The sequence below is a fragment of the Thalia democratica genome, chromosome 7, assembly GCF_965202585.1.
Source record: "Thalia democratica chromosome 7, ktThaDemo2.hap1.1, whole genome shotgun sequence".
Taxonomy (NCBI): domain Eukaryota; kingdom Metazoa; phylum Chordata; class Thaliacea; order Salpida; family Salpidae; genus Thalia; species Thalia democratica.
The window spans coordinates 47,069,674-47,190,211 of record NC_139171.1 but is presented as its reverse complement, the minus strand read 5'-3'; the positions used below and the strand labels follow the sequence as shown (position 1 = coordinate 47,190,211).

The window sequence follows — 120,538 nt, the reverse complement described above, 5'->3', positions numbered from 1 at the left end:
ATGGAGGGCAACAGGCTCTTAATTTTTTCACCATTAATTTTAAAGGTTTAGTCATAAAACAAAATTATGATCAAACTTTAACTGTTAACTTGAGCTTTTCTCACGGCATATGAAAGTACAAGCTTTGGCTCTTTAGACTTTCGCCAATTTTTTCGTTAATTTAGAGACTTTTCTTTTATCACATCGGCTATAGCGATCCTTTCCAGCATAGTCGCTATTTTAACCCCAAACTTGTTGCAAAATTATATATATTTTAAAAGCAGAGTCGTTATAAATGAAGCTTTCTCAAATCTAGTGAAGTTAAATTTTATATGAGTTTTTACTCAGTTTATTAGTTATAGACATATAACAACTTAAGTATAAAAAACAAACTATTTACAACCTCTAAATTAACGAGCTCAAACTGTGGAAACTGTCAAATTTTTTATGTAACAAATAAAGGAAACTTCAGGTTTTTTGATAGATCTTGGTTTACTTTATACAAAACTGTACACTTATAATTTATTGCTCTAACGGTCTAAAACCTTTTTAAAGTCTGTGCACAGTAAACTACCTAAAAGTTATGTTTGGGCCTTTTGAAGTATAAGTTAATAGGAACAAAACACTTTTTTTGATGTTTTGAGTGCCTTTATACATAAAATTCGTGTTAGGACCAGTTTATTTATGTTATGGATAGCTTTACCTAATACTAAAAAACATAACTTAGAAATTATGTTTTCACCTTGTTAAATTTTCAGTATACATTTTAGTGCACACCACTGTGAATGACATGAAGATAACTTAGTTACACTACTTCTGTTTTAGTTGGGATGAAGTTGAAATCGTCATTAAGTACGCAACTCTCAAGTCTCAGGCTTTGCTTCGACTATCGAGTTCTTTTCATCAGCTATTTTTTAACGATTTCTTAAAACACAAAAACTTGTTAGGTATCTTTATGAAGGGAAATTTTAAACTGCGGCACGCAAAGCGTAAAATTGGTACCTGCGAGTGTTTACTATAGTTGGGACGCGGCACGTGAAAGGTAAAACCTGCAGCCCCTTAACACGCTAATGTGCTCTGCCAAAGAAAAGTTGTTATATAGCTGTTTTAGATCTTTTATTACTTTTTGTTAAATAGTTTTTATAAACTAAACCAAAATTTTTAAGATGTTTTTATTGATCCAATGTGTTTATTTTGTTTCGTTACCATAGGCTAAATAGAAAACTTTTTTTGATAGATATTATTTCGAGTCTTTTTCTAATAGTAAGAGTTATATAATTATAAACTTTAAGTTTCTTGAATCAACTTTTTTCAACAACCCTTCTGTTTAAGGTTTTTCATTACTGTTGTATAACTTCCCATTACTTAGAAGTCAGCAGCCATTTATAAGTAACGAGCCATTTTTTAGAAAAGGTCGCTCGCGGGCCATGATGTGTAGAAGAAGTTTGTCCACGATTCTTACTGAACAAAGAAAATGAATTCATATAGGTTATAAGTCTAATTTTTATGCAATGGCTGAATTAGAAAGTACGTTGCTTTTATGTTAGTGTTTTAAAATGGTTTTTACCATTTGCTTTGAAAACACAGTTATAGACTAATACTCTTTTTAAAAAATATATAAAAGTATTTTTATGATAAGAGCTTGCTTTAGGTATAAATTGTCATGATGTAAGTGCTAAAAACTGACATTACTTTTCTAACTTAATCTTTAACACTAACACCATAACAACTTATACCTTTAAAAAGTTACATCATACTTCAATAAAACCATAAGCTTAAATGTCTTAAACCAGTTTTTTTACTATTAGATAAGAGATCACAGGTAATTTTTTACTTTGAATCTATGTTTATACTACATGTATATAACAAATTGATACAGTATAATCAATACTTTTTAATCTACATTAATCATTTAGAAACTCTGTAGATCTGTTCATATTTTATGATCAGCCAAATACTTTAAATCAACAAAGTATTTGCGTACAAAAACAATTGTTTTGTTTATCAAATGGGCTGTGTTTATTTTGATTCCAAGGACTTAAAATCTTTTTACGTTGTAAATTGTATTATACATTACGTTGTTTATATCAATACAAAACTTAACTTACTGCTTGACGCAGTATTTTCATAAAACAAAGCAGCTTTGATAAAGTTAGAACAACTTAAACTTTATACTTTACTTGTAAACAATGTTTTTAATAGTAGTTTATTTAAGCTTTAAAAACAGAAGATAAAGCTAACTAAACACTAAAAAACTATTTTGAAATTTAAATTATAATGAAGTTTTGTAAAAATAACATGTTTTACTATTTTTGAACTTTTTAAGTAATTAGTAATTGTATTAAATTAAAAGAAAGAAAAACAATCTTTGTTAATTTGAAGTTGTTGAAAACGAGTAGGAGTCAAATATGCACGAAGGGACACTTTTGCACGAAGGGTCAGTTTTGCACGAAGACACTTTTGCACGAAGACGCTTTTGCAGGAGTGGTCACTTTTGCACGAAGGATCTCTTTTGCTAGAAGACTTTTTGCACAGATTGAATAACTTTTTTATTTTTTCATCAATTTTAATGTTTTTATTTATTTTATTAATTTTTTTTTTTTTAATTTTTACTATCACTGTTGCCCCTAACCCTTACCCTCGGTCGGTAACTTTTATTTGTTATTATATTTTTTAATTAACTTTCTTTTTTTTTTCTTGGTCTTTTTTTTTGTTACTAATTTTTATTAGTTAATATTTGTTTTTTATTTTTACTTTTACTATCACTGTTACCCTTACCCTCGCTCAATAAGTTATTTTTATCTTTTTTGTTATTAATTAATTATTATTCATATATTTTTCTTGTTTTTATTTTTGTAATAATTTTTATTAGATATTTTTTTATCATTGTATTTACTATCACCGTTACCCTTAACCTTTACTCTCGGTCGGTACTCTTTTTTTTACTGTCGTGCAAAAACAACCCTTCGTTCAAAAGTGTCTTCGTGCATATTTGACCCGTTCCCGTTTAAAACAATGACATGAGAATAGTTGTTTTTTTTTAATATATTTAATATTTAAGCTTTTCGTTCGAATAAACTTTCATATATTTATATAGCTGTTTTAATACAGGTTTACTGTTTTAAAAAACTTTCAAACATGTTAAATTCTATTTTGCTCAATTTTTACACGAAAGTATGTAACGTAATAAAAGCTTGTGTTTATGGTTGACTTTTTGTTTTTGTGTTTTACCAAACCCGTTCCTAGACGGTATACTTACAAATCCCACCCGATCAAACCCGAGAACCGCTTACCTTGTCCTGGACTAGACATTAAAAGATATCCGCGATGTTCTGCTCTATAACCAAAAGGTTTTTCGGGCACCAGATCCTAGGACCAAATATTTTGAGCGTACTTTATTTTTTGTTCAATATGATATCATTACCGACCGATGGTAAGGGTTAGGGGTCACAGTGATGGTAAAAAATAACTAAAAAATATATTTAAAAACCAGAAAATATAAAAAACAATCAATTAATAAAGAAAATAAAAAATATTTTTGGATGGGAATTATGCGCGGGTGGAAATTGATTGCAGGTGGGAATCATAAGTATACCGTTTATTTTTGTCAAAGGTTGGCAAACTGCAGCCCCAAATGTACTTTTCAGTTTTTAGTTTAATAGTTTGTAATTAGTAATGCTTTGTTGTTGCATATTTTATCGCATCTATAGTAAAAAATGTTTAAGTTAGTGATCTACCGGATAATGTATTTTTAAATCCGTATTGGGCTGAACTATAATTAGAATCCGGCCCGATACAGATTGAAAAAGAGATAAATCAAGTATACCATAAACTTAAATATTTTATACCAAATTCTAATATAAAATTAGGATCTTGAAACATACTAGTTTGAAAAAATACCCTGATCTGTCGAGATTCTAATGTTATGGATACTTAGATCAATAAATTAACGTTGCTTGTTTTGGTTTACTACCACTTCTAACCCGATCACTTCTAACCCGATCATTTCTAACCCGATCATTTCTAACGCGATCATTTCTAACCTGATCACTTCTAACCCGATCACTTCTAACTCGAATACTTCTAACCCGATCACTTCTAACCCGATTATTTCTAACAAGATCATTTCTAACCCGATCATTTTTAACCCGATCGTTTCTAACCCGATCTAACCCGACAACTGTTACCTGATCTGTATTAATATGTTTGTTTATTATTGTTTTTAAAATAAGGGTTTGTTTAAAAAACAAATTAATCTAAACAAAGTTGTTTTTTAATGAAATTTAGTTTATTTTGTTTAAAATAAAACTTAATGTTCAGATAGCCTTGGTTAAAATTAAGTTTTTGATATATATTGCTATATGAATTTGTTATCCTACGCTAGACCCAGGCATCAAAATCTGGGCAACTTATACTGATTGACACTTACAAAGAGACGAAAATTTATATACGTTAAAATCAAAAACTACAGTTTTATCTAATATTTATAGATGAATAGAAAAAGAAATCAACACTTTAGTATAATACTAATTGACTTATTTATGATTTAAGGGAGACGGTTTTTAACAAATTTGGTTTTAATTCCACAATAAGCAAGTTTAACATCAATTCTTTCATCGATAAGTGAGTTCCAATAAAACCAAACACAGCAGCACAATCTTTCAATTTAGAATTAACTTCCGATTTCTTTTCAACAAAAAACCTTCTCTACAATATTCAGCAACACATATTGAGACGATTTAGTAAATTGTTTCAATGATTTGAGTGCAGCAATCAGCAAAATAGTCTAAATCACGCACTTCTTCATTAAAATAAGCTTCATGGTTACTTTTGTAAAATTCATTTAGAACATACTAGAATGTCAGAAATCAAACAAACTACAAAATTTTATGAATAAAATCTATTGTTGTTCAAACTTCAACCGGATATACACATTCTGACTTTTAGAGTTAGGTTCTGTACATTTGTGCAACCGTTTGGTATTTCATTGTTTGTACATCAACTATTTTTGTCGCCTTGCCAAAGCATAATCGATAAATTAAAATAAACATTATTGGAATTAAGGTCCAGACAATTGTAAAAAAAAATCAAAAATTTAAGTGCATTGACTAACCACTAAACTAAAAATCTATAGTCAAAAGCAAGAATACAGGTCAAATAAATATCTATCGAAAATATTGAAAAACCGTTTATTATTTACAGAGGAAAGGCGCTGCTAATAAAATCAAACTATAGAATGAACCAAATTCTTCATATTAAATCAATGGTTTATAAGTTTAAAACTTTTTAAATTACTGACAGTTTCTAGTATAAAGTATCTTATCTTAATTAATTAAACTTAAATCAAAGTTGTTCAATTCTTTTTGCGTAAAATAGTTTTGTTTGAAAGCTAATTTCACATTTAAACTGAAAGATAATTATGACTGCATGCATTTTTCGATTTATTTTCGTGGTAATTAATCATTTTAATAAGGTATAAAAATGGATTATAAATTAATTGTAGTTAGTTAGTTTTAAAAAGCATTAGGAAAAGTATAAGTCTTTTGAATTCTAAAGATTTAATATTAAGTTTGGATAGTAGTCAATGTTAGAAATATGATGAGTATTGCAGCCGTTAAAGACTACTCCTCCGTACTTTTTCTTTGAAGAGATTCTATATGGTTAATATATTTTTCTCAAGTATGGAGACCAAATTGGCAAGTTGCAAACAGACTTAGGGCGAATTTATATGAAATAAAACTTTTTAACAATATTAATATAGTATTAATGAAACTTGAAATTTTACATTTAGTATAAATCTAGTAATAGTAATTAGTATGGTGGTTTCATTTAAAATTATCATTATTAAATTCTAAGTTCTTAAAACGAAAGTATATACTGTTTAATAAGTCAAAAGTAGAGGTAGACGTTTTTTTAATATTTAGAATATGTCATTTACTAGAACTTAAATTTAATTTTCTTTCTTTTAGCCAAAGGTAAATTATATTTAAAGATTAAATAAGATATATTATATAATAAACTTAACTATAAAAATTAAGTGTCGAAATCTTATTATTTTGCTTTTTTTTTCTTTCAAAATATGATGTATATAGAGCAGATGTCATAAAAGTTTAAAAGTTTTCAAAACTTAAAATTGCAAAAACAGTTCCTCACGATTAATAGTAGAAACTTCTTTAAAAAAATTCTTGATATCTTTTAAAAGTTATTGTTTCACAGGTTTCCAAAAACACAAACACTTAAGATTATTTAGCGATAATTGAATATGAAATATAAGTATAAGTTAATCGATTGTTTTATATAACTTAAGAACTTACAATAAAATTTGTTTGTATTGTGAAACTCTGCTGTAGGTTTAAATTTCTAATGAAGAAAAAACTCATAACATTTATATAAATTCAGAGGTGCAAAAAAACACCGAGAATAAAGTCTTTAGACTTCAAGCTGGCTTTACTGTAATGAATAAAAAGTAAATACGTTGCGTGTAATAATCATCTGAAAAAATAGTTGATTAAAGGAAACAAAGAACTTGATGGAGTTTTGTTAAACTTCTGCCCCTAGTTATACTTAATTTAACTATTATTAATTTGTTACTCTATTTCAAAATATTTTTTCAGTTCTTGTTTTGTTTTTACTTACATTATTTCAACTGAACATAATAAAGTAACTTTAAAAGAAATTTTTGTAACTAAAGTACTAAATTAAGTTGTAATTGAAACATTTTGTATATTATATAGATTTAGGTGAATGTTTTAAAGAAGATTACATGGGCGAGATTTGGCTAACATCGGACTTGTTATGCAATTAAACATGTCTGTTTAATTATTAGTGACTTTTTTTGCTCTAGGACTACATTTTTTAATGATGTGAAATCAAGACGGTCAATCGACGTAACATACTTTTGCGGTTTGTTATATGATATAACTGTTTTAATATCTAGGTTATGGCTAAAATTCATGCTTTTTCACTTAATATAACAAAAGTATTTAATTTCTCCTAGTGTTTGTTTGAATTCCATTATCTTAATAAGCCTATAAAAATTGTAAAACAATTTGTATAAGTAATTGAGATAAAACTTAAAACTAACCTACTAAAAAACGTTAATACATTAGTCAGCAATAATACAACATTTACAATAGAATTACAATGTATTTTTAGACCGTAATATAAAGTTTAATATAATTTTGTATCTAAATATAACAATTGTAAAGGGTTACTTTTTACAATTTGCTTATGTTTAAGTTATTAAAGTCATGTGAATTAGTATAAGATCCAACTTAAATATACTTATAACTGCTTACTTTAAAATCCTACAAAGAGTAGTTCAAAATATTGTTAAGTAAACGATTTAGTGATTTGTATATGATTAACAAAAAACGTCTGTTAAAGTAGATTAAAAGAACAAAAAATATTAAACAATGAAAAAAAAAATTGAAATTATGTGTAGAATAAAATGAGGTAAAATAAATAAAATAAACTTATGTTAAATTAATACTGAATATTAAATTTATACTAACAATGTTTTTTACGTAACACATTAAAATAATTATATTTGAAAAAAAAAATTAATAACTTTATTAAGACTAGTTTGTTTTTGCATAAAATACAGACTAAAAAATAAAAATAAAATAAACAAGTAGAATGGGTTAGAAACAATCGGGTTAGAAATGATTGGGTTAAATCAGGTTAAAATAATCGGGATAGAAATAATCTTGTTAGAAATGACCGGGTTGGACGTGATCGGGTTAGAAATGATTGGGTTAAATCGGGTAAGAAATAATCGGGTTAGAAATGATCTTTTAGAAATTATCGGGTTGGACGTGATCGGGTTAGAAGTGATCGGGTTAGAAATGATCGGGTTAAATCGAGTTAGAAATGATCGGGTTAGAAGTGATCGGGTAAGAAGTGATCAGGTTAAAAACGATCGGGTTAGAAGTGATCGGGTTAGAAGTGATCGGGTTAGAAATGACAGCGAGTTAGAAATGATCGGGTTAGAAATGATCAGCTCCCGCTTGTTTTAGCTCTTTCTCGTTATTATTATATGGCATAGAAAATTCTAGAGCAGCGGTCTTAACGGGGTGCTTAAAAAAAGTCCCAACCGTATTTGAGGAGGGTTTTGAAGCTTACACTAAATCAGGGTTTCCCAAACTCATTTTCTAAATCGCCCCTTTTTCAGAAATTTAAAAAATAATCGCCCCCACGATTTTACAAAGTAGTTTTCTCTTAAGTACAAACTTTTGAGCCGAAAAAGTTGTGTTCGAAATATAATTTAGTCTGGTACTTCTAATGCACGCACTTTTTGGCTGTGTTCAAAGTAGTTTACAGGGCTTGAGAAAATAAGTTACAGTTGTTTTCTTATAAGCCCAGTAAAATGTATTAAAATACTTAAATATTAAAAAGCCTTGTGTAATCTGTAACCAATCCTGTTTAGATGTGAATCGTTTAGAAACTAATGAAACTTTTAGGGTAGTGGTGGACAACTTTTGTAGACAGCAATTCATTTTTACTAAAAAAAATTTTCTAGTTTCAACTTGTTAAAAAATGTAATTGCAAGCTGCATAACTTATAAAAATAACATATAAGAAATTAAAAAACTCGAGCAAAATTGTAATAAAATGATTTATTATTATTGTGATCTAGGAAATACTATTGTGAACTGAAAACCAAATTGAAAGTGGATTTCAAAATATTAAGTATCAAAAAACTAAATTTTGTTTATTTTGCACAAGTAGTTTTCAAGTTACTTAGCGGGTCGAAATTTGACTGGATCTTAACCGTACGTTACCCATCTGAAATCTTAACTGTAACCTGACATTATAATAGTCTCTCATATAACAAATTTCAGACATTTAGAAGTTAATACTAAGTAACTTATTTAAGCCGCACAAAATCCTTAAATTATATTATAAATAGGCATATTTTAAAATTACTATAGAGAGAATCAAAAACTATGAAAGAATGAACAGTTATTTTACACATAATAAGATAAGTATTGAAACATAATTTCTGATATATTTTAAGGAAGTTTGACCGACTGGTTGATTATCTCACATGAAAAGTGGTTTCATCAACAGCTTCAGTTAATGCAGTAAAATTATTAATTTCAATGCTAAGATATATTATAAGCAACTTAGTTGTAAAGTTAAAAACTTAATTCTAAATTTTTTTAAACTATATGTTTTGTAGTAGAACACCAATAAATAGTATTTGACTTGGAATAAACTTTAGGAAACTAAACCTTAATTTTAACATTTTATTTTCTCTTAATTTAAATTCAAAAAAAATCAAAAGTTTTACAGTTAATTTTGTGAACAGAAAGTAATCGATTAAAAAATCTTTTAGTTAGGTTAAAATTTTGTTTTGTGACTGTTGCAGTCTTTTTGATGGCTTATTAAATACTGTTTAAATTTTTATTTTCTAGTTATTAGCCTATAAAAATTTACAAGAGCAAAATTGTTAAAAACTAAAAGCTAGTGTTGAACTATTAAAATAAACAACACACTCTAATTGCTACTGTATTAAAAATTAAGATAAAACAAAAAACAGTTGTATTAATAGCTTAAAATTCCTTAATATATAGATTTTTTAACAATAATAAACCAATTTAGGAAATAAAATTGAGTTTAAGAATCTTTGAAATGAAAACTTTGAAGTTATTTCAAATAGAGACCTCAAATCTATACTCATTGAAACAATAAAAAAATTTTGAAATAAAAGCTTAGATGGTTATCATTTTTTTTTATTTATACAGATTAAACAAGTAATAACAAAAATATGTCAAATAAATTTATTTTAAACAAATACTTCAATCACTATGCTATAAAAACTTTTAGTGTAATATAAAACGATAAACTTAAACTACAACAATAATAAGGTCAAAATAAAACTATTAATAGATTTAAAACATAAACCATTTAATAAATACAGTAGACTTCCGCTTGAGTTTGCACTTTGAACAAAATCAAAAAGTGCAAACTCAAAAATTATTACCATTTTTTTTTCAAAATGATAAATTTAAATATGTTATATGCAATAACGTTACGAATAAATATGAAATCAACTAAAACATAAAACAAACATTAATTAAAAAAAAAATATCTATATAAGCTATTAAATATTATGTAGTTTTTGTTTTGTTAGTATTTAGTTAGTAATAAAACTTATTTAAGTTAAATTTTAAAAATTATAAATTTGCACGTTTTTTTGGGTAAAAAGTGCGAACTCAAGAGGAAGTCTACCGTAATTAATATTTATTTGGCATTATGCAAACCTGTTGTAGAATAAATAACTTAATAAAAATAAAACTATATGTTAATATAAAAAGACTACTTAAATGAATACGAACCAGGTTAAATAAGAAGTACTTTAAAAGATCAAATAAAATAAAAAAATTCATTAAGTAATGTCTGCTACTGAAGTCTAATATAATGTGATGTATGAGGTTCATGACTGCTTGCAAGTTTTTCTAATCTGATTCTTAATCAGTAAAATAAAGCCTCTTTACAAATATCTAGATTAGATCTTTTGCTTAAGATGTTGATAACTGAACCGAAAGCTTTCTCAATAACATAGCTAGACGGAAAAGCTATAAACAACAATCTAAATTCCTCTCAAATAGTTGGATTTTTTTGCCTTAGTTTTTTTTGAGTCCAAAACCTTTCTTATCGTTCTTTGGAAAAATTTACTTTGAGTTTAAAGTCAGTTGTAGGTCTGAGAAGGTTTTCTGTAAGTCATTTACTTCAAAAAGATCTGCCTCAAAAGGATCCATATTTTTATCTATATGATAGCTTTTTTGTGTCAAATCGAAATTTTACTAATTAATATGTTAAAATTATTAAAAATTCTAGATATTTTAGGGTTTTTTAGCCTCAATTGTCAAATTCCAGGTTTTTTAGGTTTCTAGTTAAATTGGCAACCCTGTATAGTTTTATTTCTTTGTCAAACTTAGTGAATTTTTTTAAAAACAATTGGAAATATCATGAATTGGTAGTTAATAATATATAACATAGACTTTTACCAACCATTTATAATCCAAATTAACATATATGTCAGGTTCTAAAATGGTGAGAGGGATTCCGATCGTTTATGATCTATGTAACTGTTAAATAAGAAAATATATGAATAAAAATATGTAATTTACTCAAAGTAGGAGTCATAAGTACTTGATTTTTTCTCTATATTTTACGTAAACAAAATAAATTTTTTTTGTTTAAGTTTTACCTCAGGGTCATAAATTTAATAGCAAGCTAAAATTAATAAAACAGCAATGTAAAAATTAAAAATTTCATAACAAACCAAAATTTTAAAATCGCCTCCTTTTCGCCCCTTTACTAGTTATCGCCCACCCTTTCGCCCCCTTACTAATTATCGCCCCCCGACTCACTAAAATCGCCCCCAGGGGGGCGATATCGCCCACTTTGGGAAACCCTGCACTAAATATTGCGATAAAATTTTGAAATTTACATAGGATTCGGAAGCTAATTTGAATATAAAATATATGTCATTGTACACTGTGCGGTTTACCCTGCGATTATTTCTAACCCGATCATTTCTAACTTGTATTTTTCAATTTAATCATCTTTAACTGAATTACAAGTTTACTTTTGGAGGTAATTTATTTATTCTTCATAAACAGATGTACCAAAGGAAGGTTAGAAATACTTTACTTAAATAAAATGTTAACACTGTAATGATATTAACATCTCATTTTCGTATTTTAAAGCGAATGTTGTGGAGTGTTTTGCGCAGATATTTGTGACGTGCTTCTAGAATTAAAAAAACAAACATATTTTTATAAAAAAACAAACATTTTTATTATTTTAAGGAGTTAATTTCATTCCGACGCGTATATATCGGCGTTTGTCTTTCAAATACGCGTTAAAAAAGTGAGTTGCAAAGTTATTCCGCGGTATGATCTAGTTACGATTAAGTTTAACGTTTTACTTCAATTATCGAGAATCAAGAAAACGTCTACATCGCGGAGTTGATGTTAGTATTTATGTAACTTTACGATTGTTGATACTTTTTATAGATTTTATTTGTGTCGTGATTTAATAGTTTCTTTCTTCAGAACTAAGAATTATTATTGAAAATAAATTAAATTGCATTTATTCAAAGTGTGTTTTATTCATAACTTAGGAAATAGTTTTGTAACTTATACTGTTAGTATATTATTTACTTCTCGTAAGTATAGCAGTCAGTAAGTTACTGGAGACCACGTAGTTAAGACAAAAAACATAAACATCAATAAAATAACCCATTTGGTTAAAGTGGAAACCACGCAGTGTCTTTTAAGAACCTTGAATCTTCTGGTTACAAATCTTTAAGCAGTCAACAGAATAAATGCACACAAACAACAATGACGATATCAATCTTAATAATTCTCATCAAGCAGAGATGATGAAAAATAATGCTGAATTTTATCCGTCAAACAGCATTCAACAACAATTTAGAAAATCAAGCGAAGTTAAGCAGCTAACAAATGAAGAAGAGTTTAGAGTTTTGCAAATGCAAATAAAAAAGTTAAATAATAGATTAAAGCAGTCTAGATCACCACATTACGAACAAGCGATGCTAGAAAAACGCGAACCTTTTTACGATGATTACGAAAAAAGTAATCAAAATAATTTAAACATTTTTAGCGACACAATTAAGGCGCAAAGACTAAGTAAAAAGTTTAAAAGGTTAGACTCTGTAAGAAACCCTCGTGATATTATTAGTTTTTTCGAGGAGGAAATGTTAAATGAAAATATTTATAGTAATACAGAAAAGTATAAATTTTTAACTGGGTTTTGGCCGAGAGAAGAGTTGTCAGACTATTATAAAATGACAGAACGAGGTGAAAGAAATTACAGTTCTTTAAGAAACTTTTTTATTAATAGGGACAATCAGTTAGCTGAAATTTTAGATAAAATTCCAATTTGGGATGATTGTACAAACTTTAATAAAATATTTGCTACAGCCGTAAGTTGGGCCAAATGTCGAGAACAGGACAGAATTAAGTTTTTTCTTGCATACTTAATGCCCTTTTCGATCAAAGATAAGATTAGGGAACATTTTGATGAAAGCTTAGAACTTTTTAAAAGAAAAGGACAAGCCATATGGAATGCTTATAAAGAAAACGCATTAGTACCTAAGCAAGTTAATTACAATAGACTACAGCAGTATGAGCAAAGTCAGCATAGGTCTAAAATAAATTACCATAAGCAAGTTCGACCTAATCATCAACAAAATTTTCATTTAAGAGATAATGGTATTAATCATATTTACAATTATCGTCAACATAACCAAGATAGAGATAGTTTTAAACTAAGAAAATCATACAATGGGAATAGTAGTAATAATGTTAACATAGCACAGTGTTTGTCATGTCATCAATACTTACCTACAAAAACATTTAACATAACTAAGGCGTCACAAACAGCCGAAGAAAAAGCTCAAGTAACCAAAAACACTATAGCAGTTGGAGTAACTGGTCAAGTAGTATGGTTTAATGTTCGCAAAGGTTACGGTTTTGTTCAACGTGATGATCGGAACAGCGATATTTTTGTTCATTATACAGCTATCGTCAAAAACAACCCTAACAAATTCTTAAGGTCTCTTGCACAAGGAGAAAAAGTCCAGTTTGATATTATTGTAGGTAAAAATAACATGTCAGAAGCCGCAAACGTGACAGGTCCTAATGGTAAAACAGTTCAAGGGTCTAAATATGCTGTAGATAAGAATTCAAACTACAACCAAAAGTTTCAACAAAAAAGATTAAGCGGAAACTATTATTCAAGTAACCCTCAACAGCGGAAAAGAAAAGCTAATAGAGCTTATAAGCAAGTTTTTGTTTTTACAGCAAAACAAGGTAAACTTATCAAAGAAAAACATCAGAAACAACAGCAGAAAAATATCAGTTACAATAAAAAGTATGATAGCAAGCCAAAATATCAAGTGCCAACAGTGCAGCTTAAAAGTTATAAACAAGACTCAGGCTATTACGATTCTTCAAAAACAAAATCACAAACTAGCGTATCAAGCAATATATTAGCAAAGAGAAAAACAATTTGACAGTACTTAATTCCTTTGACAGAAAAGAAATTATAACACAGAATAAAAAAGAGTCAGAATTACTAATAGCAGGTCTAAAACTTTTATCATAAAGCCCTTTTGAAAATAAAATATAAACATTTTTACAAAACTAACGAGACAGACTTTAATAAAGGTAAAAAGTTGTAACTTTTTATTAACATGAAAATCTATTTTAATATTTTCTAAACTCAGGTAATTTTTTTAAGAAGTTAAAATGAAAGAAACTACAAAGTGTATTTATTTTGTGTTCTTTTCTGATAAAATTTCTGAATTGTAAAATTTTATAGCATTTTTAATTTTAATGATGTGTTATAAAGTTTTTTATATTTCAAATTACAGTTTAGTAATTGAAATATTAATTAAAAGCTAAGACATAACAATTATACTATAAAAAAGTTTTATAAGCCTATTTTTATATTGAGATTTTAGTAACTACATTTCACTCTAACTTTAAAACAAAACTGATTTATCAGATTTTTTGCTCGTAAAATAATCAAGTTCAAGTTTAAAGCTTTCAATTCGACTCGTGATAAATTTTTCCTATAAATTTTGAATTTTAAATTACTTTGAACTCCCATTTAGTTTTGACTGTTAACGATCGAAAATAGCACTCGCTAAATTTTTCTCTTTATTAATTTCTACAATGCATAAGTTTTGTGTCACATTAAAAAGAAATACTTTATACTTGAATCCTATAAAAGTTTGTGCATGAAAATACTGCTTATTGTTTTGTAAAATATTTTAAAGAAAATGTTTTCTGCTTTGTTTATTAAAGTTTGCGAGTTGAATATTAAGAACATATGTTTTTCTAAGTTAAAAACAAAATTAAAGTTTTTCATGTTTTTTAAACTATTAATTTTCTTTTAATGCATCTTTAAATGCTTAATTTTTGTTTTGTATAAAAAAAATGGGTTTGAAAGTAAATACTGACAGTTTCGTTATTGTCGTTTGGCCTAATAACATAGTAGTTTTTACTAAACTTTCTTGAAAAAATATCTCAACTTTTTTTTTTTTGAGCCGCGTATTTTTTGGAATGAATTCTTTCAAATGAATACTACAATGATGGAAAATGAAAAGATGAATATTTTCTATGTCAACAAGTGAATTCGATGAATTTTTGAATTTGAAGTTTAGAGAAGAACAAGCGAATTAAAAAAATTCGTTCCTGCTAAATAAACCACCGTAGAAGAAGAAATCGGAAGAGAAACGCCGGAATAGAAGATGCCCGAGGACAACAGGCACAAGGACAAGAACCCCAAGGATAAAAAGCCTGAGGACAACTAAATGACTATCATTGTTACTTACTTTGTCTTCATGTTGTGTTTTATCTAAGTTTTTGTAAATTATGTAACTTTTGAGATATCAAGTTATACAGTTTCTTTTTCTTACTTTTTTCTTACCCGCGCTTAAAACAGATATAAAAAAGCTTTAAGTTAAGTAGGATTTTAAGGATTTAAATTGTTTAAAACCAGGCTTTAAACGTTAAAATTGAAAATTAAAAAAGAAACAATGTAATGATATTAACATCTCATTTTCGTATTTTAAAGCGAATGTTGTGGAGTGTTTTGCGCAGATATTTGTGACGTGCTTCTAGAATTAAAAAAACAAACATATTTTTATAAAAAAACAAACATTTTTATTATTTTAAGGAGTTAATTTCATTCCGACGCGTATATATCGGCGTTTGTCTTTCAAATACGCGTTAAAAAAGTGAGTTGCAAAGTTATTCCGCGGTATGATCTAGTTACGATTAAGTTTAACGTTTTACTTCAATTATCGAGAATCAAGAAAACGTCTACATCGCGGAGTTGATGTTAGTATTTATGTAACTTTACGATTGTTGATACTTTTTATAGATTTTATTTGTGTCGTGATTTAATAGTTTCTTTCTTCAGAACTAAGAATTATTATTGAAAATAAATTAAATTGCATTTATTCAAAGTGTGTTTTATTCATAACTTAGGAAATAGTTTTGTAACTTATACTGTTAGTATATTATTTACTTCTCGTAAGTATAGCAGTCAGTAAGTTACTGGAGACCACGTAGTTAAGACAAAAAACATAAACATCAATAAAATAACCTATTTGGTTAAAACACAACACAAATGCTTTTCAATGTTTCAAAGTAAGTTTTAATTTGATCAATAAATTTAAATGCAAGATAACGTTTAAAATTTGTAGAACCGCTCAGTTCCAACCCGCGATCAACTCCCACCTGCGCATAATTCCCACCCGCACAATTCAAAATTGATCAAATCTGAGAACCGACCAAGGGTAAGGGTTAAGGGTAACAGTGATAATAAAAAAAAAGATCAATAAGTAAAGACAAAAAAAAGGTGGGAGTTGTACGTGGATGGAAACTGTGCGGGTGGAAATTGATCGTGGGTAGGAATTGTAAGATTACCAAAATGTTGATATTTATTTTGAAACATAACGTTTACAACACAAATAGATTTGTAAAATATTTCATACAAATAAAAACTAGATATTTAGCCATTAACATTTGTTTATTTCTTTATTTGGAAAACAACATTTTAACAGTAAAGAAAACGGTATAGGCAAACTACTCAATTTTAAAAATACCATTTAGTTTATTATTTGTATGATACAGCGCTAAAATTTTATTAAGTTACAGTTTTTATTTAATAGTGCTCTCTCTCTCTCTCTGATATGACGTCACAATAAAGCTCTATCGTTTGTGATGTCACAACAGTAAACATCTAAGTTGTAGCTTACACACTTAAAAACATAATTAAAATCTGCGATGAAATCTGCGATGAAATCTCAAGATCATACTTTTAGGGATCATTTCTAAAGTATGTGTCTCACGAACGTTATTTAACAATGACGGTCAACCACTCACGATGATGAATTGTGGAGAGGTTTTCTGAGCAGGAAAATGACTTCAGCTTGCTGAGTGTCGTAATGACTGTTCCACTGTTGTTAGGGCAGAAGTGGAGGGAAATCGCTCTTTCTGAGTGATTAACAACCAGCCTAGTAGGGCTATATTATCGTTTAAAATCACAAGAAAACTTTTATATGTTGTTATAAGCTTATTTTCAAATTAAGTATAAATTAAAATTTTATTAAATAATACGAATATTTAGATTATTTTATATTAGCTACAAATACCTTTTTTTGTATTATGTTTGATAAAATTTTTATAAAGTAATTTATGCTTTAATTTGAAGTAAGGAAATCTTTGCTTTTCCAGAGAAAACTTAATAATGCAAAAAATCAATTGCTTTAAACTATAATATTTTTTAATGCAAAAGAAACTATTTTCATTTACTATGAGTAACATTTTTTAATTTATTGCAAAAAAATTTCCCATAGAAACGTACATGGATCAGAATAGACTTTTAAACAAAGCTCGCCGCTAAATTTTGTAGTTAATTTTATGAATAAGATCTGATTCAAACATCAGGTGAGATCCTTCTTTTGGGGGACGAATCAGATTGTGCTTCGTGCCTTTCTGCGTAACAAGAATTTCGGCAAGACACGTTTCACACATCAAGTTATGTGTTCAAACCGTCTTCATTTCCGTTCACCTTGTAGAAGGATCTAACTAACACGAGTTGCATGTATTAATGTTTGATATTCTGAATGCTAACGTTCGTGTGAGGCTTTATGACGTCATAAAGAAAGAGAGTACATGATAACAGAAGAGATTAGCATACTTTATGCACTGCACAGTGCGGGAGCCGATCATTTCTACCCCGATCATTTCTAACATGATCACTTCTAACCTAATTTCTTCTAACCCGATCAGTAAAAATTTGTTGTTTTTTTAGATTTGTTTTAATCAGTGTTTATATCAAAACTAAACTAATGTTAACAAAATTGTTTTAGTATCGAAACATAGTTTACTTTATCTTAACCGAAACTTGAAGTTTAAATAGCTTTGATTTAAATAAATTGTAATTCGACTTATTGTAATTTCAAATTGTTTTCTTTATTTTGATTTTTTTTTTTCATTTAAACCTGCGTAAATCGAACATTATTTTTTTATTTAATATGAATTACTAGATTTTTTTTGAAATTCTGCCTTGTAAAATTCTTAAAGTGAGCTGTATTAACTACATTTAAGTTATATATTCTTATCTTTTAGGTAACTAGAATATCAAGTAAGCTAAATGATAAAACAAGTAAGTTTTAAAAAGTAAATTGTTACAAATGTAATAATCAGATACAAATATTTTCATATTACAGTTTATAAGCTTTGTTGAAAGTCTAGCACAAGCGTTGTATAGTTGTTGACTCATTCAAAAAAAGACCACTTTTGTTAAATTTAGTTTGTTTTAAAATAAGTTCTGAATAAAGAAATACAAAAATAGACAAAAAATTTACTGATTGAGTTAGAAATGATTAGGTTAGAAGTGTTTGGGTAGAAATGATCGGGTTAGAAAAGAACGCGGGTTATAAATAATCGAGTTAGAAGCAGTAGTGTTGCGTGGTCTTTTTGTTAGGGGGTGCTGCAGATTGACATAGTCAAATTAAAAAATCCCCTAGTTTGAGATACTAAGATTAAAATCATGAAGGTAATATGAAGAAATAGCAAATTTTTAATAAAAAAAAGTTTAAAATACTTGTTTAATTTATAGTAAATAAAATATAATAAAAAACACATATCTCATACTTTTGTATATAATCACCCTTTCCTAACAACTACAGCTACTTTTATTTTTATTTATGTCCACGTAAGTTTCTGTGTTTGCACAGTTATAAATTAACTAATTTGGTTTAATGACTTGTCTAACTAGTAATAAAAATAAAAAAACATGCAATTAACTTAAAAAAACGAGGTTGCCCCAGCTTGAGTTGTTCCTGTTCGAGTTGCTTCTGCTTGAGTATTCCCTCCTCAAGTTTCTTCTGCTCGAGTTCAACTTGTTTTATTTTTCTCGTGTTGCAGTAAACTTTAAATAACGATCATGATTTAATTAACATGTTACTGAAACTTCATGCAGCTCCAAAATTCAACTTTTCAACATTTTTGTATTGAAAACTTGTTAACATTAAAGATGCAGATGACGGAAGCTGATCATTTCTAACCCGATCATTTCTAACCCGATCACTTCTAACTCGATCGTTTCTAACCCGATCACTTCTAACCTGATCGTTTCTAACCCATTTTACTTGTTAATTTTATTTTTGTTTTTTAATCTGGATTTCATGCAAAAACAAGCTAGTCTTAATAAAGTTATTGAAATAATAGAAAAAAGTATTATTTTTAGTTACTTTAAAACATAATGATTTTAATGTTTTACGTAAAAATATTTTAAGCACAAATTGTAATTTTTAATTTAATTTACCATTATTTTAATTTATTTTTATTACATCATTTTTTGAATTTTTATCCTACACATAATATCAATTTTTTTTCAGTATTTCATATTTATAATTTTTTCAATCTACTTTAACCGACGTTTTTCGTTAATCATATACAATTTACTAAATCATTTACTTTACAATATTTTGAACTCTTCTTTGTCGGAATTTAAAGTAAGCAGTTAGAACTATATTTGATATGGATTTTGTTGTAATTTACATGACTATAATAATTTTAGCATAAGCAAAATTTAAAAAGTAAACCTTTACAATTGTAATATTCAGATACAAAAACCTTTATATTACGGTCTAAAAACTACATTGTAAGTCTGACTTAAATGTTGTATTACTGCTGACCAATGTAGTAACGTTTTTTAGTAGGTTAGTTTTAAGTTTTATCTCAATTACTTATACAAATTGTTCTACAACTTTCATAGGCCTATTAAGGTAATGGAATTCAAACAAACATTGGGAGAAATCAAATACTTTTGTTATACTAAGTGGAAAATCATGCTTTTTAGATATTACCTAGCTATAAAAACAGTTATATCATATAACAAACCGCAAAAGTATGTTACGTCGATTGACCGTCTTGATTTCACACCATTAATAAATTCCTATTTAGTCCTAGAGCGAAAAAAACAAAGTCACTAATAATTAAACAGACATGTTTATTTGTATAACAAGTCCGATGTTAGCCAAATCTCGCCCATGTAATCTTCTTTAAAACATTCACCTAAATTTATAAAATACACGAAATGTTTCAACTACGTTCTAAATTAAAAAATGTCTACCTCTACTTTAAACTATGTATTAAACAGTATACACTATCGTTTTAAGAACTTTGAATTTAATGATGATAATTTTAGATGAATTCACTAAATTAATTACGATTACTAAACTTTATTAACTGTATTATTTCAAGTTTAATATATACTGCTATTATTAATATTCTTAAAAAGTTGTATATCATATAAATTCGCCCTAAGTTTGTATGCAACTTGCAAATCTGGTCTCCATACTTAAAAAATGTATATTAATCATATAGAATCTCTTCAAAGAAAAAGTACGGAGGAGTAGTCTTTAACGGCTGCAATACTCATCATATTTCTAACATTGACTATTATAAAAACTTAATATTTAATCTTTAGAAATCAAAAGACTTATACTTTTCCTAATGCTTTTTGAAACTAACTAACTACAATTAATTTATAATCTATTTTTATACCTTATTAAAATGATTAATTACCACGAAAATAAATCGAAAAATGCATGCAGTCATAATTATCTTTCAGTTTAAATGTCGAATTAGCTTTCAAACAAAACTAATCTTTGCAAAAAAAAAATAACAACTTTGATTTAAATTCACTTGATTAAGATAAGTTACTTTATATTATAAGCTATCAGTAATTTAAAAAGTTTTAAACTTATAAACCATTGTTTAATATGTAGGATTTTGTTCATTCTATAGTTTGGTTTTATTAGTAGCGCCTTTCCTCAGTAAATAATAAATAGTGATGTACCGGACTCACTATCCGGGTCCGGCCGGATATTGCCATTTTTGTCTGATATCCGGATCCGGCCGGATTCTAATTTGAAAAAAAAGTCCAGATCCGGTTCCGGCCGGATTCTAATTTTTTAAAAAAAGTCCGGATCCGGTTCCGGCCGGATTCTAATTTGAAAAAAAAAGTACGGATCCGGGTCCGGCCGGATTCTAACAGAGATCCGGCCGGACCCGGATCTAGTTAGTAAAAAAGAGCATACTGAAATTTTTTTTTTCAAAAACAAACCCTGTGTAAATTGTTAAGAGTCATTTTTGTCAGTTAAAATTAAACACCTACCGTGATTGGCTCATTTTGTACACGTGACTAATTTACATTTGTTTACATTTAAACTATGAAATAAACATTTCAGAAATGCAACTCTTTACATATGTTGTAAAATTGAAAACTTTGGAATGAATACTTGCATTATTTACTGTTTAAAGTTGAGCTCAGAGAATATTTAGAGTTAATATGGTAATGTACGAGCCAATGAGAATCATATGACGAAGTGTTTCAAACTAAATACTGATGCAACAAAACATTAGAACAACACAGGCAGTTTATATGTAAGCAGTTAGTTAGTTTGGTGTGCAGCTTGAAGCAACAAAATATCTTGAACTTTTTTGTGAATGCTTATTGTAAGTAGTGTTTTGTTTTAAAAGTAAATATTTCAACTGGTGTTTAATTGTTTAAATATTTAAGCCAGGTTTATAGTTTAATAGTTTATTGAAAATTTTACAGTTTCTTGTTTACTAAAAGTTTTATTTAATTTTTAGTTTATTGTTTTAAGTCTTTTTATATCGATTTAAATAGCTTCCAGTTTTTAAAGTGTTACCAAAATAATTAATAATTTTGTATATGCTAGTATTTCTTGTTGTGTTTTATATAAAAGATTCATCACTCAAAACTGTCGTGTCTGATTATAGAAAGTAGTCTCAGTTAGAATTTAGTATTTTTTAGATATTAATTAAGTAAGGTAGGATTTAATTATGATGGGTAGTACTAATAAGTTAAGTGTACCACAATCAGTCCACAACTTTACTACCAAATTGTCAATCTTTGCTAGCTGTTCTACTGATTATTAGTATAAAGTAATTTTTTCAGTTTTTAAAAACCTCATTCTGACTCAGGCTTGTTTATACTCACTCTAGCTAGTTTTATTGACTTAAACAGTGGCAAACCTGCTAGTATAAAAATTTTTGGGAATTTTAGAAAATCTTGGACTGCCTCAGGCTAGTTTAGTTTTTTATAAAACTCAGGCTAGTTTTCTTTAAGATTTTGAATGAGTTTGAGCTGAACCAGTTTTCAATATTTTGTAATTTTCTAGTGTATTTTTTTCAAGAACTTGATTTCAGATTTTTAATTGTAAATAACACCTAAATTTGTAAACCTTGTGGCTAGCTGTTCTACTTATTATTAGATTAAAGTTCTTTTTTTTCAGTTTTAAAAAACCTCATTCTGACTCAGGCTAGTTTATACTAGTGATGTACCGGACTCACTATCCGGGTCCGGCCGGATATTGCCATTTTTGTCTGATATCCGGAACCGGCCGGATTCTTATTTGAAAAAAAAGTCCGGATCCGGTTCCGGCCGGATTCTAATTTGAAAAAAAAAGTTCGGATCCGGGTCCGGTACATCACTAATAATAAACCAGTGTTCAATGTTTTTGATAGATATTTATTTGACCTGTATTCTTAATGTGCTTTGGACTTTAGATTTGAAATTTAGTGGTTAGTCAATGCACTTAAATTTTTGATTTTTTTTTACAATTCTTTCTACCTTAATTCCTATAATGTTTATTTTAATTGTATCGATTATGCTTTGGCGAAGCGACAAAAATAATTGATAAATAACAATGATATACTAAACAGTTGCACAAATGCACAAAACCTAACTCTAAAGATCAGGATGTGATATGTCCGGTTGATGTTTGAACAAGAAGAAAATTTATTCATGAATTTTTTAGTTTGTTTGAATTTTGACATTCTATTATGTTCTAATTGAAATTTATAAAAGTAACCCTGAACCTTATTTAGATGTAGAAAAGCGTGATTCAGACTATTTTGCTGATTGTTGCACTAAAATCATTGTAATAATTTACTAAATCGTCTAAATATGTGTTGCTGAATATTGCAGAGAAGATTTTTTGTTTAAAATAAATTGTAGGTTAAATCTAAAAGGATAGATTGTGCAGCTGTATTTGGTTTTATTGGAACTCATTGACCGTTGAAAGAGTTAATATTAAAGTTGCTTATTATGAAGTTAAAACCAAATTCGTTAAAAACGTTCTCCTTCAAATCATAAATAAGTCAATTAGTATTATACTAAAGTGTTGATTTCTTTTGCTATTAATCTATAAAAACTAGGTAAAACTGTATTTTTTGATTTTAAGGTATATAAATTTGTGTCTCTTTGTTATGTGTCATTCAGAGTAAGTCGCCCAGATTTTGATGCCTGGGTCTAGCGTACGACAACAAACTTCCAATAGCAATAAATATCTAAAATGAAATTTTAACAGAAGGTATCTGAACATTAAGTGTTATTTTAAACAAATTAAACTAAATTTTATTAAAAAAACAATTTTGTTGAGGTTAGCTTTTTTTAAACAAATCCTTATTAAAAAAACAACAAATAAACACATTAATACAGATCAGGTTAACAATTGTCGGGTTAGATCAGGTTAAAAACGATCGGATTAGTGATGATCGGGTTAAATATGATCGGGTTATAAATGACCGGGTTAGAAATGATTGGGTTAAAGTGGGTTAGAAATGATCTTATTCGAAATTATCTTATTAGAAATGATCGGGTTGGAAGTGATCGGGTTAGAAATTATCGAGTTATAAGTGATCGAGTTATACATTATCGGGTTAGAAGTGACCAGATTAGAAGTAATCGAGTTAGAAGTGATCTGGTTATAAGTGACCGGGTTAGAAATGATCGGGTTAGAAGTGATCGGGTTAGTAATGATCGGGTTAAAAATGATAGCGAGTTAGAAATGATAGTAAACCGCAGCTGACACAGATTGAGCTTGCAGCTCTAATTTTACGAACATTTTTAACATCAAATATAAAAGTTTGAAGAAAACTAATTTAGTAAGGAAATTAAAGACGTTCATATACACATTTGGCTGTATTTTTTGTACATCTTCATGATTTCATAACTTTCTTGTTTTTTTAGGTAATATAAAAAACTTATGCCATTTAAAAGCTCAGTTCCTCAACTTTAAAATAAAGTTATTTTGACGTAGTTTAGTGCTGTACAGCTGAAGCAGGGGCTGAAATCAGCGTATTTAAAGTCTTAAACTCTAAAATCAATAAAAAAAAGCATAATTTTTCATTCTTTTAGGTAAAGCTACAGCTCCAGGGTTCCACCCCACGCGACGCCCCTGATTAGAAGTGATCGGTTTAGAAATGATCGGGGTAGAAATGATTGGCTCCCGCACTGTGCAGTGCATAAAGTATGCTAATCTCTTCTGTTATCATGTACTCTCTTTCTTTATGACGTCATAAAGCCTCACACGACCGTTAGCATTCAGAATATCAAACATTAATACATGCAACTCATGTTAGTTAGATCCTTCTACAAAGTGAACGGAAATGAAGACGGTTTGAACACATAACTTGATGTGTGAAACGTGTCTTGCCGAAATTCTTGTTACGCAGAAAGGCACAAAGCACAATCTGATTCGTCCCCCAAAAGAAGGATCTCACCTGATGTTTGAATCAGATCTTATTCATAAAATTAACTACAAAATTTAGCGGCGAGCTTTGTTTAAAAGTCTATTCTGATCCATGTACGTTTCTATGGGAAACTTTTTTGCAATAAATTAAAAAATGTTACTCATAGTAAATGAAAATAGTTTCTTTTGCATTAAAAAATATTATAGTTTAAAGCAATTGATTTTTTGCATTATTAAGTTTTCTCTGGAAAAGCAAAGATTTCCTTACTTCAAATTAAAGCATAAATTACTTTATAAAAATTTTATCAAACATAATACAAAAAAAGGTATTTGTAGCTAATATAAAATAATCTAAATATTCGTATTATTTAATAAAATTTTAATTTATACTTAATTTGAAAATAAGCTTATAACAACATATAAAAGTTTTCTTGTGATTTTAAACGATAATATAGCCCTACTAGGCTGATTGTTTATCACTCAGAAAGAACGATTTCCCTCCACTGCTGCCCTAACAACAGTGGAACAGTCATTACGACACTCAGCAAGCTGAAGTCATTTTCCTGCTCAGAAAACCTCTCCACAATTCATCATCGTGAGTGGTTGACCGTCATTGTTAAATAACGTTCGTGAGACACATACTTTAGAAATGATCCCTAAAAGTATGATCTTGAGATTTCATCGCAGATTTTAAATATGTTTTTAAGTGTGTAAGCTACAACTTAGATGTTTACTGTTGTGACATCACAAACGATAGAGCTTTATTGTGACGTCATATCAGAGAGAGAGAGAGAGCACTATTAAATAAAAACTGTAACTTAATAAAATTTAAGCGCTATATCATACAAATTATAAACTAAATGGTATTTTTAAAATTGAGTAGTTTGCCTATACCGTTTTCTTTACTGTTAACTTGTTGTTTTCCAAATAAAGAAATAAACAAAGGTTAATGGCTAAATATCTAGTTTTTATTTGTATGAAATATTTTACAAATCTATTTGTGTTGTAAACGTTATGTTTCAAAATAAATATCAACATTTTGGTAGTCTTACAATTCCTACCCACGATCAATTTCCACCCGCACAGTTTCCATCCACGTACAACTCCCACCTTTTTTTTGTCTTTACTTATTGATCTTTTTTTTTATTATCACTGTTACCCTTAACCCTTACCCTTGGTCGGTTCTCAGATTTGATCAATTTTGAATTGTGCGGGAGGGAATTATGCGCAGGTGAGAGTTGATCGCGGGTTGGAACTGAGCGGTTCTACAAATTTTATACGTTATCTAGCATTTAAATTTATTGATCAAATTAAAACTTACTTTGAAACATTGAAAAGCATTTGTGTTGTGTTAACATTTTATTTAAGTAAAGTATTTCTAACCTTCCTTTGGTACATCTGTTTATGAAGAATAAATAAATTACCTCCAAAAGTAAACTTGTAATTCAGTTAAAGATGATTAAAGGAAAAATATTTTGAAACCTTTGCATAAATAAAAGTAAAAATTTTCGCAATTTGGCAGAATAATCAAGCAAAATTTATGTTAACAAATATCCAAAAGAATGTTTTATACTTTATAACCATTGTCAAGATTAATACGGAACTGTAAGTTTTAAAATTCAATTACTTTGTAAATATCAGCGTATTTGTGCAAGAAAATACAATGTTACAGGGAAAAAATATTTTTAAATAAAAGCTTGCTTAAAAGTAAATAAACAAATTTCAAATTAAGAAAGTTTATTTAACTTATTTAATATATAACTGAACAAAAACAAGTTAGTAGTGATCTACTAAATCTTAAGACTTCGGTTAGACTTAGCCGGTTTGGGCCTTTTTGGATTCTGTAGATCACTTTAAGCTTTTTGAATAATACTCATTTATTTTTCAAAAGTTAAATGAAATTTTAAACTGTTTAGAAGAAAATTTAAATAAAAATAGAATAGGGCGTAACACGTACAAGGTTATAAAAAAGCAAGCAGCCTAAAGTTTAAAACGAGTGCAAGTTATTATAATGTCAATTAACTTATCATTCAATTTGCGGTTACTTGTAAGTTTAACTTCGGTTTTTCTTTTTCGACTAACATTAATTCTAAATTCTAAACTCACTTCGAACACACCTCTAGAAATTTCAAGTTATTCTCTATGTTTGAATTTTAACACGGTATAGCACTAAAAAACAGCAACTCTTCAAAACATTTGTCCGGATTTCTTTTCTATGTAGGAGATGCTCTTGCCTACAGAGCAGGTATACTTGTTTATGACACTTGAGTTTAACATTTCTGAATACTAGTATTCAAACACATTTTTAGTAATAATGTTGGTATTTTTTACTTTGTATTTTTCAAAAACAATCATTATTCTTTTTAAGAGTCAGACGAGTAATTTTCTAAGTAGATTGTTGTAAAATACGAACATTGATGGATTTCAAAGTTTTCACCAGTATTAGTTTTTTGTTATTGTTTGAAATTTAAATAATGGTTTTATGGGTTTCATGAAAATTCTTTAATCCATTTAACATATTATTTTTTTAAATGAGTTTATGACTTTTTATACCTAAGTTATTATTTTATAGCTTATAAAACTCTAAAGTGTCAAAGTCTTTACCAGTTTTTATTTTTAGTTAAAGAAAATCTTTTTGGTTGTTCTATCTTACAGTTTAAAAATTATAAAAAAAATAATAATGATTTTATAGAATGATGCACATGCGATACGAAAACAAACTTCTCAGCTTCATATAAATAAGAAAGAAAAAATGTATAAAATTAAACAGTATATATTTTATAAAGTTTCAAAGTTTATAAATTACAGCTTTTTTATAGTTTTTGAACAGATATTTTATTAGAAATCAAACTTAAAGAAAGTTCAGGAACACTGAATAAAAAAAAGTTTACTGCAGTTTAACAAAAGTCACCTTATTATTTAGTATTAGATCATTGTTACTATTAATTAAGGGCAATACTTTTTTTTTATAACTGCGGACCTAGTTCAATTTATTCTATGGAAAATATTTCACGTCCGCGACTTATAAAAGCCCTTTTAAAGATAGAGTTTTGAACACAGTATAAAAGTAGGATAGATTATTTTTGTTACACTCTCAAATAAAATTAAGTGATTAGTTAAGGCGTTTAATCTCAACGGTTTGCATAACTGCTCTTAATTTTTCATCATATATTTAGTTTATCACTACAGTAGTTTATCTTTGCTCGTGAACCTACTTCGGTTCAAATAACATTTTTGGCTATTTCTTGCAAGAATATAAAAAGTAAATTTCCTTATAGGTAACTCATTTCATTTATTTTAGTAAGGTATTTCTCAGGTCACCTCAGTTCAGTAAAATCTTTTCTGGATAGCTCAGGCCTAAACATTAATTTAATTTTTTTCTAACCATGTCTTTTAAGGTTATCTTGTTAATTTACGACATACATTTTATGGTTAAATTTATGGTGTTTTTTAGTAAAGATGTCTAGTTTACAAAAACCATTTAATTATTTAAAGTATGTTTTGTTTGGTTGATAGGACTTTCAGCATCCATTTAAATGTTATTGACTATTTATTTAATTGTGAATGACGTGTGACCAGGATTGGAGGGTATTGTATATTTATATTTTAGTTTTATTTTATTTTATCATGATATTGTGTCTTCTTTGGAGAGGATGTTTGTTGAAATAAAAAATCTTACTTTTAAAAAGCCTGATTTTATTTGAAACTTGTTATTTAAAGGTCGTTATTATACAAAAAAGAAAAAGTTCATCCTAAACAATTTATAAACAGTTAATATTAAAGCAGATACCCGCATACTTTTAGCTATATACTTTACTACAGTTTAAGCAATGATTTCAAAACATAACTAGTTCTTTCTCAAAAAGAGTTTTATCAAGTAAAAGTAAAAAAAAAACTATGGTAAGTGTAACTAACTGGTAAGACAGGAAAACAGGGATATTATCACTCATGAGTAAAATGTATTATTCAAATATACTAACTGTTAATCCACCAACACAATGTAGATTAAGGTTTGTACATTTTTTTCGTTTTATAAGGCTTGTTTGAGACTGTTTAGAGACTCTAGTAGCTGTTAAATCAATTAGTTGTCCTAAATACTTTAGATTTAGTACAAATATAAACTAAACTAAAGCATTATAGTTGCTCTAGGTCATCAAGTTGTCTCATATCTTGTTTTTACTTTAAGAAATTTGAAACAAGTGGTACAAGCTGTTACTTTTTAAAATTTTTTTTGTACTTTAATTGAGTGGTTCTGAAAAGGACCTTGGGTAAAAGAACAACTTATTTATTGCAGCTCTTCTTGGTACTTGCCTTCTTTGGCTGCCGGCTTCTTCATTGTTACTTTCTTCTTCTTGCTTGCAGCTTTTTTAGACGCTGCCTTCTTAGGAGCACACTTTTTAGCAGGTCGCTTTTTGGCTGCTGGTTTTTTTGCTGCTTTCTTGGGAGCACACTTCTTCACTCGTTTTTTAGCTGCGGTCTTCTTTACTGCTGGCTTTTTAGCTACTTTTTTTGTCCTCTTCTTGGGACCAGCAGCTGGCATTGGAGCAAGCTTGAACGAGCCAGAAGCGCCTTTTCCAGTAGTCTGGAGAAAAGCACCCTTGGTCACGCCGCTGGTAAGTGCTCTCTTCAAGTGAGAATTAGAAGCTGAGAGCTCAAGCTTGTAGGTTTCCGCGATAAACTTTTGTATCTTCTGGCGGGATGTACCTTTTCGTTCTTTCATTGCTCCCAGGGCAGAGCTGATCATTTCCCTGTAACTCGGGTGTTCTGCCTTCTTGGCGCTTGGTCTTTTGGAAGACCTGGCCTTAACTGCGGCCGGTGCCGCTGCTGATGGTGCTGCTACTGCTGTTGTAGACATTTTGTATGTTGATTAAAGAAAGCAAAACAATACTTTCAGCAGTTACTGACTGTGACGAATTGACTGTTGAGCAGTTTTGCTTTCTCAGGTACCTTTTACTGATTAATACAAGCATTAGCGTGTGAGTTTAAAGCCTGTATGCTAATAAAAGCAAAGTTGCTTTACTACTAATGTTAAAAATGTTCCAGTGATAAAGAAACAAGACTTAGCCCGATCCAGAAGTGAATTTTTTTTTAAAGGTTAGCTTTAAAGGTCCAGAAAAACAGTCTAAATGCTACAGCACATCTCTCCATTTAGTGAGATAAACCACATATAAAACTAATTATACTACTACACACCCGGCTTAGTTTTCTTAAGCTGCAAGCTTAAAGTAGTGAAGTTTTAGACAAGGACAAGTGTTTTTTTCATCTCAAGCTTAAGCAAAGTTTTATTATTTTATTTCCAGCCAGCTTTGTTAATCGTAAAACCCATGAAGTATGTTTAACTTGATTACATTTTAAACTGTGCTGATTTGTAAAAAAAAAATCCGAAAAATGCACAAGTATTCGTTTTGTGTGATTTTATTAGTTATCATTTACCTTAAATTTACTCATAATAAAAAGGGTAGTACTAAAAAATTAAATTAAACCATCTAATTCAATTTAACTACTTAAGTTTTAAGTTTGTTCTCGCACATACTAGTCACTTACCTTCTCAAAAACGCGCTGAACATATAAAGACTTGTTCAAAAGTTACAAAGAAAAGTTTAAAAGCAAGTAGGTTTATTTTAAAAAGTGCCAATAAGTATATGTAAAAAAAAAGTAGTTTCACAATTGAAAGTATTTGAAATAACTTTTCCAAAGTGTTGTACAGTTTTTTTAGATTTCAACAACGTTTTATCTGTTACTCGAAACTGAACTAAGACTTTTCTTTGCAGATTTTACAAATAGATTTGATCGTAACTTTCCAAAGCAAGATAAAACTATTTACATTTAAATAAACATCAGTACTGTTCAAAGAATTTTTGCAAGACCAAAATATCAATACGAAGTTATTAAAAAGTTTCTTATCAATGCTTATTACGAGAAGAAAAGTCTTACGTAAAAAAAGATGTTAGGCTTATTTTTTAAGCAGTATTAAAAAAGAAGCGTTCCTAAACAAAAAAACTTAAAAAATCAAACAGTATTCAAGCGATAATCTTTCAAAACTCATTTGAAAACCTTAATGTTTAGATAAACTTTCGTGTACAATCAGTACTTAAAAGGTTGCATTGTGTTTAACAAAATGTATGTTTTTGAGTGTAATACAGTTAAAGTTTATTATTCCAAAGTTTGTTTCGTCGTTTCAAAACTAGATAAAACAAATTAAAACATCTTCACTGCATATTTTGAAGCATCGTTAACTGATAAAAGAAACAAAACTACAATTCAAGTAAAATAAAAATGACTTGACCAAATAATGAAGCAGTATGATCGAAGAAGTGTATACGATTTAAGTTAAAGTATGTTTAACTCAATTACAACTGCTCAACTACTACAAGTAGCTTCTAAGTGTACTAAAAACTAGATTAATCGCAATGTTCTGCACAATGTAGGCAGTTGACTAAATTTTTTGCTATAGTTAATTTTAAAAAGATTGTTAAACCATTACAAGTTATCTCTGACTTGGTATTAATGTTAATCCAAGCTCATTATAAACAAGTTATCATTTGTTCTCGGTTGTTTCGAACACTTCTGTTGTAACAACAGCATTTAAGTTTGTAAAAACATGACCAATATGTTTTATTTATTGCTGTGTCTTTTTCTTTTAATTTAAGAACTTTTCTTATCTCAAACTTGTACATTGCTTAATCACTTATACTATCGTAGAACTTGTACAAACAAACTTAAGTAGTCTTAAACCACATGTGCTTTTTAGTTTAGCTAATTAGCTTTTCTGTATGTAGTATAAAACTAGTTAAATTCTGTCTCATAATATTGCTATGTCGTTGCACTGTAATGATATTGTGTACTATAACAACAAAAAAACAATAGCTGAATAGTTTTATGAAGCTCGAAGCTAAGAAAAATAATGTGAAAAGTAAAGACTAGAAAGGCTTAGTTTATTTTTATTAGTTAGAACAAAGTGGGCTCTAAACAAATGAAACACTTAAGCAAACAATCTACAAGTTTCAGACAGCTTATTTGTTTAAAATCGCTTTTTTTCGCTGCTAGACGCCTACGACCATACCACACTGAACGCACCCCATCTCGTCCGATCTGGGAAGTTAAGCAGTGTCTTAGTACTTGATGGGTGACCGCTTGGGAATACCGCGTGCCGTAGGCTTTTCTTTTTGAGCTGTTGTATGTTGGACCAATGATTCATACCGATCATATACATTTTTCGTTTATCTTAAACTTATCTTACTTTTAAAAAACATAACTTAAAACAAACAGTTACAGCAGTTTTGAGTCATAAAGTTGTGTCATACATAGTGTTCAATTGAGTTACAAAGCTGTATACTTCTTTTCTTTTGCATAACGTTTCAGCTGTTAGTATTTTTATGCATCGATGTTTTTATTTGAAAAATCCGTAAGCTACTAAGTTCAAAAAAAAGTCTAGGGTTTGTAAAACGAAAGATTTAATGATAGTTGCACTGAAACTGTATGCTTTTGATTGTCTTTTTTTGTTTTGAACAATCACAGTTGTTTACATATATTTGTTGTATAACTTTAAAACTGTTTTTTATGTTAAGTTTTAAATTGAATTTCAACAAACATGATTAATATAACTTTTTTAATTAAACCTCAAATGATCAAGAATTTTTAATAATAATACAAAGTTAATTTAAAGTATGAAATAGAAACTAACTGTTTTGTTTTCATTTCAAAGTATAATTGTTAATTATAGTGACGTAGGAGAAATTTTTAAAAACAAACTAAGCAGTTATTTAATGAAAAAATAAAAAGTATACAACGTAAGCGTTTATGAGAATAAGTTTTGTGTAAATAAAGAAGTTTTTAAGAAAAAGCCTACGGACAACACACTGAAGTTAGTTGAAGCTTTTTATGAAACATTCAATTATAACTGATTTATAAAACTTGTTCAACGATTCAAATAATACTTTTAAAACATAACTAGCTCCTTTCTCAAAGTAGTTGAAAATGGTCAGATAAAATTGCAAAAGCCAATATAAGGAGCTTAAAAAACGTTATGTAGAAGTAAAATGTTTCATTCAACTAGCTCTAACTCTTACTTTTGATCTTTTACCAGCACAAAGTTGTTAAAATTGTACACATATTTTGTTTAGTTAATGGTAGTTTAATACTGCTTAGTAGAAATTAAAAGCTAGTTAAACAAATAGGTAGATTGCCATAGGTTTATAAAAAAGCATAGTTAAAAAAACTGTTAATGCCGTTTTAAGCTATCAAATTGTGTTATATGTGGTTTAGATAATTAGTGATATGTACCGTAAAAAAATGATAGAATTAAATGGTAACATCCTGTTACTTCTTTTGTACCAATTGATTTAGTTTGATTTAAATGTTGATGCTTTAACTTGATAAAGCTATAAGCAATGTCAAATCAACTAAACAATGCAAGCTTTTTAAAGTTAAGGATTCGAATTGTTCTTTTTTGTTCATGTTGTAATAAGTTGTATACTTGTTGATGCTATTTTTTGCTTATGTTTTTTATGAGTTTTAAATTGCAATGCATGTTTTCAATTGTGTTTTAGTTGAAGTTTGGTTATAACTTTCTGAAACAAGATAAAATAAAGCTGTGAACAATTTGAGTTCAATAAAACAGTTTTAAGTTTTGTAAAAAGATTTTGGTCGTGTTACTTCATGATTGTTGTACTGAAATCGCAAGTTTTTTAATAATTTTCATTTTGACTTGAACATCTACTGTTGTTTACACATGTATATTTTACAACTCTAAACTGTTTTATATAGTTTGAAATACATGCAATAAATACTAATAAAAAATTCTAGAAGCTATTGATGAGATATTTTTTTATAATAAAAAAAGTCGGTAGGACTTTTTATGTGTACTATTTTATGGGCACTATTTTATGTGTAGAATTGCTGCATTCAATTTTTGATGTGATGTCATCAAAATTATGTGTAGTATTTAGATGTTGCTGCAATTAAGTTGCTGCAATTAAATGAAAAATAAATTACTGTCCAGGCCTTATATAAATATTATGGATAGTTTTTGTAGTTTAAAGTTTATAAACAAACAAATAAAATATAACTTGAATAAACATAAACCAATAGTATGATTTATTTTTACATTTATTTGAGTTATATTTTTTAAACTGACAGAAGTAGTGGCTAGACTTATAAAAGATTATGGATAGATTTTTTTAAGTAATTTTTAATAAAGAAAAAAAAAAAAACTTGAATACACTTAAACAAATTGTTTGATTTATATGTATATTTATGTAATTTATTGTTTTTATACTAACAGAATTAATGGCTAGTCATATAATAAGTAACTTTTTTTTATTTGAGGTTTTATAAACAAAATTTATAAATTAAACTTGAACACACATAAACTGTTTGATTTAAATCTAAAATTGTTTGATTTATAGTTGTATATACGTAATTTGTATTTAGTAAACTTATAGAGTAGAGGTTCGACCTTATGTGTACTACTTTATGGGCACTATTTTATGTGTAGAATTGCTTTAATCAATTATGCCCATAATTTGATGTGATTTCATTTAAATTATGGGTAGTATTGAGATGTAGCTGCAATTAAGTTGCTGAAATTAAATGAAAAATAAAATACTGTCTAGATCTTATATAAATATTATGGATAGTTTTTGTAGTTTTAAGTTCATAAAAAAACAAATAAAATATAACTTGAATAAACATAAACCAATAGTATGATTTATTTTTATATTTATTTGAGTTATATTTTGTAAACTGACAGAAGTAGTGGCTAGACTTATAAAAGATTAAGGGTAGATTTTTTTAAGAAATTTTTAATACAGAAAAAAAAAATCTTGAACACACATAAACCAATTGTTTGATTTATAGTTGTATATATGTGATTTATATTTAGTAAACTTATAAAAGTAGTGGTTTGCTCTTATGTGTACTATTTTATGGGCACTATTTTATGTGTAGAATTGCTTCAATCAATTATATTCAATGGGTAGTATTTAGATGTTGCTACAACTAAATGAAAAATAAAATACTTTCTAAGCCTTATATAAATATTATGGATAGTTTTTGTAGTTTTAAATTTATAAACAAACAAACAAAAAATAACTTGAATACACATAAATCAATAGTTTGATTTATTTGTACATTTATTTTAATTGTATTTTGTAAACTAACAGAAGTAGTGGATAGACTTATTAAAAGATTATGGATAGTTTTTTTATGTAATGTTTAATAAAAAAAGCTTGAATACACTTAAATCAATTGTTTGATTTAAAAGTAGACAGTATCTTATTTTTACTTAATTGCAGCAACATCTAAATACTACCCATAATTTAAATGAAACCACATAAGTTAATTGAAGCAATTCTACACATAAAAGAGTGCCCATAAAATAGTACACATAAGTCCAAACCACTACTTCTATAAGTTTACTAAATGTAAATTACATATATACAACTATAAATTAAACAATTGGTTTATGTGTGTTAAATTTAAATTTTGTTTATAAAATCTTAAATAAAGAAATATCCAAAATATTTATAATATGCCAAGCCATTACTTCTAGTAGTATAAATAATATAAATTATATAAATATACTATTAAATCAAATAATTGGTTTAAATGTAATCAAGCTTTTTTTTCTTTATTAAATCTTAAAAAAAAGTTATCCATAATCTTTTAATAAGTCTAGCCACTTTTTCTGTTAGTTTACAAAATACAATTTAAATAATTATACAACTAAATCAAACTATTGGTTTATGTGTATTCAAGTTTTTTTTTTATTTATAAATTTAAAACTACAAAAACTATCCATAATATTTATATAAGGTCAGGACTGTATTTTATTTTTATTTAAGGCCATAGGGGGGGTCCGACTTTTTTTTTTACAAAAAATAACTTTGGATTTTATGTGAAAGCTTTAAATACAAACTACAAGCCTGTTTTTATAGAATTTAAAAATATAATTTAACTTTTGAGATATTTTATTTTTTGTAAAAAGTTTCCGATACAAACGTATGAACCGCAAATTTTTTGGGGTTAATTTTCTCGGAAATTTAAAAATTCACTAAAAACCTATCTCCTCCTTCATTTTTTGACCTAGAGACTTCAAATTTTCAGGAAATGTTCCTTTTAATATTTTAAAGAATCTGAATGTTGGAATTTTTAAAATTTTGAAAAATAAAAATTTTATCCACAAAAAAATAAAAAAAAGGGTAGTTTTTTGACAATTTTTTTTTTTTACTCAAAATTAAAAAAATTCCTACAATAGATCTCTTTAACGTTTAATGATACACATTCTGTAAAAATTTGAGAAAGATTACTCAAAAAATGAAGGAGGAGATAGATTTTTAGTGAAATAGTCTTTTTTTGCATTTTTAGTTTTCGCCTTCCATAAGGAACCTATTGAACGCCCTTTCTTTGATCGCTTATATCTCAAAAGTTACTTTGAGTTTTTTTAAGCGGTTAAAAGTGTCTGATAGCTCAGATTAAATTCTACTAAATAAGATCAAGTTGTAAAAAAGAAAGTGAGCCCCCCCTATGGCCTTAATTACAGCAACATCTAATACTACCCATAATTTAAATGAAGTCACATAAAACTATGGTCAAAATTGATTGAAGCAATTCTACACATAAAATAGTGCCCATAAAATAGTACACATAAGAGCAAACCATTACTTTTATAAGTTTACTAAATATAAATTACATATATAAAACTACAAATCAAACAATTGGTTTATGTTTGTGCAATTTTTGTTTTTTTATTTTGTTTATAAAATCTTAAATAAAATTTTCTTTCAAAATATTTATAATATGCCAATCCATTACTTCTGTTAGTATAAAAAATATAAGTTACATAAATATAATTTTATATCAAACAATTGGTTTAAGTGTATTCAAATTTTTTTTCTTTATTAAATCTTAAATGAAAAAAATATCCATAATCTTTTAATAAGTCTAGCCTATACTTCTGTTAGTTTACAAAATATAATTTAAATAAATGTACAAACAAATCAAACTATTGGTTTATGTGTATTCAAGTTATTTTTTATTTGTTTGTTTATAAATTTTAAACTTCAAAAACTATCCATAATATTTATATAAGGCCTGGACAGTAATTTATTTTTCATTTAATTGCAGCAACTTAATTGCAGCAACATCTAAATACTACACATAATTTTGATGACATCACATCAAAAATTGAATGCAGCAATTCTACACATAAAATAGTGCCCATAAAATAGTACACATAAAAAGACCTACCCTTTTTTTATAATAAAAAAAGTTAAGCTTATTTTGTTACAACTTAATGTATTATTTTCATTTAAAAATATAACATATTTTTTACGATGACGTAGAATTTTTTTTTTTGATAAACTAAATATTTGTTAGATATTACAAAAAGAAGTAAACAAAGTAAGCATAGTGGGAATAAGTATTGTTTAAAAAAAGAACTTAACGAGAAAATCCTATGGACACAAAAATCAAGTTAGTTAAAGCTTTCTGCAAAAGTTTAATTACATGTAGCGTAAGAGACTTAAGCGATGCTTTTTAATTGCAACTTGCTCCATCCTCACAAGTAGTTAAACATGTCATGTAAGAGAACCAAAACAATTGTAAGTACAACAAAGTGACTAAAAAATAAAACATAAAAGTAAAACTTTAAGTAAAGTGTGTTATACAAACATTCTAACTGACCTTTCACCTTGCTTTTGGGCTTTCACCAGCACAAGGAACATTAAGTTTGGTACATTTTTGTCTTTTAGTTAGAGCTTGTTTTACACTGCTTTGTGGGCATTAGTAAGTGGTTAAATTAAGTGGTGGTCCTGATGACTTTACATTTATAACAAAAATAACTAATGACAAACTGTTTAAGTCGTTTTAAAACATCAAGTTGTCTCACATACAGTTGTAACAAGTAACACAAATGAATGGTAAGAAGCTGTTACTTCTTTTCCTGCGTACCATGTTTCAGCTAATGAATTGGTTTGTTTCATATGTTTGACGAGTTAAGCAACCTACTAAATAGATGTCCTCTTTGGAAAATTGTAGCTCTAAGTATACATTTTTATCATTTATTTAAGCTGTTTTTGTTTTGGTCAATTGTGTGCTTGTTGATAGTATTATGTTTCTTTTGAATTTTGAACAATCGATGTTGTTTACATTTATGTATTATAATGTATGAATTTTGAATAGCTATGCATGTCTTTAATTGTAATTGTGCAATACTTTTTATGGAACGTTAACATTTTTTTGTTATTAACAGTTGAAAACATTTTCTACTAATAATTCAGTGAAGTTTTATTCTTATTATTTTCATTAAAAAATATAACTAGTTTTTACAGTGACGTAGCATAACTTTATTTTAATAAACCAAAAGACAAATAAATATTGAATGATAAACGAACAAAAGTCCACAAAGTAAGCATGAAAAAGAATGAGCTCCTTGATTAAATGAGATAACAAGAAAAAGACCACGAAAAACACATTCAAGTTAGTTAAAGCTTTTCACTAAGCATTCAAGTACCTTAAGCAATGAGTTAAGGATTAGAGCAGTGATCACACTAGTTTCCTTCGTAGAAGTTACATCAAAAACAAAGTAAAAGTGGAGAAATCATAGCAAGCTTAACTATCTAATTAACAATGGAAAGCGATAAAATATAAATTTAAAGTGAGATGTGGTGTTCTTGGATCGTTTATAAGCATAAAGTGGATTAAGAATGAAAGTGTGTGAGTTTAGTAGACATTAGCAGCTTGTATAACTGATTGGTGATGCACGTAAGCTTTAGACTTATGGATAGAATGATTACAGTAGTTTTGATTTGTCTCATGTACAGTTTAAAAAAGAGATACAAAAAATGATAACAAGTTTTTTTCTTTGTATCATGTTTTTATGTGTAGTTGTTTTTATTTGATAAAGCCACTAACAATTTGAGTTGAACACAACAAGTCTAAGGTTAATACACATATTTCAATAGTACTGTTAAATGGTTGTTATACTTAAATTGTATGTTTGTTTCGAAAAAACGCTGTTTTTACATAAATGATTTGTACAACTTTTAATAAATTTTTAACGGTTTCAGTTGCATTCTTATTAATAAGATTAATAGATTTTTGAAAATAAAATCCAAGTTTAGTTGCTCTAATTGAGTCAAGTAAGTTTATATTATTGCAAAGTTAAGTTTTCCTTTCATTGTAATCGAATGTATTATTTTCATTCAAACTTTTATTTTTAAGTGACATAGCACTATTTCTTTTAATAAACTAAATTCAATTTAAAATGTTTGAAAAACAAGTCCACAAAGTAGAATGAATCAAAATAAGTTTTATTTAAACAAGAAAATGCCTATGGAAACTTTTACCTAACACTTAAATACTAAATATTTTTACACAGTTTAAGCAATGATTTCAAAACATAACTAGCTCTTTCTCAAAAAGAGTTTCATCAAGTAAAAGTAAAAAAAAAACTATAGTATGTGTAACTAAGTGGTAAGACAGGAAAACAGGGATATTATCACTCATAAGTAAACTGTATTATCCAAATATACTAACTGTTAATCCACCAACACAATGTAGATTAAGGTTTGTACATTTTTTTCGTTTTATTAAGGCTTGTTTGACACAGTTTAGAGACTCTATTAGCTGGTTAAATCAATTGGTTGTCCTGATCACTTTAGATTTAAGACAAATATAAGCTAAACTAAAGCATTATAGTTGTTTTAGGTCATCAAGTTGTATCATATCTAGTTTTTACCTTAAACTATATGAAACAAGTGGTACAAGCTGTTACTTTTTTCTTTTGTCACATGTTTCAGCTAATGAATTGACTTGTTTCATATGGTGGTGTTTTTACTTGACAATATATCTAAATAAGCTAGGTATATATTAGCTTTGTAAGAAGGAATAATTAACTGTACTTGAAAATCACACTTGTTATTTTTGTTTTGAACTTTTACTTGCATTTTTGTACTTTTAAAAACGTGTTTCACGGTTTCAATCGCATTCAAAATGTTAAGAAGAACACATTCAAAAAGTTAAAGCTCATTGTGTTATTTACCAACAAAAAAAAAAACTTAAAAAGATAATTAAAACTAAGTTTTTTTGTTATAAGTTGAACATAAAGTTTTGTTAAAAACGAATATACTTACTTACCGAATGTTTTAACAGAAGTTCAACAAATGAATAACATGTAGTTTTCTGTCTAAAAAACGTTAAGAAGAAAATAACTTACGGACAACATATTCAAGTTAGTTAAACCTTTTTTGCAAATATTTTTATTGCCAGTACTACTACTACTTTTTTCATGTTAATTTGTATAAATATCAATATGTTGGTATTACTGTAAAGGCAATTTTTACTTAAGTTATCTAATAGCTGGTTTTATTCAAAAGGTGGTCCTAAAAAGGACCGGTTGTTGAGCATTTATTTTGAGCTGGTGTATTTGGTAACAGCTTTAGTTCCTTCTGAAACTGCGTGCTTTGACAACTCGCCGGGGAGCAAGAGCCTGACAGCAGTTTGAATTTCGCGGCTGCTCACAGTTGACCTCTTGTTGTAATGAGCCAAACGTGAAGCCTCTGCTGCAATGCGCTCGAAGATGTCGTTGACAAATGAGTTCATAATTCCCATCGCCTTGCTGGAGATTCCGGTGTCGGGGTGCACTTGCTTCAAAACTTTGTACACGTAAATGCCAAAACTTTGTTTGTGCCTCCTCCTTCGCTTCTTCTTGCCGTCGACCGGGGTGGTCTTGGCTACTGATTTCTTCGCGCCTTTGGTAGCTGTCATAATGATGTGTGAACTTGAGTCTCAACGCTGCTATATATACTGAAAATTTATGCAAATTAGCAGTTCCGTACGCGAACGATCGCTTCTCTCGTTTGTAGTAAATGTTTTAGGTGGCCCTGAAAAGGACCTGGTTTGTTTAAACTTAGGCGGACTTTTTTGAAGCGGTCTTCTTAGGCAATAATACTGCCTGGATGTTTGGAAGAACACCACCTTGAGCAATAGTGACGCCTCCGAGAAGTTTGTTCAACTCTTCGTCGTTGCGGATAGCTAGTTGCAAATGGCGAGGAATGATCCTGCTTTTCTTGTTGTCACGAGCAGCGTTACCGGCAAGCTCGAGCACTTCTGCGCTCAAGTACTCGAGAACGGCAGCCAGATAAACTGGAGCACCGGCTCCGACTCTTTGGCTGTAGTTGCCAGTGCGCAACAGACGGTGCACGCGACCGACTGGAAACTGCAGTCCTGCACGAGAAGACCTGCTCTTCGGCTTAGATTTGAGTTTCGATCCTTTACCACGTCCCGACATTTTGTTGTTCGAATGATTGTGCAATGTAACTTGCACAGCTGAATATACAACTCAAACCTAACCGCGACGAACGAAAAGCTAATTTGCATAAATCGTAGCTGCTACTTTAATTTGTCAATGTTTTCCAAAATACATTTTATTGATATAGGTGGTCCTAAAAAGGACCGGGTTCGCTAATTGTTTAGCCACCAAAGCCGTACAAGGTTCTTCCTTGACGCTTGAGTGCGTACACGACGTCAAGTGCTGTGACGGTCTTGCGCTTGGCGTGCTCTGTGTATGTTACTGCATCGCGAATAACATTTTCCAAGAAAACTTTCATGACGCCTCTCGTTTCTTCATAGATCAGTCCCGAGATTCGCTTTACTCCGCCTCGGCGAGCCAAACGGCGGATCGCTGGTTTCGTGATACCTTGGATGTTATCGCGAAGTACTTTGCGATGGCGCTTGGCACCTCCTTTTCCTAGACCTTTACCTCCTTTGCCGCGTCCAGACATGTTGAATATACTGATTTTGTCAGTCCCTCGACTATATATACAAGCTGTTACGGACGCGTACGGTTACGACAAAACTCATTTGCATACCAAAATGACACATCTTTTATTTACATTCTTTCGTTTGGTTGTTGTCTCATTTTCAAAGTTTAAAGGTGGTCCTGAAAAGGACCGGTTTTAGCCAATTCTTAAGCTCTTTCGCCACGCATTCTCCTGGCGAGCTGGACGTCTTTGGGCATGATCGTCACACGCTTGGTGTGGATCGCGCAAAGGTTAGTATCTTCGAACAAACCAACGAGGTACGCCTCGCTGGCTTCTTGCAAAGCCATTACGGCACTGCTTTGAAACCTCAAGTCAGTTTTGAAGTCTTGAGCTATTTCACGTACCAGACGCTGGAAAGGCAACTTACGCAAAAGAAGCTCAGTTGACTTCTGGTAGCGTCTGATTTCTCTCAGCGCAACTGTGCCGGGTCTGTAGCGATGAGGCTTCTTCACACCTCCGGTAGCGGGTGCGCTCTTGCGAGCGGCCTTGGTGGCGAGCTGTTTCCTTGGAGCCTTGCCTCCGGTTGACTTACGAGCGGTTTGCTTGGTACGAGCCATTTTGATGATAAAACTGTTTAACGGAAGACTGTTTATATACTGTTTACATAGACACGGACGCAAGCGATTCCACTGTATCTCATTGATTGATTTGCATATTTTTAGTTTAGTAACATTGTTTGCGTTTTAAATTTTATTTATACTTTAATTGAGTGGTCCTGAAAAGGACCTTGGGTAAAAGAACAACTTATTTCTTGCAGCTCTTCTTGGTACTTGCCTTCTTAGATGCTTTTTTGGCTGCCGGCTTCTTCTTTGTTACTTTCTTCTTCTTGCTTGCAGCTTTTTTAGAAGCTGCCTTCTTAGGAGCACACTTTTTAGCAGGTCGCTTTTTGGCTGCTGGTTTTTTTGCTGCCTTCTTGGGAGCACACTTCTTCACTCGTTTTTTAGCTGCGGTCTTCTTTACTGCTGGCTTTTTAGCTACTTTTTTTGTTCTCTTCTTGGGACCAGCAGCTGGCATTGGAGCAAGCTTGAACGAGCCAGAAGCGCCTTTTCCAGTAGTCTGGAGAAAAGCACCCTTGGTCACGCCGCTGGTAAGTGCTCTCTTCAAGTGAGAATTAGAAGCTGAGAGCTCAAGCTTGTAGGTTTCCGCGATAAACTTTTGTATCTTCTGGCGGGATGTACCTTTTCGTTCTTTCATTGCTCCCAGGGCAGAGCTGATCATTTCCCTGTAACTCGGGTGTTCTGCCTTCTTGGCGCTTGGTCTTTTGGAAGACCTGGCCTTAACTGCGGCCGGTGCCGCTGCTGATGGTGCTGTTACTGCTGTTGTAGACATTTTGTATGTTGATTAAAGAAAGCAAAACAATACTTTCAGCAGTTACTGACTGTGACGAATTGACTGTTGAGCAGTTTTGCTTTCTCAGGTACCTTTTACTGATTAATACAAGCATTAGCGTGTGAGTTTAAAGCCTGTATGCTAATAAAAGCAAAGTTGCTTTACTACTAATGTTAAAAATGTTCCAGTGATAAAGAAACAAGACTTAGCCCGATCCAGAAGTGAATTTTTTTTTAAAGGTTAGCTTTAAAGGTCCAGAAAAACAGTCTAAATGCTACAGCACATCTCTCCATTTAGTGAGATAAACCTCAAATGAAACAAATTATACTACTACACACCCAGCTTAGTTTTCTTAAGCTGCAAGCTTAAAGTAGTAAAGTTTTAGACAAGGCTAAGTGTTTTTTTCATCTCAAGCTTAAGCAAAGTTTTATTATTTTATTTCCAGCCAGCTTTGTTAACCGTAAAACCCATGAAGTATGTTTAACTTGATTACATTTTAAACTGTGCTGATTTGTAAAAAAAATCCGAAAAATGCACAAGTATTCGTTTTGTGTGATTTTACTAGTTATAATTACCTTAAATTTACTCATAATAAAAAGGGTAGTACTAAAAAATTAAATTAAACCATCTAATTCAATTTAACTACTTAAGTTTTTAGTTTGTTCTTGCACATACTAGTCACTTACCTTCTCAAAAACGCGCTGTACATATAAAAACTCGTTCAAAAGTTAAAAGCAAGTAGGTTTATTTTAAAAAGTGCCAATAAGTTTATGTAAAAAAATGTAGTTTCACAGTTAAAAGTATTTGAAATAACTTTTCTCAACTGTTGTACTAGTTAATTTCTGTCTTATAATGTTGCTATGTCGTTGCACTGTAATGATATTGTGTACTCTAACAACTAAAAATCAATAGCTGAATAGTTTTATGAAGCTTGAAGCTAAGAAAAAAATGTGAAAAGTAAAGACTAGAAAGGCTTAGTTTATCTTTATTAGTTAGAACAAAGTGGGCTCTAAACATATGAAACACTTAAGCAAACGATCTACAAGTTTCAGACAGCTTATTTGTTTATAATCGCTTTTTTTCGCTGCTAGACGCCTACGACCATACCACACTGAACGCACCCCATCTCGTCCGATCTGGGAAGTTAAGCAGTGTCTTAGTACTTAGATGGGTGACCGCTTGGGAATACCGCGTGCCGTAGGCTTTTCTTTTTGAGCTGTTGTATGTTGGACCAATGATTCATACCGATCATATACATTTTTCGTTTATCTTAAACTTAACCTACTTTTAAAAAACATAACTTAAAACAAACAGTTACAGCAGTTTTGAGTCATCAAGTTGTGTCATACATAGTGTTCAATTGAGTTACAAAGCTGTATACTTCTTTTCCTTTGCATAACGTTTCAGCTGTTAGTATTTTCATGCATCGATGTTTTTATTTGAAAAATCCATAAGCTACTAAGTTCAAAAAAAAGTCTAGGGTTTGTAAAACGAAAGATTTAATGATAGTTGTACTGAAACTGTATGCTTTTGATTTTTTTTTGTTTTGAACAATCACAGTTGTTTACATTTATTTGTTGTATAACTTTGAAACTGTTTTTTATGTTAAGTTTTAGTTTAATTTCAACAAATATGATTAATAAAACTTTTTTAATTAAACCTCAAATGATCAAGAATTTTTAATAATAATACCATGTTTATTTAAAGTATAAAATAAAAACTAACTGTTTTATTTTCATTTCAAAATATAATTTTTACTTATAGTGACGTAGGACAAATTTTTAAAAACAAACTAAGCAGTTATTTAATGAAAAAAAAAAAACAAGTATATAAAGTAAGCGTATATGAGAATAAGTTTAGTGTAAATAAAGAAGTTTTTAAGAAAAAGCCTACGGACAACACACTGAAGTTAGTTGAAGCTTTTTATGAAACATTCAATTATAACTGATTTATAAAACTTGTTCAACGATTTAAACAATACTTTTAAAACATAACTAGCTCCTTTCTCAAAGTAGTTGAAAATGGTCAGATAAAATTGCAAAAGCCAATATAAGGAGCTTAAAAAACGTTATGTAGAAGTAAAATGTTTCATTCAACTAGCTCTAACTCTTACTTTTGATCTTTTACCAGCACAAAGTTGTTAAAATTGTACACATATTTTGTTTAGTTAATGGTAGTTTAATACTGCTTAGTAGAAATTAAAAGCTAGTTAAACAAATAGGTAGATTGCCATAGGTTTATAAAAAAGCATAGTTAAAAAAACTGTTAATGCCGTTTTAAGCTATCAAATTGTGTTATATGTGGTTTAGATAATTAGTGATATGTACCGTAAAAAAGTGATAGAATTAAATGGTAACATCCTGTTACTTCTTTTGTACCAATTGATTTAGTTTGATTTAAATGTTGATGCTTTAACTTGATAAAGCTATAAGCAATGTCAAATCAACTTAACAATGCAAGCTTTTTAAAGTTAAGGATTCGAATTGTTCTTTTTTGTTCATGTTGTAATAAGTTGTATACTTGTTGATGCTATTTTTTGCTTATGTTTTTTATGAGTTTTAAATTGCAATGCATGTTTTCAATTGTGTTTTAGTTGAAGTTTGGTTATAACTTTCTGAAACAAGATAAAATAAAGCTGTGAACAATTTGAGTTCAATAAACAGTTTTAAGTTTTGTAAAAAGATTTTGGTCGTGTTACTTCATGATTGTTGTACTGAAATCGCAAATTTTTTAATAATTTTCATTTTGACTTGAACATCTACTGTTGTTTACACATGTATATTTTACAACTCTAAACTGTTTTATATAGTTTGAAATACATGCAATAAATATTAATAAAAAATTCTAGAAGCTATTGATGAGATATTTTTTTATAATAAAAAAAGTTAAGCTTATTTTGTTACAACTTAATGTATTATTTTCATTTGAAAATATAACATATTTTTTACGATGACGTAGAATTTTTTTTTTGATAAACTAAATATTTGTTAGATATTACAAAAAGAAGTAAACAAAGTAAGCATAGTGGGAATAAGTATTGTTTAAAAAAAGAACTTAACGAGAAAATCCTATGGACACAAAAATCAAGTTAGTTAAAGCTTTCTGCAAAAGTTTAATTACATGTAGCGTAAGAGACTTAAGCGATGCTTTTTAATTGCAACTTGCTCCATCCTCACAAGTAGTTAAACATGTCATGTAAGAGAACCAAAACAATTGTAAGTACAACAAAGTGACTAAAAAATAAAACATAAAAGTAAAACTTTAAGTAAAGTGTGTTATACAAACATTCTAACTGACCTTTCACCTTGCTTTTGGGCTTTCACCAGCACAAGGAACATTAAGTTTGGTACATTTTTGTCTTTTAGTTAGAGCTTGTTTTACACTGCTTTGTGGGCATTAGTAAGTGGTTAAATTAAGTGGTGGTCCTGATGACTTTACATTTATAACAAAAATAACTAATGACAAACTGTTTAAGTCGTTTTAAATCATCAAGTTGTCTCACATACAGTTGTAACAAGTAACACAAATGAATGGTAAGAAGCTGTTACTTCTTTTCCTGCGTACCATGTTTCAGCTAATGAATTGGTTTGTTTCATATGTTTGACTAGTTAAGCAACCTACTAAATAGATGTCCTCTTTGGAAAATTATAGCTTTAAGTATACATTTTCATCATTTATTTAAGCTGTTTTTATTTTGGTCAATTGTGTGCTTGTTGATAGTATTATGTTTCTTTTGAACAATCGATGTTGTTTACATTTATGTATTGTAAATATGAATTTTGAATAGCTATGCATGTTTTTGGTTGTAATTGAACAATACTTTCTATGGAACGTTAACATTTTTTTGTTATTAACAGTTGAAAACATTTTCTACTAATAATTCAGTGAAGTTTTATTCTTATTATTTTCATTAAAAAATATAACTAGTTTTTACAGTGACGTAGCATAAATTTATTTTAATAAACCAAAAGACAAATAAATATTGAATGATAAACGAACAAAAGTCCACAAAGTAAGCATGAAAAAGAATGAGCTCCTTGATTAAATGAGATAACAAGAAAAAGACCACGAAAAACACATTCAAGTTAGTTAAAGCTTTTCACTAAGCATTCAAGTACCTTAAGCAATGAGTTAAGGATTAGAGCAGTGATCACACTAGTTTCCTTCGTAGAAGTTACATCAAAAACAAAGTAAAAGTGGAGAAATCATAGCAAGCTTAACTATCTAATTAACAATGGAAAGCGATAAAATATAAATTTAAAGTGAGATGTGGTGTTCTTGGATCGTTTATAAGCATAAAGTGGATTAAGAATGAAAGTGTGTGAGTTTAGTAGACATTAGCAGCTTGATAACTGATTGGTGATGCACGTAAGCTTTAGACTTATGGAAAGAATGATTACAGTAGTTTTGATTTGTCTCATGTACAGTTTAAAAAAGAGATACAAAAAATGATAACAAGTTTTTTTCTTTGTATCATGTTTTTATGTGTAGTTGTTTTTATTTGATAAAGCCACTAACAATTTGAGTTGAACACAACAAGTCTAAGGTTAATACACATATTTCAATAGTACTGTTAAATGGTTGTTATACTTAAATTGTATGTTTGTTTCGAAAAAACGCTGTTTTTTACATAAATGATTTGTACAACTTTTAATAATTTTTTAACGGTTTCAGTTGCATTCTTATTAATAAGATTAATAAGAAATAATAAGATTTTTGAAACTAACTAACTACAATTAATTTATAATCCATTTTTATACCTTATTAAAATGATTAATTACAACGAAAATAAATCGAAAAATGCATGCAGTCATAATTATCTTTCAGTTTAAATGTCGAATTAGCTTTCAAACAAAACTAATCTTTGCAAAAAAAAAAAATAACAACTTTGATTTAAATTCACTTGATTAAGATAAGATACTTTATATTATAAGCTATCAGTAATTTAAAAAGTTTTAAACTTATAAACCATTGTTTAATATGTAGGATTTTGTTCATTCTATAGTTTGGTTTTATTAGCAATCCGGATCCGGCCGGATTCTAATTTGAAAAAAAAGTCCGGATCCGGTTCCGGCCGGATTCTAATTTTTAAAAAAAAGTCCGGATCCGGTTCCGGCTGGATTCTAATTTGAAAAAAAAAGTACGGATCCGGGTCCGGCCGGATTCTAACAGAGATCCGGCCGGACCCGGATCTAGTTAGTAAAAAAGAGCATACTGAATTTTTTTTTTCAAAAACAAACCCTGTGTAAATTGTTAAGAGTCATTTTCGTCAGTTAAAATTAAACACCTACCGTGATTGGCTCATTTTGTACACGTGACTAATTTACATTTGTTTACATTTAAACTATGAAATAAACATTTCAGAAATGCAACTCTTTACATATGTTGTAAAATAGAAAACTTTGGAATGAATACTTGCATTATTTACTGTTTAAAGTTGAGCTCAGAGAATATTTAGAGTTAATACGGTAATGTACGAGCCAATGAGAATCATATGACGAAATGTTTCAAACTAAATACTGATGCAACAAAACATTAGAACAACACAGGCAGTTTATATGTAAGCAGTTAGTTAGTTTGGTGTGCAGCTTGAAGCAACAAAATATCTTGAACTTTTTTGTGAATGCTTATTGTAAGTAGTGTTTTGTTTTAAAAGTAAATATTTCAACTGGTGTTTAATTGTTTAAATATTTAAGCCAGGTTTATAGTTTAATAGTTTATTGAAAATTTTACAGTTTCTTGTTTACTAAAAGTTTTATTTAATTTTTAGTTTATTGTTTTAAGTCTTTTTATATCGATTTAAATAGCTTCCAGTTTTTAAAGTGTTACCAAAATAATTAATAATTTTGTATATGCTAGTATTTCTTGTTGTGTTTTATATAAAAGATTCATCACTCAAAACTGTCGTGTCTGATTATAGAAAGTAGTCTCAGTTAGAATTTGGTATTTGTTAGATATTAATTAAATAAGGTAGAATTTATTTATGATGGGTAGTACTAATAAGTTAAGTGTACCACAATCAGTCCACAACTTTACTACCAAATTGTCAATCTTTGCTAGCTGTTCTACTGATTATTAGATTAAAGTAATTTTTCAGTTTTTAAAAACCTCACTCTGACTCAGGCTTGTTTATACTCACTCTAGCTAGTTTTATTGACTTAAACAGTGGCAAACCTGCTAGTTTAAAAATTTTTGGGAATTTTAGAAAATCTTGGACTGCCTCAGGCTAGTTTAGTTTTTTATAAAACTCAGGCTAGTTTTCTTTAAGATTTTGAATGAGTTTGAGCTGAACCAGTTTTCAATATTTTGTAATTTTCTAGTGTATTTTTTTCAAGAACTTGATTTCAGATTTTTAATTGTAAATAACACCTAAATTTGTAAACCTTGTGGCTAGCTGTTCTACTTATTATTAGATTAAAGTTCTTTTTTTTCAGTTTTTAAAAACCTCATTCTAACTCAGGCTAGTTTATACTAGTGATGTACCGGACTCACTATCCGGGTCCGGCCGGATATTGCCATTTTTGTCTGATATCCGGATCCGGCCGGATTCTTATTTGAAAAAAAAAGTCCGGATCCGGTTCCGGCCGGATTCTAATTTGAAAAAAAAGTCCGGATCCGGTTCCGGCCGGACTCTAGTTTGAAAAAAAAGTCCGGATCCGGTTCTGGCCGGATTCTAATTTGAAAAAAAAGTTCGGATCCGGGTCCGGTACATCACTAATAATAAACCAGTTTTCAAAGTTTTCGATAGATATTTATTTGACCTGTATTCTTAATGTGCTTTGGACTTTAGATTTGAAATTTAGTGGTTAGTCAATGCACTTAAATTTTTGATTTTTTTTACAATTCTTTCTACCTTAATTCCAATAATGTTTATTTTAATTTATCGATTATGCTTTGGCGAAGCGACAAAAATAATTGATAAATAACAATGATATACTAAACAGTTGCACAAATGCACAAAACCTAACTCTAAAGATCAGGATGTGATATGTCCGGTTGATGTTTAACAAGAAGAAAATTTATTCATGAATTTTTTAGTTTGTTTGAATTTTGACATTCTATTATGTTCTAATTGAAATTTATAAAAGTAACCCTGAACCTTATTTAGATGTAGAAACGCGTGATTCAGACTGTTTTGCTGATTGTTGCACTAAAATCATTGTAATAATTTACTAAATCGTCTAAATATGTGTTGCTGAATATTGCAGAGAAGATTTTTTGTTTAAAATAAATTGTAGGTTAAATCTAAAAGGATAAATTGTGCAGCTGTATTTGGTTTTATTGGAACTCATTGACCGTTGAAAGAGTTGATATTAAAGTTGCTTATTATGAAGTTAAAACCAAATTCGTTAAAAACCTTCTCCTTCAAATCATAAATAAGTCAATTAGTATTATACTAAAGTGTTGATTTCTTTTGCTATTAATCTATAAAAACTAGGTAAAACTGTATTTTTTGATTTTAAGGTATATAAATTTGTGTCTCTTTGTTATGTGTCATTCAGAGTAAGTCGCCCAGATTTTGATGCCTGGGTCTAGCGTACGACAACAAACTTCCAATAGCAATAAATATCTAAAATTAAATTTTAACAGAAGGTATCTGAACATTAAGTTTTATTTTAAACAAATTAAACTAAATTTTATTAAAAAAACAATTTTGTTGAGGTTAGCTTTTTTAAACAAATCCTTATTAAAAAAACAACAAATAAACACATTAATACAGATCAGGTTAACAATTGTCGGGTTAGATCAGGTTAAAAACGATCGGATTAGTGATGATCGGGTTAAATATGATCGGGTTATAAATGACCGGGTTAGAAATGATTGGGTTAAAGTGGGTTAGAAATGATCTTATTCGAAATTATCTTATTAGAAATGATCGGGTTGGAAGTGATCGGGTAAGAAATTATCGAGTTATAAGTGATCGACTTATACATTATCGGGTTAGAAGTGACCAGATTAGAAGTAATCGAGTTAGAAGTGATCTGGTTATAAGTGACCGGGTTAGAAATGATCGGGTTAGTAATGATCGGGTTAAAAATGATAGCGAGTTAGAAATGATAGTAAACCGCAGCTGACACAGATTGAGCTTGCAGCTCTAATTTTACGAACATTTTTAACATCAAATATAAAAGTTTGAAGAAAACTAATTTAGCAAGGAAATTAAAGACGTTCATATACACATTTGGCTGTATTTTTTGTACAACTTCATGATTACATAACTTTCTTGTTTTTTTAGGTAATATAAAAAACTTATGCCATTTAAAAGCTCAGTTCCTCAACTTTAAAATAAAGTTATTTTGACGTAGTTTAGTGTTGTACAGCTGAAGCAGGGGCTGAAATCAGCGTATTTAAAGTCTTAAACTCTAAAATCAATAAAAAAAAAGCATAATTTTTCATTCTTTTAGGTAAAGCTACAGCTCCAGGGTTCCACCCCACGCGACGCCCCTGATTAGAAGTGATCGGTTTAGAAATGATCGGGGTAGAAATGATCGGCTCCCGCACTGTGCAGTGCATAAAGTATGCTAATCTCTTCTGTTATCATAAACTCTCTTTCTTTATGACGTCATAAAGCTTCACACGAACGTTAGCATTCAGAATATCAAACATTAATACATGCAACTCATATTAGTTAGATCCTTCTACAAGGTGAACGGAAATGAAGACGGTTTGAACATATAACTTGATGTGTGAAACGTGTCTTGCCGAAATTCTTGTTACGCAGAAAGGCACGAAGCACAATCTGATTCGTCCCCCAAAAGAAGGATCTCACCTGATGTTTGAATCAGATCTTATTCATAAAATTAACTACAAAATTTAGCGGCGAGCTTTGTTTAAAAGTCTATTCTGATCCATGTACGTTTCTATGGGAAACTTTTTTGCAATAAATTAAAAAATGTTACTCATAGTAAATGAAAATAGTTTCTTTTGCATTAAAAAATATTATAGTTTAAAGCAATTGATTTTTTGCATTATTAAGTTTTCTCTGGAGAAGCAAAGATTTCCTTACTTCAAATTAAAGCATAAATTACTTTATAAAAAGTTTATCAAACATAATACAAAAAAAGGCATTTGTAGCTAATATAAAATAATCTAAATATTCGTATTGTTTAATAAAATTTTAATTTATACCTAATTACATCATGTTTGAAAATAAGCTTATAACAACATATAAAAGTTTTCTTGTGATTTTAAACGATAATATATAGCCCCACTAGGCTGGTTGTTAATCACTCAGAAAGAGCGATTTCCCTCCACTGCTGCCTTAACAACAGTGGAACAGTCATTACGACACTCAGCAAGCTGAAGTCATTTTCCTGCTCAGAAAACCTCTCCACAATTCATCATCGTGAGTGGTTGACCGTCATTGTTAAATAACGTTCGTGAGACACATACTTTAGAAATGATCCCTAAAAGTATGATCTTGAGATTTCATCGCAGATTTTAAATATGTTTTTAAGTGTGTAAGCTACAACTTAGATGTTTACTGTTGTGACATCACAAACGATAGAGCTTTGTTGTGACGTCATATCAGAGAGAGAGAGCACTATTACATAAAAACTGTAACTTAATAAAATTTAAGCGCTATATCATACAAATAATAAACTAAATGGTATTTTTAAAATTGAGTAGTTTGCATATACCGTTTTCTTTACTGTTAACTTGTTGTTTTCCAAATAAAGAAATAAACAAAGGTTAATGGCTAAATATCTAGTTTTTATTTGTATGAAATATTTTACAAATCTATTTGTGTTGGAAACGTTATGTTTCAAAATAAATATCAACATTTTGGTAAACTTACAATTCCTACCCACGATCAATTTCCACCCGCACACTTTCCACCCACGTACAACTCCCACCTTTTTTTTGTCTTTACTTATTGATCTTTTTTTTTTTTATCACTGTTACCCTTAACCCTTACCCTTGGTCGGTTCTCAGATTTGATCAATTTTGAATTGTGCGGGTGGGAATTATGCGCAGGTGGGAGTTGATCGCGGGTTGGAACTGAGCGGTTCTACAAATTTTAAACGTTATCTAGCATTTAAATTTATTGATCAAATTAAAACTTACTTTGAAACATTGAAAAGCATTTGTGTTGTGTTAACATTTTATTTAAGTAGAGTATTTCTAACCTTCCTTTGGTACATCTGTTTATGAAGAATAAATAAATTACCTCCAAAAGTAAACTTGTAATTCAGTTAAAGATGATTAAAGGAAAAATATTTTGAAACCTTTGCATAAATAAAAGTAGAAATTTTCGCAATTTGGCAGAATAATCTAGCAAAATTTATGTTAACAAATATCCAAAAGAATGTTTTATACTTTATAACCATTGTCAAGATTAATACGGAACTGTAAGTTTTAAAATTCAATTACTTTGTAAATATCAGCGTATTTGTGCAAGAAAATACAATGTTACAGGGAAAAAATATTTTTAAATAAAAGCTTGCTTAAAAGTAAATAAACAAATTTCAAATTAAGAAAGTTTATTTAACTTATTTAATATATAACTGAACCAAAACTAGTTAGTAGTGATCTACTAAATCTTAAGACTTCGGTTAGACCCAGCCGGTTCGGGCCTTTTTGGATTCTATAGATCACTTTAAGCTTTTTGAATAATACTCATTTATTTTTCAAAAGTTAAATGAAATGTTAAACTGTTTAGAAGAAAATTTAAATAAAAATAGAATAGGGCGTAACACGTAAAAGGTTATAAAAAAGCAAGCAGTCTAAAGTTTAAAACGAGTGTAAGTTATTTTAATGTCAATTAACTTATCTTTCAATTTGCGGTTACTTGTAAGTTCAACTTCGGTTTTTCTTTTTCGACTAACATTAATTCTAAATTCTAAACTCACTTCTCTAGAAATTTCAAGTTATTCTCTATGTTTGAATTTTAACACGGTATAGCACTAAAAAACAGCAACTCTTCAAAACATTTGTCCCGATTTCTTTTCTATGTAGGAGATGCTCTTGCCTACAGAGCAGGTATACTTGTTTATGACACTTGAGTTTAACATTTCTGAATACTAGTATTCAAACACATTTTTAGTAATAATGTTGGTATTTTTTACTTTGTATTTTTCAAAAACAATCATTATTCGTTTTAAGAGTCTGACAAGTAATTTTCTAAGTAGATTGTTGTAAAATACGAACATTGATGGATTTCAAAGTTTTCACCAGTATTAGTTTTTTGTTATTATTTGAAATATAAATTATCGATTTTATGGGTTTCAAGAAAATTCTTAAATCCATTTAACATATTATTTTTTTAAATGAGTTTATGACTTTTTATACCTAAGTTATTATTTTATAGCTTATAAAACTCTAAAGTGTAAAAGTCTTTACCAGTTTTTATTTTTAGTTAAAGAAAATCTTTTTGGTTGTTCTATCTTACAGTTTAAAAATCATAAAAAAAAAAATAATGATTTTGTAGAATAATGCACATGCGATACGAAAACAAACTTCTCAGCTTCATATAAATAAGAAAGAAAGAATGTATAAAATTAAACAGTATATATTTTATAAAGTTTCAAAGTTTATAAATTACAGCTTTTTTATAGTTTTTGAACAGATATTTTATTAGAAATCAAACTTAAAGAAAGTTCAGGAACACTGAATAAAAAAAAGTTTACTGCAGTTTAACAAAAGTCACCTTATTATTTAGTATTAGATCATTGTTACTATTAATTAAGGGCAATACTTTTTTTTTATAACTGCGGACCTAGTTCAATTTATTCTATGGAAAATATTTCACGTCCGCGACTTATAAAAGCCCTTTTAAAGATAGAGTTTTGAACACAGTATAAAAGTAGAATAGATTTTTTTTGTTACACTCTCAAATAAAATTAAGTGATTAGTTAAGGCGTTTAATCTCAACGGTTTGCATAACTGCTCTTAATTTTTCATCATATATTTAGTTTATCACTACAGTAGTTTATCTTTGCTCGTGAACCTACTTCGGTTCAAATAACATTTTTGGCTATTTCTTGCAAGAATATAAAAAGTAAATTTCCTTATAGGTAACTCATTTCATTTATTTTAGTAAGGTATTTCTTAGGTCACCTCAGTTCAGTAAAATCTTTTCTGGATAGCTCAGGCCTAAACATTAATTTAATTTTTTTCTAACCATGTCTTTTAAGGTTATCTTGTAAATTTACGACATACATTTTATGGTTAAATTTATGGTGTTTTTAGTAAAGATGTCTAGTTTACAAAAACCATTTAATTATTTAAAGTATGTTTTGTTTGGTTGGTAGGACTTTCAGCATCCATTTAAATGTTATTGACTATTTATTTAATTGTGAATGACGTGTGACCAGGATTGGAGGGTATTGTATATTTATATTTTAGTTTTATTTTATTTTATCATGGTATTGTGTCTTCTTTGGAGAGGATGTTTGTTGAAATAAAAAATCTTACTTTTAAAAAGCCTGATTTTATTTGAAACTTGTTATTTAAAGGTCGTTATTATACAAAAAAGAAAAAGTTCATCCTAAACAATTTATAAACAGTTAATATTAAAGCAGATACCCGCATACTTTTAACTATATACTTTACTACAGTTTAAGCAATGATTTCAAAACATAACTAGTTCTTTCTCAAAAAGAGTTTTATCAAGTAAAAGTAAAAAAAAAACTATGGTAAGTGTAACTAACTGGTAAGACAGGAAAACAGGGATATTATCACTCATGAGTAAAATGTATTATTCAAATATACTAACTGTTAATCCACCAACACAATGTAGATTAAGGTTTGTACATTTTTTTCGTTTTATAAGGCTTGTTTGAGACTGTTTAGAGACTCTAGTAGCTGTTAAATCGATTAGTTGTCCTAAATACTTTAGATTTAGGACAAATATAAACTAAACTAAAGCATTATAGTTGCTCTAGGTCATCAAGTTGTCTCATATCTTGTTTTTACTTTAAGAAATTTGAAACAAGTGGTACAAGCTGTTACTTTTTAAAATTTTTTTTGTACTTTAATTGAGTGGTTCTGAAAAGGACCTTGGGTAAAAGAACAACTTATTTATTGCAGCTCTTCTTGGTACTTGCCTTCTTAGATGCTTTTTTGGCTACCGGCTTCTTCTTTGTTACTTTCTTCTTCTTGCTTGCAGCTTTTTTAGACGCTGCCTTCTTAGGAGCACACTTTTTAGCAGGTCGCTTTTTGGCTGCTGGTTTTTTTGCTGCCTTCTTGGGAGCACACTTCTTCACTCGTTTTTTAGCTGCGGTCTTCTTTACTACTGGCTTTTTAGCTACTTTTTTTGTCCTCTTCTTGGGACCAGCAGCTGGCATTGGAGCAAGCTTGAACGAGCCAAAAGCGCCTTTTCCAGTAGTCTGGAGAAAAGCACCCTTGGTCACGCCGCTGGTAAGTGCTCTCTTCAAGTGAGAATTAGAAGCTGAGAGCTCAAGCTTGTAGGTTTCCGCGATAAACTTTTGTATCTTCTGGCGGGATGTACCTTTTCGTTCTTTCATTGCTCCCAGGGCAGAGCAGATCATTTGCCTGTAACTCGGGTGTTCTGCCTTCTTGGCGCTTGGTCTTTTGGAAGACCTGGCCTTAACTGCGGCCGGTGCCGCTGCTGATGGTGCTGTTACTGCTGTTGTAGACATTTTGTATGTTGATTAAAGAAAGCAAAACAATACTTTCAGCAGTTACTGACTGTGACGAATTGACTGTTAAGCAGTTTTGCTTTCTCAGGTACCTTTTACTGATTGTTACGAGCATTAGCGTGTGAGTTTAAAGCCTGTATGCTAATAAAAGCAAAGTTGCTTTACTACTAATGTTAAAAATGTTCCAGTGATAAAGAAACAAGACTTAGCCCGATCCAGAAGTGAATTTTTTTTTAAAGGTTAGCTTTAAAGGTCCAGAAAAACAGTCTAAATGCTACAGCACATCTCTCCATTTAGTGAGATAAACCACATATAAAACAAATTATACTACTACACACCCGGCTTAGTTTTCTTAAGCTGCAAGCTTAAAGTAGTGAAGTTTTAGACAAGGACAAGTGTTTTTTTCATCTCAAGCTTAAGCAAAGTTTTATTATTTTATTTCCAGCCAGCTTTGTTAATCGTAAAACCCATGAAGTATGTTTAACTTGATTACATTTTAAACTGTGCTGATTTGTAAAAAAAAATCCGAAAAATGCACAAGTATTCGTTTTGTGTGATTTTATTAGTTATCATTTACCTTAAATTTACTCATAATAAAAAGGGTAGTACTAAAAAATTAAATTAAACCATCTAATTCAATTTAACTACTTAAGTTTTAAGTTTGTTCTCGCACATACTAGTCACTTACCTTCTCAAAAACGCGCTGAACATATAAAGACTTGTTCAAAAGTTACAAAGAAAAGTTTAAAAGCAAGTAGGTTTATTTTAAAAAGTGCCAATAAGTATATGTAAAAAAAGTAGTTTCACAATTGAAAGTATTTGAAATAACTTTTCCAAAGTGTTGTACAGTTTTTTTAGATTTCAACAACGTTTTATCTGTTACTCGAAACTGAACTAAGACTTTTCTTTGCAGATTTTACAAATAGATTTGATCGTAACTTTCCAAAGCAAGATAAAACTATTTACATTTAAATAAACATCAGTACTGTTCAAAGAATTTTTGCAAGTCCAAAATATCAATACGAAGTTATTAAAAAGTTTCTTATCAATGCTTATTACGAGAAGAAAAGTCTTACGTAAAAAAAGATGTTAGGCTTATTTTTTAAGCAGTATTAAAAAAGAAGCGTTCCTTAGCAAAAAATTTAAAAAAAATCAAAAAAGTATTCAAGCGATAATCTTTCAAAACTCATTTGAAAACCTTAATGTTTAGATAAACTTTCGTGTACAATCAGTACTTAAAAGGTTGCAATGTGTTTAACAAAATGTATGTTTTTGAGTGTAATACAGTTAAAGTTTATTATTCCAAAGTTTGTTTCGTCGTTTCAAAACTAGATAAAACAAACTAAAACATCTTCACTGCATATTTTGAAGCATCGTTAACTGATAAAAGAAACAAAACTACAATTCAAGTAAAATGAAAATGACTTGACCAAATAATGAAGCAGTATGATCGAAAAAGTGTATACGTTTTAAATTAAAGTATGTTTAACTCAATTACAACTGCTCAACTACTACAAGTAGCTTCTAAGTGTACTAAAAACTAGATTAATCGCAATGTTCTGCACAATGTAGGCAGTTGACTAAATTTTTTGCTATAGTTAATTTTAAAAAGATTGTTAAACCATTACAAGTTATCTCTGACTTGGTATTAATGTTAATCTAAGCTCATTATAAACAAGTTATCATTTGTTCTCAGTTGTTTCGAACACTTCTGTTGTAACAACAGCATTTAAGTTTGTAAAAACATGACCAATATGTTTTTTTTATTGCTGTGTGTTTTTCTTTTAGTTTAAGAACTTTTCTTATCTCAAACTTGTACATTGCTTAATCACTTATACTATCGTAGAACTTGTACAAACAAACTTAAGTAGTCTTAAACCTCATATGCTTTTTAGTTTAGCTAATTAGCTTTTTTGTATGTAGTATAAAACTAGTTAAATTCTGTCTTATAATATTGCTATGTCGTTGCACTGTAATGATATTGTGTACTATAACAACAAAAAAACAATAGCTGAATAGTTTTATGAAGCTCGAAGCTAAGAAAAAAAATGTGAAAAGGAAAGACTAGAAAGGCTTAGTTTATTTTTATTAGTTAGAACAAAGTGGGCTCTAAACATATGAAACACTTAAGCAAACAATCTACAAGTTTCAGACAGCTTATTTGTTTATAATCGCTTTTTTTCGCTGCTAGACGCCTACGACCATACCACACTGAACGCACCCCATCTCGTCCGATATGGGAAGTTAAGCAGTGTCTTAGTACTTAGATGGGTGACCGCTTGGGAATACCGCGTGCCGTAGTCTTTTCTTTTTGAGCTGTTGTATGTTGGACCAATGATTCATACCGATCATATACATTTTTCGTTTATCTTAAACTTATCCTACTTTTAAAAAACATTACTTAAAACAAACAGTTACAGCAGTTTTGAGTCATCAAGTTGTGTCATACATAGTGTTCAATTGAGTTACAAAGCTGTATACTTCTTTTCCTTTGCATAACGTTTCAGCTGTTAGTATTTTTATGCATCGATGTTTTTATTTGAAAAATCCATAAGCTACTAAGTTCAAAAAAAAGTCTAGGGTTTGTAAAACGAAAGATTTAATGATAGTTGTACTGAAACTGTATGCTTTTGATTTTTTTTTGTTTTGAACAATCACAGTTGTTTACATTTATTTGTTGTATAACTTTGAAACTGTTTTTTATGTTAAGTTTTAGTTTAATTTCAACAAATATGATTAATAAAACTTTTTTAATTAAACCTCAAATGATCAAGAATTTTTAATAATAATACCATGTTTATTTAAAGTATAAAATAAAAACTTACTGTTTTATTTTCATTTCAAGATATAATTTTTACTTATAGTGACGTAGGACAAATTTTTAAAAACAAACTAAGCAGTTATTTAATGAAAAAAAAAAAACAAGTATATAAAGTAAGCGTATATGAGAATAAGTCTAGTGTAAATAAAGAAGTTTTTAAGAAAAAGCCTACGGACAACACACTGAAGTTAGTTGAAGCTTTTTATGAAACATTCAATTATAACTGATTTATAAAACTTGTTCAACGATTTAAATAATACTTTTAAAACATAACTAGCTCCTTTCTCAAAGTAGTTGAAAATGGTCAGATAAAATTGCAAAAGCCAATATAAGGAGCTTAAAAAACGTTATGTAGAAGTAAAATGTTTCAATCAACTAGCTCTAACTCTTACTTTTGATCTTTTACCAGCACAAAGTTGTTAAAATTGTACACATATTTTGTTTAGTTAATGGTATTTTAATACTGCTTAGTAGAAATTAAAAGCTAGTTAAACAAATAGGTAGATTGCCATAGGTTTATAAAAAGCTATAATAAGCTATAAGCTATAATAAGCTATCAAATTGTGTTATACGTGGTTTAGATAATTAGTGATATGTACCGTAAAAAAGTGATAGAATTAAATGGTAACATCCTGTTACTTCTTTTGTACCAGTTGATTTAGTTTGATTTAAATGTTGATGCTTTAACTTGATAAAGCTATAAGCAATGTCGAATCAACTAAACAATGCAAGCTTTTTAAAGTTAAGGATTCGAATTGTTCTTTTTTGTTCATGTTGTAATAAGTTGTATACTTGTTGATGCTATTTTTTGCTTATGTTTTTTATGAGTTTTAAATTGCAATGCATGTTTTCAATTGTGTTTTAGTTGAAGTTTGGTTATAACTTTCTGAAACAAGATAAAATAAAGCTGTGAGTTCAATAAAACAGTTTTAAGTTTGTAAAAAGATTTTGGTCGTGTTACTTCATGATTGTTGTACTGAAATCGCAAGTTTTTTAATAATTTTCATTTTGACTTGAACATCTACTGTTGTTTACACATGTATATTTTACAACTCTAAACTGTTTTATATAGTTTGAAATACATGCAATAAATACTAATAAAAAATTCTAGAAGCTATTGATGAGATATTTTTTTATAATAAAAAAAGTTAAGCTTATTTTGTTACAATTTAATGTATTATTTTCATTTAAAAATATAACATATTTTTTACGATGACGTAGAATTTTTTTTTTAGATAAACTAAATATTTGTTAGATATTGCAAAAAGAAGTAAACAAAGTAAGCATAGTGGGAATAAGTATTGTTTAAAAAAAGAACTTAACGAGAAAATCCTATGGACACAAAAATCAAGTTAGTTAAAGCTTTCTGCAAAAGTTTAATTACATGTAGCGTAAGAGACTTAAGCGATGCTTTTTAATTGCAACTAGCTCCATCCTCACAAGTAGTTTAAGATGTCATGTAAGAGAACCAAAACAATTGTAAGTACAACAAAGTGACTAAAAAATAAAACATAAAAGTAAAACTTTAAGTAAAGTGTGTTATACAAACATTCTAACTGACCTTTCACCTTGCTTTTGGGCTTTCACCAGCACAAGGAACATTAAGTTTGGTACATTTTTGTCTTTTAGTTAGAGCTTGTTTTACACTGCTTTGTGGGCATTAGTAAGTGGTTAAATTAAGTGGTGGTCCTGATGACTTTACATTTATAACAAAAATAACTAATGACAAACTGTTTAAGTCGTTTTAAATCATCAAGTTGTCTCACATACAGTTGTAACAAGTAACACAAATGAATGGTAAGAAGCTGTTACTTCTTTTCCTGCGTACCATGTTTCAGCTAATGAATTGGTTTGTTTCATATGTTTGACTAGTTAAGCAACCTACTAAATAGATGTCCTCTTTGGAAAATTATAGCTTTAAGTATACATTTTCATCATTTATTTAAGCTGTTTTTGTTTTGGTCAATTGTGTGCTTGTTGATAGTATTATGTTTCTTTTGAATTTTGAACAATCGATGTTGTTTACATTTATGTATTGTAATGTATGAATTTTGAATAGCTATGCATGTCTTTAATTGTAATTGTGCAATACTTTTTTTGGAACGTTAACATTTTTTTGTTATTAACAGTTGAAAACATTTTCTACTAATAATTCAGTGAAGTTTTATTCTTATTATTTTCATTAAAAAATATAACTAGTTTTTACAGTGACGTAGCATAACTTTATTTTAATAAACTAGAAAACAAATAAATATTGAATGATAAACGAACAAAAGTCCACAAAGTAAGCATGAAAAAGAATGAGCTCCTTGATTAAATGAGATAACAAGAAAAAGACCACGAAAAACACATTCAAGTTAGTTAAAGCTTTTCACTAAGCATTCAAGTACCTTAAGCAATGAGTTAAGGATTAGAGCAGTGACCACACTAGTTTCCTTCGTAGAAGTTACATCAAAAACAAAGTAAAAGTGGAGAAATCATCGCAAGCTTAACTATTCAATTAACAATGGAAAGCGATAAAATATAAATTTAAAGTGAGATGTGGTGTTCTTGGATCGTTTATAAGCATAAAGTCGATTAAGAATGAAAGTGTGTGAGTTTAGTAGACATTAGCAGCTTGTATAACTGATTGGTGATGCACGTAAGCTTTAAACTTATGGAAAGAATGATTACAGTAGTTTTGATTTGTCTCATGTACAGTTTAAAAAAGAGATACAAAAAATGATAACAAGTTTTTTTCTTTGTATCATGTTTTTATGTGTAGTTGTTTTTATTTGATAAAGCCACTAACAATTTGAGTTGAACACAACAAGTCTAAGGTTAATACAAATATTTCAATAGTACTGTTAAATGGTTGTTATACTTAAATTGTATGTTTGTTTCGAAAAAACGCTGTTTTTACATAAATGATTTGTACAACTTTTAATAAATTTTTAACGGTTTCAGTTGCATTCTTATTAATAAGATTAATAGATTTTTGAAAATAAAATCCAAGTTTAGTTGCTCTAATTGAGTCAAGTAAGTTTATATTATTGCATAATTAAGTTTTCCTTTCATTGTAATCGAATGTATTATTTTCATTCAAACTTTTATTTTTAAGTGACATAGCACTATTTCTTTTAATAAACTAAATTCAAATTTTTTAAAATGTTTGAAAAACAAGTCCACAAAGTAGAATGAATCAAAATAAGTTTTATTTAAACAAGAAAATGCCTATGGAAACGTTTACCTAACACTTAAATACTAAATATTATTACACAGTTTAAGCAATGATTTCAAAACATAACTAGCTCTTTCTCAAAAAGAGTTTCATCAAGTAAAAGTAAAAAAAAAACTATAGTAAGTGTAACTAAGTGGTAAGACAGGAAAACAGGGATATTAACACTCATAAGTAAACTGTATTATCCAAATATACTAACTGTTAATCCACCAACACAATGTAGATTAAGGTTTGTACATTTTTTTCGTTTTATTAAGGCTTGTTTGACACAGTTTAGAGACTCTATTAGCTGGTTAAATCAATTGGTTGTCCTGATCACTTTAGATTTAAGACAAATATAAGCTAAACTAAAGCATTATAGTTGTTTTAGGTCATCAAGTTGTATCATATCTAGTTTTTACCTTAAACTATATGAAACAAGTGGTACAAGCTGTTACTTTTTTTCTTTTGTCTCATGTTTCAGCTAATGAATTGACTTGTTTCATATGGTGGTGTTTTTACTTGACAATATATCTAAATAAGCTAGGTATATATTAGCTTTGTAAGAAGGAATAATTAACTGTACTTGAAAATCACACTTGTTATTTTTGTTTTGAACTTTTACTTGCATTTTTGTACTTTTAAAAACGTGTTCCACGGTTTCAATCGCATTCAAAATGTTAAGAAGAACACATTTAAAAAGTTAAAGCTCATTGTGTTACTTACAAACAAAAAAAAAACTTAAAAAAATAATTAAAACTAAGTTTTTTGTTATCAGTTGAACATAAAGTTTTGTTAAAAACGAATATACTTACTTACCGAATGTTTTAACAGAAGTTCAACAAATGAATAAGAAGTAGTTTTCTGTCTAAAAAACGTTAAGAAGAAAATAACTTACGGACAACATATTCAAGTTAGTTAAACCTTTTTTGCAAATATTTTTATTGCCAGTACTACTACTACTTTTTTCATGTTAGACTTGTTCCATAATGTAAGAGTTGAGTAGGACAAAATAGTTTGTCTTTTTATATGGGCTTTTAATTTGTATAAATATCAATATGTTGGTATTACTGTAAAGGCAATTTTTACTTACAAGTGGTTATCTAATAGCTGGTTTTATTCAAATGGTGGTCCTAAAAAGGACCGGTTGTTGAGCATTTATTTTGAGCTGGTGTATTTGGTAACAGCTTTAGTTCCTTCTGAAACTGCGTGCTTTGACAACTCGCCGGGGAGCAAGAGCCTGACAGCAGTTTGAATTTCGCGGCTGCTCACAGTTGACCTCTTGTTGTAATGAGCCAAACGTGAAGCCTCTGCTGCAATGCGCTCGAAGATGTCGTTGACAAATGAGTTCATGATTCCCATCGCCTTGCTGGAGATTCCGGTGTCGGGGTGAACTTGCTTCAAAACTTTGTACACGTAAATGCCAAAGCTTTGTTTGTGCCTCCTCCTTCGCTTCTTCTTGCCGTCGACCGGGGTGGTCTTGGCTACTGATTTCTTCGCGCCTTTGGTAGCTGTCATAATGATGTGTGAACTTGAGTCTCAACGCTGCTATATATACTGAAAATTTATGCAAATTAGCAGTTCCGTACGCGAACGATCGCTTCTCTCGTTTGCAGTAAATGTTTTAGGTGGTCCTGAAAAGGACCTGGTTTGTTTAAACTTAGGCGGACTTTTTTGAAGCGGTCTTCTTAGGCAATAATACTGCCTGGATGTTTGGAAGAACACCACCTTGAGCAATAGTGACGCCTCCGAGAAGTTTGTTTAACTCTTCGTCGTTGCGGATAGCTAGTTGCAAATGGCGAGGAATGATCCTGCTTTTCTTGTTGTCACGAGCAGCGTTACCGGCAAGCTCGAGCACTTCTGCGCTCAAGTACTCGAGAACGGCAGCCAGATAAACTGGAGCACCGGCTCCGACTCTTTGGCTGTAGTTGCCAGTGCGCAACAGACGGTGCACGCGACCGACTGGAAACTGCAGTCCTGCACGAGAAGACCTGCTCTTCGGCTTAGATTTGAGTTTTGATCCTTTACCACGTCCCGACATTTTGTTGTTCGAATGATTGTGCAATGTTACTTGCACAGCTGAATATACAACTCAAACCTAACCGCGACGAACGAAAAGCTAATTTGCATAAATCGTAGCTGCTACTTTAATTTGTCTATGTTTGCCAAAATACATTTTATTGATATAGGTGGTCCTAAAAAGGACCGGGTTCGCTAATTGTTTAGCCACCAAAGCCGTACAAGGTTCTTCCTTGACGCTTGAGTGCGTACACGACGTCAAGTGCTGTGACGGTCTTGCGCTTGGCGTGCTCTGTGTATGTTACTGCATCGCGAATAACATTTTCCAAGAAAACTTTCATGACGCCTCTCGTTTCTTCATAGATCAGTCCAGAGATTCGCTTTACTCCGCCTCGGCGAGCCAAACGGCGGATCGCTGGTTTCGTGATACCTTGGATGTTATCGCGAAGTACTTTGCGATGGCGCCTCCTTTTCCTAGACCTTTACCTCCTTTGCCGCGTCCAGACATGTTGAATATACTGATTTTGTCAGTCCCTCGACTATATATACAAGCTGTTACGGACGCGTACGGTTACGACAAAACTCATTTGCATACCAAAAAGAAACATCTTTTATTTACATTCTTTCGTTTGGTTGTTGTCTCATTTTCAAAGTTTAAAGGTGGTCCTGAAAAGGACCGGTTTTAGCCAATTGTTAAGCTCTTTCGCCACGCATTCTCCTGGCGAGCTGGACGTCTTTGGGCATGATCGTCACACGCTTGGCGTGGATCGCGCAAAGGTTAGTATCTTCGAACAAACCAACGAGGTACGCCTCGCTGGCTTCTTGCAAAGCCATTACGGCACTGCTTTGAAACCTCAAGTCAGTTTTGAAGTCTTGAGCTATTTCACGTACCAGACGCTGGAAAGGCAACTTACGCAAAAGAAGCTCAGTTGACTTCTGGTAGCGTCTGATTTCTCTCAGCGCAACTGTGCCGGGTCTGTAGCGATGAGGCTTCTTCACACCTCCGGTAGCGGGTGCGCTCTTGCGAGCGGCCTTGGTGGCGAGCTGTTTCCTTGGAGCCTTGCCTCCGGTTGACTTACGAGCGGTTTGCTTGGTACGAGCCATTTTGATGATAAAGCTGTTTAACGGAAGACTGTTTATATACTGTTTACATAGACACGGACGCAAGCGATTCCACTGTATCTCATTGATTTGCATATTTTTAGTTTAGTAACATTGTTTGCGTTTTAAATTTTATTTATACTTTAATTGAGTGGTCCTGAAAAGGACCTTGGGTAAAAGAACAACTTATTTCTTGCAGCTCTTCTTGGTACTTGCCTTCTTAGATGCTTTTTTGGCTGCCGGCTTCTTCTTTGTTACTTTCTTCTTCTTGCTTGCAGCTTTTTTAGACGCTGCCTTCTTAGGAGCACACTTTTTAGCAGGTCGCTTTTTGGCTGCTGGTTTTTTTGCTGCCTTCTTGGGAGCACACTTCTTCACTCGTTTTTTAGCTGCGGTCTTCTTTACTGCTGGCTTTTTAGCTACTTTTTTTGTTCTCTTCTTGGGACCAGCAGCTGGCATTGGAGCAAGCTTGAACGAGCCAGAAGCGCCTTTTCCAGTAGTCTGGAGAAAAGCACCCTTGGTCACGCCGCTGGTAAGTGCTCTCTTCAAGTGAGAATTAGAAGCTGAGAGCTCAAGCTTGTAGGTTTCCGCGATAAACTTTTGTATTTTCTGGCGGGATGTACCTTTTCGTTCTTTCATTGCTCCCAGGGCAGAGCTGATCATTTCCCTGTAACTCGGGTGTTCTGCCTTCTTGGCGCTTGGTCTTTTGGAAGACCTGGCCTTAACTGCGGCCGGTGCCGCTGCTGATGGTGCTGCTACTGCTGTTGTAGACATTTTGTATGTTGATTAAAGAAAGCAAAACAATACTTTCAGCAGTTACTGACTGTGACGAATTGACTGTTGAGCAGTTTTGCTTTCTCAGGTACCTTTTACTGATTGTTACGAGCATTAGCGTGTGAGTTTAAAGCCTGTATGCTAATAAAAGCAAAGTTGCTTTACTACTAATGTTAAAAATGTTCCAGTGCTAAAGAAACAAGACTTAGCCCGATCCAGAAGTGAATTTTTTTTTAAAGGTTAGCTTTAAAGGTCCAGAAAAACAGTCTAAATGCTACAGCACATCTCTCCATTTAGTGAGATAAACCTCAAATAAAACAAATTATACTACTACACACCCGGCTTAGTTTTCTTAAGCTGCAAGCTTAAAGTAGTAAAGTTTTAGACAAGGCTAAGTGTTTTTTTCATCTCAAGCTTAAGCAAAGTTTTATTATTTTATTTCCAGCCAGCTTTGTTAACCGTAAAACCCATGAAGTATGTTTAACTTGATTACATTTTAAACTGTGCTGATTTGTAAAAAAAATCCGAAAAATGCACAAGTATTCGTTTTGTGTGATTTTACTAGTAATAATTACCTTAAATTTACTCATAATAAAAAGGGTAGTACTAAAAAATTAAATTAAACCATCTAATTCAATTTAACTACTTAAGTTTTTAGTTTGTTCTTGCACATACTAGTCACTTACCTTCTCAAAAACGCGCTGTACATATAAAAACTCGTTCAAAAGTTAAAAGCAAGTAGGTTTATTTTATAAAGTGCCAATAAGTTTATGTAAAAAAAATGTAGTTTCACAGTTAAAAGTATTTGAAATAACTTTTCTAAACTGTTGTACTAGTTAATTTCTGTCTTATAATGTTGTGCTATGTCGTTGCACTGTAATGATATTGTGTACTCTAACAACTAAAAATCAATAGCTGAATAGTTTTATGAAGCTTGAAGCTAAGAAAAAAATGTGAAAAGTAAAGACTAGAAAGGCTTAGTTTATCTTTATTAGTTAGAACAAAGTGGGATCTAAACATATGAAACACTTAAGCAAACAATCTACAAGTTTCAGACAGCTTATTTGTTTATAATCGCTTTTTTTCGCTGCTAGACGCCTACGACCATACCACACTGAACGCACCCCATCTCGTCCGATCTGGGAAGTTAAGCAGTGTCTTAGTAGTTAGATGGGTGACCGCTTGGGAATACCGCGTGCCGTAGGCTTTTCTTTTTGAGTTGTTGTATGTTGGACCAATGATTCATACCGATCATATACATTTTTCGTTTATCTTAAACTTATCTTACTTTTAAAAAACATAACTTAAAACAAACAGTTACAGCAGTTTTGAGTCATCAAGTTGTGTCATACATAGTGTTCAATTGAGTTACAAAGCTGTATACTTCTTTTCCTTTGCATAACGTTTCAGCTGTTAGTATTTTTATGCATCGATGTTTTTATTTGAAAAATCCATAAGCTACTAAGTTCAAAAAAAAGTCTAGGGTTTGTAAAACGAAAGATTTAATGATAGTTGTAATGAAACTGTATGCTTTTGATTTTTTTTTTGTTTTGAACAATCACAGTTGTTTACATTTATTTGTTGTACAACTTTGAAACTGTTTTTTATGTTAATTTTTAGTTTAATTTCAACAAATATGATTAATAAAACTTTTTTGATTAAACCTCAAATGATCAAGAATTTTTAATAATAATACCATGTTTATTTAAAGTATAAAATAAAAACTAACTGTTTTATTTTCATTTCAAAATATAATTTTTACTTATAGTGACGTAGGACAAATTTTTAAAAACAAACTAAGCAGTTATTTAATGAAAAAAAAAAACAAGTATATAAAGTAAGCGTATATGAGAATAAGTCTAGTGTAAATAAAGAAGTTTTTAAGAAAAAGCCTACGGACAACACACTGAAGTTAGTTGAAGCTTTTTATGAAACATTCAATTATAACTGATTTATAAAACTTGTTCAACGATTTAAATAATACTTTTAAAACATAACTAGCTCCTTTCTCAAAGTAGTTGAAAATGGTCAGATAAAATTGCAAAAGCCAATATAAGGAGCTTAAAAAACGTTATGTAGAAGTAAAATGTTTCATTTAACTAGCTCTAACTCTTACTTTTGATCTTTTACCAGCACAAAGTTGTTAAAATTGTACACATATTTTGCTTAGTTAATGGTAGTTTAATACTGCTTAGTAGAAATTAAAAGCTAGTTAAACAAATAGGTAGATTGCCATAGGTTTATAAAAAAGCATAGTTAAAAAAACTGTTAATGCCGTTTTAAGCTATCAAATTGTGTTATATGTGGTTTAGATAATTAGTGATATGTACCGTAAAAAAGTGATAGAATTAAATGGTAACAACCTGTTACTTCTTTTGTACCAATTGGTTTAGTTTGATTTAAATGTTGATGCTTTAACTTGATAAAGCTATAAGCAATGTCAAATCAACTAAACAATGCAAGCTTTTTAAAGTTAAGGATTCGAATTGTTCTTTTTTGTTCATGTTGTAATAAGTTGTATACTTGTTGATGCTATTTTTTGCTTATGTTTTTTATGAGTTTTAAATTGCAATGCATGTTTTCAATCGTGTTTTAGTTGAAGTTTGGTTATAACTTTCTGAAACAAGATAAAATAAAGCTGTGAACAATTTGAGTTCAATAAAACAGTTTTAAGTTTTGTAAAAAGATTTTGGTCGTGTTACTTCATGATTGTTGTACTGAAATCGCAAGTTTTTTAATAATTTTCATTTTGACTTGAACATCTACTGTTGTTTACACATGTATATTTTACAACTCTAAACTGTTTTATATAGTTTGAAATACATGCAATAAATACTAATAAAAAATTCTAGAAGCTATTGATGAGATATTTTTTTATAATAAAAAAAGTTAAGCTTATTTTGTTACAATTTAATGTATTATTTTCATTTAAAAATATAACATATTTTTTACGATGACGTAGAATTTTTTTTTTAGATAAACTAAATATTTGTTAGATATTGCAAAAAGAAGTAAACAAAGTAAGCATAGTGGGAATAAGTATTGTTTAAAAAAAGAACTTAACGAGAAAATCCTATGGACACAAAAATCAAGTTAGTTAAAGCTTTCTGCAAAAGTTTAATTACATGTAGCGTAAGAGACTTAAGCGATGCTTTTTAATTGCAACTAGCTCCATCCTCACAAGTAGTTCAAGATGTCATGTAAGAGAACCAAAACAATTGTAAGTACAACAAAGTGACTAAAAAATAAAACATAAAAGTAAAACTTTAAGTAAAGTGTGTTATACAAACATTCTAACTGACCTTTCACCTTGCTTTTGGGCTTTCACCAGCACAAGGAACATTAAGTTTGGTACATTTTTGTCTTTTAGTTAGAGCTTGTTTTACACTGCTTTGTGGGCATTAGTAAGTGGTTAAATTAAGTGGTGGTCCTGATGACTTTACATTTATAACAAAAATAACTAATGACAAACTGTTTAAGTCGTTTTAAATCATCAAGTTGTCTCACATACAGTTGTAACAAGTAACACAAATGAATGGTAAGAAGCTGTTACTTCTTTTCCTGCGTACCATGTTTCAGCTAATGAATTGGTTTGTTTCATATGTTTGACTAGTCAAGCAACCTACTAAATAGATGTCCTCTTTGGAAAACTATAGCTTTAAGTATACATTTTCATCATTTATTTAAGCTGTTTTTGTTTTGGTCAATTGTGTGCTTGTTGATAGTATTATGTTTCTTTTGAATTTTGAACAATCGATGTTGTTTACATTTATGTATTATAATTTTGAATAGCTATGCATGTCTTTAATTGTAATTGTGCAATACTTTTTATGGAACGTTAACATTTTTTTGTTATTAACAGTTGAAAACATTTTCAACTAATAATTCAGTGAAGTTTTATTCTTATTATTTTCATTAAAAAATATAACTAGTTTTTAAAGTGACGTAGCATAACTTTATTTTAATAAACCAAAAGACAAATAAATATTGAATGATAAACGAACAAAAGTCCACAAAGTAAGCATGAAAAAGAATGAGCTCCTTGATTAAATGAGATAACAAGAAAAAGACCACGAAAAACACATTCAAGTTAGTTAAAGCTTTTCACTAAGCATTCAAGTACCTTAAGCAATGAGTTAAGGATTAGAGCAGTGATCACACTAGTTTCCTTCGTAGAAGTTACATCAAAAACAAAGTAAAAGTGGAGAAATCATAGCAAGCTTAACTATCTAATGAACAATGGAAAGCGATAAAATATAAATTTAAAGTGAGATGTGGTGTTCTTGGATCGTTTATAAGCATAAAGTGGATTAAGAATGAAAGTGTGTGAGTTTAGTAGACATTAGCAGCTTGTATAACTGATTGGTGATGCACGTAAGCTTTAGACTTATGGAAAGAATGATTACAGTAGTTTTGATTTGTCTCATGTACAGTTAAAAAAAGAGATACAAAAAATGATAACAAGTTTTTTCTTTGTATCATGTTTTTATGTGTAGTTGTTTTTATTTGATAAAGCCACTAACAATTTGAGTTGAACACAACAAGTCTAAGGTTAATACACATATTTCAATAGTACTGTTAAATGGTTGTTATACTTAAATTGTATGTTTGTTTCGAAAAAACGCTGTTTTTTACATAAATGATTTGTACAACTTTTAATAATTTTTTAACGGTTTCAGTTGCATTCTTATTAATAAGATTAATAGATTTTTGAAAATAAAATCCAAGTTTAGTTGCTCTAATTGAGTCAAGTAAGTTTATATTATTGCATAATTAAGTTTTCCTTTCATTGTAATCGAATGTATTATTTTCATTCAAACTTTTATTTTTAAGTGACATAGCACTATTTCTTTTAATAAACTAAATTCAAATTTTTTAAAATGTTTGAAAAACAAGTCCACAAAGTAGAATGAATCAAAATAAGTTTTATTTAAACAAGAAAATGCCTATGGAAACGTTTACCTAACACTTAAATACTAAATATTATTACACAGTTTAAGCAATGATTTCAAAACATAACTAGCTCTTTCTCAAAAAGAGTTTCATCAAGTAAAAGTAAAAAAAAAACTATAGTAAGTGTAACTAAGTGGTAAGACAGGAAAACAGGGATATTATCACTCATAAGTAAACTGTATTATCCAAATATACTAACTGTTAATCCACCAACACAATGTAGATTAAGGTTTGTACATTTTTTTCGTTTTATTAAGGCTTGTTTGACACAGTTTAGAGACTCTATTAGCTGGTTAAATCAATTGGTTGTCCTGATCACTTTAGATTTAAGACAAATATAAGCTAAACTAAAGCATTATAGTTGTTTTAGGTCATCAAGTTGTATCATATCTAGTTTTTACCTTAAACTATATGAAACAAGTGGTACAAGCTGTTACTTTTTTTCTTTTGTCACATGTTTCAGCTAATGAATTGACTTGTTTCATATGGTGGTGTTTTTACTTGACAATATATCTAAATAAGCTAGGTATATATTAGCTTTGTAAGAAGGAATAATTAACTGTACTTGAAAATCACACTTGTTATTTTTGTTTTGAACTTTTACTTGCATTTTTGTACTTTTAAAAACGTGTTCCACGGTTTCAATCGCATTCAAAATGTTAAGAAGAACACATTTAAAAAGTTAAAGCTCATTGTGTTACTTACAAACAAAAAAAAAACTTAAAAAAATAATTAAAACTAAGTTTTTTGTTATCAGTTGAACATAAAGTTTTGTTAAAAACGAATATACTTACTTACCGAATGTTTTAACAGAAGTTCAACAAATGAATAAGAAGTAGTTTTCTGTCTAAAAAACGTTAAGAAGAAAATAACTTACGGACAACATATTCAAGTTAGTTAAACCTTTTTTGCAAATATTTTTATTGCCAGTACTACTACTACTTTTTTCATGTTAGACTTGTTCCATAATGTAAGAGTTGAGTAGGACAAAATAGTTTGTCTTTTTATATGGGCTTTTAATTTGTATAAATATCAATATGTTGGTATTACTGTAAAGGCAATTTTTACTTACAAGTGGTTATCTAATAGCTGGTTTTATTCAAATGGTGGTCCTAAAAAGGACCGGTTGTTGAGCATTTATTTTGAGCTGGTGTATTTGGTAACAGCTTTAGTTCCTTCTGAAACTGCGTGCTTTGACAACTCGCCGGGGAGCAAGAGCCTGACAGCAGTTTGAATTTCGCGGCTGCTCACAGTTGACCTCTTGTTGTAATGAGCCAAACGTGAAGCCTCTGCTGCAATGCGCTCGAAGATGTCGTTGACAAATGAGTTCATGATTCCCATCGCCTTGCTGGAGATTCCGGTGTCGGGGTGAACTTGCTTCAAAACTTTGTACACGTAAATGCCAAAGCTTTGTTTGTGCCTCCTCCTTCGCTTCTTCTTGCCGTCGACCGGGGTGGTCTTGGCTACTGATTTCTTCGCGCCTTTGGTAGCTGTCATAATGATGTGTGAACTTGAGTCTCAACGCTGCTATATATACTGAAAATTTATGCAAATTAGCAGTTCCGTACGCGAACGATCGCTTCTCTCGTTTGCAGTAAATGTTTTAGGTGGTCCTGAAAAGGACCTGGTTTGTTTAAACTTAGGCGGACTTTTTTGAAGCGGTCTTCTTAGGCAATAATACTGCCTGGATGTTTGGAAGAACACCACCTTGAGCAATAGTGACGCCTCCGAGAAGTTTGTTTAACTCTTCGTCGTTGCGGATAGCTAGTTGCAAATGGCGAGGAATGATCCTGCTTTTCTTGTTGTCACGAGCAGCGTTACCGGCAAGCTCGAGCACTTCTGCGCTCAAGTACTCGAGAACGGCAGCCAGATAAACTGGAGCACCGGCTCCGACTCTTTGGCTGTAGTTGCCAGTGCGCAACAGACGGTGCACGCGACCGACTGGAAACTGCAGTCCTGCACGAGAAGACCTGCTCTTCGGCTTAGATTTGAGTTTTGATCCTTTACCACGTCCCGACATTTTGTTGTTCGAATGATTGTGCAATGTTACTTGCACAGCTGAATATACAACTCAAACCTAACCGCGACGAACGAAAAGCTAATTTGCATAAATCGTAGCTGCTACTTTAATTTGTCTATGTTTGCCAAAATACATTTTATTGATATAGGTGGTCCTAAAAAGGACCGGGTTCGCTAATTGTTTAGCCACCAAAGCCGTACAAGGTTCTTCCTTGACGCTTGAGTGCGTACACGACGTCAAGTGCTGTGACGGTCTTGCGCTTGGCGTGCTCTGTGTATGTTACTGCATCGCGAATAACATTTTCCAAGAAAACTTTCATGACGCCTCTCGTTTCTTCATAGATCAGTCCAGAGATTCGCTTTACTCCGCCTCGGCGAGCCAAACGGCGGATCGCTGGTTTCGTGATACCTTGGATGTTATCGCGAAGTACTTTGCGATGGCGCCTCCTTTTCCTAGACCTTTACCTCCTTTGCCGCGTCCAGACATGTTGAATATACTGATTTTGTCAGTCCCTCGACTATATATACAAGCTGTTACGGACGCGTACGGTTACGACAAAACTCATTTGCATACCAAAAAGAAACATCTTTTATTTACATTCTTTCGTTTGGTTGTTGTCTCATTTTCAAAGTTTAAAGGTGGTCCTGAAAAGGACCGGTTTTAGCCAATTGTTAAGCTCTTTCGCCACGCATTCTCCTGGCGAGCTGGACGTCTTTGGGCATGATCGTCACACGCTTGGCGTGGATCGCGCAAAGGTTAGTATCTTCGAACAAACCAACGAGGTACGCCTCGCTGGCTTCTTGCAAAGCCATTACGGCACTGCTTTGAAACCTCAAGTCAGTTTTGAAGTCTTGAGCTATTTCACGTACCAGACGCTGGAAAGGCAACTTACGCAAAAGAAGCTCAGTTGACTTCTGGTAGCGTCTGATTTCTCTCAGCGCAACTGTGCCGGGTCTGTAGCGATGAGGCTTCTTCACACCTCCGGTAGCGGGTGCGCTCTTGCGAGCGGCCTTGGTGGCGAGCTGTTTCCTTGGAGCCTTGCCTCCGGTTGACTTACGAGCGGTTTGCTTGGTACGAGCCATTTTGATGATAAAACTGTTTAACGGAAGACTGTTTATATACTGTTTACATAGACACGGACGCAAGCGATTCCACTGTATCTCATTGATTTGCATATTTTTAGTTTAGTAACATTGTTTGCGTTTTAAATTTTATTTATACTTTAATTGAGTGGTCCTGAAAAGGACCTTGGGTAAAAGAACAACTTATTTCTTGCAGCTCTTCTTGGTACTTGCCTTCTTAGATGCTTTTTTGGCTGCCGGCTTCTTCTTTGTTACTTTCTTCTTCTTGCTTGCAGCTTTTTTAGACGCTGCCTTCTTAGGAGCACACTTTTTAGCAGGTCGCTTTTTGGCTGCTGGTTTTTTTGCTGCCTTCTTGGGAGCACACTTCTTCACTCGTTTTTTAGCTGCGGTCTTCTTTACTGCTGGCTTTTTAGCTACTTTTTTTGTTCTCTTCTTGGGACCAGCAGCTGGCATTGGAGCAAGCTTGAACGAGCCAGAAGCGCCTTTTCCAGTAGTCTGGAGAAAAGCACCCTTGGTCACGCCGCTGGTAAGTGCTCTCTTCAAGTGAGAATTAGAAGCTGAGAGCTCAAGCTTGTAGGTTTCCGCGATAAACTTTTGTATCTTCTGGCGGGATGTACCTTTTCGTTCTTTCATTGCTCCCAGGGCAGAGCTGATCATTTCCCTGTAACTCGGGTGTTCTGCCTTCTTGGCGCTTGGTCTTTTGGAAGACCTGGCCTTAACTGCGGCCGGTGCCGCTGCTGATGGTGCTGCTACTGCTGTTGTAGACATTTTGTATGTTGATTAAAGAAAGCAAAACAATACTTTCAGCAGTTACTGACTGTGACGAATTGACTGTTGAGCAGTTTTGCTTTCTCAGGTACCTTTTACTGATTGTTACAAGCATTAGCGTGTGAGTTTAAAGCCTGTATGCTAATAAAAGCAAAGTTGCTTTACTACTAATGTTAAAAATGTTCCAGTGATAGTGAATTTTTTTTTAAAGGTTAGCTTTAAAGGTCCAGAAAAACAGTCTAAATGCTACAGCACATCTCTCCATTTAGTGAGATAAACCTCAAATAAAACAAATTATACTACTACACACCCGGCTTAGTTTTCTTAAGCTGCAAGCTTAAAGTAGTAAAGTTTTAGACAAGGCTAAGTGTTTTTTTCATCTCAAGCTTAAGCAAAGTTTTATTATTTTATTTCCAGCCAGCTTTGTTAACCGTAAAACCCATGAAGTATGTTTAACTTGATTACATTTTAAACTGTGCTGATTTGTAAAAAAAATCCGAAAAATGCACAAGTATTCGTTTTGTGTGATTTTACTAGTAATAATTACCTTAAATTTACTCATAATAAAAAGGGTAGTACTAAAAAATTAAATTAAACCATCTAATTCAATTTAACTACTTAAGTTTTTAGTTTGTTCTTGCACATACTAGTCACTTACCTTCTCAAAAACGCGCTGTACATATAAAAACTCGTTCAAAAGTTAAAAGCAAGTAGGTTTATTTTATAAAGTGCCAATAAGTTTATGTAAAAAAAATGTAGTTTCACAGTTAAAAGTATTTGAAATAACTTTTCTAAACTGTTGTACTAGTTAATTTCTGTCTTATAATGTTGTGCTATGTCGTTGCACTGTAATGATATTGTGTACTCTAACAACTAAAAATCAATAGCTGAATAGTTTTATGAAGCTTGAAGCTAAGAAAAAAATGTGAAAAGTAAAGACTAGAAAGGCTTAGTTTATCTTTATTAGTTAGAACAAAGTGGGATCTAAACATATGAAACACTTAAGCAAACAACCTACAAGTTTCAGACAGCTTATTTGTTTATAATCGCTTTTTTTCGCTGCTAGACGCCTACGACCATACCACACTGAACGCACCCCATCTCGTCCGATCTGGGAAGTTAAGCAGTGTCTTAGTAGTTAGATGGGTGACCGCTTGGGAATACCGCGTGCCGTAGGCTTTTCTTTTTGAGTTGTTGTATGTTGGACCAATGATTCATACCGATCATATACATTTTTCGTTTATCTTAAACTTATCTTACTTTTAAAAAACATAACTTAAAACAAACAGTTACAGCAGTTTTGAGTCATCAAGTTGTGTCATACATAGTGTTCAATTGAGTTACAAAGCTGTATACTTCTTTTCCTTTGCATAACGTTTCAGCTGTTAGTATTTTTATGCATCGATGTTTTTATTTGAAAAATCCATAAGCTACTAAGTTCAAAAAAAAGTCTAGGGTTTGTAAAACGAAAGATTTAATGATAGTTGTACTGAAACTGTATGCTTTTGATTTTTTTTTTTGTTTTGAACAATCACAGTTGTTTACATTTATTTGTTGTACAACTTTGAAACTGTTTTTTATGTTAAGTTTTAGTTTAATTTCAACAAATATGATTAATAAAACTTTTTTGATTAAACCTCAAATGATCAAGAATTTTTAATAATAATACTATGTTTATTTAAAGTATAAAATAAAAACTAACTGTTTTATTTTCATTTCAAAATATAATTTTTACTTATAGTGACGTAGGACAAATTTTTAAAAACAAACTAAGCAGTTATTTAATGAAAAAAAAAAAACAAGTATATAAAGTAAGCGTATATGAGAATAAGTCTAGTGTAAATAAAGAAGTTTTTAAGAAAAAGCCTACGGACAACACACTGAAGTTAGTTGAAGCTTTTTTGAAACATTCAATTATAACTGATTTATAAAACTTGTTCAACGATTTAAATAATACTTTTAAAACATAACTAGCTCCTTTCTCAAAGTAGTTGAAAATGGTCAGATAAAATTGCAAAAGCCAATATAAGGAGCTTAAAAAACGTTATGTAGAAGTAAAATGTTTCATTTAACTAGCTCTAACTCTTACTTTTGATCTTTTACCAGCACAAAGTTGTTAAAATTGTACACATATTTTGCTTAGTTAATGGTAGTTTAATACTGCTTAGTAGAAATTAAAAGCTAGTTAAACAAATAGGTAGATTGCCATAGGTTTATAAAAAAGCATAGTTAAAAAAACTGTTAATGCCGTTTTAAGCTATCAAATTGTGTTATATGTGGTTTAGATAATTAGTGATATGTACCGTAAAAAAGTGATAGAATTAAATGGTAACAACCTGTTACTTCTTTTGTACCAATTGATTTAGTTTGATTTAAATGTTGATGCTTTAACTTGATAAAGCTATAAGCAATGTCAAATCAACTAAACAATGCAAGCTTTTTAAAGTTAAGGATTCGAATTGTTCTTTTTTGTTCATGTTGTAATAAGTTGTATACATGTTGATGCTATTTTTTGCTTATGTTTTTTATGAGTTTTAAATTGCAATGCATGTTTTCAATCGTGTTTTAGTTGAAGTTTGGTTATAACTTTCTGAAACAAGATAAAATAAAGCTGTGAACAATTTGAGTTCAATAAAACAGTTTTAAGTTTTGTAAAAAGATTTTGGTCGTGTTACTTCATGATTGTTGTACTGAAATCGCAAGTTTTTTAATAATTTTCATTTTGACTTGAACATCTACTGTTGTTTACACATGTATATTTTACAACTCTAAACTGTTTTATATAGTTTGAAATACATCCAATAAATACTAATAAAAAATTCTAGAAGCTATTGATGAGATATTTTTTTATAATAAAACAGTTAAGCTTATTTTGTTACAATTTAATGTATTATTTTCATTTAAAAATATAACATATTTTTTACGATGACGTAGAATTTTTTTTTTAGATAAACTAAATATTTGTTAGATATTGCAAAAAGAAGTAAACAAAGTAAGCATAGTGGGAATAAGTATTGTTTAAAAAAAGAACTTAACGAGAAAATCCTATGGACACAAAAATCAAGTTAGTTAAAGCTTTCTGCAAAAGTTTAATTACATGTAGCGTAAGAGACTTAAGCGATGCTTTTTAATTGCAACTAGCTCCATCCTCACAAGTAGTTCAAGATGTCATGTAAGAGAACCAAAACAATTGTAAGTACAACAAAGTGACTAAAAAATAAAACATAAAAGTAAAACTTTAAGTAAAGTGTGTTATACAAACATTCTAACTGACCTTTCACCTTGCTTTTGGGCTTTCACCAGCACAAGGAACATTAAGTTTGGTACATTTTTGTCTTTTAGTTAGAGCTTGTTTTACACTGCTTTGTGGGCATTAGTAAGTGGTTAAATTAAGTGGTGGTCCTGATGACTTTACATTTATAACAAAAATAACTAATGACAAACTGTTTAAGTCGTTTTAAATCATCAAGTTGTCTCACATACAGTTGTAACAAGTAACACAAATGAATGGTAAGAAGCTGTTACTTCTTTTCCTGCGTACCATGTTTCAGCTAATGAATTGGTTTGTTTCATATGTTTGACTAGTTAAGCAACCTACTAAATAGATGTCCTCTTTGGAAAACTATAGCTTTGAGTATACATTTTCATCATTTATTTAAGCTGTTTTTGTTTTGGTCAATTGTGTGCTTGTTGATAGTATTATGTTTCTTTTGAATTTTGAACAATCGATGTTGTTTACATTTATGTATTGTAATGTATGAATTTTGAATAGCTATGCATGTTTTTGGTTGTAATTGAACAATACTTTTTATGGAACGTTAACACTTTTTTGCTATTAACAGTTGAAAACATTTTCTATTAATAATTCAGTGAGTTTTATTCTTATTATTTTCATTAAAAAATATAACTAGTTTTTACAGTGACGTAGCATAACTTTATTTTAATAAAGTAGAAAACAAATAATTATTGAATGATAAACGAACAAAAGTCCACAAAATAAGCATGAATAAGAATGAGTTCCTTGATTAAATGAGATAACAAGAAAAAGACCACGAAAAACACGTTCAAGTTAGTTAAAGATTTTCACTAAGCATTCAAGTACCTTAAGCAATGAGTTAAGGATTAGAGCAGTGTTCACACTAGTTTCCTTCGTAAAAGTTACATCAAAAACAAAGTAAAAGTGGAGAAATCATAGCAAGCTTAACTATTCAATTAACAATGGAAAGCGATAAAATATAAATTTAAAGTGAGATGTGGTGTTCTTGGATCGTTTATAAGCATAAAGTGGATTAAGAATGAAAGTGTGTGAGTTTAGTAGACATTAGCAGCTTGTATAACTGATTGGTGATGCACGTAAGCTTTAGACTTATGGAAAGAATGATTACAGTAGTTTTGATTTGTCTCATGTACAGTTTAAAAACGAGATACAAAAAATGATAACAAGTTTTTTTCTGTACCCAAAATAGTACTGTTTCTTTTAAATTTTCCTAAATTATTACCATGAAAATACATAATTTTTTAATGTCAATGTTTTGTAAAATGCTAAAAACTGTAGAATTTCATTCTGTTAACAAAGTATTTTTTTTTACTTTAATTTTTTCAAAACTACTTTATATCATTATTTAACATGAAATATAATTTATATTAATTAATTAGTATTCTAATTTATCTCATTTGCATTTTATATTTTCATTATACTAAGTTATTACTTATAGTTTTTTTAAAATTATCATTGTAAAAACTTTTAATTTAATATAAGTTGTAAAAAGTTGTAAACACTTAAATTGAAAAATATGAAAATAAAGTCTAAAATAAAGAGAAATAATTATATTAAAGTATGTAACATAATGCAAAAACCTTGAACTAAAAACATGAAAATAAAGAATAAAACTGTTTTAAAACGTTTGATGTTTTTCAAAGGTTCTCACAGTTTCTAGAAACTGGATTAGATTCTTTTAACGCACTTGACACTGACCCCAATGAAGCTTTGAGACATGGTGAGTGTATTTAATACAACTTGAAAAATTTTTTTAAAGTAGTTTAATGTTTTATCTTAAATTATGTTGTTTATTGTCTTATGTATAGTGTTACCTAAATATCTTACTGTATATTTAAAAGTATTTCGACATATACTTATAAAGAACTAAAATATTACTTATAGTCAAGCTATCTTTTACTTTAGAACTATAAAATCTATAATTACAATTATCAAAATTTGTTTCAAATTGTTAAAAAGTTTAAGTTGTATTTTATTATGATTAAAAAAAATATTTTCCTTGATTACATTAATGATAAAAACTGCTAAAAGTAAAAGCAAGACAACATGAAAATATATAAAGTATATTGGTCAATTTTTTATTATTTTTTATTTTCATACTATTTATATCTAACAAAGCAAAAATTCAGAAATTTTATTTTGAATTAATCTCAAAGTAGAAAAAATATTTTTATTAAGTTAAACAAATTTATACTGTAATGATAAAATTTTGTATATTTCAAAATACTATTTAAAAAACATAATAAATAACTAGTTTCACAAATTAGTAAAACATGACAAGATTGTAAACAAAATATTTGTCACAACATACTTAAGTTATTTTACTAATATTTTTTTGAAGTTTACTTCAAACAATATTTTTTGAAGCTGCAAATTATCCTGAGTGTGATTACAAGTCTGTGTTGGAGTTATTTCAAAATAGCCCGGATTGTGATGGTTTAAAAAATGATTTAATCAATCGTGATATTCGAACAACACGTATTAGTCTAGAAATAAATGGAAGATGCGTAAAGCGTAACACTAGCAGAATTTGCCTGCAGATTTTTGTATTTAACACATACTGTCATCAGTGGTTTAGATTCTACAGCTTTGGTAATAAGTTCTAATTGTGTAACTTTATAAATGTTTTAAAAATGAATTTCATAGTTTTGAGTATTAAAGATACCTTTAAAACGTTTTTGGCATTTAAATTTTTAAGTTTTAACGACAGCTACTAATAAACTATTGAAAAACCTACTGGTTTCATTAACTTTGTGTTGTGTATTTCAAAAACATTGCAATATATTAACTCAAACTTATAATTAAATACATACTACATTATTGTAACTTAAAACTTAGATAATTAGCATAAGACCAAATTCAATAGTTATTTATTTTGTTAATATCTGTAGAAGCTTTATAACCGTTTTACAACTTAAGCTAAAAATACTATTTTATTATAACATATTCAAAAATTGAACTATTTAAACATATTTAAGAAAATATTAATTTTAAGAAATTGAGTTGTTAAAATTTTAATTTCAAATTGTTTATAGTACAGTGCTTATTCACTTATCCGAACTTCACTTATCCGGACAATTTCAGTCAGATAAAAAATCAAAAAAAAAATTTCAAAAAGTTTTACAACATTTTAAATTCAATGAGTTTTATGCTGAAAAACGTGGAAAAACTATAAAACAAACGTCTATTATTTCTTATTTTAGTATAACTTCCAATAAAAACTAGTTTGTTAGGAGTGATATGTTTCCATTGAATAGACTTTAAACTTAGTCAAAATTTCTTGTTTTCTTTCTGTCTAATTTTTTTAAGTTTTTTTTTCATTTAAAGAGATAGGTTTACATTATTTTTGCTTTTAAAGGTAAATTTAATTTATATTTTCTCTTGAACAAAAATTTATATATATTTTTAAATTAATAGTTAGGGCAGGTAGAATTGCAAATGATAAATTTTACTTGCTTGATCCTCAAAAAACGTATATAGTTGCAGAGGGTTAGTAATTCTGATGTTTTTCTACCTTAGAAAAAATAAATTAATTAACCTTAAGTTTAGCTTCTATTGTTTATCATTTAGTTATATATTACTCACAATTACTATGTTTTTGTGTTTACCATAACACTTTTATTATGCATCGTATTATATGCAGCAGTTGTATTATTATATGAAAAAATTGATTTTTTGTACTTATCCGGAATTTTGGTTATCCAGACATGTTTACAGAAAAATCTTGCCCAACGTGTCTGGATAAGTGAATAAGCGCTTTATATAGAAAATTTTTATATGTTTAAGTTCAGATAAACTTGTTTTTAATTAAGTATAATAATTTATGATAATACCTTTTAATTAATTTACTCTAAAGTTTAGAAGTTCAGTTTTTATTTTATGTATTATATACCTACTTTAGTGACCCAAAAAAAAAATTGTAGCTAAAATGAAAACTATAAGGAAGTAAATTTAAAAACTTATTTTTTTGATTCAAAAATAAATATTTATTAAATTAAATTAAATAAAAAATTATTAATTGTTTTATAAAAATAATATTTTTATTAAAGTAAGTTTAAGTAGTTAGTGTACACTCTACCAAGGAAAATAGCTATGAGTTAAGTTTTTAATAGTTGAATAATTTTTTAACATCATTTTGCTAGTTTTCTAAAAAAAAAGTTATTGATAAAATCTGATTGTTCAATAATTTGTTTAACTTTTATAATTGTAAAGATTATAAAATGAAGTTGTTATTTAATTGTGCCTGCAGCATGTAAAACTTACAATTTGTTAAGTTATCTAAATATATTATGTAAAAACTTCATAATTTGTAAAATTTCATTTGTGTTGTAATAAAGTTTTATAATAGTAAATCATAAAGTGTTTAACATTTAAAAAATCAAATTTTGTAAATGCTTAATGTCATCTTTTTTTTTGTTTTAAAAATATACATACCAAAGTAAATATTTTAGTTTAAACTTATTTTGTTACTTAAACCTATCAAGTACTTGTTATATGTATTGGAATTTTCAGTTTTGTTGTCGTTTTTTCTCTATTTTTATTCAACTGTGTTTTTAGGATCTATTGAAGTCTACAGTCTGTGAACATGCACTAAACTCTGAAACTTTTGAGACTTCCCTGTCCATGTTTGCCGTTGGAATACTATCTAAACAAAGCAGAAAAATCTGGAGAGAAAATCAAAATAACGAACAAGTCAAGCTATTAGTATGTTTTTAGTTGTAGATATATTAAAAAAGAAAGTATGGTAGCGATACAATTTAAAAGTTATTTATTATTATATTATAAGTTATTTTTAAGCTTTTTAGTATAGTCATTTTTGTTTAAAATATCTAGTTTTTATTTTCAATAATTTATACTAATAAAAAACATAAATCTTTCGTTAAAATTTTGAGTAATAAACTTAATAATACTTAATTTTTTAAACTTATTTTGTGTTTTTTTAACTTATGTATATATTATTTAATTAAATAGACTTATGAACTTTTTTATAGACAAATGTGAATTATTGTATTTAGAAAACTGTAGAGTTTCGTTTATAATTTATTCCTTGTGGAGAGCATTTCTTTTTTCAACTTAGCTTTATATAAATATATATAAATAAAAGCATTGATTTTAAAATAATTTAGGAGGTGACAAAAACAGCACAGCCAATAGCAGATGGTAATAACCCTGTTTGAAGGCTGTGCTTAAAAGAATCAACAGCCGTTGGGTATGAGTTGCAAAAGGAAGGTTGTTTAATTAGAGGAGTGAATTCATATCGTTTTGTTGACATATGAAAAAGATCCTCTTAAAATAAAATAAATTTTAAAGTGTTTAATGGTCCTTTACAGTGGCGTAGCGTGGTATTTTGGTCAGGGGGTGCGCAATTTTTTTTCTCAAAAAATCCTCTAAATTAAACTTTTGGGCCGCAAATTTTTCAGGGTCAATTTTCTTCGAAATTAAGAAAAATACTGAAAATCTATCTCCTACTTCATTTTTCAAGCAATCTTCTTCAAATTTTAAAAAATGTTCCTAACATTACAGGAAAAAAACTTACTTATGAATTTAGATAATTAAAATGAATAAAAATTTTATAAAAAAAAATAAAAACAAAGTCTTTTTTTTTTCAAAAAAAAAAAAAAAATTACTACAAATTTTTAAATTCACAAGTAATGTTTTTTTGTTAGTGTATAAAGATTAAACTGTTAAAGTTTGAAGAAGATTGCTTGAAAAATGTAGGAGGAGATAGATTTTGAAAAACTAGTCTTTTTTCGCTGTTTTAGTTTTCCCTTCCCATGGGTAACCTATTATGCGGCCCGACTTTGACTGGTCATATCTCAAAAAATAATTCGAATTTTTTAAAACAGTTAAAAGAATCTTAAAGCTTAAAAAAAATCTTTAAAATAAGATCAACTTCTAAAAAAATGGCTTACCCATGGCCTTAAACTACAAATAAATAGTCAACTAAGAATAACAATTACCTCAAAACATTTTTCTCTGTGCAATTTCTAAATAATGTTCAACATCTATTTTGAATCAACAAAAAAGTGTTGTATTAAACTCAAAATAACTCATATTTTTAGTTCGTTGCAGCTTTTAGTATACTATCTTTATCTTTTATATAAAAATGTTAAAATTTCATTATTAAAATTGAAAGTTTTAAATTTTTTGTAGAAGAAATCTAAAAAGCTAGTTTTTTTTTAACTTCTTCATTTTTACTTATATTACGATATAAAACTGTAAAAATAAATCTTAACAAATGAAGAAAATTTGAAATATAAAAGAAATTAAAAATAAAAATTTCATGCCACTTGAACTGCAGTTTTGAGTAATATTAATATCTTGTAGTGGTCTGCTATTTTTCAATTCAAGCTTTTGAACTTTAGATAATTTTCCTATCTGACATACTTTTAGACTTGCAACATTCCATACAATATTACTTTGCATATTTTTTAAAATAATAATCTAAAAATTAATGAAAACAAATGTTTACTTTTTCTTTAGTATTATAAAACATATTTTACAAAAAAAAAAACAAAAAACAATTAATTTTGAAGAAATCAGGATTGCCTTGCCACTCTTTGAGTCAAAATAACTGTCCTGAGTTAGTTTTAAAATGTCATGTGTCATCATAAGCATTTTAAATTCTTTTAAAGAATTTTTTATTGTTTTTAAACTAATAGAAACTAGGCTTTATAAAATTTAAAATCTTTTAAAACCACTAAGTCTACCCTGAGTTAAAAAAAAAACAAATCTATCCTTAGTCAGCCTGAGCTTGAAAATACTTAAAACATTCTGAGTTATCCTGATTTTTACCGAGTCATACTAAAGTTTTCCAAAGTTTCATAAAATCCTGAGTTATCCTGAGTGTGTGGAAAGATTTTACTAAATATTTCTGATACAAAAGAAAATGTTTAAAAGATAATTTTTTTAAGGTCAACTTTTTCAATGCTTTTAAAAATTCACAAGAAATATAACTTTTCACTTATATTAAAATCAGTTATTCTAAGATCTTTAGGGAACAGCATTTTTTAAATACTAAAAACAGTTGATAGAAAGAAAAATTTTTTAAATACCATTTAAAATTTGATTTAAAAGTAAATAAATTTAAATTTAAAATTAATCAATTATGTCTTTTAAACTAAAAATTGATTGTAAAAATTCTGTTTTACAAGTTGCTATAAATTTATTCATGATGTGACTAAAGAAATTTTAAAATAACTTGCTACAAAAGTTGATTAATTTTTAAACTTTTTGGCTGATAGAATAACAAAGTTTGATTTGTTTGATATCTTAATAAAAAAAGAAACTACTTTTTGTTAAAATTTTAAGTTTAGATAATTTCAACAATACTTTTTGTAAAGTAAAATAAAACTGTCATCACAGTATGAATTGTTTGTTTATTATTTGTTTTAATTTATTTTTTTCTATTTTTTGCTATTTATTATTTAAATTATGTTGTTAATATTTTTTTCTTATTATCAATTTATTTTTATTTTAATAGCAGTTGTTTATTGCTTTTTTTACCATAATTTGTTTATTCTTGAATCATTATCACTATAAAACAGGTTTAGCTTTATGGTTTGTTAACAAAATGTTAGCATGTGTCCTTGTAAAAAAATCTGTCATAAGGTTATACTACTGCGGTGCACTAACTAGTTGCGTACTGTTTGAGTCTAAATTTTTATGAAGTTAATGAAGTTATAAATTTTTTCCTTATGGAGTTTTTCATCAATATCGGTGCGTAATTGCAATTACGCACCGAATCAGTATACTGGGTAATTTCCCTAATTTGTCACTAATTTGTATTCGAAATTTCGTTTTACTTTTCGAATACTAGAAAAACATAGTTGAAAAAAGGCAAATTAAGCAGACTAAATAAACAATAAAGGATAAGATATTGCATTTTTTTTACTTCTTTTTTTTTTTTTTGGGTGGCACGCATGCGCCAGCGTCCCTCCCCACGCTACGCCCCTGGTCACTTAATTGTGGTTTTTGTGAAATCTAGTTGTATGTTTAGATGGAAGATTAGTTTTGCACTGAATATTTGTACTCTACAATAATCAATAATTACGTCATAAAGTTTTTTTTTGGTAAAATTTTTGTATTATTGTTTAGCAAAGTGCAATTCATTTCAAAACTACAGCTGATGATTTAAAAAAAATTCTTGTTTTTATGAAATAATGTTCTGTTATTTTTAAACTCGAGTTTTCTCAATAAACTATATATACTTACTTATTTATTAAAGTAAGTAAGTTTTTAGAAAAATGCAAAAAAAAAAAGTTTTGAATTTTCGAAGAAAAATTGAGAGCAAGAAGAACTTATTAAATATTTTCTAAATTCTACATTAAACTTGTATTAAAGGCTTCCAATTGGGTCCAAAGAGTATTGGTTGAGTTAATGAAGCCTTTTTTTATTATTATTATTCTTATTTACTTTTTATTGAAAATCTTTTTTTTTGTATTGCTGACAGCTGTTTTGACTTAAATAACATCAGTTATTAAAGAAAATAAAGTTTATTGGAATAATTTAATGAAATTTAATAAGTATACATAATGTGAAGTATTAGATAAATTAACTTTGGTCAGTCCATTTTAAAGTTATTATTTCACAAGTAAGTTTTTTTTTTCGCACTATCTGTTATTATGCTTAGTTTTAGTTTGCTTTATTTTTAGTTAATTTTGCTTTATTTTTATAAGTAAATGTTTTGGTTATGGAGGCAGGGTTGTTGCCTTTCATTTCTTTTGTTTAGTGCCTTTTTTTTCTTAGACTCGTATTTTTCTAAGCTGCATAAATTACACGTTTTATTATTTTTAGTTTTACCTTAGTTCTGCACAGTATTTCCCATTTCAAACTATATTTTTGTTCATGTCTTTAAATTTCCATGTATAGTTTAATAGTTATGTGCTATATCTTTTTAGTTTAATCTTGAAGCTTGCCTTAAGGCTCCGGTATTTGCTTTTAAATGTACTGGTGGAGCTTACATAAACTTTGTTATATCGCCTATTTTTGATGCGGCTTGAGAAATTAGGTTGCTGTTCAATGGGTGTGTTTTGTTTCTACAACTGCAAGTTTTTTCTTGTGTTTTGATGTTTAGGTGGATTAATATTTTGTTGTTGTGTTTAAGAATTTTTGTGTTAAAACTTCTTATGCACTTGTACGATATTTTTAATGTACTCCTGATGAATATTTTGTGGTATGGGTGGTTTATGTCAAATGTTGGTTTACTTATTTTTAAAATTTCTTACCTATCTTTGTGGCTATTGTTAGTGAAAAAGGCGGATAAAATATTTATTTTATTTGCTTTCTTATTTTTTGGAATATTAAATTAAATTTGTAGTTGGCGTTTTGAAGGCTGTTTGATATCTTTTTTTGCAGTTAAAGGACTCTTCATTGCTGGATAGTTTGTTTAATCTTTCGTTTACTGTTATAGGTGATTGTTCTAAGATTTGTTTTAGTGGTTTGATTGTTTGATTACATAAAAAATATCTGAATTTGGCTATCTAAATGGGGTGTATGTTTTATTGTTAAGGTTTAGTTCTATGTCTAGAAAATCGGTTTCTATTAGTGCTGCCGCAACTATCTAGCCCATCCATTTCTTAAATTTTGCCATTGCTGTAATTTTCGCGTTTCTGGGTGACTAGGATTGTATGACTGCGAGACCGTCATCTCTATAAACTCCAAACATCCCCTAAGATATTTTAGTTTTGTTTAGCAGAAAATTTTATCATGTCGCATAATTCTGTTCCCATGATAAAGTTTAGGAAGTCAGCAGATTAAAATTATACAAAATTGGGAAATAAAAATAAATCAAAAAGGATTGGCACTAAACAAAATAAATGAAAGGGAACAACTCTATCTCTATAATCATAATATTACTTCAAAAAAATAATAAAACAGTAATTATATACAAAATTGTTATTTAGTTTTGCAAAAAATGTTGCTTAGGCAACTGGGACATTAGTCAATCAAAAATATCAATACTTAATATATATGGGTAATTTGTATATATAGTTTATTGCAAACTGTTGAAGTCAAAAAAAACAGTACAAATGTTTCATAAAGCTAAATGCTTTAATCAGGGTTGCCACAAGGTCAGGAAAAACTAAAAAAAATGAAAAAAGTCAGGAGAAAGTGGGGGTTTTTGAAAAAAAGTCAGGAAAAGTCAGGAAATTTGACAAAAAAAAAGTCAGATTTTCTCAGTTTTAATTTAGAAAATTCCTTAAATTCCAAAGCCTTCAAATGATAGAAAATTAATTAAAAATCCTTTAAAGTCAGACTAAAATTGCAAAATTTTCCTAGAAATTAAAAAAATTATTTAATTTCCAATGCCTTCAATTTGTAAAAATTAATAAAGTATCCTTTATAAAACTTCGAAAATTTTCTATTAAAGTATTCAACAACTACCCTAGTTGAACAAGCAGTTTTTGTAAGCCTTTTAGTATTGATGATCTGTAGCAAGGACACTTCCATAGTGAAACTGTGATATATACACAAAAGTTTATCTAGCATAATTTTGGAATCAAAGTGTTTTTTGTTTATGTAAATAGGTGAATTCTATATAATTAAGCTGTTAGTTTAGTATTTTATGTAACAAGTTGATAAGTATACCTCTTTATAGTTTTTTCAAATTTTTTTAAATTTGTTAAATAAGTTATAAGAGAGGTTTTAAAAAAGAGAGAGGATCAGATGAAGGAAACCATATCTTCATTAGATGAATAGGTTGAAGTGCTAATAAAGAAACGGAAATTTAAGTACATATTAAAAAAAACCATGTTTGATTACGTTCTTTATTGTTTTAACGTTTTAATTGTAAAAGTTCGTTATTGTTTTAAGATTTTAGTTATTAAAGTTTGTTATAAGTTTGAGGTTTTAATTGTATAAGTTCCTTATATGTCGTTTCGTTTATTTAGATACAATTATGTTAGGAAATGCTAAAAAAATAGTGTCTTTTTCAGACAAGCCGTGTTTATAAGGTATTTTGCTGATAGATTTGTTTATTGCAAATACATCGATCATACACAGATGGTACAAGTGATGTAATGGAAGTTTGATGATTGAATTCAGCAAAAAAAATGTTGTTTTAAGCTGTATTAAAATTTAATTGAAAGCTTTATATACATTCAAGTGTTATATTATGTATTTTATAATAAGTTTAAATTAATTGATTTAGAAAAGTCAGAAAAATTTAAGTAAAAAATCAGTAAAAGTCAGGAAATTTTCTCAGCTTGACCTGTGGCAACCCAGTTTAATCCTCAGCTGTTAAAGTTCGAATTAAATTGCATTTAATTCACAATAATACAAAATTTACACAAAAAACACTGTGGTGTATTTAATTAATGAAACCTATGAAAAAACTCCTTTTAAGTTCAATAAATTTTGCAATACACTATTAAAAACCCCTTCAAGCGGGCTATGTGGAAGGTGATTGATTTATTTTATATAACTATATTATTTTCTATGTTATATATATATGTATAATAGATACCACCAGTTTCAAAGGTAAAAAGGAAAGTCAACAAAATGTAAAGGTGACTATGCAATACATAAAAACTCTTTTTTCAAAGTAATATTTACTTAAATATTCTATAAATAAAGAAAAGCTTTTCATAAAAATTATTTTATTGTTTGAAGACTAACTTTTAAATTTTGTTAAAATTAATACTAATATTCATCACTACTATAGTAAAGACATAAATAAGTAGTCACATATGAAAAAAAAAGTTTAAACCTTTCTTTCATTTAAAATTACATAGGTTGAAGGTTGAGTTAATGTAATTTAATTTTAAAATCTCTAAATTATATTTAAGAAAATCACATTTAGAATTTTAAGCTAGTTTTTAAATCACTGTGAAACATAAAATTTCCAATTACAGTAATCTTCCTCTTAAGCACGCATTTTCAGACAAAAAAATGCAATTTTTGCTGTTTTCATAGTGCGTACTGCACTTAAATTTATTTCCTGTTTAACAAATTATAATCAAACTTGATTTAAATTTTAGACAAAAAGAACGTTAAAGAAACTGTGGACTTTGATTACTACAGAAGAAGGGGTAAAAACCAATGCAAAGAAATCGAATCGTCAAACATTACCAAGAAAACCGATGAAAAACAGTCAAGAGCAAAAAAATGAAAAACTATCTAGAAAAAGAACTTTGAACTTAACAGAACACAAAAATAACAAAATTTTAAAAATGTCTTCTACTTGTGATATTCAAAATGATTATAATAAAAATCCACCTTCCATAGAATTGCAAGAAAGTGACTTGAGCAACAGCAGCTGGTCTCATTAACATTTAATATACAATACTAACAATCGTTTTCTACTCAAAAAAATAAGATTTTTTCACTTAGATTAATTTTGATCAATAATTGCTATTATTGTGGTTGATTAATAGACATTTTTTTACAGGAAAAATCTAAAACCATTTATGGTTGGATTAAAAACCAATCTTGATGATCCGTTAGATAAGTCGACTATACAAATGATTCTCTTAGAATTTTTAGTTGATATTGGTGAGTTTTTTAATTTATAACTTATTTAAATTATTTGTCAATAACTACTTAAACCTATTATAAAAAAAGGAAAACTAATAAATTTTTTGTGAAAATATAATTGAAAATAAAATTTAAAAACGTTTACTAGATAACAAATACAATTAAACTCATATTTTTTTCAGTTTTTCATAAAATGTTCAAAACTTTTTCTTCAGCACACTTTAAAAACTAAGATTTATGACTCATCTGACGTCTTATGCAAATAATTATAAACAAATTAAAAAAAAATTCAGCTCCCTTTGAAAATATGCTAGGAACATTTTTAGAAGAAAATGCTGTTGACTTACTGATAACTTTTCTGAAAAAAAGTTCTATAAATAATGGGCGTATTACTTTCATTGCAGCTAAACTTCTTGCAGAACTCTCATGTCATGGAAAGGCAAGAAGCTAAAAATGATTCTAAAAGCTTAAATGATTAAATAGATAAAATTTTAAACTTATATTTCAAAAAATATAAAAACTGTTGTTGCGGCTGAGTTTGTGTAATTTTTTAAACAAAAAAGCTCACTTAACTTTTAGTATATTTCAAATTAAAAGTTGGTTTATTGCAAAACAAACTTTAGGTTGCAGTTACGTTTGTTGAAAAAAGAGGAATTGAAAAGTTGTTGAAAATCCCAAGGTTGTCACTCGGCTCTGGAGGAGTTTCTTTGGTGTTGTACTACTTAGCATACAATAGAGAAGCTATGGCACTAATAGCATTTTCTAACAAAGCTGTTTGTTCTTTTTTTTTATATAGCTGTTGTATTTGTAAGGCAATGATTCTAGTGCTTTCGATAAAGAATTTTATTTGTTGTTTAATTTATGTAAAAGCATGAATTAAGTTTAAAAATATCTAAAAACTTTTGTTACCACATACTATTGGTTAAAAACTTATGTGTAAAACTGTGTGTTAAAAAATTTTAAAAAAACTAGTTTTTTTGAAACTTTAAAAAAAAAGATAATTTAGATCTATAGTTACTTCTTACTAAGTATATTCAAATTACTTAACTATTTCTAAAATTTAGTATTTACGGTCAATATTAAGGGTTATCTTTGTTTTTTAAAATCAAAATTTGTTGTAAGGAAACCATTATGCAATTTTTTATAATTACGAAGTTTAAAGGACATATAAAAAAAAACTAGAGAGCTTTCTTTTTGTAATACTAATAATAAGAACGTATTAAAAAACAGTTATACTTGAGGTTTTACAGTTTTATAGATTATTAAACAAAACTTTTTTTAATTTATCTAAGTAAAAGTCTGATAAAGATAGATAAAAAGACTAAATGATTAACTAATGCTTTTTAAGAAAAGTTCTACATTGATTAGGCCAGTATATCTTAAATAGATTTAGAGACATGCCCGTATAAAAAGTGTAGTATTTAAAAATAGAATAAAACACTTTAATCTACTATAAGTTTATTATATATAAAGATTCACAAGTTAAAAGGAAAGAGATGTTAAGATAACTGAGTAGGAAAAAAATCTTTAAAACCTTTGATAACTATTGAGTTGTTGATGAATATCAATTTATTTTGAACATCTATTGTACTTGATTAAAAATTTATTAATTTTTAATGTATTAATATACTGCAAAATTTTAACCTATAACATTAAGAAAAAGTCAAAAAAAAGTCAAAATAACAAGTATCCATGTAAGATGCTGCTTAACAAAAGCTAAGAAACCATATTTCATGTTTGAACTATTTTGTTTAAGTTATATGAATAGTGTAAAACCACGGTTTACAGACTATTATTTAATCTTTATATTTACAATTTCAAGATAGAAAAAAGAGGCTAAAACAGGCTTAAATACAAAACTTAAACAAATAAGATCTTATTTCTAATAAAGATAGCTTTGGTATTTTCAGATCCGTTCAAAAAAATATGTTTAAATTTTGCTTTTAATTAGTATTTTTGATTACTGATTGCAGTATATAAATAAAGAAAACTTTAACTTTCCTTTATATATATGAATAATTTTAATTTTTGTTTTGTTGAAGATAAAAAAAAGTTGAACGAATAAACTTCAAAAAAAATTATTTCAGAAAAAAAAATTTTAGGTGCTTACATCAATGATGAAGTATGTTTTATGGCTTTTGGAAGCATCTAAACAATGTACAAAATGGCATTGTGCTCTTTTCTTGTACTATTCGTTTACGTACCAGAGTATTCTCAAAATATTTGATTCAATGGTAAGTTGTTTACTTATCAAGTACAATATGATCTTTACCTGATTATGGCCGGTTAGTGCAGTAAATAAAAATATATTTTAAATCTAAAAAGGAAGAAATAAAAACTGTATATGCAGTAAATTTATGACAATATTAATACCTATGAAAGTAAAATAAATTAAATGTACTTACTGAAAATAGTTGTTTTTTTTTGTTGTAAACTTAAGCGAAACAGATTAACAGGAACTTTAAAAGTGTAGGATGTTTTAAAATTTGTTTTTTTGATTAGTATTTGATCATGTATTTGAACCTTGATAATAATCTATAGTTTTTTATTTTATGTTATAATGTTTTCATTAAACTTTTGAGTTAAGTTTAAAAAAAAGTTTTGTTTATACTATTTGAAGGTAGTTGTTATTGACTTTCTTCAAATTAAGATGTATCACCAACAATCTGTCTTCTCAAAGTTGGATTTTTAAGCTCAGTCTTTCACAAATGACCTGAGTTTTTGTATACAATTTATTATATTTACCTATGATAGCTTATTAATATATTTTGTATTTGAATCAATTTAATCATCATTCAAAAGTTTAAAAATATTACAACTTAAGTTAACGTAGTGTTCATAATTTTAGTTATCATTTCTCTGATTACAAATTGAAACAAGTACAAACCAACAATTAAATATAATAAGTTTGCTTTGATTTGAATCAGTTTATTGATAAGATCATAGGAGTGTGAAACTATTTTTCAACAGATTATTAAAATTTAAATTAAGCTATGAGTTGTTAAACACCGTTTTTAAATTTATATATATATATATATAGCAGATTAAAGTTTAAGATTATAATAAGCTCCCACTAAAATCACAATCAAAAGCAGCAACAAATAATATCTCAATAAAAACTCTCCTTTCCTGCAGTTTTAATACAATCGCTTTAAAGCTTTCTTAATCTAATTTTTGTAATTTGAAAAACAGATTATCGTATAGAATTAAAAAGTTACCAGTACTTTATTTGTCAAAAAAATTTTTTTTAAAGTGTTAATGATTATTTTTTAAGCGACTATTTTGCAACTCCTTACAATTTATTTTTTAGTTCTGAAAAGTAAATATCAAAAATTGTGAGGTTTCTAGCTTCAAAAACCAAGATGGAGATAGGCTTTTCGTATCAGGTTTCTGATTAAATTAACTCTGCAAAAGTGAATCCTTCTTTCGTTTGTGTTTAAAAATATCACACAACAGACTACACATCAAAATTTAATTGAAGTTATTAAATTTTTCAAAAATTATCTAATAGGCTATACTTCGTGCTTTTAAGCGATGGCTAGCTTTAGTTTATGTAAAAATATTCATTCACCCTTAACCTAACTTAAACTGAGTACCGTTTTTATATATTTCAGTATCGTTTTAATGAAAAATATTTATAAGTCTAAGAAACAAAAAGCTAAAAAATTTAGTATTATGTTACAAAGTGGTTTGTTTGAAAAATTTATACTTTATATAGTGTATACCAATACTATGTAGTCTTTTTAATGAACTATTAAATCTGGCTGAATCATACTAGCTTGTTCACTTATGTATAACGTACAAAAAGACAGTATAGGTTTGTATAGGTTTCTCAAATCTGGCGAAGGTTAAGTAAAATCTCAGATAATTTATTTTGAATTAGTGGTGAGCATCATGTATTATTTTTTCCTTCATAACTGTTTATTTACATTAAGTTTGAGTTTCAAAGTATTTCAGTTCGCTTCAATTAATAACCCTATGAGTTGAATTAAGTGAACATGTTCAACTATACAAATGCGTAGGTTTTTTTACAGAATGGTATTCGTTACTTGTTGAATGCTATAAGTGTGCTTCCTTTTATCAACAATAGAGATAAAGAATTGCACAGTTTGATCAATGACAATGACCGAGGTGTTGCCGAATACTGTAGCCGAGCTCTCATGAGGTTTTCATGCTAATATAACAATTGTTTAATAATTTTTACGAGACAATAAAAAGTACTAAAATCAATTTAAACTTTAGAAAACATAAACTGAAACATATTGCTGGTAAGTAATTTTTCTAGTAAAAGTTTAAAGGTTTTATTCGAATTATTTTTCAGGTATTTTAGTACACATATGAAATTGGACTATGGATATCTAGTTTCAAACAGGTCATTAAATTGCTCTAAAGTTAGTTTATTGATTAGAACTTTCGTATAAAAGTTGTAGTATAAAAATATTTTATTGTATTTAACAATTGTTATTTAAAATGTTATAATTAAATATAAGTTTAATAGTATAAGTTTATAAGCTTTTTTTACTTCAACAGATTATTCTAGTCAATGATAGACTTGAACTGCTAAAACTTCTTGATGTCATGAGATACTCAAACTTTGAGAAAAACTGGTGTCCAATTAAAAAATTTGACAAATACGATGGGACCCAGTTGCTTTTAAAAGTATTTTTTAAATTTATCAACTACAATTTTATCTACTTTATGATTAAAAATTATATTATAGAGTTTAAAAAATAATGTATAACATGTTTTTTTCGTAACTAAATATATATTTTTTAGAATGAAGTACTTTTTTTAAACAAAAACAGTTTGAGAAAGTTCATATTTTATAAAAAAAATATTTCAACTTTTTTAAGATACTGACGGCCTCAGTGAAGTATGTTTATATTGAACAAATTCATTTACTTAATTGTCTGAGCATTGTTACAGTTACACCTCAAGTAAGATCGACTCTCATGTCGACCCAGATCAAAGATACTGTTGGTGTTACTCTGGCAGAAATTGTAAAGTAAGTTGTTTGTAAATCACAATTTCGTTTTGAAAGTTAATGTAGCAGCTTAATTTTTCGTTACAAGTTTTTTCAATTGGTGTTGTTTTTAGTGATATATTAAGTTTAGTTTTTGAATAAACTTTTACTGCTGATTTACTTTATAATCGTTTTAAATTTTAGCTTAGTATGAAAAAGTTTCAAAGGTTACTGAAAATAACCTTATTTCAGGCGTCTTACAAAAGTATAATTTCTTTACAAAAAACTATTTTTATTTTTTTAATTTATTCTTTGAGATAATTTTATTAAAAGAGTAATTTCATTAAAAATTAAATGAATTTCAAAGTAAATCAAAGTTTACTTTTTAAACTTTTATTAGAGTAGCACCAAAGGGTTTTTTAAGTATGTGTTTATTAAACTTTTACAACATTTGAAAAAAAAAAAAAATAATAATCAAAAAAGATGTTATTAAAAGAAATTTAATTTTTCGAATCAAAAGGAGCTTGTTAATAATTCTGCATTTAATTAGCTTTGAATATATTTTCTTTAAAGTTTTGGTATAATGCGATTATGTGCACTAATATAAATTTCATTAGAATATTTATTTTGGAGTTTTTTACAGATTACTTGTGAATATAATTTTTCCAAGTGAAGAGCCAAGTAGCACTGAATATTGTAAATATGCTCTGTTGATACTGATCAACTGCGTTTGTTGTCCAAAGCTAATGGTTAGACTAAATGCTTTTTGTATTTTATCTATTTTCGATGTTTTCTTTTGAAACTTAGTTAGTGTTTTTACAGCTAATACAGTTAGTGTTTTTACAAAGATTTATTGTAATGTGCTTTTTATTTAATTTAGTTTCAGGTAAAAAATTTCTTTAATTTTAAATGTTTTTGTTTTAGCAATTATGTCTTATAAATTACTTCAAATTAGCTTAATACAACTCAATTCTAATTTAAACTTTTTAAACAGACTTTTATACTTTATGACGTCACTATTTTTAGCTAGACTTTTCAAATTCATTGAATATAACTAAAATTACACTATAATATCAATAGTTTTTAGCAATATTATTCTGAGGATGCGCTAAACGAAATTAATTAGTAAACTTTTTTTTGAAAATGAGTGACTTATGTTTAAATTTTTTAGTAAAAACCAGTTCCAAAACCAAATTATACAAAGATTTAAATAATTTCAAAAGTAAACAAAAATTTTGTTTTAAGTAGTGCAAGTTTCGTAACTAAACTACATAAGTTAATGTTTTCAGTCTTGGACCGATTTTTTTTTTTTTTTACTCACAGGAATAGTGTATCTATCTTAATGTTTGTTTAATGTTAAAACTTTTTCATCAAGAATAATAAAGTAACTATTTTTTTAGATATAAACAAAAACTTACTACCTTTTTAAATATACTTTATCAATTGTTTTTGACTAGAAAAAGTACGGAATGCTACCAGATAGTTTACTAAACACACAAAACATGGAATCGTTTGAAAATACTTCGTTGGAAAGACTTGTGAACAACAGAAAATTGTTTTGGGAAATTATCACCAGTGGTAGCGGTTTAAATGTTAGTTTTTATTTTTATAGAAACGTATAAATTGAGTTTGTGAGATTTTTAGAAAACTCTTTTTAGGTCAGTCATTAAACAGTAAAACTTTACTATATTTCTACTAATGTATCTGAACTGGGTTATTATTTATAACAAACAATAACTTTTAATTTTGTTAATGTAATTTTACAGTATAGATGTGTTTATTTATAAAGCTGTTTGGGTAAATTGTACATTTAAATCAACAATTTAATTGTATTTGTTTACATAGCTCAGTCTTATTAAGGCTGTTGTTATTAAAGTAAAAATTTTTGAAAGAAATAAAGTTTTTTTTAAACAAAATAAGAAACTGTCAAAGTTAAAAAACAGCACTATAACTACAACTAGATTTATAGGCGTTAATTATAATTTTATGATTTCACTACAGCTTTAAATGATTTTTGAAATTTCCTTTAACTTTTTATAAACTTTCGACTTAGAAAATGTTATTTATATCTAAATCTCAATAGATAACTTTTTACCTAAAATTTTAATTACTACTATAATAAACAGGAAACAATATAAAGTTCTGAGTAACATTTGTTTCTTACGAAAATTGTTACACTACTTAACATTTTTAATACTTATTTTGTTTTCAAATCGAGGTAAACTATTTATAAAAAAAACTTTTTAAATAAAAACAGATATGTTTATTAAATAATAATAAAATAAATTACACGTAGTTTATAAAGAGCTACACTATGAAAAGGAGCCAATATAAATAAAGATAGATTTTTTTTGTTACATAGTTAAGTTTTTGCTTTTGAGTTGAGTAGTCTGTTATTATTGGAGTAAAAATAAGCACAAATATAAATTAAAATAGAGTGTTTTTTTAATAATAAATTTTCTTAAAAACAAAAAGTACTTTTGGTCCAAAAATTTATTACCAGTAAAGTAGGTAACTAAAAGTTAGGAGTTTTTAATTTGTATTATTTTAGAGTTTTTTAGTCTTACTATAAAATGTTTTTTAGGACTTATTAAACTTGATGCTGCCAAAAAGCACTATGTTCACCGATGATCAAGATGAGATCTCACAACTTACTTGCCATGTTTGTTTTTGTTAATTTTTAAGTATTTACTGATTTTGATTTAACGTGTATATTGTGATTTATCTTTAAAACACTTACATAAAAAGTTTTAAGCAAAGTGGTTTAGGTCTAACTTGGATTTTGCTTCGTTGTTTTATGTTTTTTTTTTCAAGTAGTTTTTAAGTGTTTACTAAGTCCTGTTCACAAAGTTTAAAAAAAGGGAACTATCTAGAATGTAGTGTATATGTAATTAATGATAATTTCTGTATTATAATATGTTTTCGAAAAAAATGAATACTTAGTCAATATATTTTTAAAGTAGTTGAATATTTATCTATAAAATGCAGTTTTATACTTAAAAATAATCACAACTAAAGTTTTTACTACCTTATAAAAGTTGAAATGTTTTAATTTGCAGTGTGAAAGCTTAGGCGTTAAAACTTAATATGCAGGTTACGACAATAGTATTTTGTAATATTTTTTAAGAAGGTTGTGAAGTTCTATCTACACGCAGGGTTCCCATTTCCCTATAATTTCGTATAAATCCCTTTAAACTTGCAATATTATGAAAAATCCCTATAAATTCCTAGAAAAAATTGAAAAATATGTGAAAACCTCTAGAAATTACGTTTTATGCTTCGTGATTGAAATTTAAAAGCCAAAACAGCAACACCGCGTGGTGAAAAAACACATAAAAATATTTATTATTATTTTCAAGTCCAATTTCAGTACAAAACTGTGACTCTACTGCATAAAAACTTTTTATTATTTAATATAAAATACAATTTATTTAAAGTTTGCTTATTTAACTAAAATCAGAGCTTAAAAGCCCTCGAACTTTTGTAAATTTCTTACTAAGACTGTGCTTATAAAAGGTTAATGAAATATTTTACTTTATGTACTTTAAAAATATGTTTGTAACGTTTAAAATTTATTGTTTTTTTTTGGCAATTTCTTTATAAATTTTCTATATTTTATAGATTTCCCAATAATTATTTTTTGAAAATTTAGTGCGAACCCTGTAAAGGGTAATTATAGTTATGATAAGTTTGAAAATTAACTCAATGCTTTTACTATTTGATCAAAAGTATTAACTAACTTATTTAGAAAAGATTAAGGCTTGAAAAATAAATAATAATTTAGTTTTTTTTTTCTATGAAACCTTAACGAAATTTTATCAACTAATTTAGCTTTTGTGTGGACTCTCGTGCGATGAAAGGATCAGACAAGTTTTGTCGAAGCTGCCGTGTCTGACTTATGAAAAGCTACAGAAAGTTGTTCGGAGGCAAGACAATACAAAGTGCTCGCCTCATTTCAAACTTTTTCTACAATACATTCATCTCCTTTACAGTTAGTTGGTTTTAATTATCATTTGAATTAAACGGTTTTAAAAGCATTTTAAACCTTATTTTTCTGTTGTAGTTTTGAGCAGACAAGACTGCGTTAAATTAAAATAGATTATATTCTAACATTTTAAAATTTAAGCAATGATAAATTATTAAGTAAGCTTAGAGTTTAAAGTAATACATTATAACAGTCTTAACGCATATCAAACTTGAAGTGTAAACTACAAAAAGTTATTTGAAGTCTGTGTACTTTTCTACAGTTTGTAAAAAAAAAGTTTCTTTTTTATTTTTATTTTAATGGAAATACATTTGATACGCTATATATCATCAAGACATACTAAGTAGTACATTTAAACCTAAAGTATATTAAAAAGATCTTAAAATAACATGTTCAAAGTATTAGATATTTTTCTATGTTTGTCTATAAACATGTTATAAGCTGTATGTCTCAGAATTAATTTAACACTGCTCTTTACTTAAATGTTGAGAAAAACTAAGTTGTGTTTAACTTTTTAAATTTTTATTTACAACTTTATTTTGTAATTTGTTTACTGACAAAAATACCTATCCAGAAAGAATCACTGGAAACTCATTCAGTTTACTAAAAGACTTAGAAACACAAAAGAAGGTAACATTTTTTTCGATTAATTTTATCTTTTATACGGGTAGGTGTCAAATTTTCACGAGCGCACAAAATTGCACGAAGATACTTTTGCATGGAGACATTTTTCAATGGTTGAGTTTTTTTATTATTTTTAATTTTTCTATTATTTTTTTTTTTACTGTTACCTCTAACCCTCACCCTCGGTCAGTAACCTTTATTTTTAATTAATTACTTTTATTTATTCTTTTTTCTTGTTTTTTTTAACAATAATTTTTGTTAGTTATTTTTATTTTTACTATCACTGTTACCCCTTATCCTCAGTCAGTAACTTTTATTTTCATTTTCTTTTTTATCAATTTATCTTTTAGTTTTTTTTTTCTGTTTTTTTTTTTCGTGCAAAAATGACCCTCGGTGCAAAATTGACCCTTGGTGCAAAACTGTCTTCATGCAAATTTGTCATCGTGCAAAAGCATCTTCGTGTAAAATTGACCCTTCGTGCAATTTTGTCTTCGTGCAATTTTGACCCATTATCGATTTTTTGATTATATTTATATATAAAATTTGTATTTTCGCTTATATACTTCCAGTAGATTATATATTGTAAGTTTACAACCTTCACTAAACAATTTTTTTGTTATAAAATATGTTATTATATACTTAATTTAGTTTGTTAGTTTTTGAAAAAAGTCTTAACTATATAAACTAAATTGTATTACCTTTGTAAAGAGTATAAAATCTTACAGATATTTAAAATTCTAAATATGCTTCATAAAAAACTAAGCTATTAAACCAGGGTTCGCGATGTACTTTTCAGCTTTACAAAAAAGTTTCTGTGATAAGAATTTTAATTTCAACATTCAATGGTTGTAGTATTTTTTTTTTTTTTTTCATCACATATTAGGTTACAAATAGTATTATTATATTCATTACTACAACAGGGTTGCCAAAAAACCTGGAATTTGACAATTTAGGCTAAAAAACCTGGAATTTTAACAATTTTAACATGTTCAGTAGTAAATTTCGATTTGACACAAAAATTCTATCGTATAGATAGAAAAAATTGTCATCATCAATTGAATTTTTTTATTAACAAACACATTTAAAATAGTTATACAGTATCTTTTCAATGTTTTTGTACTATTTAACACAGTTTCTTACCTTAAACTTAACTTTAAACTAAAAATAGACCCAAAAATATGTGCTTTTAAAAACCTTGAGGAAACTTTGAAAACCGGAAGAAAATTTGTCAAAAACATTTGGCAACCCAGCTACAATTATTCTAGTTAGCTGTGGCACAAAAATAATTTTTCCATACAGTACTGCTCGCAAACAACTTTTTGTAGTAAAGCTTGCCCATAAAATACTGCTAATCCCTGTTTTAAACATTTTGAAACTTACTTAGTTTTTATTTTATTTTTAAAGCAAAGTTCTTGAGAACAAACTTTGTAGGAACGGATAGTCAGTCGTACGCCTATCAGTTTTAAAAACGAAGAACTTCTTAAAATTATTCACGAGCATTTGCAGTACAGTGGCTTGGCAAAAGAAGCTAAGCTACCTAAAGAAAACTTACGCGAACCTTTGCCCATTGACAATAAGGGAGACCATCAAACGGAGGTAAATTTTAAAGAAGCAAATTTGTTTTGTTGAGTAAATAACGAATTTTATATTGCAACTTCAAATAATAGTGTGTACACGATAACTTATTTTTTTAGGTTAAACAGCAAGAAAGAACAAAAATCTGTTTCAGAAAAGGAGATTTTGCAAAAACATCATTGCCCAAACAGGTTTCTTTATTTGTTGTTAAGCAAATTCTTATGTGTTTTAAGTACTTAATACTTTTTATCCAAAGGCAGACATTGTGTTTTATAATTAATTTTATTGTTCTTGATTTTTAAGTAAAATACAAAAAGAAGTTAAGAACTATTAAAACTTAGTAAAAATAAAAATTGTTTATTGGTTTTGTTAATTATAGACAAAAATGAAAAAACTAAATACGGTTTTATTCCTTTTTTTTCAAATTTTTTTACTATCAATAAGCTTTGATAGCTTTATACAAATAATTTATATACTTACACAATATATTTAACATTTATCAATTTAGTTTAACTACTATTTCAAATACACAGTAGGTGTAAAAGATTATGTTGTAAATAACAGTTTGAAAACCGAATGTATTTGTTTACTTACGAAAATTTTTAAACTAATAACTAATTTTATTTAAATAAAATATATATAAATATAATATTAATTATCTAATGTTTATAATTATATTATTTACAGAATTATTTTTTTCTTGTTTTTGTCACTTCTAATCATTGCATTATTTCATTTAAAAATTAAAAAAAGCAGCCTTTTCAAAATTTGGAAACATCTGATGCTTATTTTTTATTGTTTTTAATCTTATTATTAGCTATTATTTAAAAAAATTACAAATTTTAAAGTAAATTTGCATTTAGATAAACAAGTTTTAATGCTATTTATTTTTAAACACCAAGTTTCAAGTACAATTAGATTTGTAAAGCAAAGCATATAAACAAAAATTTAATGTAAAATTTTAAGCTTTTTTATTTATTACTTGGAAAATTATATAATTTTTTTTTGTTTATTTTATGTACTATAGAGCGATAAAAAGAAAACTTATTCTTTAAGAAATATTTTTGCTTTTTTTTTTAAATCAAAAAAAAAGCTTTGAGTTTAACATTAACAAACTTTTTTTCAATTTATGTTGAGCTTTTATCGTAGTAAGAATTGAAATTTTTTGAGTTTTATTAAAACTTTAACATTTAAATCAAAAACTATTTAACTTTATTAAGTTACAGTTTTTATTTAACGATGCTCTCTCTCTCTATCTGATATGACGTCACAATGTAGCTCTATCGTTTGTGATGTCACAACAGTAAACACCTAAGTTGTAGCTTACACAGTTACACTTATAATCAAAACCTGCACCATAATGTTTAAGATCATACTTTTAGGGATCATTTCTAAAGTGTGTGTCTCACGAACGTTATTTAACAATGACGGTCAACCACTCACGATGATGAATTGTGGAGCGGTTTTCTGAGCAGGAAAATGACCTCAGCTTGCTGAGTGTCGTAATGACTGTTCCACTGTTGTTAAGGCGACAGTGGAGGGAAATCTCTCTTTCTGAGTGATAAACAGCCAACCTTGAGGGGCTATTTTTTAAATTTAAAAGCATATTTGTAATTTTTTGTACTACGTTCAATGAAATTTTACTGAATATATTAATATATATACCTTTGTAAAATAATATAAAAGTTTAAATTGTTTAAAATTAGCTACATATATTTAATTTGGTTTTTTGTATTTTATAAATCTATAAATGAACAATATTTTTTAAAGACTTCAAGTTTTCTTTTTTAAGTAGATATTTTTGTTTTTATATATTTAATTTATATAAACAAATATTTAAAAAAAATTCCAAACTAATATTGATTACTGTTATGAAAAATTTACTTAATTTATCAATATTTTCAAAAGTAATGTATTAGGTAGAGTTTTAAAATGAAGCATACAGCTATCGCGCAGTCAATTATAGTATTCCTGTTATGTGATAGACAAAGGCACTTAAAAATTACGTTGTCTTGAGTGTTTAAATATGATGCATACATCAGGTGAGATCCTTCTTTGAGGGACGAATCAGATTGTGCTTCGTGCCTTTCTGCGTAACAAGAATTTCGGCAAGACACGTTTCACACATCAAGTTATGTGTTCAAACCGTCTTCATTTCCGTTCACCTTGTAGAAGGATCTGACTACAAAAGTTGCTTGTATATTTATTATATGTCGTGACTGCTAACGTTCGTGTGAGGCTTTATGACGTCATAAAGAGAGAGAATGTGTATAAAAAGAGAAAAGAAAAGATTATGATGTACACTGCACACTGTTCATATATATATATATTCTTAAGCTGGTCGTCAACTCTTGCTCTTTAGATACCAATTGCTATTTAGAACTTATATACTAAAGCTTATTATCAGAGCAACAAATAGCTCAATAGATCATAAACTGAAATTTATGTAGTTTAACTACATTTATGTTTTTAGTTTACGTTGAAACTTTAATGTTATGACCTCCTTAGCAACACTGTTATTGACCGTTTTGATCATATACATTTTAAAAGTTTTTCATTCTTTAGATACTGGTTTCTCAAAGTTTTTAAAGCCAGTTATAATAAAGGCAATTTACGACTTTCAAGGTTTAAATATACTTAATGCGATATAAAATATTTAGTGCTTTTAATTATGTCTAATGGTAAAAACCCTATAACCGTTATAGATACATCTAAAGACATAAATTCAAAAGATTTTGATAACTAGTTAATACTATTGATTGCAAGCGTCTAAATTTTGAACTAGAATAAACTATTTTTTAATATATTTTTAGGCAGGGTTGCCACACACTCAGGAAAACTCAGGGAATTTTGATTTTTTTTTTCAACTCAGGGAAACTCACGGCAGCTTTTGTTTTTTCTGAAAATTTTACAGAAATCTTAAGATTTTTTAAAAAATGTTAAGGAATTTTTTTCTAGACCTAGAATGAGATTTAGACAATCCAGTTTCAATATTTTGTTAAAAAAAGTTAATTTTATTTATTTTTAAGTGCTTATTTAGAAATTGTTTAGCCTTGCATCTAGTTCTTCAATATTCTTAGAATTAACATTGTATTTTTTAATAAATAATAAAAATTTTAAGGATTTAAAAAAACTCAGGGAAGTTAAAGGTTACTCTGGGGAGATTTTTTGACTTAAAGAGTGGCAACCCTGTTCAGGTTAAGAAAATTTTACAAAATTTTTTTTAGAATAAAGTATAAATATATTTTTATAATGATGAGATGAGGTTTCAGACTGAAAGTAAGTATAGTTGTTCAATAAAAATAAGGTGTTTAAATTTTTTTTGTTATTGTATTTTAAACAGCTGTTTTAATGTTATATAGGAATTACTTTGTTAATCAACAGAAGCATATGAAAAACAGTGTTGGTGCACTAAAAGAAAAAGTTATAAAAAAAGACATTTTTAAACTGTCCCACAATGGAACAATAGTTGATCAACGAAAAATGAAATGTGAATTTGGAGAAAATAATTGTAAAAGCAATAATTGTATTACCTTGAGACATATAGTCAGTGATTTTTGTAGTCAGCAGCACATGAAATGCTCCAACCCTGTCGTTACTGTACCTCAATTTTCCCTGTACAAGTTAGTGATTATTCTTAACTAGTAAATTATATTAATAGTATGTTGAACTAATAAGTAAATCAAAACTTAAACAAAAAAGTTGATGTTTTAGCTTTAATTTCAGTTGTCAAATATATTAACTAAGAAAAAATATAAGCTAGAACCATTATAAAATTACACGTTGATCGTTGATACTTGTTTATCTTTATTTTATCTTTATATTTTATTGTTGTTGTACAGTGAACAGTTAAATTAAAATTTAAGTTTTCATGTATCTTAATAGCTCTACTTATAATTTTTACTATTAAAGTTGGCCGACCATTAATTTCTAGTGTTTAATCTTTGCAAAAATTATATCTTTTTGTTATATGTTTGTAGTACAATAGTTTATGAATTTTATCTGGTGAAGTAATAAAATGTGTTTAAAACACTAGATTAAATTACAAAGTTATGGTTAATACATTAAATTTTATACACACTTTTATGGCTATATTAAGTATTAATTGTATGAGTAAATTAGTTTATTTACTTAACAACTTAAATCAGTCACTAATGGTCGTTCGTCATACTAAAAACAAAATACTTTTTATTAACCTTCAGGTTGAATATAAATACAGGTCTATTTTACAGTTGAATAAAATAATAAATATTTTTTTGTTGAGTTACATATAACTAGACAAATAAGTTAATGTAATGAAATACTATTTTTTTAATACAGAAACCATAAGTGTCAAAGTTCAAGTTTTAAAAATAGAAATACCTCTTTTAACATTGCAAGACGCGCATACTATCGTAATCTAATGCCTAAATTTTGTGGACTGAGAGGTTTTGAGCTCGATAGGCATTTTATGTTCGGAAAGTTTGTTTTGTACTGTATATTAACCATCGACTAAAGTGAAGTTTAAAGCTAGTTGTTTTTATATTGTTTTTAGTAAAAAACAATTTAAATGCAAGTTTTGAAATTTAATTAAACTTTTTTCTTGTAAAAACAAATACTTTAGAATTGAAAAAGTTTACTGTTTTAAATGTTGTTATATAGTTATTGTTTTTATTTTGCTAAATTTGTTTCTTTATAGATATTTGTTTTTCAAAGCTCAGTTTTACTAAAAGTTAGAAATTTATAATTGATTTTATTTTCGTAAACCTGACACTTATTTTTTCAAAATAGTTAAGTTTTATAATTTTTAATAGACTGACATACTGTCCAGCATATTGTAAAGTTATTGTATATAGTTACCTACATACAATAGAAACCGCACGACCATCAACATCAGTTTCTAAGACAATCATGACCAGTTTCGCCTTAGTTTAGAATTATTAAGCATATAGTTTTCAAACAATTAAAAGTTGCGTATAAAGTTCTGATTGCATTCAAGTAACGTAATTTAAAAGAAATAGTGAATTTTTTTTTTTTTTTATTGGTAAATAATGTTGAATTATTAAATACAGTGTATTATAAAATAAACTGTATTATAAAATATATTTAATAGAAAGTAATAAGAAGTTATTATCTGCATGAGATTTGCCCGGCGTTTCTTAAGATGTTTAACGAATAAAAAAAAGTTTAACCATAAATGTATTTTAGAATGCGTTCAGTAATGACTGTTATTCCCGAAGACAGCTTTCAGTGTTTTAACTGTGTCACTTTTACAGTAAGTTTTTTTTTAGCATCTTGTTAAGAAAAATACTACATATAGATACTTTTGACATATGATTTTATTCTTTAAAGAAGTTTATTATACTAAGAGAAAAAGAAATGTATTATTTCGTTTAAATTTTTAATACAACTTTACGTAGTTTATGATGCAGATTTATAAGTTAATTTGGTTTGAAGGTTAAATTAAAGTTGTTATTTTATGAGTCAATGTTGTAAAATATAACTATGAGTATAAAATCAATCACATAACTTGCAAAAAAGATCAGTAAAGTTAATAACTTAGGCTAACTAAAATTAATAGTATACTTGTTTATAGTAAAAAAATGTAAGTTTAAGTTACTTTTTGTAGTTTCTCGAGGTAAAACCAACATTTAATTTAGAATGATGGAACTCACTTTTTTATTGGAGGAGAGCACCCTCACGTGATTCGAAGAAACGTTTTCGACGACTCAGACGTGAAAGAAATAAAAATTCCCGGATGCGATTTTAGCGTTGATTTTGTTAACATCACTAAAGATGAACAGTTTCTTCTGTGCGAGTGTTACGATCCTTACAACGAATACAGTGACTCGTTTCTTATCAACACTTTTCACGATTTTGTGTGCAAGTATGTTTATAGTTGTATTTTATTATGTAACATTCATAAAGAGTGTTTTTTTTTACCTTTTGCAGACTAAGAATGTAGTTTTTCTAAGTCTCTGCAATTTAAGTACAAATATTAATAAAAAAAATTATATAGTTGAATGATAAGTTAAAAGATCAACCAGGTTACATATTAAGTTTATATTTAGTCAAGATATTACTTTCTTACTTTATTATAAGTTTAGTTCAAAAAAAAATAATGTTTGGCAATATTTCTAACCTTTAACAGATGGTCTATCGATGAAGCAAATAACTTAAAGTTTTCAAATTTGCAGCAAGATAGGCTTTTAGGTATTGATACCAGCAACGAAAAAATTAAAGTAAGATAAGTTTAAACAATACCTTTTGTGTTTCTATTTTGCTGAATAATAGATTCACTTATTAGTTTAAACTCTGGAATAAATTTTTTAATAGCTGAAGTTTAATAGAAAATACTTGAAGTCTGTCTGAAATAAAAAACAAAGTTTGGCTTTAAACTTGTGTTTGTTACAACAACTTAATTTATCTTATAGTTTTTTTAGATTTTTAGTTTGAATAGAGGAGCCGTTGTGCAACAAATATCAACCGAAGACGACCGCAAAAGTGGCATGGCGAGTTTTTCACACGACGATAAGCTGATTGCTGTGAACTCGTCCGTTTACGACGCCAGAACGAGCAAGAAAGTGCACAGCTTCATGGATTTCGGAAGCACGGAAACCGCTTGCTTTCACCCCAACAACATCGAGTACATCAAAGGGCAGTACGTTGTAAGTTTTTCGTGCACAAAAAAACTTTTGTAATAACAAGTTGCAATGCAAGTAAGGTCTTATAAAAAAAATATTTTTAAAATACTAAGAGAGTAGAAAAGTTAAAGAAATTTAGTTGTTAATTCGTCTTTCGAGGATAATAAGAGGGTTTAAATATAACTAGTTTGTCTTCTAAATTTTGTCCAAGTTAAAATTTAATTCGTAAATTGGGGTGCACGACTATTCAAATTCGGACAATTCAAATTCTTAAAAAATAAAATAAAAGGGCCACAACTAAAAAAGTAGTGCATATTTGTCAAATATGAAAAATAAATATGTAGGTCCTAACTGTTCAAAAATATAGGTTTAATCGTTTGCTAACAAAAGATCCTAGTGAAATAACTTCACTGGAATATAAATAAAAACAAATTGTACAGTAATCTTCCTTTATTGTACCAATATATGTTTCTGTGTGTTAACGAATCAACACACTTCAACTGGGTTCTGTAAAAATTAATTACTGTAATGAAAGCATAGAATAAAGTAGGTGTATACATGTTTTCATTAAAATAAAATAATTTCTACAGATAATAGTTAATAGTGGTAAAAATACTTAAGATTAAATCCGACTGTTATAAAACTATATAATATTTGTAATTACCACAGATGTTCTTGTGCTAAAACTTTATTTCAACTAACGGCGTTTCACTGCTCTCAAATAAATTTAAGAACAGATCTACGGAGTCTATAAAATATTAACACACATTAGAAATAAAGCAGAAAAAGCATGTAAAATTATGTATAGTGTTTATGTAGGTAGTAACTATAAATGAACTTTATGGTTTAAAAACAAAGTTTGGGATAAAAACATAAAATTATAAAATTGTCTACAAAAAATTCAAATTTAATAAAAGTAGGCACTAACCTCAAAAAGGTCTAAGAATAGGCAAGTTTTTAAAATGAAAATTAAATTTAGTTGTGCAGAAATATTACGTCACAATAAATTTAACAAATTGGTCAATAATTTATACAGCTTAAAAACATGAAGTATTAAGCTTGCAAGTGTATGTAATTGTAATGTGAGTGTTGTGAAATAAATTAGTACATAAGTAGACAGAGTTATTTAAAGTAGAATCGTCGGTTGGGACAAATATTCGATAAATCTTGCCGCTTATTCAGAATTAGGTCTTTATCTTCTGCTTCAATTACTGCTCTTTCTGTATTGCAAGTTGGGCAAATTCTACTTACTCCGTTGGATGCATGTTTGATCTTTGAAACAATACTCCACTCCATGTTTGGCCTTTTACCGTACCTGTGAAAAAAGCTCCAGACATAATCCGATAAACGCGTGCTTTGTTTTTTATTTATATTTTTAAAAGTATGTTTATGGTTAGCATATCTATCCTTGAAACTACCTGCTGTACTTCCGATATAAATTTTATCTGGGCCCTTACTTTCAACTTTAACTTTATAAATTACATTTTTAATTAAACAATTACCTTTTAATGGGCAGTTATCTTTGTTTAATTTACGGCAATTACATGTTTTAGGCATATTACTTAACTTATTACTATTAGGGTTAGTTGGTTTTGAATATTTATTTATAGTTTTATTGTTATGCATTTTGCTTATACTTTTAGCGCTATTATCACTTACTCGTTCTAAGTTTTCTTTTATCATTTTAGAAATACTTCTAGTTATACGTTGATTATTATAATCTACACTATTATTAGTACTATTGATATGGATATTTTCATTATCATTAATATTAAAGTTATCATTACAGCTTATATCTTTAATGTTTAAAGTTTTAATATGTTTTACATTATTGTTGCCATAATTAAAATTTTTACTATTAGGATTATCATTATTAATACTGTTATTATTACTATTATTAAGATTATTATTTTTATTATTACTGTTTTTATTAATATGATTAGTATAATTAGAAATATTGTACATATCTACGTTATTACTAGCTTTATTACTAGAATTATTATTTGTATAATTAATTAATTATAATCCATATTATTATTAATTAATTATAAGTTATTAATTATAATTTATAAATTATTAATCAAAGCTAATACAAATAATAATTCTAGTAATAAAGTTAGTAATAACGTAGATATGTACAATATTTCTAATTATACTAATCATATTAATAATAACAGTAATAATAAAAATAATAATCTTAATAATAGTAATAATAATGATAATCCTAATAGTAAAAATTTTAATTATGGCAACAATAATGTAAAACATATTAAAACTTTAAACATTAAAGATATAAGCTGTAATGATAACTTTAATATTAATGATAATGAAAATATCCATATCAATAGTACTAATAATAGTGTAGATTATAATAATCAACGTATAACTAGAAGTATTTCTAAAATGATAAAAGAAAACTTAGAACGAGTAAGTGATAATAGCGCTAAAAGTATAAGCAAAATGCATAACAATAAAACTATAAATAAATATTCAAAACCAACTAACCCTAATAGTAATAAGTTAAGTAATATGCCTAAAACATGTAATTGCCGTAAATTAAACAAAGATAACTGCCCATTAAAAGGTAATTGTTTAATTAAAAATGTAATTTATAAAGTTAAAGTTGAAAGTAAGGGCCCAGATAAAATTTATATCGGAAGTACAGCAGGTAGTTTCAAGGATAGATATGCTAACCATAAACATACTTTTAAAAATATAAATAAAAAACAAAGCACGCGTTTATCGGATTATGTCTGGAGCTTTTTTCACAGGTACGGTAAAAGGCCAAACATGGAGTGGAGTATTGTTTCAAAGATCAAACATGCATCCAACGGAGTAAGTAGAATTTGCCCAACTTGCAATACAGAAAGAGCAGTAATTGCAGCAGAAGATAAAGACCTAATTCTGAATAAGCGGCAAGATTTATCGAATATTTGTCCCAACCGACGATTCTACTTTAAATAACTCTGTCTACTTATGTACTAATTTATTTCACAACACTCACATTACAATTACATACACTTGCAAGCTTAATACTTCATGTTTTTAAGCTGTATAAACTATTGACCAATTTGTTAAATTTATTATGACGTAATATTTCTGCACAACTAAATTTAATTTTCATTTTCAAAACTTGCCTATTCTTAGAGCTTTTTGAGGTTAGTGCCTACTTTTATTAAATTTGAATTTTTTGTAGACTATTTTATAATTTTATGTTTTTATCCCAAACTTTGTTTTTAAACCATAAAGTTCATTTATAGTTACTACCTACATAAACACTATACATAATTTTACATGCGTTTTCTACTTTATTTCTAATGTGTGTTAATATTTTATAGACTCCGTAGATCTGTTCTTAAATTTATTTGAGAGCAGTGAAACGCCGTTAGTTGAAATAAAGTTTTAGCACAAGAACATCTGTGGTATTTATTCCGATAAGCTTAGCTTATCAGGATCTCTAGGATTTAACGCCTTTTAACGTTACATCTTATAATATTTGTAATTATTATTGTCTAAAATAAGTAAAGTAAACTAAAATACGCAACAAAACAACAAATCATAATATAAACAAGCACTCACGTTAATGGAAAGAATAACTGATTCAAATTTACTGTTGTCAATGAATAAACAAAATACATTCATTACATCTAATAATTGCGTCACAATATAAGTGAGGTTATTTCAACTATTTAATTTGTATGGCAAAGTTTGTTAATTTAGTTTTTATGTTTGTAATCTATTTTGAACAAAAATAAAACATCAACCATTAGTTAGTGAATCATTAAAATTTCATAAAACTTAACAACGGTGAAGACAATAAAAGTCACAGAAACTCGATGTAACATGTATATTATATATTAAATGTTTGTAATGATTAAATCAAAAACTCGATAACAAGTTTGGTTTTTTTTGTGTTTTGTTTTCTTAAAATTCAAATTTTTTTAATTTTTGATTTTTACATTTGAACGAAATCTGCTTCCTAATTGTATACAGTTTTGATTTAATCATTACAAGCATTTAATATACAATATATATGTTACATCGAGTTTCTGTGACTTTTATTGTCTTCACCGTTGTTAAGTTTTATGAAATTTTAATGATTCACTAACTAATGGTTGATGTTTTATTTTTGTTCAAAATAGATTACAAACATAAAAACTAAATTAACAAACTTTGCCATACAAATTAAATAGTTGAAATAACCTCACTTATATTGTGACGTAATTATTAGATGTAATGAATGTATTTTGTTTATTCATTGACAACAGTAAATTTGAATCAGTTATTCTTTCCATTAACGTGAGTGCTTTGTTTATATTATGATTTGTTGCTTTGTTGTGTATTTTAGTTTACTTTACTTATTTTAGACTTAATAATTGCAAATATTATATAATTTTATAACGGTCGGATTTAATATTAAGTATTTTTACCACTATTAACTATTATTTGTAGAAATTATTTTATATTAATGAAAACATGTATACACCTACTTTATTCTATGCTTCTATTCTTTCATTACAGTAATTATTTTTTACAGAACCCAGTTGAATTGTGTTGATTCGTTAACACACAGAAACATATGTTGGTAGAATAAAGGAAGATTACTGTACAATTTGTTTTTATTGTATGTAGGTCCTAATAATATCTAAAAGCAGTTTTTTTTTGTTTTTGCAAAACTTTAAATACTTTTTGAGATATGGCTTAAAAAAAGTAAAAGACATAGTTATTTTTTTGTAATTTTCAAATATCTTGAAAAATATTTAAGATTTTGCAAAAATACAAAAAGTGGCTTGTAGATTTTAATAAGATCTACATATGTATTTTTTGTTATTTTCAAATTCATATTACTTTTTGATATATAGTCTTACAAATATTTTCATAAGAACTTAAATTGTCGGAACTTGAGTTATCCGAACTTGAATTGTTATGTAACCGTATATTGTTACCTTTTTTGATTTAAAAATTTTGTCTAGATAGTTAATCATTATTTGTTACGTACTTTTTATGGCTTAATATTCATATCATAAAAATTAAAATTGTCTTAATAGTATTTTTCGTACTAAAATGTGTTAAAGTAATATATGAGATTACTTTGTTGAAATATAAATTCAGTGTTTTTTATGTTTTAATGCAAATGTGTACTTTAATAAACGATGAAAACAAAAGTTTTTTTATAACTTTATATATGTTTTAATACAATATCGAACACCACCGATTTCCGCTGTTTTCTACCAAAAATTTTACTTTAAATTTTTTTTTGTGTGTTAGAATTTATTTTAGCAATTTCCACTTATAACAATTTCATTTAAAGTGGGACCTGAGAACTTTCAAACTTTTACATACAGTAAAAGAGTTTAAAGAGTCAAACCTTGCATTCAACTTCCGAGGCTCTGCAATATATTCAAGTAAGCTGTTTACTTAAACATACTTTTAATTAATGCAGGATTTTTCTTTTAAAGCTTACAGTTACGCGGTATATAAGAGAACTTTATCAGATCCCTTCCTAAAACTTTTAGTTTTTTCACTAATTCGATGTACTTGACATCGTTTTTTAATTATTTTTGTGTCAAGTCTGCCTGATGAGTCCTAGGACAAAACCGGTCGTAGGTTGTCTCGGATGCTGTTGTTGTTGATTGTTCGGTAAAGGTCATTATTTATTAACTATTTTTCAAAATGGGTGTTTTGACAATAATAATCAAGTGTTTGTGAAACTTATCTTCAAAAATAAGTTCGTTGGAATATACAAAAATATCAACAGTTTGCACAGTGCTTTTCTTTATTTGAATGACATACTTTTATCTGTGCAAAACAATTAACACAGTTCCACTGAGTTCTGTACTAAAAAATAAGTAGTGCAAAAAAGAATAAAAAAGAAAGAGTATGAACACGTTTGTTTACTTAAACATAAGTCATAGCTATTATAGGTCATAAACATTGTATCTACTACTAGTTATTAACTAACACACATATTTATCTTCTTTATCTTTTATTCATTTTGCAGTACTTAGTTTTTGCTTTCAATTTGTGAAAATGACCGTCCCACCGGTGTTAACAAAATTTTAGTGAAATCCAGCCCGCCAGCATGTAAATGTGGCCCGCTATACCAAGATTTGAAACTTACGCTAGATATTCTTGGATTTGAAGGAAGAGCAGAAAGTTCTCTAACACAATTTATGAGAAATTTTTAACTCACACTAGATCAGGGTTTCCCAAACTTTTTTTTCAAATGAAAGAAATCAAAGAAATTAAAAAAGCCATGGCCCTCTTCAACAAGATTAGTCAAAAAACTACAATTAAAAGCACCTAAGACCTTTTTTTTTTGCTCTTCATCAAAAACTCCAGAATATCTAGTGTGAGTTTGAAAACTACCATTAAAAACATCTTCGATTTTTTTTTGCTCTTCATCAACAACTCAGAATATTCAGTGTAAGTATCAAAATATGACCTCATGGTCCCCCTTGTGGCTTTTTAACTGTACACTTTAAGTTTGCAGGTTAAAAAAAACTTAAAGCTTATGTACTTATGGAAACTAAATTGACTTTTTTTTCAAATAAAAATACTCAAAATATAATTGTTGTTGGCACACAATTTTTTTTAATGTTTCTACTTTTATTAATGTTTGAATAAAAGTTGTGTAAAACATCAAATATTTTCAACACTTGAATTAAGTTTAAAACTTGCACTCGAAGAAGTATTGGATGAAGATTATTTTAAATATTTTTTCATTTATAAATAATTATTTTAGTCAACTTAACAGTAATTCTAAGTTAGTAATTACCCGAACATTTTCTTCTGCTTTTTTAACTAGTTGTCTATTTTAAGATTAATTAGTTCTTATCATAAACATAATGTGCTACCACACTATTTTCAAACTTCAGTCAAATGTGACTTCCTTTTGTTAAGATTTGTAGTTTAAAAATTTCTAATTATAACTTTTATATTGTTCTAACAAGGCAGAATTTTTTTACTTTCCTTGCAAAGAAAGAATAAAGTTGGTATAACATACAGTCTACTTTTTTTGTTAACACTAACTATTAGTTTATAAAAAGATAAAACTCATGCTTTTATATGTCGTTAAATCAACTATTGACAGTCGAACGTTACAGATACATGTTACAGATTGATTTACTAACAATTTTATTAGAACACTACTTAACACTAGTAGCTAGAAAAGCTTGTGTACTTAATTTTTTATATACAAGATCAAATTTTAGCTTTATCTAATTTTAAATACAAAAGTTTAGAAATACATTTGTTTTACAGTTTGTAATAGTTAAAGGTTTTATTTAAAGCGTTGACTTCAATGTAAAACCCGAAAACCGAAAATATAGATTTATAATAATAAAACTAGAATAATTGCAGCTCCATCACCACAAGCTGAAGGTTCGATTCATTCCATTAAAGTTGTTGATGGGTTCAACTACAATTTAATGAATAGCTATCAGACCAAGCACCTTGTTACTGATCTGTCTTGCGACATGCAAGACAATCACCTTGCCATCATAGAGGTTATTTGCTTTTTCATTTGTTTCAGTTTTAGCTTAAAAGCAATGATTTCGTGTACATATTTAGTTTATTTTTCACAAGAGTATGATAAGCTCATTTAAATCAAGCAAAGTGTCTTAGTCACTTTAAGCAAGTAAACATAATACGAAAATTAAGCTTATAGAATTTTAGTAAAAAAACTGATCAGAAAACTATAAAAAGTAGATTTTTTATTAAATATCCTTTTGAATTGGATTTTTTATTAATCTTAACAAAAACAGAATACAAACATCTATGATGTGAGACAAAAAACTTGTTTTTTGTGAATCTTAATATAACTATTTTGGTAACAAAGCTCTTGTGTTACTGTTAGCAAGCAAAGCATCAACAAATAAAACATTTTAAAGTTTTGAATAAATTTAATAAAAAAATTGGTGTAAACACTGTAATGGCAACATAAATTATTTATCAATTTATTAATAAAAATTGATTTATGTTGCCATTAGAGTATTTACATCAATTTTATTTAAATTTCATGTTCAAATTTTTATTAAAAACAATGTAGTTTATAAATAAAGCTTATGTTAGTCTTAAAAGTATGTCTTTCTGTAGTTTTTGAAACTTAAAGTTATGATACTATTTTAGAATTTCAAGTATACACTGTTTATTCAGACAACTAGATAGAGAATTTTTATACATAAGTTTTTAGATTTTCGGGATACTTGAAAGAAATTTTAATACAATTTTTATTGTTATTAAGTAAATAAATTTTAGACATGTTGTTTTATTCAAAATTAATATTATAATTACGTTTTATTTAGTCAATCATAAGAAGTTTTAACTTTGAGTACAAAAGTTTGTTTAAAGCTTATTATTAAAACTTTAGAGGGATCTGGAACAACAAGAACCTTCTTACTGTCGAGTTTTGCAAGTCGGCTGCGATAAAGGTGACGGTTATAACTTGTTTTTGTTTCTTATTATATATATATATATATATATTGACCATTTAACTGATTTATACCAATTTTCGTTTCAAATAAATTGCAAAAAATGGGTTATTATATAGAGTATTCCTTGCTTGTCAGTTTTTTTTTGTTTTCCGTAAGCTTGAGTTTTACATCTTTAACCTTTTGTTTACTTTTTTACTTTTTTTTTAATCCAAGACGACGACGAAGAGGACGGAGAAAACAACGAGGACGATGAAGAGGACGACGTTTATTCGGTCGAATCTTCCAATTCCGAAGACATCAACGAAAATTTCGACTCGTCCGATGAGTCCAGTTCAGAAGATTCTGAAGGTAGCTTTTGGAGTTTATCAGGTTATTTCAACTTAATTTATTTGTTCTAATCGTAGCAAATGAAGTTTGTATTTAATTAATTTCTATGTGATTATTTGAAAACATGTGTTGACAAACAACGTAGTCATCTTATACTTTGTACTATTGTTACTTTAATACAGTTTAAGTTTAATTTCTATACAATGTTTTAATGTTTTTTCTTTCTAAAACTACTTCAGTTTTATAAAAAATTAGAAGTGAAAGGCAACTTATTTTAGCAAGTTTTTTTTCAATATAAACTCTATTAATATTCAAAATATCCCTTTAACATACTTGGTTGACTGTTAATTTTTGTAGTTTTTTTGTTTTAATAACTCTAATTATTATTTTTTTCATAAAAAATTAAACAGAACAGATTATTTTCTAAATAAGCAAAAAATTATTTAAATAAATTCATTACTCAACATTTATTTTTGAGATATTTACGTTCAAAAACAAAAAATGCTGAATAAATAAATTATTTTTTTAATTTATATATTCGATACTTATCTACTAAAATCTGGATTCAGCTAATTTTATCAGTTGTAACTAGTATTCATTTGTAGTACTCTTTATAAAGTTTTGTTCTAATCTGTAAAAAAAATAGAATTATTATATTTTATATTGAGGTTGAAAGAAAGGTTTAATTATTTTTGTTTTGAAATCAATTTAAATTTTTAGGGTAAATTCTAATCTAACATTTTATAGAACATAGTTTTTCAAACCAAAGCGTTTCTTCTTTAAGTAAATTAAAACTGTTTTTTACAAAAAGTTCTAAATTGTAAAAAAGAAAAACAATTTAACCATATAATTTTAAATATAGAGTGTATTAAAACCATTTACTGTTCTGTTTTTAAGTTTTCTTCATATTTCAAAATTAAAATTGCGTTTTTAGATTCCAGACTACCCAAAATTTACTTAGAATATGTTAGTAATAATAAAGTATTATTCCATAAGTTGATCTTCCAATAAAAGTATAAATAAATTAATTACTTTTGTTTTTAAACTAATACCTATTATAGAGTTGTAATTATTAATTAAAAGCTTTTTAGTTAATTTGTCTCAAATATTTGTTCAAAACTATTCATAGCAAAAGTTTGATTTATTTTCAGAAACATCAGAAGATGAAGATGAATGATAATCTCGAATAAATAAACTTTATAGCTTTTGAATCAAAAAAAAATGATTATAAGTAAGGATTATTTTTTGATTTTATTTTTGAAAGAAACACTGATTATATTTGATTATAAAGTATAAGTTATCTACACACACTAAAGATCTTATATAGAATTAAGTTTTTGCTAATCTTTTTTTAGCTTTTGTTAACTTCATTAGAAAATTTTCGATTTACAAATTTTATAAAACTTTGCTTGATTATAAGTAAGTTAAATTGTTAGTAGTAAAATAATCGTAGCTTATGAACCTAGATAATTTTTATTTTAGGTGTTTAATCATTCGTAATTAAAATAAATATTTTATAACAAAGTTGTTTTAACACTTTAAGTATTATCATATAAAGTATAATTAATGTTTATGTACAATAGTTTACACGTTTAGTCTAGACGAACAGATGTATTTAAGTATAGATCTCAGTCTGTTTTGTTAGATCAAATTTGAATAAATTAAAATTATTTAAATATTTTAAATAAATTTAATACTTCAACTATGCCTGGTATTTTTCCAGAATAGATGCTAGAAAAGATTCTCAATCATTAAAAGAAATAGCTCAGTCATCCAAATAAAATATAATTAAAAATTCCAGTAAACATTAAACAGTAAAATTTTTGTTTTTATTGGAATGTTTTTTACTTGAAGTCTATCGATTTTTGTTGAAAAGTTAATAAAATCGTAAAAGTAGAGTAATTTTAACTTAACAATTATTTAAATATTTTGATAAAGCATATTTGGTCCGATTATTTTTAGGCGAAAAGTATAACCTATAAACTTTCATCATAAAGTTACGTTTTTTAACAATAAAGAGTGTTTAATTTTGTATAACCAAACAAGTTGGTAAACTTCTACATTTGTTTTATCTTCGAAATTTTGCGATACATAAGATGAAATAAAACAGATTAGTTTGATTTTCAATCGGATATAAGTGTTTAGAATATTTTAATACGTGATTACTCACTTATCCGGTCTTCAACAGTTTGTATGAGCTTAAATGAAACTTTACTCTGTACAAACTTAATAAAACCACAAAATAAGAATAACTACTGATAAGCTAACACGAAAAGTATATGTTCAAAAATCAATATTCAATTATACATAACTAGGTTAAATGTAACATAACAGGCTCTTAATTTTTTCACCATTAATTTTAAAGGTTTAGTCATAAAACAAAATTATGATCAAACTTTAACTGTTAACTTGAGCTTTTCTCACGGCATATGGAAGTACAAGCTTTGGCTCTTTAGACTTTCGCCATTTTTTTCGTTAATTTGAGACTTTTCTTTTATCACATCGGCTATAGCGATCCTTTCCAGCATAGTCGCTATTTTAACCCCAAACTTGTTGCAAAATTATATATATTTTAAAAGCAGAGTCGTTATAAATGAAGTTTTCTCAAATCTAGTGAAATTAAATTTTATATGATCTTTTACTCAGTTTATTAGTTATAGACATATAACAACTTAAGTATAAAAACAAACTATTTACAACCTCTAAATTAACGAGCTCAAACTGTGGAAACTTTCAAATTTTTTATGTAACAAATTAAGGAAACTTCAGGTTTTTTGATAGATCTTGGTTTACTTTATACAAAACTGTACACTTATAATTTATTGCTCTAACGGTCTAAAACCTTTTTAAAGTCTGTGCACAGTAAACTACTTTAAAGTTATGTTTGGGCCTTTTGAAGTATAAGTTAATAGGAACAAAACACTTTTTTTGATGTTTTGAGTGCCTTTATACATAAAATTCGTGTTAGGACCAGTTTATTTATGTTATGAATAGCTTTACCTAAAACTAAAAAACATAATTTAGAAATTATGTTTTCACCTTGTTAAATTTTCAGTATACATTTTAGTGCGCACCACTGTGAATGACATGAAGATAACTTAGTTACACTACTTCTGTTTTAGTTGGGATGAAGTTGAAATCGTCATTAAGTACGCA

The 120,538-nt window shown here is 28.3% G+C and overlaps 12 protein-coding genes, 4 non-coding genes and 2 pseudogenes across 16 annotated transcripts; 4 read left to right on the top strand and 14 right to left on the bottom strand.

Moving 5' to 3' along the window:
- The first annotated feature begins 16,838 nt into the window (after nucleotides 1–16,838).
- On the top strand, nucleotides 16,839–17,035 carry LOC145841793 (small nucleolar RNA U3). Its single transcript, XR_014370169.1, has one exon. It is a non-coding gene; the product is annotated as a small nucleolar RNA U3 (small nucleolar RNA).
- An 8,046-nt stretch (nucleotides 17,036–25,081) lies between these two features.
- LOC145841794 (small nucleolar RNA U3) lies at nucleotides 25,082–25,278 on the bottom strand. Its single transcript, XR_014370170.1, has one exon. It is a non-coding gene; the product is annotated as a small nucleolar RNA U3 (small nucleolar RNA).
- A 14,736-nt stretch (nucleotides 25,279–40,014) lies between these two features.
- Nucleotides 40,015–40,374, bottom strand: LOC145841488 (histone H2B type 1-K-like). Its single transcript, XM_082948848.1, has one exon. It carries the CDS (start codon nucleotides 40,372–40,374, stop codon nucleotides 40,015–40,017), a length of 360 nt encoding a protein of 119 aa, XP_082804974.1.
- Nucleotides 40,375–40,516: 142 nt separating this feature from the next.
- LOC145841487 (histone H2A) lies at nucleotides 40,517–40,897 on the bottom strand. The gene has a single exon (XM_082948846.1). It carries the CDS (start codon nucleotides 40,895–40,897, stop codon nucleotides 40,517–40,519), a length of 381 nt encoding a protein of 126 aa, XP_082804972.1.
- Nucleotides 40,898–41,078: 181 nt separating this feature from the next.
- LOC145840929 (histone H4-like) lies at nucleotides 41,079–41,390 on the bottom strand. Its single transcript, XM_082948285.1, has one exon. The coding sequence runs from the start codon at nucleotides 41,388–41,390 to the stop codon at nucleotides 41,079–41,081; it is 312 nt and encodes a 103-aa protein (XP_082804411.1).
- Nucleotides 41,391–41,575: 185 nt separating this feature from the next.
- On the bottom strand, nucleotides 41,576–41,986 carry LOC145841486 (histone H3-like). Its single transcript, XM_082948845.1, has one exon. It carries the CDS (start codon nucleotides 41,984–41,986, stop codon nucleotides 41,576–41,578), a length of 411 nt encoding a protein of 136 aa, XP_082804971.1.
- Nucleotides 41,987–51,984: 9,998 nt separating this feature from the next.
- On the bottom strand, nucleotides 51,985–52,181 carry LOC145841788 (small nucleolar RNA U3). The gene has a single exon (XR_014370164.1). It is a non-coding gene; the product is annotated as a small nucleolar RNA U3 (small nucleolar RNA).
- Nucleotides 52,182–63,540: 11,359 nt separating this feature from the next.
- LOC145841485 (histone H2B type 1-K-like) lies at nucleotides 63,541–63,900 on the bottom strand. The gene has a single exon (XM_082948844.1). The coding sequence runs from the start codon at nucleotides 63,898–63,900 to the stop codon at nucleotides 63,541–63,543; it is 360 nt and encodes a 119-aa protein (XP_082804970.1).
- A 142-nt stretch (nucleotides 63,901–64,042) lies between these two features.
- LOC145841483 (histone H2A) lies at nucleotides 64,043–64,423 on the bottom strand. Its single transcript, XM_082948843.1, has one exon. It carries the CDS (start codon nucleotides 64,421–64,423, stop codon nucleotides 64,043–64,045), a length of 381 nt encoding a protein of 126 aa, XP_082804969.1.
- Nucleotides 64,424–64,604: 181 nt separating this feature from the next.
- LOC145840923 (histone H4-like) lies at nucleotides 64,605–64,909 on the bottom strand (annotated as a pseudogene).
- Nucleotides 64,910–65,094: 185 nt separating this feature from the next.
- LOC145841482 (histone H3-like) lies at nucleotides 65,095–65,505 on the bottom strand. Its single transcript, XM_082948842.1, has one exon. It carries the CDS (start codon nucleotides 65,503–65,505, stop codon nucleotides 65,095–65,097), a length of 411 nt encoding a protein of 136 aa, XP_082804968.1.
- A 6,858-nt stretch (nucleotides 65,506–72,363) lies between these two features.
- Nucleotides 72,364–72,723, bottom strand: LOC145841481 (histone H2B type 1-K-like). The gene has a single exon (XM_082948841.1). The coding sequence runs from the start codon at nucleotides 72,721–72,723 to the stop codon at nucleotides 72,364–72,366; it is 360 nt and encodes a 119-aa protein (XP_082804967.1).
- A 142-nt stretch (nucleotides 72,724–72,865) lies between these two features.
- Nucleotides 72,866–73,246, bottom strand: LOC145841480 (histone H2A). The gene has a single exon (XM_082948840.1). It carries the CDS (start codon nucleotides 73,244–73,246, stop codon nucleotides 72,866–72,868), a length of 381 nt encoding a protein of 126 aa, XP_082804966.1.
- A 181-nt stretch (nucleotides 73,247–73,427) lies between these two features.
- LOC145840924 (histone H4-like) lies at nucleotides 73,428–73,732 on the bottom strand (annotated as a pseudogene).
- Nucleotides 73,733–73,917: 185 nt separating this feature from the next.
- On the bottom strand, nucleotides 73,918–74,328 carry LOC145841479 (histone H3-like). Its single transcript, XM_082948839.1, has one exon. It carries the CDS (start codon nucleotides 74,326–74,328, stop codon nucleotides 73,918–73,920), a length of 411 nt encoding a protein of 136 aa, XP_082804965.1.
- Nucleotides 74,329–90,483: 16,155 nt separating this feature from the next.
- On the top strand, nucleotides 90,484–103,468 carry LOC145841478 (DDB1- and CUL4-associated factor 1-like). The gene is made up of 17 exons (XM_082948838.1): nucleotides 90,484–90,635; nucleotides 90,765–90,868; nucleotides 91,144–91,289; nucleotides 91,474–91,623; nucleotides 92,953–93,084; nucleotides 94,885–95,015; nucleotides 95,172–95,241; nucleotides 95,381–95,509; nucleotides 95,704–95,855; nucleotides 96,457–96,562; nucleotides 97,271–97,405; nucleotides 98,398–98,475; nucleotides 99,645–99,804; nucleotides 100,373–100,428; nucleotides 101,854–102,018; nucleotides 102,117–102,264; nucleotides 103,380–103,468. Exons 1-17 carry the CDS (start codon nucleotides 90,547–90,549, stop codon nucleotides 103,466–103,468), a joined length of 2,040 nt encoding a protein of 679 aa, XP_082804964.1. The 5' UTR covers nucleotides 90,484–90,546.
- On the top strand, nucleotides 103,364–103,560 carry LOC145841791 (small nucleolar RNA U3). Its single transcript, XR_014370167.1, has one exon. It is a non-coding gene; the product is annotated as a small nucleolar RNA U3 (small nucleolar RNA).
- A 1,585-nt stretch (nucleotides 103,561–105,145) lies between these two features.
- LOC145840713 (DDB1- and CUL4-associated factor 1-like) lies at nucleotides 105,146–118,626 on the top strand. Its single transcript, XM_082948040.1, has 11 exons — nucleotides 105,146–105,620; nucleotides 106,318–106,458; nucleotides 107,185–107,251; nucleotides 107,637–107,863; nucleotides 108,128–108,218; nucleotides 108,420–108,644; nucleotides 113,932–114,025; nucleotides 115,983–116,128; nucleotides 116,992–117,052; nucleotides 117,269–117,424; nucleotides 118,534–118,626. The coding sequence occupies exons 1-11, from the start codon at nucleotides 105,349–105,351 to the stop codon at nucleotides 118,557–118,559; spliced, it is 1,506 nt and encodes a 501-aa protein (XP_082804166.1). The 5' UTR covers nucleotides 105,146–105,348; the 3' UTR covers nucleotides 118,560–118,626.
- The last annotated feature ends 1,912 nt before the right edge of the window (nucleotides 118,627–120,538 follow it).

What these genes read in the sequence shown, in the direction of transcription:
- LOC145841488 (XM_082948848.1), bottom strand. Translation starts at nt 40,374, where the DNA reads ATGACAGCTACCAAAGGCGCGAAGAAATCAGTAGCCAAGACCACCCCG.
- LOC145841487 (XM_082948846.1), bottom strand. Translation starts at nt 40,897, where the DNA reads ATGTCGGGACGTGGTAAAGGATCGAAACTCAAATCTAAGCCGAAGAGC.
- LOC145841478 (XM_082948838.1), top strand. Translation starts at nt 90,547, where the DNA reads ATGTCTTCTACTTGTGATATTCAAAATGATTATAATAAAAATCCACCT. An exon ending in ACTCTGGCAGAAATTGTAAA is followed by an intron (nt 95,856 to 96,456) that starts GTAAGTTGTTTG and finishes AGTTTTTTACAG; the next exon opens with ATTACTTGTGAATATAATTT. An exon ending in ATACATTCATCTCCTTTACA is followed by an intron (nt 99,805 to 100,372) that starts GTTAGTTGGTTT and finishes ATACCTATCCAG; the next exon opens with AAAGAATCACTGGAAACTCA.
- LOC145841482 (XM_082948842.1), bottom strand. Translation starts at nt 65,505, where the DNA reads ATGGCTCGTACCAAGCAAACCGCTCGTAAGTCAACCGGAGGCAAGGCT.
- LOC145841486 (XM_082948845.1), bottom strand. Translation starts at nt 41,986, where the DNA reads ATGGCTCGTACCAAGCAAACCGCTCGTAAGTCAACCGGAGGCAAGGCT.
- LOC145841485 (XM_082948844.1), bottom strand. Translation starts at nt 63,900, where the DNA reads ATGACAGCTACCAAAGGCGCGAAGAAATCAGTAGCCAAGACCACCCCG.
- LOC145840929 (XM_082948285.1), bottom strand. Translation starts at nt 41,390, where the DNA reads ATGTCTGGACGCGGCAAAGGAGGTAAAGGTCTAGGAAAAGGAGGTGCC.
- LOC145841483 (XM_082948843.1), bottom strand. Translation starts at nt 64,423, where the DNA reads ATGTCGGGACGTGGTAAAGGATCAAAACTCAAATCTAAGCCGAAGAGC.
- LOC145841480 (XM_082948840.1), bottom strand. Translation starts at nt 73,246, where the DNA reads ATGTCGGGACGTGGTAAAGGATCAAAACTCAAATCTAAGCCGAAGAGC.
- LOC145841479 (XM_082948839.1), bottom strand. Translation starts at nt 74,328, where the DNA reads ATGGCTCGTACCAAGCAAACCGCTCGTAAGTCAACCGGAGGCAAGGCT.
- LOC145841481 (XM_082948841.1), bottom strand. Translation starts at nt 72,723, where the DNA reads ATGACAGCTACCAAAGGCGCGAAGAAATCAGTAGCCAAGACCACCCCG.
- LOC145840713 (XM_082948040.1), top strand. Translation starts at nt 105,349, where the DNA reads ATGTTATATAGGAATTACTTTGTTAATCAACAGAAGCATATGAAAAAC. An exon ending in TTTCACGATTTTGTGTGCAA is followed by an intron (nt 107,864 to 108,127) that starts GTATGTTTATAG and finishes AACCTTTAACAG; the next exon opens with ATGGTCTATCGATGAAGCAA. An exon ending in AGGCTCTGCAATATATTCAA is followed by an intron (nt 114,026 to 115,982) that starts GTAAGCTGTTTA and finishes GAATAATTGCAG; the next exon opens with CTCCATCACCACAAGCTGAA.